Source organism: Schistocerca serialis, chromosome 4, assembly GCF_023864345.2.
Source record: "Schistocerca serialis cubense isolate TAMUIC-IGC-003099 chromosome 4, iqSchSeri2.2, whole genome shotgun sequence".
In the NCBI taxonomy this organism is placed as follows: Eukaryota; Metazoa; Arthropoda; class Insecta; order Orthoptera; family Acrididae; genus Schistocerca; species Schistocerca serialis.
In genome coordinates this window covers 476558160-476702338 of record NC_064641.1, presented here as the reverse complement: position 1 = coordinate 476702338, position 144179 = coordinate 476558160, and the positions used below count along the sequence as shown (strand labels likewise).

The 144179-nt window shown below is 41.6% G+C and overlaps 1 protein-coding gene across 3 annotated transcripts; it reads left to right on the top strand.

Annotated features, from left to right (window-relative positions):
- The first annotated feature begins 55428 nt into the window (after positions 1–55428).
- LOC126475157 (uncharacterized protein SYNPCC7002_A1628-like) lies at positions 55429–116547 on the top strand. Of its 3 annotated transcripts, XM_050102779.1 has the most exons (8): positions 55456–55656; positions 58240–58318; positions 64279–64452; positions 64591–64750; positions 74015–74208; positions 84787–84942; positions 112241–112352; positions 116323–116547. In XM_050102779.1, exons 3-8 carry the CDS (start codon positions 64387–64389, stop codon positions 116487–116489), a joined length of 855 nt encoding a protein of 284 aa, XP_049958736.1. In that variant the 5' UTR covers positions 55456–55656; positions 58240–58318; positions 64279–64386; the 3' UTR covers positions 116490–116547. The 3 variants fall into 3 exon arrangements, with proteins under 3 accessions (XP_049958734.1, XP_049958736.1, XP_049958735.1); XM_050102777.1 differs by lacking the exon at positions 58240–58318 and having other exon boundaries at positions 55429–55598; XM_050102778.1 differs by lacking the exon at positions 58240–58318.
- The last annotated feature ends 27632 nt before the right edge of the window (positions 116548–144179 follow it).

The window sequence follows — 144179 nt, the reverse complement described above, 5'->3', positions numbered from 1 at the left end:
TGGGGCGATTAGTAAGAACATATTGTATCTAAAATCACAAGCAATGGACAGAGTATGTACCAATGTTTGAGGTCGTTACGGACAGCATTAAAACTTGCGCTACATGGTTCACGCCACATGAAATAATAATCTGTTGTCAGCGGTGCTGTAATTTCCTCCTGGAGGCCAGATCACTACACAAGAGCATCAGGCGATGGTAAAGCAACGTATGACGAAGAAGGCCAATGAAAGAAAGAGTCGTCATGATGCGAAATACAAGGCTGTATGGTACAAACTAGAAGATGCAGTTCTACTGGAGACGAAGGAAAAATCAAGTGACTAGGAAGGAGAAAATAAAAAATTGTTTGAGCTGTGCCATGGCCCCTTTGTGGTCACTGAGAGCCATGTCCGAATGTTTACTGCTTAGCTTATACAGTTTCGGGGATAACACTGGGACTGAGGACTGTCACTAATATGAGGCAGTATATTTCAGAAGTTACCAGCACTCGTATGCGAATTATATTCCTTATGTTTATATAATAAGTCTTAATGATGGATCTTTTGTGTAAATATTAACTAAGCCACAGGATTATAATGGTGTGCGGAGATGCCATTGGATTTTATGTAATTGCTTATTTGTTTGTGTTAGTGTAAGGTATAATTTAGGTTTGCTTTGTTTTGCTTTACTACAGAAGTAGGACAGTTGATGTGATAGTTTTGTGTAATGTTTAGCTCTGCGAAGGGCTTGCTTGGTGTGGTGCATGCAGTACTGTGAGCGGTGTTCTATGATTCTAAAGAAACAGGTAAAAGAAAATTGTAGCTGCTTGGTTTTTTTCTCTGCACAGCAACTGTGAGTGCATCTGTTTTGGTCTCGTAAGGATTTCTATATCGCATGAATCTGGCCTGCAGAGAGAGAGAGGGGGGGGGGGGGGGGGGGGGGAGGTCATACTGCCTGACATATTGGGAACATATTGGGTTGGGAACGTGAATGAGTTTTCATCTGTGTGGCTCATGGGTTGAGTTTGTTTCTTTGCAAGTTGTCCATCTGGCTGGCATGACGTAGAGGTAACGCAGCAATGGTGGCTGCACTGATGTTACCAGCACCTGATATAAATTCGCACGAACATCAGATGTAATGCAAGAAGTTCACAGTGTATCGTGTGCTTCGTAGCGTGAGTGAAATGTCAGTTCACTGCTTCATAATATGTAAAATCTAGAGATGCTTGATAATAACATACTTACAATAGTTAAATCACATATGCGTCAGACTGAAAAGAGGCACCTGATGCTGAGTAATGTTACTGTTTTAATAAATTATTCTATTTATTCTTGTAAGTATCTCAGTTTGTACAGGTTTGAGCACAGGTACAGATTATAACTCTAGTACTGTATCTCTGCAGTTAAATGTTCGTCTTTCTTGTTTATGAAGTGCTACACTTGCTTGACGAGATGGACCAGTTAGGCATGGTGCCCCGTGATGCAGGAGTCAGCTGGTGCACGTGCTTCTCTCAGAGTTGCACTGAAGTCTAGATGTTACGTCAGGTCCAGCTCGTGTGGTGAACAACGTAGCTTTATACACGTTTGTGTGCATATAACATCCACCATAAAACTTACAGCAGAGTCTGATACATCAGTTTTAAGAGCAGAGTGCGATGATTCAGCTAGTATTTAGATCGACTATGCAGATGATGTATTTAATTAGCTATCGAGCCTAGAAAGTGTCTGTAACGAACTTTCACAGTATCTGTAATAACAACTGTAACAATTTAGCTACAAAAGAGATGGACCGACCACACAAAAGCAGTCATCAGGACGTAGCGAATGGGCTATCTATATGCTTACTTACTCAGTAATTAGCCAATGAGAGGTAATTGAATCAGATATTTAAAATTAAAGTAAGCATAATTAATTTCACAAGACAGAAACACGCACAGCATAGCATTACGTATCGGTAAACATAGTTACATATCATAAAAATTACTTAGGTCATAAGTCTGCTATGTTTAATTACTGTTTATAATTAATTAATAAAAATTTTCACCGTTCCACACGTAACTTTAATTCCATTCAAAATAAATAAAGTTGGATGGCAGCAATGGAAAAAAGCTGATAAGTTCCTACAAAACTAATGAGTCATGTATATTCGTTTGTTTCAGCTTGAGACAACTAAATATCTCGAAAACGACTCATCGTATAGAAACAAAGATATAGGGGAAACCTGGGTAGTTCTGGAAATCAGCCCTATGAAACACAATTTGTTTATTTTTTATATTTACCCAGACATGTTTCGACACCAATGTGTCACCTTCTGTGGGTCAAATTTTTATTACTGTAAAGTACAATATCACATGTGTAATAATTTAACTGCTGTAGGCCTAAGAAATACAATATTTGCAATTTGCTTCGTATTGTTTCGACACTCACCTTAGAATTACATCGTTAACTGAACTGTATTATTATACACCGACTTTAGTGCTCGTTTTCGTCGATTTTTTGACAGCATGTAATCTGCAAAATAGCCATGAAGAAAATTATTGCACATTTGTGGAGAGCTGTTTCGAGGGTAGAGGTTATGTACGTTTCTGTACATATATTTTCCGTCCTGTTTCGTGTCCCTGGTTGGTGTCTCAATCAGCTGATGTTTAGTGCATTGCTTTCACTCAGCTTATCACATATTTCCGCTCACTACTTCACCTCACGTGCACTTACACACAATGTGACGAAATGTGATCCGCACAGACACTTCTGACAACACACTGACTGAGAGGCGTCATGTTATTGTCGTTGCCCACTTGTTCATCGTTGGTCTTGTGTTTGCTATGGCGCTGATTTTAAATGTGTGTGTGTGTGTGTGTGTGTGTGTGTGTGAAAGAGAGAGAGAGAGAGAGAGAGAGAGAGAGAGATGGGAAGAGAGGTGGGTTGAGAACCAAGAAAACAGAAGTTTTTTATGTTTTTTGTGGGAAGTCATTTTTGTATAGTTCATTGAGTGTTCCAAACAGTGTTTTGTTGCACAGTGCTTTATTTTCATTCAGGACTCTCTTTCCCTGTATTATTGCTTTTCGTATGTGGTAGTTCTCCCCTACTGTGAGGGGACAGTGTGCATCCATAATAGTGTGGGCTGTGTTTACACGGAATGAAATGGGTCCTCTGGTCCAACTGAACAGATCATTGATTGAAAATGTTCAAGCTCGGCTACTCGGAGACCATTTGCAGCTATTCATGGATTTCATGTTACCAAACAACGGTGCAATTTTATGGATGACAGTGAGCATGTCACTGGGCCACAATTGTGTCTTGAAGAATATTGTGGACAATTCGAGCGAATGATTTGGCCATCCAGATCGCCCGACATGGGACGTAATCGAAAGGTCAGTTCGTGCACAACATCCTGTTCGGGCAACACTTTCGCAATTATGGACGGCTATAGAGGCAGCATCAAATTTCTGCAAGCGACTGCCAACGACTAGTTGAGTTCATGCCACGTCGAGCTGTGCACTATGCTGGGCACAAGGAGGCCCGACGCAATATTAGGAGATATCCCAATATCCCACGACTCTTGCCACCTCAGTGTACGTCGCATCAGGCACCTCCTCCTCCTCCTCCCCCCCCCCCCCCCCCCCGCCATAACATGTTGGCGTTCCGCGCTCGCCGCAGTGTTTTTACTTACAAGCGAGAAAATCCACCGGTTGGCTGCACAGTCGTGGTCGAGGAAGACGGCGGCGCTGCTGCCGACCGGGATGCGATGGACGGCAGGCGCTGCCAGCAGCCACGTGTCATGGCGCGCCGAGAAGTGCTTCCAGAGCCGGTAGCTGTCTGTGAACACAAAAGGCACCAGTTGTTGCCTCTCAGGTAACTACGATATTTAAGCGAATTGGAAAGTGTCATTACATTTTATTAAAGCGCTATCTACACCCTGCTTTTCGCAGAAACCACAGGAAGTGTACGAATTTTTTGTGTCGTACGACTACTTTCTGAGTAGACCTATGAAAGTACTGTCTTGTAACGCAGCTCCGTAGCGATCGATCTGGTTGTAGCCAGTCTGAATCCTGCTCTGCAGAAACTTTAGTTCTCAGTTATAAAACAGTCTGAATCTTGTAAAGACTTAGGATGCTGCACTCCATTAACAGTTGGTGTTGACGCATGTGTAGCATGTTGTAGCATGTTGTACATAAGTTGTCCTATGACCCTAAGCCAGCCGATATTACACTACTGGCCATTAAAATTGCTACACCAAGAAGAAATGCAGATGATAAACGGGTATTCCCTGGACAAATATAGAACTGACATGTGATTACATTTTCACGCAATTTGGGTGCATAGATCCAGAGAAATCAGTACCCAGAACAACCACCTCTGGCCGTAATAACGGCCTTGATACGCCTGGGCATTGAGTCAAACAGAGCTTGGATGGCTTGTACAGGTACAGCTGCCCATGCAGCTTCAACACGATACCACAGTTCATCAAGAGTAGTGAGTGGCGTATTGTGACGAGCCAGTTGCTCGGCCACCATTGACCAGACGTTTTCAATTGGTGAGATATCTGGAGAATGTGCTGGCCAGGGCAGCAGTCCAACATTTTCTGTATCCAGAAAGGCCCGTACAGGACCTGCAACATGGGGTCGTCCATCGTCCTGCGGAAATGTAGGGTTTCGCAGGGATCGAATGAACGGTAGAGCCACGGGTCGTAACACATCTGAAATGTAACGTCCACTGTTCAAAGTGCCGTCAACGCAAACAAGAGGTGACCGAGACGTGTAACCAATGGCACCCCATACCATCCCGCCGGGTGATACGCCAGTATAGCAATGACGAATGCACGCTTCCAATGTGCGTTCACCGTGATGACACCAAACACGGATGCCATTTGTGCACCCAGGTTCGTCGTTGAATACACCTTCGCAGGCGCTTCTGTCTGCGATGCAGCGTCAAGGGTAACCGCAGCCATGGTCTCCGAGCTGATAGTCCATGCTGCTGCAAACGTCGTGAACTGTTTGTACATATGGTTGTTGTCTTGCAAAAATTCCCATCTGTTGACTTAGAAATCGAGACGTGGCTGCACGATCCGTTACAGCCATGCGGATAAAATGCCTGTCATCTCGATTGCTGGTGATACGAGGCCGTTGGGATCCAGTACGGCGTTCCGTGTTACCCTCCTGAACCCACCGATTCCATATTCTGCTAATAGTCATTGGATCTCGACCAACGCGAGCAGTAATGTCGCTATACGATAAACCGCAATCGCGATAGGCTGTAATTCGACCTTTATCAAAGTCGGAAACGTGATGGTACGCATTTTTCCTCCTTACACGAGGCATCACATCAACATTTCACTAGGCAACGGCGGTCAACTGGTGTTTGTGTATGAGAAATCGGTTGGAAACCTTATGTCAGCACGTTGTAGGTGTCGCCACCGACGCCAACCTTTTGTGAATGCTCTGAAAACCTAATCATTTGCATATCACAGCATCTTCTTCCTGTCGGTTAAATTTCGCGTCTGTAGCACGTCACCTTCGTGGTGTAGCAATTTTAATGGCCAGTAGTGTATTTACCTGCCTTGTGCCTTACGCCGTTGTGGCATTCATAGTAGTCGACACCATTTACGCGAACTGTGTGCCTGGTATCTTGAGTGTGGCTGTAGTGAAGAAGAGTGCCACGAGTCCAAGAAGAGTGTGGTGTCTTGTCGTAGTGTTGATGACGACGGGAGAGGTTGGAACCCAGTCCCTGCGCATACCCTACCATTCTCAAGTAGCAGCCATTTGTCATCTGTGTTCAAAACTGTTTTGTCATTAACCGTGAAACTAACAATAGTTGCTCACCTCCCACCCCCGCCATTCTGCATTCCCCTTACCAGCTCTGATCCTAGGGACGTTCTTGGCACGAACTCTCTTCCCCTTGCCTATCAAATGTTCCTGTCGGAACTTGTCTACGAGGGGCGTTCAGTTTAGTAATGCAACACATTTTTTTCTGAAAGCAGGTTGCTTTTCTCTAGTATTCCAATACACCATATTATTCCCCAGTCTTTTGGTTCCAAAACCCTATATTTCAATTTAATGTCCATTTAATGTGACGGCCATATGCAACTTTACTGGGAAGGCCCTTCACCCAGAGTGCATCTTCTCGCAGAGTGCATCCTTCACTGGGCCACAGATGGTCCTTTCTTGCTCTTTATGGTCTTTGTGAGGCGGCGAGGAACCCAGTGGCCACACACGTTTGAGTTCCCCAACTAGTGGGCGAGGGTGTCAGTGCTACCAACAGAGGCGTCCAGTTGTGCAGCGAGGTTTTTGATTGTGATCTGTCGGCCATCTCTAATGGGAATATCCACACATTCCAACGTCATAGGAGTCATAGGTGTGTGCGCCCGGCCGGCATGCGGGAGACTGGACAGGTTGGCAGACGCCTCGCCAACGACTCTCCGTGCTTTTGTTCACTGCTTGGTCTCAGTAGACATTCTGCAAGCGCCCATCAGTATCTGCGATGCTCTGGCTTTCTACAAAAAAGCTCAGTGCCAGCTCTCTGCTTGGAACGTACCTCCGTCACAGACGCCATTCTAAAGGCTACGTATAGCGCTGCCACCTATCGGAACTTCATGAGACGGAGTGAAGCGGGAAAATTCCACGATGTTCCAAAACAAAATCGGCATTTTATTCTCCCGAAATTGACCGAGAAAAAAATTATTTGATTACTTATCGAACGGGTCTCGTAATATCAGGATTGTAATCAGCTATCCAAGATTCTAACACTGCAACACAAATGAGCGTTAGCGACTTCGTGCTTAACAAGTAGCTTAATAGGGCTCTACAAGGGCTTAGACTAGGGAAAAGACGTATGTCCTGCAAAAAAGCATTGGACGTTATACAGTGGGGTTTCATCTCTTTTTCGAACATGGCGCCAAGTGTGCTGAGGAAATGGTACGGCTTTGGCCTTTACAGCTTGCTCCAGATAGGTTCTATAACCTTCAACAAATAAATAAACACGTTTACGGCAACAGCATTTGCTGTCTATCAAACATTTATACACATGAAGTTGAGCATCCACCACAGGATGCTGTAACTGACAACTAATAATGATCTAAGAAAGTTCACATTGTTCCACATGATATAGGCCACGATGGCAGATATCTTGAAGTAACGTTTCCGAGTCTGTCGCCTGGGGTCGAGCACTGTTCACAAAGTCTAGTGGCAGTACACAGGGCTAGACAACGAATTCGACACAGTCCAACAGAGCCCTGCTGCAGTGATCGTGAGGAAACCGCGGCTTACAGTAGCTGGTAATGATCTGCTTCAGTTGTCTGCCCGGAGAAAGCTGGCTTCTTCCTACTCTGTGACTCAATGTGTTTAAATTGTCGAGTTCCCCAGGCGGCCATCTTGTGTGCAGGGGATCAGTGATCATATGCCGTAGTTACCGCCACTGGAACTGCTAAGCCATGGTCTATAGATGGCAGAAATGAAACGATCGCACGCGCTTTTGAGTATATCTGAAGATGGTATCAACTGCAATTGTTCGTGAGATTTGGTGCGTCCAGCAACACTCCCGCGTCGTCCAGTATAAATGAGGCGGTAACGAGCTTGTCGGGGAGTGATAACGTACTGGCTTAACGACAGTGCATAAAAAACGAGTGAACACTCCACAGTTAGTAAAATACACAACTTAACGGTGGGATCACTGATGAACTGGTCAATAATGAAGTTAACTCCAAGGCTCACCACCTCAATAAATATAAGATTAAAAAAAAGAAAAAGAAAGAAAGGAAGGAAGGAAGAGAGAGAGAGAGAGAGAGAGAGAGAGAGAGAGAGAGGAGGGAGAAAACCGATCGCCGCACGTTGGAGGACCCAAAACAGAATCACCTTCCTGTTCTTATCAAAATAATTTTAAATAATAAGTAGCTGCACCAAGAATTATTAATTGCCGTATGACATTGTTCGTTAACAGTTAACCTTCAGCTGATCAAAGAAATAACTACCCTCAGTAACTGCACAAACGGCTTGAGACCAAAAGATCCTTTCAAGTGATTAAATCTTACATAAAAAATTCAACGTATCACCCCTAAGGACCAGCCTTAGACGACACTGGCCAGTCGTAAATGAACAAAATTTCACTACTCAAAATGTTTAATAACATTTAAGGCAGGTACAGGATAACGTAATCTATGGGCGAAGGTTCTTTAGTATTTGCACGAAATTTCGTTAAGGATACAAGACGACCATTAGTAATATGTTGTGTCTAGACAAGACAGCCTAGACACAATGAGAGGAAGCCGAAAGGCACGCGCTAAGCTAAAGCAGGAAGGCGTGAGGTCTGAAACAGGATACGTAATGAATGCTATAAAGAAAAGTACGTAGCTTCTGGAATACTTAACTTTAATCCATCCTTTTGGTACATCTGGAGATTGTGGCGATACAAGTGAGACTCTTTAGATACATGCAATGTTACTAATGGCGCCTTGCTAGGTCGTAGCCATTGACTTAGCTGAAGGCTATTCTAACTATCTGCTCGGCAAAGGAGCGAGGCTTCGTCAGTGTAGTCGCTAGCAAAGTCGTCCGTACAACTGGGGCGAGTGCTAGTCCGTATCTCGAGACCTGCCTTGTGGTGGCGCTCGGTCTGCGATCCCTGACAGTGACGACACGCGGGTCCGACATGTACTAATGGACCGCGGCCGATTTAAAGCTACCACCTAGCAAGTGTGGTGTCTGGCGGTGACACCACATAATTATTTTAAGGGAACTCCAGCTAACGTCCAATCAAGCCTCTGCGGGCAGATGGGCTATCATTAAATGAATTCGTAGCTGGGAATATGGGCAACCATCAGCTGAGTAGTGGAATGACGAAAATGAAATGTTGTGCCGGACTAGGACTCGAACCCGGATTTTCTGCTTACCGCGACCGGTCGCCTTACCACTAGCCTACCCCAGCACGACTGGCCCAAACTTCAATTGTACCTCCAGCCACGTGTCTGCAGCCTGTATTCGAACATCCATTACGTGTATTCCCTTAAAGTGCAATGGCCGATAGAAGGCAGTAGGTACAAAGCGTGAAGTTCGTGAGAATTGCCTAGAACATACATGGTGCCGCAAACGACTGAACCAAACTTATGATAAAAGTCCGACTCTAGACTGTCGTGCCTAGATATACTTAACCGGGATTTAGAAGGATTCAGTTATAGTAAATCAGAAGGGAAACTAATTATAAATCTAAAGGCCCTCCTGGCCTATATCATATACTGTTGAAATACAGAACCCCAACGTAAGGCAAATAGTTAATCTCTGGGGGTTAGAGGCAAGCAAACGAAGCCAGTAGCCGATCAAATATACAGAAAGAATTACTTAAGACCGGTGAGCAGAAACGGCAAACGAACAACTCACAATATACTTATTACACAGATGATTAGTTGGGCAAACAGCTAACATAAAGTAACGTGGATTTACCAGAGCCGGCTGGCCACCTGTCTTAGTACAGTAGATGCCCTTTTCGTTGATATACTAGGAATTCACTGCACCAAAAATGATCCAGTGAAAGCCACAAGACAAACTAAAGCATACAGAATGGCCCCCTTTCTGCGTTCGCTCTTGAATTCAATAAACAAGGCTAATATGTTCTGTACACATGCACATAAGCAGAATTATCACTGTTCTGACAAAAAACAAAACACCAGTAAATAAAACAGCCAACGGCATTACAGCAGTGGTAACACCGGTTCCAAAAAAAATGGTTCAAATGGCTCTGAGCACTATGGGACTCAACTGCTGAGGTCATAAGTCCCCTAGAACTTAGAGCTACTTAAACCTAACTAACCTAAGGACAACACACACATCCATGCCCGAGGCAGGATTCGAACCTGCGACCGTAGCGGTCGCGCGGTTCCAGACTGTAGCGCCAGAACCGCTCGGCCACCAGCGGCCGGCTAACACCGGTTCCCTCAGATCACCGAAGTTAAGCGCTGTCGGGATGGACTAGCACTTGGATGGGTGACCATCAGGTCTGCCGAGCACTGTTGGCAAGCGGGATGCACTCAACCCTTGTGAGGCAAACAGGATCTACTTGACTGAGAAGCAGCGGCTGCACTCTCGTAAACTGACATACGGCCTGGAGAGCGGTGTGCTGACCACATGCCGCTCCATATCCGCATCCAGTGACGCCTGTGGACAGAGGATGATACGGCGGCCGGACGGTACCGTTGGGTCTTCCGAGGACTGTTCGGACGGACTAAATAAAACAAGGCTGGCAAGCACTGAATAGGTAATACAAAAGACAAATAGCTTAAAGAAAAATTTTAACGGTAAGTACAGGTTTGCGTACATTATCAACCAAGCCACACTACCCAGTAAAGTGGTAAGTAGGAAACAAAATTCGAATTGCAGATCTACGTTAGTCACATATCGCGAATACGTATCCTGAAATCGGGTAAACACAACCTGTTAGAAAAATACGAACGAGAGCCTTCACACACGAAAGAATATCGAAGGAACGACCACAAACACCAGCTAGATCCGAAAGGAACCAGAACGCAGTGATCACACGTCAGTTAAGAACAAAACTACTGTCCATTACAGAAAAGTTCTCACTATACCAATATAGGTACTCAACGATTCCCTAAGCGGGCTTGTTTACTCCACCCGTCGAGTAGTTAACAGTTTTACTCCAAACGGCGCAATAGTACCAGTAACATATTACAGGCTAGGCCACCGTCTTCGTGCTATGTTCGGCCCTAGGTAAAACCGAACCTCCAACTCTCCGCACTGTTACCAGCAAGTCCCCTCCCTTCTGCTTGCCATGCATTCCCCTATAGCCACACCCATTGCTGCCTCGGGCACCCTCTTGCGGGCCGTCGTCCTCCAGTTTCCCAGCAACAGCACAGATACATATACAGGGCAGGTACTATCAATAACTGAGTGCCATGGTTGTCACGCATGCATGGCACAATCATCCTTCACCCCCCCTCCCCCCGCTTATATTGGAACCAACAGAGGTAGGAGCAGCAAGATATGAGCGTATTCCCTCAACATCCTGGTTCCCAGTGGCGACCTTCAGCTGGCTGATACGACCCCTCGTTAATTTACTTGTGGAAAGGCCCTGGATCAGGACGCTCACTGTGGAAGGAAATGGTTCAAATGGCTCTGAGCACTATGGGACTTAACATCTATGGTCATCAGTCCCCTAGAACTTAGAACTACTTAACCTAAGGACATCACACAACACTGTGGAATGATCTGGATCACTTTGTACAGCCCCACAACCCATTGTACTATCTTAGAAGTGACCTTTTTCTGGTAGTCATGCCACCTGACAATGGCCAAAGAGTGCGTGGTCGAAAGCTCGTCTAATTTTAGTCACTTGATGTGGCTGGAAATCCGAGAAATTTTTACTGAATGTTATCGCCGTGAGACAATGCATTCTTACAAGTACCCTACTTGGTTGCACCAAAAACGTGCTCTCTTGTTATTAGACTTGGCATTAGATTGGACATCCCTGGTGGCTGGTATTTGCATTTACATTCTAGAAGTAGCTGATGCCAGAACATTCTTCTAATCAAAGAAGCAGACGTTTTCGATGTTTGGGACTTACTAGAAAATAAATTCTGCGATCAGTCCTCCTGATGCGTCACTTCCAACATGTTGTTAACGTCTTCTTAATCAGAAACATCAAGGCACATAGCCATCATCATAATGTGGAAACCTTTGATATAATGCACCAAAATTTCATCATGTCCTTGAACCCCACAAAAATGTTGTCTTGCTAGGTCACTGCGACGCCCACTAGACAAATTTTCCTCTAACAACTTCCGTCGGAACGCTCTCAATGTTTCACCCGCACCAAGAGCCTCCAAAACAGAACCACTTAGCTTCCAACGAGTCAGGGTTGTACATAATCTAAAAAATTACCAAATCTCTAACATGGAAGCTAGCTACTAGATCTCGCAAGCTCACAGTTTACCAAAAAACGTCTACTATCTTTTCATTAGTGTCAATAGATACATTCCTCAAACAGATTTGGTTTCTCCATTGATCAAGTAGCTGACAGTTAAATTCCACCCGGCGTGATGGTGCCACTAACGCTCTTTCCACGGGCTAGGCTGCTGCCTTCCAGCTGTGTTCGGACCAGCGGATCGCCCAGACGTACTAGGTAAAATCGGACCTCTAATTCTGCACACTGTTGCCTCCAAAACCCCGCACTTCTGCTTGCCACGTACGGCCCTATATCTCAGCCTGTCTGAGCCGTGGTAAAGTTTGCTGTTTTGAAGAGCGCGCCGCAGCGCGTAGTGTGAAGCAGACGCCCACCGTTTCTGGCGGTGGCGCCGCTGTGGCAATCGCAGCTTTGGTGTCTCCCTCTGGTGGAAAAGGGAAAAGGTTGCCTGTTCACGGGCATTTAAGGGGCGCTATAAGCTGGCCAGTGGCAGTTGGTCAGTCGGAATGAGGCTGGGTCAGTCTCGCGTCACCAGTTGCTGATCTGTCTCTCGTTCGCATTTGTGCGGCAGTTAGTGTCTGTCTGTCGTCGCAGTGCTAGTATGTCCGTCGTTTGGATCAAACTTTAAAGCCAGAAAATGAGAGTCTTGCCCCTCCGCCATTAACAGAACTCAGCTAGTGGTCGCCCGGTCGGGGCTGAGTTCCTGCATCTGAATCTGCGCGTTAGGCCGCCAGTCTGCTCGAGTTGCTCGGGCAACGGTCATTGGCGGTTGGATCGATCGGTTGGTCGGTCGCGCACTGAGACACAAATTGAATTGTCCGCCTTGAGCGTCGGCGCATATGAGGTCCGCACGTGAGTCCAGTGGGCCGCGCCGTATAGAAAGGGATAGTAGCTTCGCAGTCGACACGAGAGTAACAGGTGTCAAACCACGACATTGGGCTGGTCGGTACGAGCTGCGACGCCGTGAGACGGGAGATCGGCGCACCTTCCTGCGTCCGTTGAAGCGGCTGGCAGCGGACGGTTCGGGAGAGCCTTGGGGGTGCTGCGCCAGGTCTTCGCCAGAAATCGCAGTTTATTAGAAGTTTAGTGCTTGGAGATATGTTGTTTCATTTACTTGTTAAATTCTAGTTGTTTTCTTGGTGAGGTCACCAGCCGCTTTGTTTTGAGGTCGTCCCACTATTCTTCTCCGTTTACCCACCCGCGGGAAGGTAGGTATTTATGAATTGGGTGGTCCGTTTTTCCCTTGTGGAGTAAGGGTGGGTAAGAGTAATCTGCGGTTAGAGTTGTTCAGTAATCCCCCTGTCAATCTGCCATACGTTAATGGATGCCTCTGTCATGTTTGTCGGATTCGGTGTTAACGAATTTGTAGCTTAAGGTGTAAAGGCCGAATTCCTGAAATATGTTTTTATCTTGCCTATCATCTTGAGAGGCGGTATATGTGTAATGTAGAGCATGTTTCTACATTTTATGTAAGACTGCATTTTATGGGTTTTTATTTAAATGACCATTTTAGTATATAAAGTTGCCACCCTTCCACCGTAAGAGTTTTCTTTTAAAAACAAGTTGCACTTTCGGTAGCAAGTAATTTTTTTTAATGTGAGTGTTTTGTACCATTTCCATCCCTCTTACGGGGTGCATAGTTTATGTGTTTGTGTGAGTTCTTAAAATTTTTAATTTGAAGTAATCTGGTGTGTTGCAGATTGGCACCAGTGTAGTCTTTCAGAAGTTGTTGTGATCGTAGGGCGTCAACACCAGTCCCTGTTCCAAGCGCCGATTTCTGTGTGCCTTCACGCATTTCGCTACCTTCTTCAGGCGTTGGGACACCACGTGAAATATCATTATTCGCGAATAGTCTCTAAGACCTTCCCGACTATACCCAGATGATCATTTATGCATGTCGTTAACTGTAATGAGCTTATAACACTCCTCTGGAGTATTAAAACACCCGAAGCCACTTCTTCATCCGACAGTCTTGCCTCATTAAGAAGGGCATGTTCAGCTCTATCTGTTAGGATGTCCTTAATCCAGGCACAAAGTCAAAAAGTTCTGCCACTTCTCCCCCTCACACTACATTTGAAATGGTTATTTTAGTCGCGGCAAATTTCATCAAGGCAATCGGAAATTATTTAGTTGGGGGTGAAGAAGTTATGTACAGGTGACCAAGGGAATGTTAAGATCTGTGACCTGACCCTATTACGAATCTCATCCCCTTATTTCAGTGTTTTACTACCGTTTGAGGTATTCATCTTTTGGATCTGCAGCTCTTGTCTTCCTTTCCGTGTTTGCAACTATGTTATAGTTTACAGGTTCCGCCTTTTAATCACAAATATATAAGCATAACATTTTGCCACGTTTTTTTAAAAAAAATCAAGGTATGTGTTAACTCGCCGATGAAATTCACATTTACATCGTTCGGTTTGCAGATGACAAACTATCAGTGCAGGACACCAAACAGATGGTCCTGCAAAACGATGTAATGTAAAATCACGGTAAGAAGAAAAACGAACAAAAACTTTCTTGCCTCACTCCGTTAAATAGTTACAACCTAAAATATGTTCGATTTTTACAGCTTTCAATAAACTAAACTCACTAATGATAGCGCAGAAGTGCCAAGACATGGGTGGGTCAAAAGAAAAAAAACAGCGTTTTTGCATAAAGGCACAAACTGTATCCAATAATGATACCCTTTTAAGCATTGAACGTTATAATTTAATAGGTAATGCAGTATTCTGTGACATTTAAATGGCTTTATACCGCTTGCAGCTATCATTTCTTCTGTATGCGTTGTACGATTGCGCAGTTTGGGTCTTAGACCATTATCAAGAATCCTATTACTCGGAAACTACATGCTCGTGTATTAGCAATCAGTTAAAAATTAAACATAGAAACAAATCAGACGTTAAAACGTTCTTGGATTAATTAAAAATTTACGGTACAAAAATTCATTCATCAAAGGCACAGTATGCCATACAAGTCTCTGCCGCTGTGTATATTTGAGTAGCGCCCACTGCCATTGTGCTTCTAAATGCACGTGTCACAGATGTCATGAAATTGCACGGTTAGTACGCTCAAGTCACAGTTATTAAAATTACACATAGCAGGTAGTTATAAAAAAAGTGCAGGTACTCATGCAGGCACAGTGTGGGCTGTAATTATCGTATGGCAGCGAAACTTGGTAGATATGTTAGCGCCTTTATGCGGAACCGATGCACGCTGGAAAAAAATTACTGACAATTTTGACCACCAGATGCAAAGTTGGTGCTGTACACCATGTACTCGACGTTTCCGGTGCTCATATTGTGTAAATAGTGTGAGCGGCGATTAATAATAAAAAATTCAATATATGTCTTTGTCACTTGTTTGACCTTTTCTGCCGATGTCCCATTCCTAATCTAATACATGTGGAAACATTTCTATCTGTCTTTTCTTGCATTCATAGCGTCAGATTTGCACCTAGTGACCATAATTCTAACTATTTTTTTCCAGCGTAAATGGTTCCACATTAACTCATTGGAATATCTACCAACTTTCGATGCAGTACGACAATGACCACCCACACTGGGCCTTGATGAGTAGCTGCTCTTTAATCACAACCACCCAACATTTCATGTAGCATCGTATTCAACGTACACGATATGACCGCGCGTTGTTGAATATGGACTAAAGAAATGTTGTTTCAAACATCTTACACTAAAATATCCACATACATACAAAGACATAAAAGACATATCAAACCTTTAAACAAACATCCCAGTAGCAGGGAATATGGAAATCATTGAAAATACCTTCAAGAATACGAAAATCTGTAAAGTGAAATTTATGAAATAGTAAAGACCTTACAGTTGATCGATGGACACAATTATTTCTCGTCCTAGAACGAAATTTATCTCAAATACGATGGAATGGCAGTGACTTCGTGCCTTGAGGGCACTTAGGCCTGATATTCTCATTAACACTCTAGAACAAAAGATTTTTGTAGATTCACTCTAACAGCTGACAAAATAGTTTTCTACAGTTGTCAACGAAATTTTAACCTTATTTAATGGCATAACACATGAGAGTAATGTACAACTAACAGCATAAGATCAAGTTAACAGGGGAAGAAGACAAAAAACAAGTCATAAAATTTTTAGATCTAAAAATTCTGAATATGTATCGATATCCAGAATGAGATTTTCACTCCGCAGCGGAGTGTGCGCTGATATGAAACTTCCTGGCAGATTAAAACTGTATGCTGGAGCGAGACTCGAACTCGGGACCTATGCCTTTCGCGGGCAAGTGCTCTACCAACTGAGCTACCCAAGCACGACTCACGCCGAGGTCCCGAGTTCGAGCCTCGGTCGAGCATACAGTTTTAATCTACCAGGAAGTTTCATGTATCTATATATTTCGTAAACATACCACAACGGACACGTAATTACACACAACCAATAATGTCGCCTGAGGACACATATACTTGCATATTTTCACGCTATGATTTATAGGTTGATCAATCTATCAAAATGGTTCAAATGGCTCTGAGCATTATGGGACTTAACAGCTGAGGTCATCAGTCCCCTAGATCTTAGAACTACTTAAACCTAACTAACCTAAGGACATCACACACATCCATGCCCGAGGCCGCATTCGAACCTACGACCGTAGCGGTCGCGCGGTTCCAGACTGAAGCGCCTAGAACTGCTCGACCACACTGGCCGGCCGATCAATCTATCACTGGAAAAAATTAAAATTGGACAGGAACTAAACGTTCTCTGGGACATGGAAATAAATGACGAGTTTCCTAAGTACATGGCTGACGCATTATTAAAAAAGAAAACTAATAAGAAACCAGTTCTGAAGAAGAAACAAGTTTGAGGAATACATAGAAACAGAATAAAAACAAAGTTCTTCTATGCCTATATTTAGGTACTGTTTCCGGAAAAATAACTCGCTGCTTTAAGAACACAAAATAAAAATAAGCTATAAAAACAGTAACAGTTTACAGCACCTACTGAGTCACAAATCTGGACCTTTCCCACAACCAGGCATACTTCACATTAATTGCGCAAATTACTTGTTTGTATTGGTCAAACGGAAAGGAAGTACAGCATCCAGTTTAAACAGCAGACGACGATAAATGACAACAAACCCCCCAACTTTGTTGCACATTGAACGGTTTCAGCACAAAATACTTAGTATTAGCGAATTGTTGTACTTCTGGATGAGGTACAAAAAGGTAAAGTAATGGACGTGATTGAGGAGACAGAAATTTATAGCCGTCTAAGGCACCAGTCTTGTAGAGCTGTTGATGTACACTTACGAAATGTAAATTTTGTGGCCAATTTTGCGCCTGCTCTGTGACGAGACATTGCAGGGCTACGAGGTACCCAGTCGCAACTATAGTACCCGCTCATCAGATCTGTCACACAGATCACCTCTTATCCGGCTTTACAGAGCGGGCAGGTCCAGATCTTGTAAAGCGATCATCGGACAATTTTCATTGGGAATTACTGCGCTATTCAACAAACAGCTCTAACTTCGTACCATCAGACTTTCATGGCTTTCCACAACTAAAGGAATTTCTAGATGGAAAGCGCTTGGAAAATGATGATAAAATGGTTTACAGTCAGGTAGCAGAGTTCTTTGATGCTGGCATCCAAAAGCTCGTGCCACGACTTGACAAATGTTTAAATGTTCATGGTGACTATGTTGAAAAGTGAAAAAATGGGCATATTGTAGCTTGTGATACAACTGATGTTTCTCTTACTCCATTTACAGATAGGCTCTTACTTTAAAAATGACTCTCACATATTGTCTTCTGAAACTTTATTATTTTTAAGTTGTTTTATGAATTTTCTGATTTCTTCTACTGTTGGTGACTGACTGTGGTTGTATCTGGATAATGTTATCAAAATTAAATTCTGTTTTTTGTGGAAGAAAATTTGCAGTTATGTGAAGTAGTCCGTAAGTGTTCTGCAGTACTCACAGTCTTCTGTTGGCTCAGATCAATAAACTGCAAACTTGATGGTGTGTACTTCTTGAGACTATTTTTGAAAGTCCCTTGTGTATCTCCGCTTAAAATATGACTCAGCTACCTTTAGTTGAACTGTCGTACTCTGAGTTTTTGATACCTTTTGACGCAGGTTTCTTGGTATGAATAAAATTTTCCCTGTTCTTATAATTTTTGTTTTGCGTTCCAGTTATTCGAGCTCATCCTAAGTCAGTGAATCACAGTTATACAAATAAATTATATAGCATTGTTTAACTTGTAAACAACTGGAAATTGTTTGTTCTACATTACAAAAGAAGAGTAAACGAGCAATAAACAAATAAAACAACAAAAGAGGGTATGTCAATAAAAATAACTATTATTAGTGACGTCATAAATCTACTATTATATTTCCATATCATATAAGTAAACAGTGAAGGGATTTGGTGTAATTTTTGTCGGGCTCCTCAGCTGCGTGGAAAATACTGTCACCACATTCGAAAAGACTTACACTTGCTAGTCTGCCCTCCAGAAGTTTCGTACCATACTTCCACATGATGTGAAACGTAAACTTGTGTAATCACTCATTCTACCAAATGTTCAGTATTGTGATGTAATCCAACACGATACGAATAACGAAAAGTCTTAGACCGTTAGAACTAACAGAGCATGTTTGTGTGCGCCGCATCTTCAACATCCATCTACACGATCTAGTCACATGAATGTGCCCACGGCCTGTGTTCGACTCAACGTGCAAAAACCACTCACAGACATCAGGTGCGGTGGAGGGTATATAAAGCGTATTGGCGGATGCGGATAAAAGTGCAGTCGTTGTCGTAATGCAGGAAAGGAGCGATTTATCTGATGTTCGAAAGGGCATGATCATTGGCTTTCGGGAAAAGGGAGGAAGCATTTCCGAAATTGCTAAGTTTGTAAACTGTTTGCATGCCGCCGTGGTTAAAGTATACTGTCGGTGGCAAAATGGAACTATCAAAAATCAGCGCCGAGGTAATTGTGGTGGACTACGGATCATGGATGACAGGGATAGCTGCGGATATTTTTACAGGTGAATAGACGTGCAACTGTTGAGCAGCTGACCGTCCAGATGAACCAAGAGGCTACCAGCAGTGTCTCCAACAACCGTTCAGCGTACGTTGCTGTGTATGGGCCTCCGCAGCAGGCACGTCCGGTGAGTGGCAGCAGGTAGCTTTCTCAGATGGATCACGATTAATGCGCCACTGGCGTGAAACGTTTCGAAGTAAATACCCTGCAACGGTCATCGGAAAGGTCCAGGCCGGAGGAGGGGGTTCATTGTTTGGGGAATGTTTTTGTGGCATTCTCTGGATGATCTCGTCATTCTGGTAGGCACAATGGATCAACACATCCTTGGGGATCAGGCCCACCCCTACATGGGGTTTGTTTTTCCACGACACAACATCATCTATCAGCAGGCCAACGCAACGTGTCACACAGCTCGCAGAGTACATGTGTTGTTCAAGGACAACCATGGTGAGTTTATCATAATTCCCTGGTCACTATACTCCCCGGATTAAATCCAATCGAGGACCTGTGGGATGACTTCGATCGAGCTGTTCGTGCCATGGATCCTCATCCGAGAAACCCGCCGCAGCTGGAGCCGGCACTGGAGTCGGCAAGGAAGCACATCACTGTCCGTATCTTCCAGAACCTCACTACATCTCTTACTGTATGTCTCGCAGTGGTGTGCATTGAAAAAGATGGCTATACAGACGTTTGACAGGGGTCACATTAATAGGACTGGACATTGTGTTTGACCCTATCAATGCTTCATAAGCCCACTTAGGATGATTGTGGCCAGACATGCTACGATATTACGTGACAACCACATATATATCTACTTCATCAGCTCCTCGGTGCACATGCGTCCCAATACCTCGGATCAGAGGTTAAGTACCTGTCATATCATAATCTAAACACGAGGTCTCACTTATCTACTGTTCAGGCGGCGCTCTAGTATAAAAACAAATACTTTTGCAAACTCCTTTGTTGCTGCTGCCTGCCTCTGAAACAAGCTGCCCCACGCTGCTCACACTTTTTAGTGCTTTGTTGCACTTACGAAAAACTGAAGCAACTCCTGTGAGTGTCATAACCATTATCCAAAAAAATGGTTCAAATGGCTCTGAGCACTATGGGACTTAACATATGAGGTCATCAGTCCCCTAGAACTTAGAACTACTTAAACCTAACTAACCTAAGGACATCACACACATCCATGCCCGAGGCAGGATTCGAACCTGCGACCGTAGCGGTCACGCGGTTCCAGACTGAAGCGCCTAGAACCGCACGGCCACTCCGGCCGGCAACCATTATCCAAAAATTTACGTGTATGGCCAGCTGACTTCTGTCAACAGTAAATTCTCCCAATTGCTCTACCTTTTATTTTCGTTTCTGAATCAATCTAATAACGTGCTTTTTTCCTATCTTCATTACTTCGGTTTTATCACTTTCCTCTGTTTCTTCCGTTGCTCCTTTCATGTCTATTATTGCTAGCACTCATAATTTAAATCTATATGTGTGCAATTTGTCTTTATTGTTATCTCCGTCATGGATGAATCTAAGCTGTGTTCCGAGCGGTTCTGGGCGCTACTGTCTGGAACCTCGTAACCACTATGGGCGCAGGTTCGAATCCTGCCTTGGGCATGGATGTGTGTGATGTCCTTAGGTTAGTTAGCTTCAAGTTGTTCTAAGTTCTAGGGGACTGATGACCTCAGGTATTAGGTCCCATAGTGCTCAGAGCCATTTGAACCATTAAGCTGTGTTTTTAGCATTATTTATGTCATAGCATTTTCTAAATAATGAATTCTGTATTAAATGTAACTTATAACATGCTTGCCATAATAAATTGAATATAAAAATATAGAATGCCTGGTTATACGTAAAATAGACACTGTGAGCTCTAATTTAGGTTGGTTAAATCGGTAGATATACAAATGTTTTAAGCCTACGTTTGCGTAAGATTGTGATGATTCTATATCGTCATATGTCAAAATACTTGCTATTATTTGTAATGCTTGAGGGTAAATTTATCGAACTGTTTACCGCGGTGACTATGTTGCAGCTATCTCTGATTTTGCCGAGGTACAAGTTCAAAGTCATCCCTGCCTGGTGACAATGTTTTGAATAATGTCGTGATGGCTGTTACTGGGCGCTGGCCCTTAGTGTGGCAGTCGAGTGGAGAGAGTCGAGTCGAGAGCGTACGGTCTGCGCGTCCGAACCGAATAGTCTGGTTGAGACTAAGCGCGGATCGGTACTGTTCGGTTGAAGTTGTTAATTAGTTCTGAATACGATTATTCGAGCCGCGTTTGTTAACTTGAGAGCTTCAGTGCGGAAAGATCGGTATGCGGAATATTAATTACGAGTAATTGTACATATTTAAATGTGCCTGCTCTGTGTGGAGCTATCGACAATAAACCGTTTTGTTCGTGATCTGCTAACAATAACTGTTCTTAATCTGACCCAACATTGTCCCTCGCTTCCATAAATTATCAATCGTTGGAATATCTGCCTCTTAATTAATGGAGTTGTGAGGGGCAATAGTACCGTCCAACGTAGCGCGCACGCACAGGTCGTGTTATAAGATGAACAATAAAAATCTAATCAGCAGATTTAAAGGAGTAACCACAAATTAAAAAAAACGAAAACTAATATGCATTAGAGACAAATACTGAGGCTAAGTGATACTTCGACACGAAAATTAGTCTACTTTGCTTATTTTCATTCACTTATGTCGTATGGTATTATATTTTGGGGTAACTCTTCCCATTCTATAAGTATATTTTTGGCTCAGAAACGGGCGGTTCGGGCAATAAGTGGTGTGAGTTCACGAACCTCTTGTCGACGTCTGTTCACGAGTCTGGGTATTTTGACACTGGCCTTTCAATATGTATATTCCTTATTGTCGTTTCTTGTTAGCAATATTAGTTTATTCCCAAGAATAAGCAGCTTTCACTCGGTTAATACTCGGCAGAAATCAAACCTGCATGTGGATCGGACTTCCTTAACTCTTGTGCAGAAAGGTGTACAGTATACTGCTGCATCCATTTTCAATAAGCTGCCACTCGAATTCAAAACTCGTGGCAGTATTGCACGCGCTTTCAAATCGAAACTGAAGAGTTTCCTAATGGGTCACTCCTTCTATTCTGTCGAGGAGTTCCTTGAAAAATTAAGCTGATTATTATTGTATTGCTGATAGCGTTTACTTAAACTTATAGACTGACTTTTTTCAGGTTCATGAACATTTATTTTTATCTGTTATTATTTTTATGTTGTAATTTCATGTACTGACACGTTCCATGACCTTGGACATTTTCTCCTCAATTTGGTTCTACGGAACTTAAAGTGTAAATAAATAAATAAATAAATAAGTTGTCTGCTAATTTCCAGTGCTAGTCTAGCCCTGGAGTTTTTTGTTTGTTACTGTGCAAGCGCCATCGTATATACACTGCCTGCTGGCACCAATGTAAATTCAGCATCGAGTGAGACCTAGTAGAGGATGGGTATCAGAAGCTGAGATTCATTTTTGTTTAATTAATTAGACAAATATATTTTTGAAGGGTCATTGTGAGCCTAGAGTACACCTTGTGTAACTGTTCTGTTGCTTAGTATGACATACATTAGATGAAAATGGCACGTAGAAACGACATTTTACTAACGGGAGATGCTACGTGGGAAGCATTGTGAGAACAACTCAATCGTGAAGGTTGCGTAAGTGACTTTCTTGGTAAAAGCGATTATGAAGCTGTTGGTTCTGCAGCAGTGCCAAAACCTGATCTGTTTGTCGAATCTACAGACAAGCTATGAAGAAAATACTGTCGTCCGCGGTAAGAATGGTCAATGTTGGAATACATATGTTCCTAATGGAAAAGGCCGCCACTTGTCGATTAACTTTGTAGTCCATATTCCAAGGGTATGAGTAAATAAATGAATGGATTTATGAACAACTGAGAACATATCAAAATATTTCTGTAGTATATGCATTTGGTTAAACGAATAGCATCTTCATGTAATAAAACAGCAAATAATATCTTTACAGCCGGCCGTGGTGGCCGTGAGGTTCTAGGCGCTTCAGTCCGGAACCACGCGGCTGCTACGGTCGCAGGTTCGAATCCTGCCTCGGGCATGGATGTGTGTGATGTCCTTAGGTTAGTTAGGTTTAAGTAGTTCTAAGTCTAGGGGACTTATGACCTCAGATGTTAAGTCCCATAATGCTTAGAGCCCCTTGAACCATTTACAATCGTTACATCCGGATCACTTTCAAGCTACAGTGATAGAGTAATTTTTAAAGGAACACACCGCCATTTGACTTTTTTATTGTTCATTTAAGTACAACCCAGGTTTCGGCAATTTACGCCAATGTCAAGTATTTGATTTTATGCGTTTAACATAGATTGTAGGACACTTATGTTTTAAGGTCAATGTTGGCCATAAATTAAGAAAAATATTGGCTCCCCACGAAATGCCAGATGTAAAATCGGCATTTGTAACAGATCAGTAAATAATTGTGGGAGCACATCATATTTAGTGGAAGTACGCTTACGTTCGTAAATAAAAGATGAGAACATGTCCTTAAAACATAATGATAGCGCCGGCGGTTGTAGCCGGCGCTTCAGTCCGGAACCGCGCTGCTGCTACGGTCGCAGGTTCGAATCCTGCCTCGGGCATGGATGTGTGTGATGTCCTTATGTTAGTTAGTTTTAAGTAGTTCTAAGTCTAGGGGACTGACGACCGCAGATGTTAAGTCCCATAGTGCTTAGAGGCATTTGAACCATTTTTTTCGTAATGATAGCCTGCTTTTACTAAATACGACGTGCTCCCACAATTATTTACTGATCTGTTACAAGATGGTGATTTTACATCTGGCATTTCGTGGGGAGCCAATATTTTTCTTACTTTACGGCCAACTTTGAGCTTGACAAGATGTTAAGTGTCCTGCAATATATATTAAAGACATAAAATCAAATACTTCAAAATGGTATAAAAGTCCGAAACTTGGATTGTACTTAAGTAAACAATAAAACAGTCAAATGGCGGTGTGTTCCTTTAAAAATACTTTCAAGTTCTATCATTGAAAAGCTTCCAAGACAACTTTTTCTTTTCCTCGAATTTTGGATTCATTAATACCAAAAATTCGCGAACAAGTAGAAGACAGAGATGAAATGAAATACTTTTAGCAAATGACCTGAATTTCATTATAAAATATTCCACACACAAGCAGTTTCTCCAGGAAATAATTGAGGGTCACTGTGACACTGGTGTACAGTTCATGTGACAATTTCAGAAGTGTACACCACTAGGGTTAAGACTTCGGCTGACAAAAACATTACGTTGTAGCAAACGATATCTTAAAATAACAAAACACGAGAAGCCCTGTAAAGCAAACGGCGTGACATGCAGAATCTTACTGACCGTAAGTACTGCAGGCGTAAATGGCGCATACGCGCGTGTTCCTCTCGCCGAAGTAGTCTGAGGCCATCAGCACAGCGCCACCGTCGAGAAGCGCCGAGCAGGCGTGGAGCGCAGAGAGGGTGAGACCGACTGCCGGCCACCAACCAGCCATCGCGTAGCCGTCAGCTGGTCCGGCGCACCTCTTGCCTGCTCGACGCCTCATACCGTATTTAAGTAATTGCACTCGCGGCGCTGCTGCAGCGAGACGCAGCTGCGCCGGCGCGTAAAGGACGTTTAAATTATTCCCTTTATTATCTCAGAAATTACCGTGCGAAGGCAGCTCTAGCTTCGAAGCGTCCAGATGGCTCTCCAAAGGTATTACACGCTCGTCAAAGATGAAACGCTGAGAGAGAAATCGTGCTCTACCGGAATGAGCATTGCTGTCATCTTTAATGATCCGGGGAAAGCCAGAATAGCCTATGCTATAACATTAATGGTTACCTCTGTTCGACTCTAGTTTTGGTTGGCATGTGTTCTATATTGCAACAAAGAGAGCTACGAATTCTCGAGAGGACCTCGGGCAGCTAGCATTAGACAAAATTGTTTTAGGAAACCTGGAAATGCTCTCTGATTATTTAAATTGCTCTGTAAATCGTTTAATAGGTATTACAGACTGGCAGATGTTATATCGTTCCGATAATAACATTTCAGATAAAAAATTACTCGCCCCTCAGAGACATCTCGCTAATACCTCGTAACTCCACCTCAAGCCTACATAATAGCTTCAGTTCGGCCAGGAAGGGTATGCCATGTCTAGATGCAGCCACTAATTTATGATTAGATCCCACAGATCTACGAAATTGCGACGTTGTTGATTGTTACGTTTTACGCGCTACTTCGAATAGTCACAGACATTGCACTGACAAGAAAACGTCCCAAGGGGTCAGATCATCTTTTTTAAACAAATTATACGGTGATTTAGGTTATGGTCCCAGTCACACCTTGCAGCCATTCACCCTGGTGGGCGCTCGTTCCTGAGTGATCGACGAAGAAATATTCGGAATTTTCCATGATATTCTAGAGTCTTAAAGTGATGAAAACTCCTAGAGCACTATTGTCGCGTAGTAGTTAAAGTGCAAGTGTGTTCTAATCTCGTCAAGTAGTTCGATAATTTATTCTCAAATTTTTATTGATATGACTTTAGATAATTGGTTTAAGTGTGTGTTCTTTATTTCTTATCCTTTATCAGATAATTTTAATCGTCATATTAACTAGTTCAGTTTCTATTATTTTGTCTTTCTGTCGTTCGTTTTTCATTTGGAATTTTTGTTCAAATGGTTCAAATGGCTCTGAGCACTATGGGACTTAACATCTATGGTCATCAGTCCCCTAGAACTTAGAACTACTTAAACCTAACTAACCTAAGGACATCACACAACACCCAGTCATCACTAGGCAGAGAAAATCCCTTACCCCGCCGGGAATCGAACCTGGGAACCTGGGTGCGGGAAGCGAGAACGCTACCGCACGACCACGTGCTGCGGACTGGAATTTTTGTGCAGGTTACTTTACTTATTTTTATGTATTAACTATGATTCAATTTCTTCCACTTTATCATATTATATTTTTGTCCATAATTCGGAGTAGGTATTAAAATCCATGGAGAAGAAATAAAAACTTCAAGGTTCGCCGATGACATTGTAATTCTGTCAGAGACAGCAAAGAAACTGAGAGAGCAGTTGAACGGAATGGACAGTGTCTCGAAAGGAGGATATAAGATGAATATCAACAAAAGCAAAACGAGGATAATGGAATGTAGTCGAGTTAAGTCGGGTGATGCTGAGGGAATTAGATTAGGAAATGAGACACTTGAAGTAGTAAAGGAGTTTTGCTATTTGGGGAGCAAAATAACTGATGATGGTCGAAGTAGAGAGGATATAAAATGTAGATCGGCAATGGCAAGGAAAGCGTTTCTGAAGAAGAGAAATTTGTTAACATCGAGTATAGATTTAAGTGTCAGGAAGTCATTTCTGAAAGAATTTATATGGAGTGTAGCCATATATGGAAGTGAAACATGGACAATAAATAGTTTGGACAAGAAGAGAATAGAAGCTTTCGAAATGTGGTGTTACAAAAGAATGCTGAAGATTAGATGGGTAGATCACATAACTAATCAGGAGGTATTGAATAGAATTGGGGAGAAGAGGAGTTTGTGGTACAACTTGACTGGAAGAAGGGATCGGTTGGTGGGACATGTTCTGAGGCATCAAGGGATCACCAATTTAGTATTGGAGGTCAGCGTGGAGGGTAAAAATCGTAGAGGGAGACTACGAGATGAATACACTAAGCAGATTCAGAAGGATGTAGGCTGCAGTACGTACTGGGAGGTGAAGCAGCTTGCACAGGATAGAGTAGCTTGGAGAGCTGCATCAAACCAGTCTCAGGACTAAAGACCACAACAACAACATTTTTGTCCATGTTACTAAGTTCATTATTTCCGTTCCTCGTGATGTTTGAATTTCGTTTTATTTGTAATTCCTCCTTTCGTTTAAATGTTCATCTGTTATTTTGTCCACAGTGCGACAAGAATTTATGTATTATGTGTTTGTATAACCGTTAATGTTTGTGTAGCAATTATTACCCTGAAAAATGTACATTGTATAGCGAAAAATGTATTTTTGGTATCATTGCACAGCCAATGTAATTAGACTACTTCGTATTTTGTTTTTTAACCAGTAGATCGACATTTTCAAACTTTTAAATATTGTAATAGATAAATATCAATAATTAAAATCACATGTCCAGAGATTCTATTAGGTTGGTGCATAAGTTCGTAGTGTTTTTCCGTAAGCTTAATAAACATAGCAGATATACATATCAGACACGTTAGTCATCAATAATATATTCTCCTTCCCTAAGTACAACGGTCTGCCAACGCTGGGGTAAATTTTCGATTTCGCGATTGCAGAAATCTCGAGGCTTTTCAGGCGAAGATCTCGTCGAGCCATGTTTGGGGCGCATTTTCATCCGGAAAGGAAGTTCCTTGAAGGTTGTCCTATAGAGAGCGGAAAAGGTGACCATCTGAGGGCGCAAGATCAGGTGAATAAGATGGCTCCGGAATGGCTTTCCAACCCAACTCCTGTATAGTGTTTTCTGTCAGCCTAGCAAAATGCGGGCGGGCGCTATCGTGGAACAGCATCACTTCACGCAGTCTTCTTGGTCGTTGTTCTTGGATTGCCTCAGCAAGACGTCTCAGTTGTTGACAATAATGTCAGCATTGACGGTTGGTCCTCGGGGAAGCAATTCATACTACACCACATCGTCGCTTCTCCACCAGTTGAATAACATTAAGTTATGTGGGTGCGCACAGGTACGGGGTATTTCTGCTTTGTTTAGACTCAACCACTCCTTTCTTTTCCTTATATTAGCTTAAAGGCCCCATGTCGCCAGTATTGATACAAGATAGGAATGGTCAGTGTTGTTCAGGAGTCAACTGATAACGAGCAAGCAGAGATGCATATATAGCCACCTACTGCATTTAAACGATCTTATAAAAAAAAAAGTGTGTGAAATCTTATGGGACTTAACTGCTAAGGCCATCAGTCTCTAAGCTTACACACTACTTAATCTAAATTATCCTAAGGACAAACACTCGCACCCTTGCCCGAGGGAGGACTCGATCCTCCGTTGGGACCAGCCGCACAGTCCATGACTGCAGATCCTTAGACCGCTTTTTTAAATCTCATTTTGTTCTATATTGTTCATTGAATTTGTTCGGGGCGGATGCCCGATGACACCCGTTTAGGTTCTTTGTTGATACATTCACCCAGGTTGTTTTTTTTTTTTTTTTTTTTTTTTTTTTTTGTTACAGAGGGTAGCTAACCGTCGGACCGAACACGCTGAGCTACAGTGCCGGCATAAACATTTTGTTCCATATTGCTCGCTGAATTTGTTCAGGGCGGTCGTCCGATGACGCCCTTTCAGTTTTTTCGTTCGTTCGTTCGCTCCGTTTTTTATTAGAAAGGAAAGCTAACGCTCTGACCGAACACGCTGAGCTACCGATCCGCTCGGCTAATCCCGCGCGGCACGACCTTATCAAACCGCGAAGGTCTTCCTGAGTCATTAACGCCAAAATGATCCTCCTTAAAACGAGAAAACCATTTTTTTTGCCGTGCTCTGTCCAATGGCACTATCCCCATATGCGGCGCAAATGCTTTTGGCTGCCTCCCATGCTGTATTGAACTCAACCAGAAGAATATAGATGAAAGGTTCGGAATTCCCCACTTGGCACTCCATTTACTAGCGTCCACAGTTCCACACACTATCTCCAAATGACAAAATTACTATATGCAAACTCAAATAGCAACAGTAAACTACAAATAAAAAATAACATTAAATAAAGCAACCGGAATATCAACATGCAAAACAAAAACACTAGGAACTTGTTCACCACTCTAACAGTCATTCTTTTTTCGAGACAAAATGAAATCAAAATGAAACTGTTAATAGAATGATTCAAACGATGTGACAAAGGATTAGAAATGCAAAAGATAACATCTAGACCAATTAATCGAATAAAAATAATGATTCACAATCATTTCGATAAAGATATGAAAATAAAAAATTTCAAAACAGCTGACTCGGTTCGAACCACAACCTTCCGTACGCTACAATGCTGTTCTGTGTACCTCCCTCATTTTAAATGCTATAGAATGTCAGATTGAAACGTCCCCTAAGAAAAAATATGAATTACTGTGCTGGTAAACTTCTACGTTATTTGATACAGAGACAGCTGAGTAAAACTGAACGTACTCAGACATTTCTCTCTTTACTTATTCTGATCACCAATAAACTGACACACCATATTTGTAGCGCAACGCAATCTGACTTTCAATAATCCCTACAAAAGAATGGCCCTGACTAACAATAACCTATACCTTTCATGAATCACTTACCTCACAAAAATCTTCGTTACTCGAACTACTGCAATACAGCGAGCGCCAAAACTGCCAGCTAAATAAAAGATTCTAACTACGGAAGGCACTAACTACTGACAGGCATAGTTAGCAAATGAAAGATATTGATAGAGAACAGACAATGTATTTACCTTAATAATCTTCAGTTCATGATATCCAGTATTACAAATTTCCTCTTTCAGACGGACACACGTCCAGATTGTCCGCTCTCAGAACTCTGGCATCTCTGTCCCCACATCCACCACTGCTGGCGGCTCACCTCCAACTGTGAAACGCTACGCGCTGTTCACATCCAACTGCCCAACACTACAATAGCGAATATTCCAACAATGCCAACCAGCCACAGACAGCACACAGCACAGCCAGTCATTTTCATACAGAGCGCTACGAGACGTTACCAACATAAAAACCTAAAAAGCCTACTTACAAGATGAAATTCCGTAATATTTTTCCGTCGATTATTCGGAAACAGTGATTCACCTGGATGAATGGCTGTATGGTGTGAAACCTGGGACACTAACCTACATCACCGTATAGATAGATGGTATCAAAATTTCGATCCCACGCGGGGACCGCGGTGCGATATGGCGTCCGAATGTTCGACGAACCAGGAACATGCAGCCCTGTGAGTACGACTGTTGGCATCTTAAAAGATGAGAGTATCCACAGCGCACTTATCATGAAAATGTAGAAGAAAGAGCAACATTTTGTGAATGGTGAAGCAATATCCTGCGTGATGTTCAGAACAATACGATTAACTGGGCAGAAGTTATGGTAAGAAAATATACCCAGAACATGACAGAACAAATGTTAAATTGCCGTCTAAAAAAACACAGCAATTTATGCATTTCCAGGATCGAGCTTCCAGTTTCAGAATTATTATACGGGAAACCCTCAAAAGCGACTAATATAAAATATAAACAAGAGCAACAAAAAAATATAACGTGGCTACTTCCGTCGCAGCCGTGTTTTCTTAAGATGTACCTACCCATCACCGACAGCTGCTAAAATACAAGTGGGTGCTGAAAAGTAATGCCCCCGAATTTTTTATGTGGAAACTCTTAAAGCTTTTTCGGTAAAACGAATGTTGTTAACATTCTACATCTTTGTTCTTCACGTCTACTTATTTATTTCTCAACATAGTCACCCTGCGAGGCGGGGAACACTTCTTCCAACGAGGGACCAGTTTGTTGATACCGTCACTGGAGATTCTCTGACGTTGACGGAGCCACAATCTCGTCCCTGTTTGTAAGGCTACGTCACCATCGAAATGAAGGCCTCGAAGATGTTGTTTAAGCTCTCAGAGACAAAAATCGGATGGGACAGTGTCGGACCTTACGGAGGATGATCGATGACAGTGGACCCAAGACGTCGGGATTGGTGCAGATGTCACTGCGTTTGTCTGTCGTCTGGCATTGTCATACTGAAGGAGAGTGTGCTCCCTGTGGGGACGGACTCTTCGAATTTGAAACTCGATTACATCACACTGTTTCTCACGCATCGACATAGTTACGTTGCACATCTTCATGTTGCACACTACATTTCGGAGTCATGTAGCGGCAGAGAGTTGCAAATGTACAGACAGGAAGAATAAAGATGTGGGATGTTAATAACATTTGTTTTAATTAAAAATCTTTAAAAGTTCTCACATAAAAAATTTGGAGGTTCATGTGCAGGGTTATTGTGCGGTTCGGCCCCCAGTGGATCCCCCCACCCCCTCTCCCCCGGGAACGTCTCATACCAGACGAGTGTAACGCGAATGTTTGCGTGGTAGAGTAATTATGGCGTATGTGTACGTGGAGACAGTGTTTGCGCAGCAATCGCCGACATAGTGTAACTGAGGCGGAATAAGGGGAACCAGCCCGCACTCGCCGAGGCAGATGGAAAACCACCTTAAAAACCATCCACAGGCTGGCGGCACACCGGACCTCGACACTAATCCGCCGGGCGGATTCGTGTCGAGGACCGGCACGCCTTCCCGCTCGGGAAGCAGCGCGTTAGACCGCGCGGCTAGCCGGCCGGGCTCTTGGAGGTATTCGTTTTGAACACGCCCTCGTAGATTAAAATGGAATGGCATACGTTATCCATAGGCATTGGCATAATATTAACAGCTCAATAGGTCCACAGCCCATGTATCTTACTGAAAGCCGCATCCCACAGACAAACACAGAAGTAATGCGAACGAGCTCTTCATGAATGTAAACATTAAATTAAAGATACACGGAAGAAACTTTCTTTATAGTATACCACTAGCTTCCTGCTCGTGGCGGAATATGAATTTATGGGCTACATATTGTGGTTATACATACATCATCCTTGTTTCTTCAGTATCTCTTTAATTTCATGTATACATTCATGCAGAGTTCACCCGCATAACTTCTTTGTTTATCTTAATTGTTTTCGTTTATTTTGTGTATTGTTCGCTCTTAGAGGTTTCTTGTACAGTAATTCTGAACAAGAAGACTTAACCTCCGAAACATGTAGCCTCTATTATTTTTATAAGTATGGTGTCTGTTCTTTCGGACATGCATATTCGAAAGAACAGTCACCACTGTGTGGAATCACAGTCGTATTATATAAACATGTATTCAAATTCGTGCCGGACCGGGATTCGAACAAATTCAAGCCGGACCAGGATTCGAAAGCTGTTTTTTCGCTGTATGCGGTCACCTTAATCACTTCAGCTATCTGAGCACATCGACATATAATGGACAGAGGACACTACTGATCTTTAATGTGCGGTATATGGAAATTTTGGTCAGACGGGAGACGTGCTCGGATAGCTGGAGTGGTTAAGGCGACCGGCCATTTGAAGTGGGAAATCCAGGTTTGAGTCCCGGTCCTGCAAAAATTATCATCTGTCGCCACTGAGTTGTTTCAGTGTCCTAATGCAGCAAAAGTCGGAAATCACTTTCATATAGTGTTTTTACATTGTATGTACGTGATTGATACGACATTTTAACATTGCTTTTTACCACCACAACATCATGTCCGTTATGGATTAAATCAGAATGACAGAACTGCCTCCACCCTAACTACATCCTCCGCACATTAATAGTTAGACGCAGGGCCAGTGCACTCGGCACCTTGCATCATTTCACAAGTGGCAAAATGACGACTCGCCGCGTCACACTACGCACTCTCAGCCAGTTACCGTCCAGTTGCTCTGTAGCTTGGCCTACTGACGACGTGCTGGTTTCGTGAGAAATGGCCTTTCGAGAGGTATTCGACTCCAAATATCCATTGTTTGCAATTCCTTTATAGATATTTGCTTATTGAATAGTTAAAATGGACCTACATCCACTGACGACGGCAATTGCTGTAAGATCGGAACGGATAATCTTTGATAATTGGAGACACTCGTATCCTGTCACTATCGGTTAGTCTCTTTTTACGACCAATGATCTTACGCCCTGTTACCTGGCCCCAGACACATTCCTGGCAGACACTTCGGAGAGTCAGCGATCCTACATCAACAAATCGGGCGATTTCCATCACTGTGTGATCCTGGGTTCGTCCAGACAGGATAGCTCCTTTCTACAATTTTGACGTGTCTCCACTCTGACCCAACGTGCGCTCATTTCTTACAACTGATCGAGGGAGGTGACGCAGGGAGCACACTGGACTCGCATTCGGGAGGACGACAGTTCAACCCCGTGTCCGGCCATCCTGATTTACGTTTTCCGTGATTTCCGTAAATCGCTCCAGGAAAATGCCGAGATGGTTCCCTTGAAAGTTCAAAAATGGCTCTGAGCACTATGGGACTTAATATCTGAGGTCATCAGTCCCCTAGAACTTAGAACTACTTAAACCTAACTAACCTAAAGACATCACACACATCCATGCCCAGGGCAGGATTCGAACCTGAGACCGCAGCAATAGCGCGGCCACACCTGCCGGCGTTCCTTTGAAAGGGCACGGCCGACTTCCTTCCCCATCCTTCCCTAATCCGATGAGACCGATGACCTCGCTGTTTGGTCTCTTTCCTCAAACAGCCCAACCCAACTCTTACAACTAGCTGGCACGTGCACGCCACTTAACTGTCATGGCTTGTGTCAGCGCTGGAAGGTCACCTGACCGCCATACCATTTACAGAACTCCACAGCAAGCAGTGTGATCCTTTATGGGTTTGATATATATTTTGCCCAGTGAGCTGACGAGTACGTATTGTATCGTTGTTCCCATCGGCCTCAGACCTCAGCTACATCTTTTTATTTGTGTTGACCATACTGTTAGTAGCTTCGTCCACTCCCTTATTTAGTACAGCTGTCGTGATCAGACACTGTGTCAATTGCACTGCGAAAGGCCGATTTCCCACATCTCACCCCCTCTACGCGAAACACCTCCTTGCAGTGTCACGCAACTTGACTACTGCGACGTACACTATCGCCAACGTAACTCAGTGAGAACTATTGCGTTGTAAATGATCTTGCACGGTGATGGAAGAATAGATTTCTCCGCGTCATTCGTTGCCACATTCTGACAAGAACCTTCAGCTGACTCAGGTGTCTAGGAAACTCCTAGACTGTAGGTATGTTTATGGCATTTCTGTAATATTGATGTATGACTTCATTTCTTACTCTTTTTTTTGGTCTCAATCAACTGAAATGTATAGATCTACTAAAAAACGTTACAGTGAAATCTCAAACAACTAAGTTTATAGGGTTCTGTACTTCAATCGGTAATAACGGATCCTTATAGGTTCACGTTGTTGTCTTGAATGAACGATTTAGGTTTCCTTCGATGCTCCTAAGCGGCCTACATGCCTGTATAGGCGCGTTAATTAATAAAGAGAACAATAAATAACGGGACGTGCAGATAGACACATGCGAGCTGGTCCGGTGATGTTATCCCTAAAAGCTAACAGCTACAATAAAGTTTAATGGGTTACTACCTCTTAATCAGTTGGGTGGGGGGAGTGGGGGGGGGGGTGGAGGGCTCTCACTCGTGGCGGAGTCTGTGAATGGTGCGGACAATGAATGGTTCACAGTACTTTGTTCGGCGTTATCTGGTGGAGCGGGGAAACCCGCTTCAGTGGCACACTTGGCGGTAAAGGGGTCCCAAATCGGCCGGCGGTGGAATGGTAATAAAGACGCCTAGTACTCCCAGTGCACGATGCACTTCACCGCATAATTTACATCACACTGCACACAGTATTCCAGGTGCTGATACTGGAGGATGAAGGAGGCGACCGGCATCAGGTTTGGTACAGCCGCAGTCAAGGAAAACTCTTTCAGTGTAAACTGCTCGGGAAGGCAGCATGGTAGACGCGGTAGCACTCCTCTCATTTACAGAACCTCGACAAAACTCTGACATTGGACTCGGGTGCAAAATCCTGCTGTCCACGCGTACTCCTGCGAAGCCATGTGGCATTGCGCGAGAAGAGCTATCGAGAGCGCGGCCGGGAGGTGTACCTCGTCGAAGTGGGAGAACGGACTGCTCGAGCGACGGTCCAGCGTGCATGGCGTCCAGAAAGCATGGCAGTGTAAGCTCTACCTCCTGCAGAAATGACCAGCGAGGGCGTTTTGGGGATGCGGTGGTATTTCGGCCGGCAGGCGCTTCGCTGATCGCTGGTTTACGGTCAGTGCTGCCTATCGTCTGCTGCTACAGGTGAAGGTGAATGGGAGTCACCCCAGTCCATCTGTCTGTGTCCTTCCGGTTGTTCAAAACACTTTTTTCTCAGGAACAAGTAGAACTATCAATTTGAAATTTATGCTACAAATTAAGGTGTGCGGTCCCTTGGCGACGTAATGAAATGAAGGTTGTAAGTCAATGCAGTCAAAAGACGGACATTATTTCACGTAAAACTTCCTGGCGGATTAAAACTGTGTGCCGAACCGAAACTCGAACTCGGGACCTTTGCCTTTCGCGGGCAAGTACTCTACCAACTGAGCTACCCAAGCACGACTCACGCCCCCTCCTCACAGCTTTACTTCTGCCAGTACCTCGTCTCCCACCTTCCAAACTTTACAGAAGCTCTCCTGCGAACCTGCAGAACTAGCACTCCTGAAAGAAAGGATATTGCGGAGACATGGCTTAGCCACAGCCTGGGGGATGTTTCTAGAATGAAACCGCAATATCCTTTCTTTCAGGAGTGCTAGTTCTGCAGGTTCGCAGGAGAGCTTCTGTAAAGTTTGGAAGGTAGGAGACGAGGTACTGGCAGAAGTAAAGCTGTGAGGACGGGCGGTGAGTCGTGCTTGGGTAGCTCAGTTGGTAGAGCACTTGCCCGCGAAACCCAAAGGTCCCGAGTTCGACTCTCGGTCCGGCACACAGTTTTAATCTGCCAGGAAGTTTCATATCAGCGCACACTACGCTGTAGAGTGAAAATTTCATTCTATTATGTCACGTATTTTGACACTCGCAATATCACTCATCAAAATCTGCATGGTATTTCCCGTCGCTTGCTGGGGGGCATAAACTCATCACTGCTGTGCTCGTGCTCATGCTGTGGTTTCTGGTGAGAATAGGAGCGCGGGTAGCTCCTGCGTGGATCGTTGGGAGCATGTGAAATTGTGTCGCTGCTCCAGCGGTACGGGTGTGGTGACGACTCTCTGTCGGGAGTGGTGGGCACTAATGGGACAGGCCAACATCAACCTGCAAGAGATGGTGTGCATAGAGGGCTGCAGGAGGGGAGCAGTGGTGCATGGGGAAGGAGGGCATGCATAGAGGGGTTGGGGGTGGGGGTGCTACTACCTCTTAATCAAGGGGTGAGGGGGGGGGGGTTCTCGCTCGTGGTGGGGTCTCTCAACCGGGCGGACAAGGAAGGGGTCACAGCACTTTCTTCGTTGTCATCTGGCGGCGTGGGGAAACTCGCTTCAGTTGCGCGCTCAGCGGTAAGCAGGTCCAAAGCGGCCGGCGATGGAACGGTAATAAACCCGCCTGGTACGCCCGGCGCACACTGCACGTCACCGCACCATTTACGCCACATTGCGCTCCGTGTTCCAGGAGCTGATACTAGGGGGACGAAGCAGGCGTCCGGCATCAGGCTTAGTACAGCCACAGTTACGGGTAACCCTCAAGGAAACGCGGCTGGGTAATGCGGCGTGGAAGACGCGATAGCAGTCCTCTCGTAAACCAAACCTCGACAGAACTCTGACGCTGGATGTGCATGCAAAATCCTGCTGTCCACGCATACTCCCCTGAAGTGCGGCAGATGACGACGCAAGTCACGTGGCGTTGCACGAGGCCAGCTGCCGAGATCGCGGCCGGGGGTTGTCTCTTCATGAGGCCGAAGAAGAGACTGCTCGAGCGACGGTTAGGAAAGCGTGGCAATCTTAGCTCTACCTCCATCGGAAGTGACCAACGACGAGGAGGAGGAGGAGATTAGTGTTTAACGTCCCGTCGACAACGAGGTCAGTAGAGACGGAGCACAAGCTCGGATTAGGGAAGGATATCGGCCGTGCCCTTTCGAAGGAACCATCCCGGCATTTGCCTGAAGTGATCTAGGAAAATCACAGAAAACCTAAATCAAGATGGCCGGACGCGGGATTGAACCGTCGTCCTCCCGAATGCGAGTCCAGTGTGCTAACCACTGCGCCACCTCGCTCGGTTACCAACGAGGAGTCCGGGGCTTGTGGTGCTACTGTTGGCGGCAAGTGCTTCGTTGATAGCTGGTTTTCGGCCGACGCTGACCGTCACCTTCTGCCACAAGTGGAGGCGAACAGAGGGAGTCGCCATAGTCCTTCTGTTTGCCTAGACAGACAAACAGATGACTGTCCGACTCTTTAAAACCGTTTCTTCTCACTTACAGGTAGACGTACGAAGTTGAAATTTATGCCACACATTAAGGTCTGTGGTCCCTTGGCGACGTAGAGAAGCTGGTACATGTAAGCCAACGCAGTCAAAAGATACGGCCATTTATGTCACATATTATGATAATCGCAAACTGACTCATGAAAACTTAGAGGATTCTGCCCGTTGACCTAGAATCGTGAATTTTGGGAATAAGCAAGGTTCCACATTACAACCAAACGAAAAAACTCGAAAATTGTTAATTTGTAAATACATGATACGATAAAATTTTTGTTTTTTGTTATGCGTAGAGGGGTGTGGGAGGGAGGGGGCAACTACCTCTTAATTAAGGGAGTGTGTCTGTGGGGGGGGGGGGGGGGGAGCGCGGTTCTCGCTCGTGGCGGAGTCTCTCAACCGAACGGACAAGGAAGGTGACACAGCACTTTCTTCAGTGTCGTTTCTGGCGGCGTGGGGAACCTCGCTTAAGTTGCGCGTTCGGCGGCAAACAGGTTCCAAAGCATCTGGCTGTCCATCCGTCTTCTTACGATCCGATTTTCTCAGGAAAGGGCGGACGAATCAAACTGAAATTTTCGTCAGGTACTGAGATCTATAGTTCCATGGGGGAATAATAAAGATTAGCTTCTAATTCAGTGTACTCAGAACATATGGCCATTTATGTCGGATAAGTTGATACTCACAAACTCACTCATCAAAACCCATAAGATGTATCCCGTTGGTCTAGAATCATGAAATTTGGCTACAAGAAAGGTTTCATTGTACAAGTACACAGAAAAAATCTTTAAATTGTTAATATGTGATAATATTACACGGAAAGAATGTATTTTGTCATTTATCATCTGAACTCAAACTTGAAATTAAAATATTCTCGAAGGTCTTTGAGTTCGTGGGACCGATATCTTGTCGATACGAGACAAAAGTCGTCGAGATCCTCGGTTCCCAGAAAGGACGAACTGTCTGTATACATAATTAAGTTTGGACAGTATCCTCAGTTCACAGGTCCTAATCGCACCTGGCCAATTTTTGAATTTCTTCCAGGCTGTTGTATGTAAGTGAATGTGCGAAATGTAACTGTGTATTCTAAGGTTTTTATAACTTAGTATTTTGCCTTTTCTAATCCGTTTGAACACGAGAATTATGTTACTGAGGTCTATTATGTGATAGGTCTCTTCAGTGCAATACGTATCAACCATAATTTATACGCCTGACATATTAATTATCCCATAATTAGCAAAGTTGTGCCAAATGTGTCTGTTATTAATGGAATGATTTCGAAGTTATAAATTTTATTACTTTTCATTTATCTTGATCCATTTTGATTCATTAAATAATCAAATAGTATACTCAATATAGGACAAGTCAAATTTGAGAAAGAAGAAAACAGAGAGAGAGAACAAGACACAATTCAGCTTACAAATAACAATCGAAAAAATATCATAAAATACAAATAAAAAAACAACACAATCCGAATTTACTTACAATTATGTAGCCAATGTGCAAGGCTGTTTTTTTATAATTTAAAAATTCTTTTACTGAGTAAAACACTGTTCCATCAGAAATGACTTGATGTTATATTTAAACGTATTTTAATGTCACTGCAGTTTTACGTCACTGGATATGCAGATGAATAATTTAACTGTTACCTGTGAAATACTTTCCTGGTACAATACTGTTGCACACTGAGTCATGTGGATACTACCGGTATTGTGTTGTGGTTATGGATATGCTTATTTTGTCGTATATGTCCATTAATGGTTAAAAGATACTCATTTACGAATGGCATACACTTATGTATATAAAGGTTTGGAAGCTCCTTATTTTCTGCTCTGTGAAATGTGGTCTACATGTTCCAAGCTTCTTTAGATTGCAGATAACCCCGACTATTCTTTTCTGCATCTTAAAAATTCTTATGGTGACGATTGAGTTTCCCCACAAGATTAGCTTATACAAGAGTACTGAACAGAACTATGCATAATATGCCTGAAGGACCACTGACGTTTGGCTTAATACACAAAGAGCATAACAAGCTTTTGAAAGCTTTTTTCTTAGTTCTTTCACATGGCAGTTCCATTTTAAATTGTCTTGTACCCATACTCCTAGAATTTTGAGTTTCAGTAATTGATTTCATTAATGTGTTGTCAAGATATGAGTAGTCAGATAAAGCTGGTACGAGTGCATTTTAGTTAGCGCAAGTTGCATACATTCAGGGGAAAACTTAATTGATTTATAACTTCCACCTTCAGCGTATTATTCTCCTAAATGGAGTATGTCCCCTTGGTGGATTATTTGTGACACCCACCCTCACACTCACCCTCCTCTTCCCCTCCTTGCCCCTCTGGAAACCTCCAACCTTACCCTCTGTCTGCCACTGATACAAGTAAACTATCAGGCCTCAGATATTCGAATAGCCCTCTCCCACTCTATCAATTTGATGTCTAACTAATTAAATCAATAAATTATTTACCCCCTCTCCCTCTGGGAAATCCCCCAACCCTCGCCTCCCATCCACAACTGGAAACTGGCAGGTGTGTGCTGTAGAGGAAAGATTCAGTTACACAGAAAAGGTTATACCTTTTTTCATAAAATTCAGTTTTCAGGCGTTGGATCTCTCTTGCCCATTATTCTCTGCTGTTTAGAAAGATACAGGTCTTGTAAAATACACCAGAAAGAAACAATTAAATTGACCGCTTTTTTTAATTCCAATTGTGGAAGGAAAACCATCAACATAACTCACAGCACATAATTACACTGTTAAAAATCATTCGCACTGACAACAAGGAATTGCATGCCCACACCCCAACCACTTCGCCGGGCCATCCACTTGGCATATTCCCACTCACTCAGGCCCTGCAACAACTGTCAGTTGCCACACAGCCACTCACCTTGTACAGTGCACTCTAATTTCTTAACAAAAGCTTCAGGTGGCGGCAACCCTTTGATATTTGATACCTGCGAAACCACCTTCACTCTCTTTCAAGTTCCTATTTGTGCATGAACCAACTTGTCCAAACATTCATGGAGGTCTTTACCCCTCCTCAGAATAATGTGTTTCTATTGACTAATGCTGAATAAGTGTGGGTATATTAAACCTACCTCCTCCACCACAGGCTTCATCCTGATATTTTCTATGGTGGGGTCATCTTGGTTGTGTTGTTCTCGCCGGCCGCTGTGGCCGAGCGGTTCTAGGCGCTTCGGTCTGGAACCGCGTGACCTCTACGGTCGCAGATTCAAATCCTGCCTCGGGCATGGATGTTTGTGATGTCCTTAGGTTAGTTAGGTTTAAGTAGTTCTAAGTTCTAGGGAACTGATGACCTCAGATGTTAAGTCCCATAGTGCTCAGAGCCATTTTTTTGTGTTGTTCTCGTTTGTGTGTGTGGTACCAGTTTATTTGGAAAAAATGAAGCAAACGGTGGCATCAAGCAGCAGCAGCAAAGCCAGTGACGGTAAACGCCCGAGGCAACGGGCATTACCAGGTAAGCACGTATTTAATTTCATAGCATGAGGTAGGATTTCGCAGTGTATATTTTCGTAAAAAGTTTCACAGTATCAAGTCCCTGTGTGATCAGATTTCGAAGTATATTTTTGTAAAAAAAGTTTTATCGTATCAAATCATTGTGTGTTCAGATTTCGAAACTAAGAAACGTTTCATAGCCCGTGTGTTCATATTTAGGCGTTAATTTTTTTGTTGTTTCAGCATAAATCCACCAAATTACGAATGAGTTGAAGACAGAGAGGTTGCAGCAGCAGCAACAGCATCATAAGTAGTATAGATACCATGTGATCAAAGTATACAGACACCCCCAAAAACATACGTTTTCCATGTTAAGTGCATTGTGCTGCCACCTGCTGCCAGGTACTCCATATCGGTGACCTCTGTAGTCATTATCCATCTTGAGAGAGCAGAATTGGGCGCTCTGCGGAACTCATGGACTCCGAACATGGTCAGGTGGTTGGCTGTCACTTCTGTCATACGCCTGTATGCGAGATTTCCACACTCCTAAACATCCCTAGCTCCACTGTTTCCGATGTGATAGTGAAGTGGAAATGTGAACGGACAGGTAGAGCACAAAAGCTACAGGCCAACCTCGTCTGTTGACTGACAGAGACTGCCAACAGTTAAAGGATGTCATAATATGTAAATAGGCAGACATCTATCCAGACCATCACACAGTAATTCCAAACTGTACCAGGATCCATTGCAAGCACTATGACAGATACGCAGGAGGTGAGAAAACTTGGATTTCATGATCGAGCATCTGCTCACAAGCCACACATCACGCCGGTAAATGCCGAACGACGCCTCGCTTGGTGTAAGGAGCGTAAACATTTGACGATTGAACAGTGGAGAAATGTTGTGGGGAGTGACGAATCACGGTACACAGTGTGGCGATCCGATGGCAGGGTGGGGGTATGGCGAATGCCCAATGAACACCATCTGCCAGCGTGTGTAGTGCCAACAGTAAAATTTGGAGGTGGTGGTGTTATGGTGTGGTCGTATTTTTCATGGAGGGGCTTACAACCCTTGTTGTTTTGCATGGCACTATCACAGCACAGGCCTACATTGACGTTTTAAGCGCCTTATTGCTTCCCACTGTCGAAGAGCAATTCAGGGATGACGATTGCATCTTTCAACACGATCGAGCACCTGTTCATAATTCATGGCCTGTGGCGGAGTGATTACACGACCATAACATTCCTGTAAGGGACTGGCCTGCACAGAGTCCTGACCTGAATCCTACAGAACACCGACTTCGCGCCAGGACTCACTGACTGACATCGATACTTCTCCTCAGTGCAGCACTCCATGAAGAATGGGCTGCCATTCTGACATTAATGGAAATTGAGTACATATATTGGTGATTGTCTACATTTTATGAATTACTAAGTTTCTCAGATTTGAACAGGTTGTTGATGAATGAAGCTTGGTATTGATATGAATATTTATATAGAATAATAGTTTTGCTGGTTTACACAGATTATCTCTTGCAAACATAGAATTCCAGGTGTGAAATAACGCATTGCATCAAATGTTCATTACTTTCAAAATATATGGGTTCTAATATTTCTCACATGTTTTCATTAACATTATGGTCAATACTTCAGAAATAGCTACTGCTTTATGACTGAAATTTCGAGAATTCATAATGTTAGTGTCTTGTCACATTCTATTTATAGTTAAGAACTTTAACAAAAAGTATGCAGGGTGATCAGAAACAGTCTGAGAAACTTCTATCGGCATTGCTGGGTAGGTTGTGCTGTGAAATAATTGTTAAGGAAAAAATTCTATATGTTCGCCATTTCCGATTTAATTAGCATTGAAGTTAGCCAAACAGCTCATTGTACGTGTAAATTCAAGCAGCCCATGAGGAATGGTGCTAGAAATATGTTTTTGCTTGGTTTCCTAAAACTGAACAAGGGAGTGATATAACAATTGGACATAGGCTGGTAGTAAGGATCAAACCAGAGTCATAGGTTGATCTGTCTCGTGTGCTGTCATCTATGCTAGGAGAACAACTGGCACTAACTGTACAAGTATCTAGCTAGCTGCTCGATTTTGCTTGTGCACCAATCTGATTGGCTTACTTCAATGTTATTTGAACCGGAAGTGATACAACATATCGAGTTTTTTCTTAACAATTATTTATCAGCACAACCTACCCTGAAACGCCCAGATTGTCTCTGACCATCCTGCATACTATTTGTTAAAGATCATAAATATAAATGAAATGTAACAAGACACAAACATTATGACTTCTGAAATGTCAGGTAATAAAGCAGTAGCTATTTTTAAAGTATTCACCATAATGTTAACAAAAACATGTTAGGTAAGTAGAACCCATATAATTTAAAAGTAATAAACATTTTGATGTAACACATTTTTTACTCAACTGGATTTGCATGTTTGCAAGAGACTGTGTAAACTGGCAAAACTATTATACTATTTGAATATTCACATCAGTAACAAGCTTTGTTCATCAACAAACTGTTCAAATCTGAGAAACTTAGTAATTCATAAAATGTAGACAATCACCAATACATATACTCAATTTCCATTAATTTCAGTTTATGTAATCTATGTGGTATAAATCAGAGTGTGCCAGCGTTGGATCAGCTTTCATGACATCCACTCTCTATGTGTCTTTAACACAGTTTAAATATTGTAACAAATGGTTAATGTCTATCTTTAGTGTGTTGACTAAGTTATGTAGTAATTATTATGCCACAAAAATGTCATGTTTTTGCCAACACAGAATCGCAAGCATGTTTAACTGGAAGAGCTATCAACTTGTGGAGTTGCACTGTCCACTCATCAAACTGCAGATTTGAAGTTATGTATTGAAGTGTGCTCATAGTAAGGTCACCAGATTTCAAATGTAAACATTATAGTGAAATGTAAATAGATAATTTATTTGTGCCTTTGAAATTTTAAAGATGCATTCGAATTAATTAAAATGTCATCTAAATACGGTACTGTTTTTATTGGGACAGTCACTGAAAAATGGCTGTTCTAAACTCTAATAGAAACTCTGGTTAAAAAAGTAAGCAAAGGAAACATTATATTTAAAGCACTTGTGACTTACCAGAACTTTGACTAGTTCAAAACAGAACTGTTGAGATAAAAGCCTGATTTTATTATGCACTTCCAGGATATTGTAAATAGCAGTTATGATTTCACATAATACTGAGAGAATGTTTTTAGGACTGCAGTAGGCATGCTTCAGCAACGGTAAAGAGATCTCCTGTTGCCAAGTATATAATTGTTAATTGTAACTTGAAACACACTGTCATGTCGTCTTGCACATATGTATCTGACTTCTGTGTATGACAAGAAATATTGTCCTTTCTCAAAAGGAATTCGAAAGTAGTTCTCTTCACCCATTTCCGACGTGTCATCCATTTTCAACACTACTTTTATTCCAGCTGGTATACAGTGCCATTTGGCATGTGAAAACATGTAAGCCCCCTTTACACCAGGGTAAATGTAAGCAAACATATGAGAATGCACATTTGTAGACAGTTCACCAGTGTTCACTTACATTCACATAATGTCTATAGGGACTGTAAGAGAATGCAAGATAATGTTTTAAAGGGATAAACAGTCTTGGCTGCAAAACAGATTTTATTGTTTTATATTTCACCAGTAACGCGTTTGCCCTTGATTAAGGTATATTCAGATTGGATAGCTTAACAGGTGTTACAAGTCTATGCCGCCATCTGTGCGGATGTTTGAGTAGGCAATGGATGGTGGCATATGTGCTTAACACCTCTTATGCCAGCCAATCTGAAGATGCCTTGTTCAACTAACACGTTATTGACAAAATATAAAACTATAAAACTTGTTTTGCAGCCAAGACTGTTCATTTCTTCAAAACTCCTATCAATTGTTGCTGTACCATACCGCCATGCACTGGAAAAAAGTTCACGAGATTATGAACACAGCTTATGATTGCTGTCCCAGTTTGTACATGAATGTGAAATGTGTGGAGTTATATATATATATCAGTTGAGGCTTTTTGCTGGAATAATTAAGGAGGAAATTTAAAAGCAGAACACTAATAACTGATGACTGGCATAACCTAAAGAAAGGCTAGCCTTTATTCTCTGATGATTAGCAACTGGACTTATACCTCAGTGATTTTTTGCATTAGAAAATGCCACAGCAATAACACTTTAGCAGTAAATAAGGAAAACAACAGCATGGATGAATTGCAGTAACATCAAAAGTAATGTCAGAAACAGTATAAAAGGTTACTTGTAGAACTACACTTTTGCACAGCCTCCGTACACATGATTTCTAGGCCTATGAATGGATGAATGATTGATGTGCGAAAATAATCCTGAAGTTTTGAATAAAAGAACTGAGTAATTATTGTTATGTGCCAAGAATCCTTAAGGACCATTGCAGTATTGAATCATTGTTATGTTCCTATTATTCTTATACGAACAGCTTGCTTAGATATTGTATGATCTTCTGGGGAAATACAGGTACAGCCATACAAATTTTCAACCTTCGAAAAAGGGCCATAAGAATAATGAAAAGCGTTCCCTATAGAGAGCCTTGCAAGGAAATATTTAAAAAAATTTAAAATAGTGACACTTGTTGGCTTATACATACAAAAATGTGTGTGCTTCCTGAAAACTAACCAGGAATTTTCAGTGCTGAACAATCAGGTTCTTAACTATAAAACAAGAAACAGAGATGATTTATAGACACCCACCAAAAAAGGCCTTTACCAAAAATGTGTACATTATCAACTTTTTAGGGTATTGCCTAGATTAATAGAGAAAATTAAAGAATTTCATAAATTCAAAAAGAGCTAAGACAATTTTTAATTACACATTGTTACTATACCACTGAAGAATATCTGAACATGAAAAAGTAAAATTATTTGCATAAAACAAAGTAAGATTGCTGACTTCTATGTAAGTTTGTAAATAACATAAATATAAAAAGTTTTATCATGACTAGGACTGGCTATGAATTGACTGCATCCATACAATGTTTATTGCTAATGTGTGAATAAAGATATTTATTGATTGATTGACTGATTTCAATAGCTCTTTAATATCAGATAGCTTCTGATGTTTGCAATGGAATATTCCAAGCACTTAAAGGAATATATTAAAGTACATATTAATAAGAGTATATCAATAAAAATAAGAGTAAAAAATGCGAAACAAAGCAGATTTTCACTGTCATTGTTTGGCCAAAAAGGGAGGAGAGGAGGTGGCATAAAGTTCCTGATCAGGAGACATTGCGCCCAAGTTCTTGTTTAAATACCAAATCTCTCCATAGTGTCTCATAAAGTGACAGCATGTGACATTGTTGATTATGTCTGTTGGATGGGATGTTAAGCTTGGCGGCCTCCTTGGTGTTATTCTCAAGGAGTAGACATGTGGTGGCACTGGGTTTCACACTCTCCTTTCTCTCACCATTACCATCATACAACCCAACCATACCTGTTCAAGCTCTTTGCACCGACCGGTTGTGTTGATATTTCGTGCACACTTATTTTTGATGTTTTAGTAAGTTTTGAGTGCTGGGTCTAGATTTTGTTAGGTTTAATTGCGTTCAGTAGTGTAATAACTGTTTGGGAAAGTGTAGATTTTAAGTTCTGTGCCGTATTTTCAAAGAAAATAGCGTTAAACCTTTACCGCTTAACAGCCATTTTTAGGTCTAAATTTTGTGTGCAAAAGTTAAGTGATTCGAAGTGTAATTAAGTAATTACATTTATATTATATTTATATTAGAGCTCTATAGAGCATATAAATAGGAAATTGCCTTTATTTAGCGAAAGCTTAAAAAGTAGGACAATATTGTAAACAATCATGATTGTGAAGTGTTTTAGTTGCTGTAGGAAAGTTAGTTCTGGGGTGCTATGCAGCTGTTGTGACAGATCGTTTCACTGGGGGTAATGTAGTAGCATGGAAATTGGGGAACCAAATGAGGCTCTTCCTAGGTATTGTAGAGTATTTTCACGGGATATGAAAATAGCACAACAGGAGGGGAAAATTAGAGCCCTTCAGGCTTAATTAGATAAAGCCAGGGAGGAACTAATTAGGTTACGGGGGAGGGAGAAGGGTGAAGAGAAGTGCGAAATGGTAGCAGGGAACAGGGGCTACAGAACAGTATCTGACAGTTTCATTGTTGGCACAAAAATAGATTTGCCCTGCTGCCACAGTTAAGTAATGAAGAGCCCCATGTAGTGTAGCTGAAGCACAGCAGAATTCAGTTAGGAAGCCTGTTGCTTCAGAAAGAGTAGGAAGTAGGAAGAAAATTCTGCTGTTAGGTAGCAGTCATGGTAGAGGTGTGGGACAACTTCTGCAGGGAAAATTAGGTGACAGCTACCAGATCACAAACTTTTGCAAGCCTAGTGCATCTCTCAGCCAAGTGATAGAGGGTATAGGATCTGTGTGTGAAGGTTTCACCAAGGAGGATCATGTTGTAATAGTGGGTGGAGCAGGGAACAGTATCGATAGGGACCAGGGCTACAGTAGTGAGAGTGACCTGATAAAAGCAGCATCAACAATGAACCATACTACTGATGAGTTTGTGCCTCTTTTCCAGCGGTACAGTCGACCCCAGTTGAACAGCTCTGTGAAGAGGGTCAATATGGAGTTCGATCGACTGCTTCAGGCTGGTGGTGTGTCGGGGATTAGTTTGGTTCCTGTCGATACTATTGGCAGGTGGGGCTTTACTTCTCATGGCCTGCATCTCAGTAGAATAGGGAAGGGTATACTGGCTAGGTTGATAACAAAATACTTTAAGGAGGGACACTGCAACTCACAGAAGTAGCTCTTCTTTTGCAATATGCATGATAGCAGAAATAGGTGATTTAAAATGAAGAAGTTAGTTTATTCGGCCTACTTCCATTCAGTAATGAGTTATGGAATCATCTTTTGGGGAAATTCCTCTCACAAGGAGAACATTTTCAAAATTCAGAAATGGATCATTAGAATTATATCTGGTGTCAGTCATCACCATGCAGAGACCTCTTTAAGAAACTTAGTATTCTAACTACTGCTTCTCAGTACAATTACTCATTGATGTCCTTTGTCACTTCTAACATGTATCTTTTTACACAAAATAGCGCAAAATATGATTATAACATCAAATCAAAAACAATCTGTGTAAGGACTTTAAAAGCTTAACATTAGTACAAAAAGGAGTCAAATATATAGGTACTCATATATTCAATAACTTACCGGAGCATATCAAAGGTCTTGTAAGTGATAAAGATCAGCTTCAGAGTGAATTAAAGAACTTCCTGTTGGTCAACTCCTTCTATTCCATCAATGCATATCTTCACAAGGATTATAGCTCATAACTCTGTCTGCATTAGAAAAAAAGGGGGGGAAGTTTACCCTCGTAATGTCCGTTTTCCACGTTGGTGTGTATTTTTTAAGCCTAATAATTTCGCCTGTATTTTATTTTTTTAAAAGTTGTCTTGGTAAAAGTTCTAGCTCCGAATGACGCACTACTGAGTGTTATATGGGTGGCCTCTTTATCTGAAATTACAGTCCTGTGTTTTTAATGTTCTTGTTCTAGTGGTATATGATACAAAAAATCTGTGTGTTGCATTATACACCTTGTTTTCTCATTTTAAATTTACCACCTTCATTTATATTTTACTTCATCAAAATTTTAGGATAAGTTATGCGCAGGTGTTGCCCCTAGTAATTCCATCTTATCAATGTCTTACGTGCATGACATTTATAAAGTTTTAGTGGGTATGTATATCCAGTTTACGATCTCTCATTTTTATCACTGCTGCGTGGCAGCTCCACCTCTTGAAGTGATTCTGAATTAGGCTTCAGTACCGGCACACGACGCTGTGGCGCATTATGCTTTTACCTGTGCCCCCATCTTACTCTGTTACTCGCTCCTGTGAACGGGAACGCATTATGCAGATCTTGGTGCCTCTCGTGTCCATCTACAAAAGGTAATGATTTTACTATTTTGTATTTCTAATTTTTACTGAGTTTAACGAAGGCGATGTTGGCCTGATTATTTGACGATGCCCTTTGGCTAAACTGACTAAAGGATTCTTCTAAGAAATACAAAATTGAGGTATTTGCTCTTTCAATAGGTGATCTGTTTATACATGCTTATAGGTTATCCAAATCTACACAACGCGATCGCGATTCTTAAATAGCTGTATTTGTTCTGTTTTCTATGTAGATAACCTGAAGATGCCTAAATAAAGCGAAACGCGTCGTTGAAAACTTTTAAAAAAACTAAAACTGCAACCAAGACCGTTTTTAACCAATACTGTTAAGCACTGGTATGCTGTATGCCACATATGGATTGGAAGAATTTCTGCATTAGAATTGTACAATATCCATAAATCTAAGATAAAAAGAAAAAAACCTTTGACTCTTTGCACATCCCAGAGATTCTTCTCCAAGGGATCCATGAAAAACGATAACTACACTCCACACACACATAATATACGTACATGTAGTACTAGAAATATTGTAATCGAATGTGTTAAAAACAAACAAATAAGGCCAGTTCACACTGGCTGTCATGTCACATCAAAACATTCTATAATGCGGACAGTCGAATCATAACATGTCAGGTCACATCACGTCAAGGTTTCTTGGGAAGTGAGCGTTGACGGAGTCGTCATCTGCTAACATCGGAAGTTAACCTATTTTCGCCTCGCTCACACATGTTATAGTAATGGATTTTGTGCTTTTTTGTCTTTATAATCTTTATTTTATTATTGTGCTTTGTCTTCCTGGCAAATTGCACATGTTCCATGACAATTTGGATATTTTTTCTAAGGAATGTTCTCCCACAAGCAACGTCAGATATCTGAGAGCGAAAAATTATTTAGGTTTTACAATAACAGGTCAGAGCTGATACCCACTCTGTATATAAATAATAAAATATGTTGATGAAGCAGTTTTCATTAAATAACTTATTAAGTGGAAAAGTCAGCTCTAATGAAGAAGATAAATATAGTTGTTATGATGTTACTGGCTATGTAAGAAAAAGATATTCTGTATGAGGCAAACAGGCTCCCTTTATTCCCTTGTAAGTATCGTTTGATGTGTTTCTATACATTTTCGCAAATAATTGTCGTTATTTGGAAATATTTAACTTCTTAGAGCTTTACCAGACAAAACTGATCAAAAACAAACGTTACAGAGTTTCCTATGGTCTTTAATAAATTGTATCATAGTTAGTTCCTCAATTCCTATGCCATATTCCGACTTGTTTGTTTCATAGATGTTAACGCTGAACCTCATTTTCATTTTTCGATATTAGGCTAAACGAATCGATGTGATGTGATGGACTGTGTGAATATACTCTGACGTAATGGTGCCAAGAAGTGACAAGACATGACATAATGTGAGGGCCAGCATGAATTGACCTGTGTAGATACGACCTTCACATAAGCTTCTAAATAAAATCTATATCATTTGTTACAGGACAGATAGTATGATCCTATGTAAACCATTTTTATTTATCACCAAAAATCTGTAACGTAATGGTAATACATTAGCTGTGCAATTATAGATACCATGAACTCAAGCAACAAGAATGATCAGGTCTTTTGTATACCAGAATTTTTAATTTTAATTAACATAGGACATACATATTCTTACTTGTTGTAATTCCATGCAAATTTATTGTGCTTTTTTTAAATATAAAGAATTATAAAGCTTGTTTTTATTCACTCATTTTCTGCCTGATGCAAGCATAAAATGAAGTTAATCGTCTTTCTCATGTCGCCCGTAGGATCTTCGACTGCTTCAACAATTTTCTACCAATCATACACATCTTTTCCATTGGCATATTTACTGTGGATCCCGGTATCCATATTCTTCTATCATCAACATTACATTCTCTTCGAAGCAACCACTGCATGGCTCACAGAGCTCATCTCAACAACAAGAAAAGTAGACGAGACTGCTAGTGCTGAAGTGGGGAGTAGACGAATTTCCTTTGATGGTTGGGAAAAGGCCAACAACCAGAGGAACACGAGAGAATGCGAAACGAATAGGAGCGAATATCGTTTGCCCAAGAGCGCAAAGCGTTTACACCAGCGAGAACTCTCGTTTGCTTGTGTTAGCTTCAGAATAAAGAAGGCTATACTGGCCTCCGAGGGCGATGATACAGGGAAGCATGTGCGCGCTTTCGTTGCTAATGGAAACGCAGTTTTTGTGAAACAGTTTCACCCTACTTTTTCCACAGGCCAATTGACTGGTAGATTGCTGCAGGGTGGCGGGGAGGGAGGGTTCACATGCAAGTTATCTATGCCTGTGGAGACACAGTTTAGGCACAGTCTCACATAACAGTCGCGACACTCATTGCTGTAAAAGTTGTTACTGTTTCACAGATGGAGCGACACTAGCGCTCCAAGCTGCGAGTAACGTGAACATCAGACGCGTCGTAAGCATAATGTTTGTTTTGCATCCATTTCCTAGGTAATTTACGAAATATTTGAGTTATTTTCCTGCCTCCAAGGGTTTGTGTAGTATCAGAAGACATGTATGTTTCTAAAAATGATTCTAAAATAAGCGCAAGTATGGGCAAAAACCATGAACCGAGTGGCAAGCTACAACACATTTGTGAAGAAACACTTGTGACGTTGGATAGAATTGCAGCTTACCTCGTTGATATCAAAAGAATATAACCACACAGACACACGTAAGAAACACAGACATGTACCTCTACATGCAAAAGCGATCGACAGCTCATTTATCGTTCTGTAAGCCAATTGCGTTTGTCATTGTCGCCTGTTGCCACAAGTATGACCATCTTTATATTATTCTAAGTGGGACAAGCAACTGCCAAATAGTGGGTGAGATACGTTGAAAACATTATAATGAGCTGATTACATTACATTTCACGCAAAACCAAATATTCGAATAATTTTCAAACACTCTGTCAGTGAACAAAGTGCTAACAAAATAATGCCATCACACGAAGGAAGCAAGGAAAATTATGTGACTACAACGAAAGTGAATGAAACACATACCAAACATTACGATTTTGTAAGACACGAATAACTGCACTTAATCTAACCACTTCATCGTCAAAGCAGGTCTGTGTTGACGATTCACATAAGTCTGGCATTCATACATGAAGAGCTGAACTGGCTGCTTCTGTGTCATAGGACTGTTTTACAGGTTTAGATGGAATGTCGAATCTTTGTGGCAGTTTCCTCTTCAGCGTCAGTTGAGGTGGCTTATTGTTGTTGTTGTTGTTGTGGTCTTCAGTCCAGAGACTGGTTTGATGCAGCTCTCCATGCTACTCTATCCTGTGCAAGCTTCTTCATCTCCCAGTACCTACTGCAACCTACATCCTTCTGAATCTGCTTAGTGTATCCATCTCTTGGTCTCCCTCTACGATTTTACCCTCCACGCTGCCCTCCAACCGATCCCTTCTTCTGGTCAAGTTGTGCCACAAACTTCTCTTCTCCCCAAACCTATTCATACTTCCTCATTAGTTATGTGATCTACCCATCTAATCTTCAGCATTCTTCTGTAGCACCACATTTCAAAAGCTTCTATTCTCTTCTTTTCCAAACTACTTATCGTCCATGTTTCACTTCCATACATGGCTACACTCCATACAAATACTTTCAGAAATGACTTCCTGACACTTAAATCTATACTCGATGTTAAAAAATTTCTCTTCTTAAGAAACGCTTTCCTTGCCATTGCCAGTCTACATTTTATATCCTCTCTACTTCGACCATCAACAGTTATTTTGCTCCCCAAATAGCAAAACTCCTTTACTACTTTAAGTGTCTCATTTCCTAATCTAATTCCCTCAGCATCACCCGACTTAATTCGACCACATTCCATTATCCTCGTTTTGCTTTTGTTGATGTTCATCTTATATCCTCCTTTCAAGACACTGTCCATTCCATTCAACTGCTCTTCCAAGTCCTTTGCTGTCTCTGACAGAATTACAATGTCATCGGCGAACCTTGAAGTTTTTATTTCTTCTCCATGGATTTTAATACCTACTCCGAATTTTTCTTTTGTTTCCTTTACTGCTTGCTCAAAATACAGATTGAATAACATTGGGGAGAGGCTACAACCCTGTCTTACTCCCTTCCCAACCACTGCTTCCCTTTCATGTCCCTCGACTCTTATAACTGCCATCTGGTTTCTGTTCAAATTGTAAATAGCCTTTCGCTCCCTGTATTTTACCCCTGTCACCTTCAGAATTTGAAAGAGAGTATTCCAGTTAACGTTGTCAAAAGCTTTCTCTAAGTCTACAAATGCTAGAAACGTAGGTTTGCCTTTTCTTAATCTTTCTTCTAAGATAAGTCGTAAGGTTAGTATTGCCTCACGTGTTCCAGTATTTCTACGGAATCCAAACTGATCTTCCCCGAGGTTGGCTTCTACTAGTTTTTCCATTCGTCTGTAAAGAATTCGTGTTAATATTTTGCATCTGTGGCTTATTAAACTGATTGTTCGGTAATTTTCACATCTGTCAACAACTGCTTTCTTTGGGATTGGAATTATTATATTCTTCTTGGAGTCTGAGGGTGTTTCGCCTGTTTCATACATCTTGCTCACCAGATGGTAGAGTTTTGTCAGGACTGGCTCTCCCAAGGCCGTCAGTAGTTCCAATGGAATGTTGTCTATTCCAGGGGCCTTGTTTCGACTCAGGTCTTTCAGTGCTCTGTCAAACTCTTCACGCAGTATCGTATCTCCCATTTCATCTTCATCTACATCCTCTTCCATTTCCATAATATTGTCCTCAAGTACATCGCCCTTGTATAGACCCTCTATATACTCCTTCCACCTTTCTGCTTTCCCTTCTGTGCTTAGAACTGGGTTTCCATCTGAGCTCTTGATGTTCATACAAGTGGTTCTCTTATCTCCAAAGGTCTCTTTAATTTTCCTGTTGGCAGTATCTATCTTACCCCTAGTGAGATAAGTCTCTACATCCTTACATTTGTCCTCTAGCCCTGCTTAGCCATTTTGCACTTCCTGTCGATCTCATTTTTGAGACGTTTGTATTCCTTTTTGCCTGCTTCATTTACCACATTTTTATATTTTCTCCTTTCATCAATTAAATTCAATATTTCTTCTGTTACCCAAGGATTTCTACTAGCCCTCGCCTTTTTACCTACTTGATCCTCTGCTGCCTTCACTACTTCATCCCTCAAAGCTACCCATTCTTCTTCTACTGTATTTCTTTCCCCCATTCCTGTCAATTGTTCCCTTATGCTCTCCCTGAAACTCTGTACAAACTCTGGTTCTTTCAGTTTATGCAGGTCCCATCTCCTTAAATTCCCACCTTTTTGCAGTTTTTTCAGTTTTAATCAACAGGTCATAACCAATAGACTGAGGTCAGAGTCCACATCTGCCCCTGGAAATGTCTTACAATTTAAAACCTGGTTCCTAAATCTCTGTCTTACCATTATATAATCTATCTGATACCTTTTAGTATCTCCAGGGTTCTTCCATGTATACAACCTTCTTTCATGATTCTTAAACCAAGTGTTAGCTATGATTAAGTTGTGCTCTGTACAAAATTCTACCAGGCGGCTTCCTCTTTCATTTCTTGGCCCCAATCCATATTCACCTACTACGTTTCTTTCTCGCCCTTTTCCTACTACCGAATTCCAGTCACCCATGACTATTAAATTTTCATCACCCTTCATTATCTGAATAATTTCTTTTATTTCATCATACATTTCTTCAATTTCTTCGTCATCTGCAGAGCTAGTTGGCATATAAACTTGTACTACTGTAGTAGGTGTGGGCTTCGTATTTATCTTGGCCACAATAATGCGTTCACTATGCTGTTTGTAGTAGCTTACCCGCATTCCTATCTTCCTATTCATTATTAAACCTACTCCTGCATTACCTCTATTTGATTTTGTGTTTATAACGCTGTAGTCACCTGACCAGAAGTCTTGTTCCTCCTGCCACCGAACTTAACTAATTCCCACTATATCTAACTTTAACCTATCCATTTCCCTTTTTAAATTTTCTAACCTACCTGCCCGCTTAAGGGATCTGACATTCCACGCTCCGATCCATAGAACGCCAGTTTTCTTTCTCCTGATAACGACATCTTCTTGAGTAGTCCCCGCCTCGAGATCCGAATGGGGGACTATTTTACCTCCAGAATATTGTACCCAAGAGGACGCCATCATCATTTAATCATACAGTAAAGCTGCATGCCCTCGGGAAAAATTACGGCCATAGTTTCCCCTTGCTTTCAGCCGATCGCAGTACCAGCACAGCAAGGCTGTTTTGGTTAGTGTTACAATGCCAGATCAGTCAATCATCCAGACTGTTGCCCTTGCAAACTGAAAAGGCTGCTGCCCCTCTTCAGGAACCACACGTTTGTCTGGCCTCTCAACAGATACCCCTCCGTTGTGGTTGCACGTACGGTACGGCTGTCTGTATCGCTGAGGCACGCAAGCCTCCCCACCAACGGCAAGGTCCATGGTTCAAGGGGGGGGGGCTTATTTGGGATGTAAAAAAGTGTGGGTACTGTAGTCCACACGAGTTTATTACAGTCTGCTTTTGTTCGAAATGTAGCGAACACAACCTAATATTATTATAGAGGTAAACTGGGTCTTTTTTCATAAGGTCTTCTCGTCTGCTATGAACTAGCCATTTTATGCCCCTAAAACGAAACATTAATCATTAATACAAATGTAGTTTGCAAGTGAATCCTGACGATACAGTTTAGTAACAAGGTGGTAATACCTCTCAGGATCCTTAGGAAACCTAAAAAAAGAGAGCTGTGGTATCTTCTTTCTGCTGTTGCTGCAAGTTATTGCGCTACAAACGCTCCCGCTTGTAAAAACCATCGTAGAAATCAAAATAAAACCACTATTCGCTTTCACGATCGCGCCGAACTCACAGTTTAAGTTACTGGCCGCTTTGGGCGCTGCTGGCGCGGTAGGCAACAAAATCGAGGCGAAGTGTCGCGACTGTTATGTATGACTCATAGATTGTGGTTTAGGTCTGGGAGCACTGATTAGGGATGCGATCAAAGTACTTTGAAAATGTTTGCTGTCGGTAGTGTAAACAGCTCAGCCCGACTAAGATTAAAATGTTGTATTTGTGGACCATCCTGCATCTTTTCGTACAGGAAAAAGCATTTAGTACGTGTTCTGAATTTTGCTGCGCGCATAATTCGAAATTTAACTTTGATGAGATCAGGTAATTCACAGCGCAATGTAAAACAACAATGCTGTCGTCTGCCAATGTTCCTTTGTTTTTTTAGTTTCGCGTAGATTATGTAACTACAGTTATTAATTAGCACTTTGGTGCCACTATCGTGAACACTACCGTGACTTATTGAGTAATTATCACTATATCTGGACAACTGTTTTCATGTCTAAAATGCAAAAGAAAGCTTTCTGAGAAGTCAACGTCAACTATTTCCGTAGACTTGGTAAAGAAAGTTAAGCAGATGCTGAAATTTATTTCATGAGATTTGTGTGGCTAAAGCAATTATCCTCAAAAATAAGTATTGCTTAAAGCTCAGCATTGATTACTGCAGATAATTTGCAGTATATGTTGTTGTTGTTGTGGTCTTCAGTCCTGAGACTGGTTTGATGCAGCTCTCCATGCTACTCTATCCTGTGCAAGCTTTTTCATCTCCCAGTACCTACTGCAACCTACATCCTTCTGAATCTGCTTAGTGTATTCATCTCTTGGTCTCCCTCTACGATTTTTAACCTCCACGCTGCCCTCCAATACTAAATTGGTGATCCCTTGATGCCTCAGAACATGTCCTACCAACCGATCCCTTCTTCTGGTCAAGTTGTGCCACAAACTTCTCTTCTCCCCAATCCTATTCAATACTTCCTCATTAGTTATGTGATCTACCCATCTAATCTTCAGCATTCTTCTGTAGCACCGCATTTCGAAAGCTTCTATTCTCTTCTTGTCCAAACTATTTATTGTCCATGTTTCATTTCCATACATGGCTACACTCCAATACAAATACTTTCAGAAATGACTTCCTGACACTTAAATCTATACTCGATGTTAATAAATTCAGAATTTGAAAGAGAGTATTCCAGTTAACATTGTCAAAAGCTTTCTCTAAGTCTACAAATGCTAGAAATGTAGGTTTGCCTTTTCTTAATCTTTCTTCTAAGATAAGTAGTAAGGTTAGTATTGCCTCACGTGTTCCAGTATTTCTACGGAATCCAAACTGATCTTCCGCGAGGTAGGCTTCTACTAGTTTTTCCATTCGTCTGTAAAGAATTCGTGTAAGTATTTTGCAGCTGTGACTTATAAAGCGAAGAAAATATTAATCCAGTTGTCACAAATAAACTATTAATTAATATTATTTGTGATTTGCTGCAAGGCAGTTTAAAAACGTTAACACTATCAACTAAATATTTTTCCAGTAACCAATCTCGACCTCCAATCCACAGTTCAGTGTCTACATCAACGTCTTTTATATACATCCAGAATAATTAACGGAATTGTCCATTATCAGGAAGATATTCCCCAGTTTAATTTGAACTAAACTGTATCGCAAGAGACTGGACTGTCATAAATCAGTAATATTTTCTGGAATTGAGTATGCTTATGGCAAATTACATTATGCCATTTTCAGTGCCTAATCAAGTGACACAGGTTTATTTGTCCCTAAACCATTCTACAATTATATGGGATAAGTACATGAACTACAGATTCATCTGAACAATACCATACGTACAGTTGTATAAACCTAATGAAAGTACATCAAGACGACCATTCCATCTGCTTGGCTGTACACAAACACCATCTCAGCTTGTTCCAACATAAATAGTGGACCATTCTACTGCTTACAGTATGCTGTCAATCACACAGCCTGCAACACACAAGAAACACAGGGCACAATGTCAGAGGAACTTTAATTTGTCAGTGGCTTCTACTGTGGCAATGATGGCACATATTCATAGGAGCTTCCATTTCCAGTCAGGAATCCATCCCTGCAGTTTGTTGGTTTTATTAATGTTCACCTTGTATACAGTCCATCAGTTTATTAACACTGAAACTTTCTGGAAGATTAAAACTGTGTGCCAGATCAGGACTCGAATCTGAGACCTAGCTGTTTGGCGAGCAACTGCTCTACCAACTGAGCTACCCAAGCATGACTCATGACTACCCTCACAGCTTTATTTCTGCCAGTACCGTATCTCTTACCTTCCAAATCTGAAGGTAGATCAGCCTAGTCGGTAGAGCATTTATCTGCAAAAGGCAAAGGTCCAGGGTTTGAGTCCTGATCTGACACACAGTTTTAATATACAAGTAAGTTTCAGATCAATACACACTTTTCTGGAGATCGAAAATTCACCCGTTAATGTCACCCTTATTTCTTACATTTTATGACAGATTGGTGACTGTATCCAAAAGATATTGTGATGTGCATGTAAGGAAAGAAGAGTGTTGGAAAGAATAGATCTTTATCTACATTGCCACATGAGTATACTGTAAGCTAATTGTAAATATATGAGTTCATGGCACATTTTTAAGAATGTGTCTGTCTGTTGTAATAAACACCTTACCTATTTTGAATATATTTGGACTTATTTTTGAAAAAGTTTTTTCTATTTTTTTCTGTATAACATGTTTCAGCCACCACTCCCACATACAATGCTATTCTGAAGATGTGAATTCCCTAGCAAAAGTCTGAGATTGTGTGTTTCAGCCATTCTATCAGCATTTATTTGCATTAATTTTGTTTCCATTTGTAGATGGATTATTGACAGCGAAGTATTTATTAGGATTTTCAATTTTCAGGGTAATACTTTTCTCCAGTTCACCCATTTTTTGCTGCAAGCTGTGAAACAGACATGTCAGTCAAATACACACAGAGAAAGTAAGTTTGAGAAATGAATGTAAAGTGTAATAGGCCTACTGGCATTTTATCATTATTAAATAACAATATGTGAAATAGTTTTGTACACTTGGGGTAAGGATAATTCCATCTCAAGTGATCATAGGCCTCCCAATCCTTGAGCTTCAATTTTCCTAAAATTTGCTGTGGTTGTGGACCTATCCTAGAAATGAATCTGCAAAATTTAAAATCGTGAGCTTAAGTATATAAGAAACACTGGCCTTCTGTTTGGATGGCTTTTTGACAAATGGGCTTAAAAGGAACAAAGCTCAGTGTTTGAAGCTCTGTTATTACAAGACAAAAGCAAGTAGGAAACTGTTACTTTCAGGCCTTGGATAACCTTTGGCTATGAATCAGAAAAATACTGTGTGACAGGATGTAAAGCATTTTGTGAGCCCAGCAGAGAAAAATGGACTGATTGTTTTACCCTCTTTGCAGTCAGATATCTCAGGAAGGAAAAAATGCTAATGAATTATGGAAATACAGAAGTGTCCGATTCCACCCATCTGCTTTGACCCATAATGTCACAAATATGGCGGAAACGACCATACACCACGATTCCAATATGACGCCCCTGACGTCATTACATAAACGTGACAACAAACACAAAATAAATTGAAAAACCAACACACACTCGTTCCACAAAAAACCTAATGGCACTAACGAGACAATGATGGGAAATTGGGGGTTTGTGGGTGGGGACAAAGTAAATATAAACAAGTTTAGACTCACACCACCATATCAAACCACACAAAACGTCAAAAAAAACCGATAACACAAAACTCCCCAAATTCCACTAAACACAATATCCTCTGGAATCGGACACTTTCCTTGACCTATATAGCTCAACAGCAACTCCCGATACTAGAACAGCCACATCCACACATTGTAGTGGAACAGTTCCGTTGACCCCAACACACAACAAATACACTAAGAACAAGAAAAATAAAAACTTTCCACACCAAAGTTCTGGCACCGCAACCTAGGTCGGCCACCACAATCACACACAGGCACACATCCAGCCCCAAACACACACATACCCCCATACATACACACAACCACAAACCAACGAAAAAATACACAACCAAAAGAAAGACCCAACCTTCCCCCTCACCCCAAAATAAAATACCCATAAACAAAAACCAAACGCAATGTAAAAAAATCTCAATCACACACTACAACTCAACAAAAACTGCAACAAAATAGATCCTCCACAACTAAATCACAAACATACTCCCCCCTCATATACAGTACCAACAACTAAACCTACCTCCCCCCCCCCCCCCCCCCCCCCGAGCCACCCACCCACCCAAACCACCCTAACTAACCACCTTCAGTCTTGTACATCTTACTAATACCCCTTGAAAAAACAATAGCCCTCAGGGACGCTCTTCTGCCACCAGTACTCATCTAAATGAGACTGAAGGTTAGAAGAGCGCCTCTTCCCTCTCCTGACTTAACGGACCCCCACGTCCCCTCTATAGTATTCGTACAAGCCCCCGTCTCATAATTTTTAAACTCTAAACTATGGTTAACAACTAACGCCCAACCCCCTATAAGAAGAAAAAGCATCGGAAACTACAGTGGAACCCGGTTGTATAAACTCCTCAAATAACCCCACTAATTACGCCTTAGACCACACCTCCACAGCCCTAAAAACGCATTCCGAACCCCCCGCCGGTACTACAGCCCCTGACACCCAGAGACCAACCCCAGACTTACCCCTCCCATACTTCCTTTTCCCAAACTGCAACACGTCCACATCCAACCCCAATCCCAGGCCCATCCAACTTACACGTGTACTTAATAAACTCTGAACATACTTCAAGGCAAAACGAAAACCAGTCAAGCACACTCCTCTCACTCGCACCAGTCTCATGCGCGCAAAAATTTTGAGAGGATCTGTAACAAAAGTAATACGTCAACAACACAACCTCGCACATGCCCGACCTAGACTTCTCGAACCAGGAACCGCAACGTATGGAGCACCATAGGTTATTCCTATGGCACCGCCACATATAACCGTCCCTGGTCCGAGGTGCCGGAATTTTTACCAATGTCATTTCATTCCGACGGACAGCGCACGTAACCACCTCCGCAGTCAACTAAAACAGCTGTAGAAATTTGATCAGCTCCAACTGAGTCGCGCCCATCATAGCATGGAGTCGCACACTATTTTACCGGTCATATCCATGTGAAACAAGAGCAACAACAAATTAATTTACTCAAATTAACAAACGACCTACAGCAAACAGCACTACAATAACTTCACCCAAAAACACTAAATCGTTAACTCACTGAAACCAATTCCACTCCAAACACAGCCAAAACGAGAACCAGCCACAAGAATCAGTAACACCAAACTGAACCCAATACACCACACAACACGAAACCTCTAAACACACCACTAGAGGGCACCACGAACCGCAACACGACACCACCTACAAACATGCGACACTCACAAACCAAACTCCACTCCGTCATGACGTCTCACACCACAACAGCCTTATGTCACGGGTCAAAGCAGACTGGTGGCATCGGATGCTTCAGTTGACATTTACTGACAGTGTCTGAAACATGATTCTATTAGCATATCTTTCTTTTTAGCCAATTATTTTCGACTGTACTCAATTACAAACATGGCATTGAATTGAAAATTACAATAAAGTAGCCAAGTTCACGTGTAAATATTGCTAAAAGGTCATTTCACAAATTGTTCTTTCTGAAACCATTGCAAAGAGCTTAATTTTCTGCACTAGCAACACCCTGTTGGATCCAAGAGTCGGTTCGGCAAAGGGACCAAATATGAGGTTGACAAAAGTCATGTGTAAAATGTTGCAATTGCAACACAGTACAGGTTGCTGAACCCATAACTTCAAGGTATGCTAGAATCATAACCGATAGATTCTAGTTCTAGTTGCATAAGATGCTGCAATAGTCATGACGATGTGCTGTTCAGGGATCCAACATTTATTTTCTCATTTCACGCCAATAGAATGAATGAGCTGGACCAAAAGGGTGCAGGAATTTGACCAATTTTATGTTCTTCAATATCAAACCACTAGCAATTGTCATAGATGCAGGCAATGTGTTGGCCAAGAATGAGGCTTAAAATTGATGTGAAAGCCACATTGGTGTCAGTTGATTGATAAATCGAGGCCACATAAGAAGTTGTATCGCTTGAAATCCAGCTAATTTAATTGTTCTTCAAATCTGTTGGGGAACTAACCTTGAAAATGATGGAAATTTGATCACTCAGCCGTTTTAAAACTGTTTGTTGAGTCAGTTTCTGTCCCTATCCTGGTACTGACCATGTATGGTTGCGAAGTCAAGATAGGCATTATATTGTTATCAAACATTGTGCATCCTGTTATATATTGTTGTCTTAGTTTTCTGGTTTCTGCATCAAGGTTCGAAAACCTCAGTTACTCAGTATTTGTTGTGCCTGTCTGCGCCCCAGCATCTCCGCTATATGGTGAGTGGTAACTTTCCTTCTCATAATATTGTTAAAACCTCAGTTAGGTTTCTTGTCTTGGTTCCCAAAGTCCCAGTTGAGTTTCTTGCCATGGTTCCAAGCCGACATTCATGTTCGTTTCCAAGCCTGTGTTGTGTAAAATTACTATTCCATGGAATTAAATTTTTCTGCATTACTGTTCAGTATAGCTTGTGGATAATTATATTGATATCCTGTTCTAGTTGCATAAGATGCTGAAATAGTCATGATGATGTGCTGTTCAGGGATCTGACATTTATCTTATCATTTCAGGCCAATAGAATGAATGAGCTGGACCAAAAGGGTGCAGGAATTTGACCAATTTATGTTCTTCAATATCAAATTCACACGTTACTGATCCACCAGCAATTGTCGTAGATGGAGGCGATGTGTTGGCCAAGAATAAAGCTTAAAACTGATGTGAAAGCCACGTTGGTGTCAGTTGATTGATAAATCGAGGCCACATAAGTAGTTGTATTGCTTGAAACCCAGCTAATTTAATTGTTCTTCAAATCTGTTTGGGGGAAAAAATAGTGATTTCATGAGTTCCAGCTAAAGTATGACCACGTGCAAATCGTTCTACGTGTAGCTTTTTTTCATCTTCTGTTTCTTGGAATCAGTTTGCCAATCACCACTGTTGCTTACTGTGACACTGTGCATTTAGCAAGCTGTACCATCTTGTGATGGTAGCATATTGCACACGATTTTTGTTGAAGTTCAGTCTTACTTTTCGTCCCTTTTTGGAATTGACTCTAAGATACAACAAGATGTTTCTAGTGAAGAAAAGTGTGCTCTTTCCAGTGGTGCTGGAAAGAAGAACTTCTGAAGTGACCCCTTTGCAATATTTGCACCTGAACTTGGCTCACTTTCTGAAGTTTTATATTTTGCACCATGTATGATCCACAGTAAGTGTTTAGGTGTAACGATATACTGATAGTCCTGCCCCCAGGTACTGTTAATATAGATGGCAAGTTCTAGTTCTTTTGCCTTTTTGCTTCCAGAGATATCTGACTCCCAAGGAAGGCCGAAAAAATTTTAATGTTTTTCTCTGAAGGTGTTTTTTTTTTTTAGGTATTTTGATGCATTATAGTGGCTCAGAAAGTGTTTTACACATTGCCACACTGTGTTTTTCTGATTGAGGACCAAAAGTTGTATAGGATCTGAAAACAAGAAGTTCCTAGTTGCCGTTCCCTTGTATTAAAAAAGGTTCAAACATTGGGGTTTGCTCGCTTTCACCGCACTCTTGTTGGAGAACTTCTTAAACATAGGGCCAGAGTTTCCAATTTATTGGGTATTATGAGATCAAATTTTGCACGAGTTCATTTCTATGGTATATCTGTACCCACGATAAATTTGAACAAACTAGGAAGTGGAAGAGTGGGAAACTTGAAAAATGTGATCACTTAGGATGAAAAGACCTGTAAACTGAATGAGGTAGCACTATTTTAAACAGAGTGGCCATATATTTGGGAGGAGGGCGGCTCCAGCCTTCATCCAACCATCCTGATTTAGGTTTTCTGTGGTTCCTATAAATTATTTCAGGCAAGTGATGGGATCATTCCTAATATAAGGCCATGGCTGATGATGACTACCTGTCCCATCCTTGTCATTCTAGACCTCTAAGTCTATATATGTGAATTACTTTGTTTTTGTTGTTTTTAAATTGGAATATCAAGACGCATTTGGTATTCTTGTAATAGAGATCTACAGAATATAGAACTATTACTACTTCTACCACCTGCTGAAAAACAGAGCAGACGTTTTTAATTTTATTGTTAGCTTTGTGTTTTATTCCTACTTACTGTACATATTCTGTATTTCACAAATGGTGATCATTACGAGCTGTTTTTCTTCTTAAATCATAGGAATGGAGGTTTTGCAACAGGGTGGCATTACTTGCACAGTCAGTGCACACTCAGGGACAGCCCACAAACTTTCTTTCCTCATTTACTGCATTAAAATGTTTTAAACTGCTGTCTGAAACCATTTGCTGCATCATGTAAGATATTATGATCATGTGTGAACAGTATTATTTTGCCTTTTAGGACAATTTCTAATATATTTGACGAAATATGTTAGACTTAACTTGTTACCATCTCTGTGTGAGAAAATTGCTTTATTCTTTGTCAGGTATTGAATAAATTACCTCCTTCCATTGTTTGGTTTGTACTGAGAACACTGTTTAATTACCTTCACTGAAATGCTGTCTCTTCCTTCCATACTTTTTTCAGTGTATGCCTGTTTGTAATTTTTGCAATTTCATTCACATTTGTTGGGAATTGAAACAAACATTTTATTTTATTTGCAGTTTTGCACATTTGTTTTGCATATTGCCTTGAATGCAATTATTCATTTTGCTACTTGCCTCGAATGCAGTTATTTGTTTTGCTTTTTGCCTTTAATGCAATTGTCTGTGACATGACAGTAACTTCAGATTTGTTTCTTGCAGACAACACATGTTGCAGAATTAGCAGAAATCCCTAAAGAAGTTGTGGGACTTCCAGTTGTGCATCACCATGGATATGTGTGTGATTTACCAAAAGGTCACAGATTTCCTATGCCAAAGTTTCATAAAGTTTTTGAAATACTCTTGAATGATGGTATAATTTCTTTGAAGAAGCAGGCAAGTATACTGTTACCTACAATCAGATAGACAGTCATACATACCATAGTTGAGAAAGAGAATTGTAGAAAATGTTTATTCCAAAATAAGATTGTAATCATTTACAATCAAGCATTATACATTTTGATTTGGTTACAGGTAATAAATCCGAAGCAAGTATCAAGCAATATAGCATGTTGTGTTCACACAGCAGATTATGTGGACAAATTCTTTAATGGAAGAACTACTGAAGAAGAACAAAGAGTCACTGGTTTCACTTGGAGTCCAGGGCTGGCAAGCCGAGTGAAATATGAAACCGGTATGGCATTTTAAATGCATGGAAAGTTTCAGAAAACAAGTTACACTCTATAATAATAGAACAAGAAATTTACATTGATTAATACATTACAGTAAATATGTGACAGATATGCCAAATATTTTCAACATGATCACTTATCCCTTGTAAACTGGACTCTAATCATCCATTAGACTTTTTGTTTCATTGACATGATTACCCTACAATTCACAATTTAGTGTTGGTAAAGGGTTTATAGAATCACTTTCAGACTCTTTCTGTACTATTCCACTCTCGAATAACACAGTGGGAAAAAATAAACACCCAAAATTTCCATACAAGCTCTATTTTATCAAAATGGTCATTTCTGCCTACGTAGGTGAGAGTCAGCAAGATGTTCTGGAATTTGGAGGATTAAGTTGATACTAGAAATTTCATGAAAAAACCTTCCCACAATAAAAAATGCCTACACTTCAATGGTTGCCACCCTAACTTGTGTGTCATATTCCTGACACTCTCCTGCCTGTTTCCTGATAATCCAAAATGAGCTGCTGTTCTTTGAACTTTTACAATGTCCTGTGTCAGTTTTGTCTGGTAAGGATCTCATACTGTGCAGTGACACTCCAGAGGACAGACAACATGTGTGTGTGTGTGTGTGTGTGTGTGTGTGTGTGTGTGTGTGTGTGTTTTCTGCCTGTAAAATGCAATCTGTGAAGTGCCTTCCGCAAAACTTTTTCTGTGTGATGGTTCCAGTTTAAATTGTTCATAATTGTAAAACCAAGATATTTATTTGAATAGACAGCCACTAAATATGTGTGAGTTACCATATAACTACCCCCCCCCCCCCCCCAAGAACCATGGACCTTGCCATTGGTGGGAGGCTTGCTTGCCTCAGTGATACAGATAGCCGTACCGGAGGTGCAACCACAATGGAGGGGTATCTGTTGAGAGGCCAGACAAATGTGTGGTTCCTGAAGAGGGTCAGCGGCCTTTTCAGTAGTTGCAGGGGCAACAGTCTCGATGATTGACTGATCTGGCATTGTAACACTAACCAAAACAGCCTTGCTGTGCTGGCACTGCGAATGGCTGAAAGCAAGGGGAAACTACAGCCGTAATTTTTCCTGAGAGCATGCAGCTTTACTGTATGGTTAAATGATGATGGCGTCCTCTTGGGTAAAATATTCCGGAGATAAAATAGTCCCCCATTCGGATCTCCAGGCGGGCACTACTCAGGAGGATGTTGTTATCAGGAGAAAGAAAACTGGCATTCTACGGATCGGAGCGTGGAATGTCAGATCCCTTAATCGGGCAGGTAGGTTAGAAAATTTAAAAAGGGAAATGCATAGGTTAAAGTTAGATATAGTGGGAATTAGTGAAGTTCGGTGGCAGGAGGAACAAGACTTCTGGTCAGGTGAATACAGGGTTATAAATACAAAATCAAATATGGGTAATGCAGGAGTAGGTTTAATAATGAATAGGAAGATAGGAATGCGGGTAAGCTACTACAAACAGCATAGTGAACGCATTATTGTGGTCAAGATAGATACGAAGCCCACACCTACCACAGTAGTACAAGTTTATATGCCAACTAGCTCTGCAGATGACGAAGAGATTGATGAAATGTATGATGAGATAAAAGAAATTATTCAGATAGTGGAGGGAGATGAAAATTTAATAGTCATGGGTGACTGGAATTCGATGGTAGGAAAAGGGAGACAACGAAACGTAGTAGGTGAATATGGATTGGGGGGAAGAAATGAAAGAGGAAGCTGTCTGGTAGAATTTTGTACAGAGCATAACTTAATCATAGCAAACACTTGGTTCAAGAATCATGAAAGAAGGTTGTATACATGGAAGAACCCTGGAAATACTAGAAGGTATCAGATAGATTATATAATGGTAAGACAGAGATTCAGGAACCAGGTTTTAAATTGTAAGACATTTCCAGGGGCAGATGTGGACTCTGACCACAATCTATTGGTTATGAACTGTTGATTAAAATTGAAGAACCTGCAAAAAGGTGGGAATTTAAGGAGATGGGACCTGGATAAACTGAAAGAACCAGAGGTTGTAGAGAGCTTCAGGGAGAGCATTAGGGAACGATTGACAAGAATGGGGGAAAGAAATACAGAAGAAGAAGAATGGGTAGCTTTGAGGGATGAAGTAGTGAAGGCAGCAGAGGATCAAGTAGGTAAAAAGGCGAGGGCTAGTAGAAATCCTTGGGTAACAGAAGAGATATTGAATATAATTGATGAAAGGAGAAAGTATAAAAATGCAGTAAATGAAGCAGGCAAAAAGGAATACAAACGTCTCAAAAATGAGATCGACAGGAAGTGTAAAATGGCTAAGCAGGGATGGCTAGAGGACAAATGTAAGGATGTAGAGGCTTGTCTCACTAGGGGTAAGATAGATACTGCCTACAGGAAAATCAAAGAGACCTTTGGAGAAAAGAGAACCACATGCATGAATATCAGGAGCTCAGATGGAAACCCGGTTCTAAGCAAAGAAGGGAAAGCAGAAAGGTGGAAGGAGTATATAGAGGGTCTATACAAAGGCGATGTTCTTGAGGACAATATTATAGAAATGGAAGAGAATGTAAATGAAGATGAAATAGGAGATATGATTCTGCGTGAAGAGTTTTACAGAGCACTGAAAGACCTAAGTCAAAACAAGGCCCCGAGAGTAGACAACATTCCATTAGAACTACTGACAGCCTTGGGAGAGCCAGTCCTGACAAAGCTCTACCATCTAGAGCAAGATGTATGAGACAGGCAAAATACCCTCAGACTTCAAGAAGAATATAATAATTCCAATCCCAAAGAAAACAGGTGTTGACAGACGTGAAAATTACCGAACTATCAGTTTAATAAGCCACGGCTGCAAAATACTAACACAGATTCTTTACAGACGAATGGAAAAACTGGTAGAAGCCGACCTCAGGGAAGATCAGTTTGGATTCCATAGAAATGTTGGAACACGTGAGGCAATACTGACCCTACAACTTATCTTAGAAAATAGATTAAGGAAAGGCAAACCTACGTTTCTAGCATTTGTAGACTTGGAGAAAGCTTTTGACAATGTTGACTGGAATACTCTTTCAAATTCTGAAGGTGGCAGGGGTAAAATACAGGGAGCGAAAGGCTATTTACAATTTGTACAGGAACCATATAGCAGTTATAAGAGTCGATGGACATGAAAGGGAAGCAGTGGTTGGAAAGGGAGTGAGACAGGGTTGTAGCCTATCCCCGATGTTATTCAATCTGTATATTGAGCAAGCAGTAAAGGAAACAAAAGAAAAATTTGGAATTGGAATTAAAATCCATGAACAAGGTTCGCCGATGACATTGTAATTCTGTCAGAGACAGCAAAGGACCTGAAAGTGCAGCTGAATGGAATGGACAGTGTCTTGAAAGGAGGATATAAGATGAACATCTAAAAAAAGCAAAGCGAGAATAATGGAATGTAGTCGAATTAAATCGGGTGATGCTGCAGGAATTAGATTAGGAAATGAGACACTTAGAGTAGTAAAGGAGTTTTGCTATTTGGGGAGTAAAATAACTGATGATGGTTGAAGTAGAGAGGATATAAAATGTAGACTGGCAATGGCAAGGAAAGCATTTCTGAAGAAGAGAAATTTGTTAACATCGAATATAGATTTAAATGTCAGGAAGTCGTTTCTGAAAGTATTTGTGTGTGGTGTAGCCATGTATGGAAGTGAAACAAGGACGATAAATAGTTTAGATAAGAAGAGAATAGAAGCTTTCGAAATGTGGTGTTACAGAAGAATGCTGAAGAGTAGATGGGTAGATCACATAACTAATGAGGAGGTATTGAATAGAATTGGAGAGAAGAGAAATTTGTGGCACAACTTGACTAGAAGAAGGGATCGGTTGGGAGGGAATATTCTGAGGCATCAAGGGATCACCAATTTAGTATTGGAAGGCAGTTTGGAGGGTTAAAATTGTAGAGGGAGACCAAGAGATGAATACACTAAACAGATTCAGAAGGATGTTGGTTGCAGTAGGTACTGGGAGATGAAGAACCTTGCACAGGATGGAGTAGCATGGAGAGCTGCATCAAACCAGTCTCTGGACTGAAGACCACAACAACAACATACCATATAACTGAAATTTAATGCATCTTTTTGGGACATATGTGGCGGACATCACACCTTTATTGTTCAGAGTTATAGGAACTAAGTTGCCTACAGCCTAACGTTTAACCCTTTGATTGCTGGGGACGTGTAAACTCGTCATGCCTCGCTGTTCCCCTGGCGTGCCCGACATGTATACGCACGGCCTTGGGTCTTCCCTACAACACTGAGGATGTGTTTACGCGTACCGCACCACCGGCGTTCCCACCACTAGGGACGAGTTTAGGTGTGCTGAGTCACAGCTACCTGAGCTTTTCAGACGTGTATACATGCAGAGCTGTCTATCCGCCCTGCTCTTCCAGTAGCTGTTCAGTGGTCTGACTGTATAGTTCAAAAGTGCGTATATGTTTGTTGCCATGTTCCCTCTTTGCAGAATTCGACCTAGATTCTTGTATTTTTGTCAGTTTTCTTGTTTTCTACGTGAGAAATGTTACGTCACCGTGGTTGCATGGATAAAGAAATCCTGGATATGCTCACTAAGAGTGACAGTGAGTGTGAATTATCTGACGTTGCTAACAGTGATGAGTCTTGAACAGAATCTCGAAGCTGTAGTCCTCAGCCCTTAACATCAGAGGAGAGCAAGAATTACAATCACCAGTTCCTCTGAATCCAAGGAATCAGGAAGTGACAGTGAAATGGTTCGGAAAAGAGCGCGCTTAAGTGACACATTTGACTGGAAAGAAGCCGATTTCCAGCTGTTAAACCATTACTTCAATGACTCGAGTTCAGGACACAAATGTCAATTAGTTACTGACCCAAGCATTCTTTCACTTTTTGTGATATTTATGTCTCAAGAACTGTTGCAATTTATTGCAGATGAAACAAGTTGTTTTTACATTTACACCAGAGAAAATACTACAGAATCTGTGAATTCTCGACTGTCAGAGTGGAAAGACACTGGATTTGAGGAAATGTATTGTTTTGTTGCTGTTTGCCTTCTAATGGTGCAAGTTAAGAAGTTAAAATGGTTCAAATGGCTCTGAGCACTATGGGACTCAACTGCTGAGGTCATTAGTCCCCTAGAACTTAGAACTAGTTAAACCTAACTAACCTAAGGACATCACAAACATCCATGCCCGAGGCAGGATTCGAACCTGCGACCGTAGCGGTCATGCGGTTCCAGACTGCAGCGCCTTTAACCGCACGGCCACTTCGGCCGGCTTAAGAAGTTAAAATTAAGTGATTATTGGTCCAGAGATACACTTTTGAAACACACCAATTTTCAGCGAAATTGTGTCCCGAGACTGTTTTTGTCTACTTCTGAGAATGTTACACTTCAGTGATAACTCTGCGAGTACTGGAGGCGACAGTCTATTTAGAATTAGGACGATTGTTGACAAAGTTCATAAGACGTTTCGTAATTCATTTCGCCTACATCACAAGCTTTGTATAGATGAAAGTCTCTTGCCGTTCAAAGGACGATTATCTTTGAAGCAATTTATTCCAACCAAGCGAAGTAGATTCGGAATAAAGACATTTGTACTGTGTGACTGTCAGAGTGGGTATATTTTAATTTTGTTGTATATACAGACACATCAAAAGAAATTGGGATCCACAATCTGGGAAAAAGGAGTGACATAGTGGTAACTCTTATGGGACCATATTTGGAATAGGGTCATATTCTGTATGTCTATAATTGATACTCCAGCCCGGACCTGTTTTTCTGGCTTCACAACCATGGAACAGCCGCATGTGGCCTGTTCATAAGAATAGGCACAACATGCCAAAACTGCAGAAGAAATTAAAACTAGGAGTAACTGAGTTTAGGTCCACTGACCAATGTCCTTGCTATCAAGTGGTGCGATAAGAGAGGGGTGTACATGTTGACCACAAGTCACACAACACAAATGGTTGAAACAGAGAAGACTGACAGAAATACTGGCAAAAAAATAAAGAAACCACAATGTATTGTAGATTACAATTAAAGTAAGGTGCAGATAACCGTTGTGACACGTTGCTGAGCTCAGTGGGATCAGTGTGTAAGACTGTGAAATGTTATAAGAAATATTTTTTTCACATTCTGGATTTGTGCATCCTAAATGGTCATGCTCTCCATCGGTCGGTAACAGGGCAAACTGGCACTCGCAGACTTTCACCTTTCTCTCGTAAGGGAGGTAGAATGGAGAAAAGCTGGTAGGGGAAGGTGCTATGATGAGAATCCTGTGCGATTCACAGGGAGATGTTTTCCGGCTGTTATCGTGAGTGAACATTCACAGAAAAGTACGCAAATGTGCAGATGTGTGGTTTGCAGGAAACAGAAAGTGCGCCAAGAAACTAGGTATCAATGCAAAAGTTGCATCGTTCCATTATGTGTTGTACCCTGCTTCGAGACTTATCATACAAAGAAGCATTACTAATTATTGGGAACTAAGTCTGAGAAAACTTATTGACAATTCTGAATGAATTACAAAAAAAAAGGCAAAAAAAAAAATGATACAAATCTATTTTCAACTTCGCCAGTGCTGCTCCAAAGCCTGGATCGAAAAGAAGGATGGGAAATAGATGCAACAGGTGTAAAATTATTCAAACAGAGCCTGACTTCTTCATATGTAGCAGTTTACTGGCTAATGAACGGACCTGTACATTGCGCCAGTATAACAAAACCCGTATATTAATCTGTGTATGATACATTTAAATTGTTAACATGTTACATGGGCAGGTATATTCTGTTATCCTTAGTAGTACAAATGTATATCACATTCGGTCTACTTGTACAAAACATGTTTTCCATAACTGATTTAAATGCCTTTGATCAATGAGAAACAACATGCCAAAGTTAAAACTCTTCTCTCAATGAGATTTTTCTTTCTACTTTGCCTCTGTTGTTAGCCAATATTGAAAATGAAACTCATTGTTCTGGGGAGGATGGAGGGCTTAAAATTTGTTGTTTGAATGAGACTGGCTTTGAAGCATTAATAGAAAACAGTATTTGAAAAAAGAAGTATCGAATATACCCTGTTTTCATCTTTTCATAAAAATCAACATCTTTTTGACTAATTTGTAGATTATTGGAAAATAGTAGGGGAATAAAAATTTGTATTCTGTATCATTGTGCAGTCAATCTATTGCACTCTGAATTTCATTTTCATCACACGTTCACACTATCAGATATGCTAACCCGAAGTTTACATTGTTTTCGGGCCTGATTTTCGCGCCCAACTTACATTCCAGTTGTTCAGCTTGGTATGTTGTACAGAGCATAGTTTTGTAGCAAAATCGGAACAAAAATACCGCATTTGTGATGTTCTTACTAAATCTTCAATTTTGGCGTAATTCATTCAGTACTAAAAAGTGCTATGGAAATGAAACTTTATATTGAAGAACCTTGTGTTGTTAGGTTACTACACGCCAAGTTTCATGTTCGTCATAGCAGTAGTTCAGGAGATGCAAGAAGCCAAACTTTGAAATTTTTTCGGGCACCTATTTTATTTGGCTGATTTACCTACAATTTTCTGGCTCATTATGGCTCGTAAAATTATTTTTATTTTTTATCCTTAAGAGAACACGTAAAGTTGTACAAGATGGACAAATTTTATTTCTTTACAAAAATTGTTGCCCAAGATATTACAGCTCAAAGTCACCAAAAATTCATGACGCTGGCTCTGTGCAAGTCGTATTCAGCCAAGAAATATTCAGCACAGGGCGGGTTGGGCACCGCGGGCTGTTCCAGTACCAGCGACAGCTCCGAGGGACAGGCATGCAGCACAGGTAGATGGATTATGCTGCAGGCCGCGGTGCCTCAGCGCACCAAGCAGGTGGCGCGCCTCCAGCAGTCAAAGGGTTAAAAAAGTGAAGTGTGCAAATGTGTCATTACAGTGGTCATGTGTGTGATTATCTCAGTAAACAATGTTGTGCAGCTTAACCATACCGTAATTGTATTCATTGATGAATGGCAACATCACATGTAGTTTGAGGAGTCTTTTTCAGTGTAGAGTTTGGTAAACAAGGCAGTATTAACTGTGTAACAAAGGTGACCTCTCTCTCTCTCTCTCTCTCTCTCTCTCTCTCTCTCTCTCTCTCTCTCTTTTTTAAATAAAAAAAAAAGAAAGAAAGAAAAAGTATCCTCCTGTTTCATCTACAGATTCAGCAGATATCTTTTGCTTTCTTTCTTTGTATCTTTTGCTTTCTTTCTTTTTATATTTCATTTTGCTGAATTATCAGATATGCCAAGATAACTTGTAAATCTTTCTATTGATTACCAGTTTCGACAGATCTGTGCTGCTATCATCGGATCTTGTAATGCTTTTGCACAAGTTCAAAATTTTTTCAAACTTACAAGTCACATAGTAATGTTGCATCATTTTATAATAAAGGGTAGCAAGGAAGACCAGCATGTCAAACATAAAGTACCACAAATGTAAAACATACATCATTTTGAGCTGATATGCTAGTGCACTTGTTCACTCAAGAGCACAGTGGCCCCCAGCAATTGACACAATGCCAAACTTACATAACATTTTTGTATTTTGTTTCTCCATTTTTCTAATTAGCTTTTAAAGAAAAAGCACTTGTTTCTGGAAGTAAGATATTGGCTTTTTCGTATGTTATTTTTCGTCCTTGTATTCTACAATACTCGTACTTTGCTTGATATAAAGTATACTCATCTATTTAAAAGATAATCCAGAATGGGAAAGTGATTTGAGGTTCACATAATAGGAAATGAATGAAGACTGCGATGTTTTTGTGCATGCCATGTAAGAGAAATTTAAGTTCTTAGGCTTAAGCTGGCTAGCTTACGGTAGTCATTATGGTGTTAGAGATGCCCATCTACCTCCACTCCTCATTTATGTTGTTGCAGTGAGCTATGTTGGCCTACTTATTTTCATGTTCAGTTAATCACATTGGTAATATCCTACATCTCAGTTAATATATGGCCACGTACTAATCATTTATGTGAGTATTTTTAGAATATATTTACACAATCTTAATCTGTCTTCAGATATGTTTTGTTTGTGTGAACATGGCTTCTGCTATATTATCTTTTTAGAGATATCTTCTGGTATTTTTCTTAGCTTTGTTTGTAGTAACACCCAAATATTTTTACAGATGCTGATATTTTGATGCATTAGCCATGTCTGCTTCTAACTTACAGAGAGATGGTGAAAAAATATCACTTACAATGCAGAGTTTTACAGGTGGCACACTTCTGGCTGCAGCTCTAGCTCTTGAGCGTGGTCTTGCTTGTAGCACAGCGGGAGGTACTCATCATGCTTTTCCTGACAGAGGCACTGGCTTCTGCCTGATAAATGATTTGGCTGTCACTGCAAAATGGTTTCTGGATCAGCAGAGGATAGCCAGAGTGCTAATAGTAGACCTCGATGTACATCAGGTTGGTTAACTACAGCATTCAGAAACAGATTATTTTTTATGTGGGTAGTATTCAGGGAGAGAGTTGAGACCTGTTTACTCACCATTGTCTGTCAGGAGTTCAGAATCATAGTGCATTGAAAAGTGGAGCATCACGTTCTTGCTGCCAAGTAGTATTTGCATGGAGAAACTGTACATCAGTGTTCCTTTTGAACTGCTTTGGATTATTTATAACAAACTTCATGTGAGAATAAATATACTGTGAAGCAGCAATAAAGTGCCTAACTCCTTAAACATAATGTAATAGGATGGATAAAAAGGCCACTTACCAAGTAGTGGCAGGAGAAAGCATGTATAAAGGTTAAATAAATGTGCAAGCTTTTGGTGCCAGTGGCTCCTTCTGACAGAAGGGTTTAGGGGAAGGAAGAGGGATGAAGGAAAAAAGACTAGCGAGGTGTAGGAAATGGAAAGAGTTCAGGAAAGTCATCCAGGCCCAAATCAGGGGAGACTTACTAGCAGGGATGAGAAAGAAAGACTGCTTCTTTATCTTTCCTTCTCATCTCATCCAGTAAATCTCCACTGACCCAGGATTCTGAGCGACTTTTCCTAACTCTCCCCATTTCCTAAACCACACCAGTCCTTTTCTTTCTTCCCTCTTCCCCTCCCCTTCAACCGTTCTGTCAGAAGAAAGAGCCACTGGCTGTGGAAGTTTGCACATTCACTTAACCTTTATATACATTTTCTTCTGTCACCACTTGGTGAATAGATTTTTTATCCATCCAGTTAAATTATGTTTAAGGAGTTAGGCATTTTTTGATTGCTGCTTGATAGCATATTTATTCCCACATGAAGTTTGTTTTAAATAATCCACTATAGATCAAAGGGAACAATGGTGTACATAATAAGCACAATATCAGAAGGGAAAATGACATGGAGGTTCTCTTTAACATAGAAAGAAGTACACAATGCTGCAGCTAAAGTTTTTGATAACCTACACAGTGGTATAGAATGTCCGACAGAGAGCAAAGTAAAATTAAAAAACAAACTGAAAAAATTTTTCCTTGACAACTCCTTGTATTCCATGGAAGAATTTCTGTCATTCTAACGTGTAAAAGGTAGTGGATAGGAATTAAAAACTCATATCTGTATATCTAATGCTAATAATAATAAACTTATACATGATCAGCATGTAGGAATACTTACAAAATAATTTGTTATATAAATGTAAAATGATCATTCCACATCATTGTGATTTACCTTGCAATTAGATCCATGGAATGTGAAGCTAACCAACCTGGAAGTTGTTCTCCTTCCTGAAGGTTATACAGAACATGATAAATGATAAATTTAGATTCAATGATTTCATTGTTATGGTTATGTATCATTTTCATGCGCATAAAAAATTGAATTATCGACAAGCGGATAATCCAAGATACAGTAATAATAATGTGAATTAGACTAGATTGCTATTTGTCACGTGGAACAGGTGTTGAGTGGTAGACAGGCACATTTAAAAGAAAACTGTTGGATATTATTAGGCTGTTCAACAAAGTCCTTTGTGAAAAGTAGGAACACATTCATACATGTAGAGCTGAAACAAATCCACATGTCCTCTGTCACTCCAGGCATCGAGTGTCTTATCACCCGTGCATGGTGGAGCTTTTCTTGTTTTTTGCAAGGACTTACGGTACCAGAAGTAGATATCAAAGGGTACACAATTTTTGAAACTGTGTGAAATTCCTAGGCATCCAGTAATGGAAAGTCCAGGATGGAATAACAACAATATTTTCAAAAGGACAGATTGCTACTTGCCATATAGAGGACGCATCGAGTCACGAACAGGCACAATGAAAAGACTACTATACATTTTAGCTTTTGGCTGAAATGCCTTCTTCTGAAGTAGAAAACACACACACACACACACACACACACACACACACACACACACACACTACTACTACTACTACTACTGTCTCTGGCTACTGCAACCGGAGGCCAGATTGAGTTGGAACTGCACATGATGGGAGTAGCAATCCATTGGGGGTGGGGGTGGAGATGGTGGAGGGGGGGGGGTGTAAGGAGAAGGCATGGGCGGAGAGGAAGACATGTAGTGGGGTGGGGTGGGGGAAGGTGTGCCGCCAATGGGATCAAGCAGGGAGGTGTTGGGGACAGGGTAAGGCTACTAGGTGCAGTTGGGAAGTTTGATTTGGGGATGTGGGGAAGGAGGGAAGTGAGTGGAAAAGCAGAGAAGTGAGAAGGGAAAGAGGACTAGTGGATGAATTGGTGGAATGAAAGACCGTGTTGTGCTGGAGTTGGAGCAGGTAAGGGGATAGGTAGATGGAGGACAGGGACTAATGAAAGTTGAGGCCAGGGGAGGTATGGAAGTATTACAGGGAGAGTCCCACATGTGCAATTCAGACCTCTTGGTATTGACAGGAAGGATCCACATGGTGCAGGCTGTGAGGTAGTCATTGAAGTGAAGCACGTTTCGTGAGGCAGCGTGTTCAGCAATTGGGTGGTACAGCTCTCTCTTAGCCACAGTTTGTTGATGGCCCTTCATGCGGACGGACAACTTGCTTGTCACCATGCCCACATGGAAAATGACACAGTCATTGCAGCTTAGTTTGTACAGCACATACCTTTCACACGTAGTGTTGCCTTTGATGAGAAAGCAGATGCCTGAGACCAAACTGGAGTAGATGTTGATGGGAGGATGTATTGGACAGGTCTTGTATCAAGGTCTATTGTAGGGATATGTGACAAGGGGTTGGGGGCAGGAGTGGAGTAGGGATGGACAAGGGTATTGTATAGGTTTGGTGGGTGGCAGAATACCACTGTGGAAGAAGTGGGAGGGATAGTAGGAATAACAGTCTTCAGGGCATGATGACAGATAACTGAAACCCTGTTGGAGAAAGTGATTCAGTAGTTCCAGTTCTTGGTGACACTGAGAGGGGAGTGCTCCTTTGTGGCCGGAAGGTGGGAGGTGGTAAGTGACTGGAAAAACAAGGCACGTAATCTGGACTGAGGGTGAGGACACCCTATCCACATTGCTCCAAAACCTTAACATCTTCTCCCCATTCACCTCACCTAGTACTCCTCATCCCAATAAACCTCTTTCCTCATTGTTGGCAGCTACTTCAGGGATGGCTATATCAGCACCTCCATTCATATTAAACCTACCAACCAACAGCTATACCCCCACTTCAACAGCTACCTCTTGTGCAATAAATAATTGAAAGTGTTCCCATACTTTATGTACACCCTGTATTTTCCCATCACCACCTACTCCATTCTGGTCACAGGCATCTCTTATCCCATCAAAAGCAGAATTACCTGTCAAAGCAAAGTGATATACGAACTAAGCTGCAACCACTATGCTCTTTTCTACGTCGGCATGATGTCATACAAGCTGTGTATCCTCATGAATGGCCACCGACAAACAGTGGCCAAGGAACAGCTGGACCACCCAGTTGCTGAGCACGTTGCCCAAGAGAACATTCTTCATTTTAATGGCTGCCTCACAGCCTGTGCCATCTGGATCCTCCCTACCAACACTAGGTTATTGAACTGTGCAGGTGGGATTCTCCGTGCAGTATCTTACATTCTTGTAACCCCCTTGGCCTCAGCTTTCACTAGACACTGTCCTCCATGTACTTACCCCTTCCAAGCTCCCACTCCAGTACAACACAGTCTTCCATTTCACCAATGCATCCATTAGGACTATTCACCTTCTCTGCTTCTCTCCTGTTCCACTCACAAATCCCCCCCCCCCCCCCCCCCCCCGCCCCCTGCAAACCTCCCAACTGCACGTAGCAGCCCTACCCTATCGCCATCACAACCCAGCTTGCTCCCACACACAGCACTACACTTTACCCCACCCTATCCTGCTATTCGCCACCCTCCTTGCCCCGAGCCTTCTCCATACCCTCACCACTGATTGCTGTTCTCATCAGGAGCAGATACAAGTGCGTGCGTGTGCGTCTCGGCAAGGGTGGCTGAGCGGTTCTAAGTGCTACAGTCTGGAGCCACGCGACCGCTATGGTCACAGGTTTGAATCCTGCCTCAGGCCTGGATGTGTGTGATGTCCATAGGTTAGTTAGGTTTAAGTAGTTCTAAGTTCTAGGGGACTGATGACCACAGAAGTTAAGTCCCATAGTGCTCAGAGCCATTTGTGTGTGTGTTTTCTACTTCAGATGGAGGCCTTTTGATAAAAAGATAAAATGTACAGCAATTTTTTTTATTGTTCCTGTTTGTGACTTCATGTGTCTTCGATAGGGTAAGTAGCAATCTATTCCATTGATAATATTGTTGTTATTCCATTCTGAATTTTCCGTCGTTCCATTTTGCCTAACAGCTTTTCTTCCATCCCATAACCCAGAGCTGTTTTCCTTTGTTATTATTCTCTAACTTATCACTTTGCAGTGTCAGTCATTACTTTCTCTTCTTTCATACTTGTGGATTGTAATAAAAATGAATTTAGGATGAACAACCAACAACCTCAATGCTTCAAAGAAAAAATAAGTTTCATATAGACTTCTTATGTTCTGGTGCAGTGGTCTATGGAAAGGCAGCAGTGGACATCAGAAACTGGAAATCGACAGATATTCAGAGTAAAGGAAAAGGCCTTAAAGAGTACCTTATTATTCCATTGTTATACACTATGTTATCAGAAGTATTTGCACAACCCCAAAAACATATGTTTTTCATATTAAGTGCATTGTGCTGCCAGGTGCTCCATGTCAGTGACCTTAGCAGCCAGTAGACATTATGAGAGAGCAGAATGGGACACTCCGCGGAACTCACGGGCTTTGTATGTGATTGGGTGTCACTTGTGTCATACGCCTGTACATGAGATTTCCACGCTCCTAAATATCCATAGGTACGCTGTTTCTGATGTGAGAGTGAAGTGGAAATGTGAAGGGACATGTACAGCACAAAGGCGTACAAGTCGACCTCGTCTGTTGACTGACAGAGACCACCGACAGTTTAAGAGGGTCGTAATGAGTAATAGGCAGACGTCTATCCAGACCATCACACAGGAATTCCAAACTGCATCAGGATCCACTGCAAGTACTATGACAGCTGATTTCATGGTCGAGCGGCTGCCCATAGGCCACACATCATGCAGGTAAATGCCAAATGATGCCTTGCTTGGTGTGAGGAGACAATTGGACAATTGGACAGTGGAAAAAAGTTGTGTGGAGTAACGAATCATGGTACACAATGTGGCGATCCAGTGGCAGGGTGTGGGTATGGCGAATGCCCGGTGAACCTCATCTGCCAGTGTGCCGACAGTAAAATTCGGAGGCAGTGATGTTATAGTATGGTCATGTTTTTCACGGAGGGGGCTTGCACCCCTTGTTGATTTGTGTGGCTCTATCACAGCACAGGCCTACGTTGATGTTTTAAGCACCTTCTTGCTTCCCACTGTTGAAGAGCAATTCAGGGATGGCGATTGCATCTTTAAACATGATCGAGCATCTGTTCATAACGCATGGCCTCTGGTGGAGTGGTTACATGACAATAACATCTGTGTAATGAACTGGCCTGCACAGAGCCCTGACCTGAATCCTATAGAACACGTTTGGGATGTTTTGGAATGCCGACTTCGCACCAGGCTTCACCAACCGGCATTGATACCTCTCTTCATTGTAGCACTCCATGAAGAATGGGCTGCCATTTACTAAGAAACTTTCCGGCACATGATTGAACGTATGCCTGCAAGAGTGCAAGCTCTCATCAAGGCTAAGAGTGGGTCAACACCATATTAAATTCCAGCATTACAGATGGATGGTGCCATGAACTTGTACGCCATTTTCAGCCAGGTGTCTGGATACTTTTGATCACAGTGTATAATTTGTCAGAATATATTGATGCAGGGAGTTAAATTCCAGCTAATCACTAGTGTTCATGTTATACACATTATTAACTTTTCCTGTGTCTAGGTAGCTGATAGTTTTCCATGAAATCACACAATTAACGTAAATGCTCAGGATGAATTAATATATAAAAATGGCAGCTAAGCGGTGTTAAGAGGAAGAGCAGTGGCTATTTTAAAAGTAGCAGACTTTCTCCTAATAAATATATTCTTTGCAGAAGTTGCTTGCAGTAGCTGCTTCTGTCTACCTTAAAAACGTCATTCATGAAGAAATATGAGCAAGTGCATTCTGGCTCTCTAAACAGATGCCCAACAAAAATAACATCTCATACGTAATGTAATCTCCTCATAGTAAATTGAAATCTCAAAACTGTATTTATTAATTGTTGTGCGATGTATATTTTTAAATTCTGTAAATCAGTAAGGTAACTGTGGAAAAAAGTACGTCTTCTTTTTGTGTCACTTGGTTTGTGGCTGTTTATAAAATTGAACTGTACTCTAATATCATTTCATTGTAGAAAAATTGTGAAGCAATACTGACTATCAGGGAATACTGATTACGTGTAGCAGGAATAAATTTTTAACTGCCCATTTTCATTTTTAGTGCAACACTGTTCCCTTACATAAAGCAGATACTATAACTGTTTTCATGAAATGGATGAAAATAAAGCAGATACTATAACTGTTTTCATGAAATGGATGAAAATAAGGTTGACTGGTTGCCTCCAAGTTCTGATCAGAACCTAACTGAATAATTTATTAAATTAATGGACTATGAAAGGATTTGGGTGGCAAAAACACAAATTCTTGGTATAGGCTTCTCATAAAATCATAGGTAATTGTTTTTTAATACTTTTTATTCAAATAACTTTCACTTGCTTCAGTTAACAACAAAGTTTTATTACATGCACGTACCTTGAGTGGCTACTAGACTCCAAGCCACTGTACTAATTTTTCGTCGATTTCAATTTTCTACATTGTTGCTTTTCACTTCCTTGGAAATCACTAGTTGTAATATGTTTTCTGGTCCTCCTTGGTAGTTCATGCAGTGGTGATAGTTCCATGCTGCACATGCTGTGATGTAGGGATATCTTCTGATGAAGTCCAACTGTCCCATGCCACTGGAGTACCTGAAACAAATAATAAAATACAAAACAAATACTTGAACTAACCAAGAAAAACTTTTACATAGAAATGGCATCTTCCGGTCATTTAATTCTCATATAATAAAATTAGTTGTAGGCATACTTGCTCATTTATAAACTATGAGGGTATAGAGAATTTAGTACCTGTAATGCCTATGGGAAAAATCCTGAAATTGAGTTAAATTCCATCTGCTAGACAAGAGTCTTGGCCATATTGCAAAGAAATGTGAGAAAAGATTTGCAGATATCTACAGCAACAGAATATAAAATGCTTCTGAGAGGATAGAGGCTGTATAGCATTGAAGGACAGTGTGTATCTATGCATGAATTTAACAATGGAGAAATGTATACTGGCACAAAATATTTCAACAGCTCATCAGTAAATACAGAAGATGTTAATTCATGAGTCCAGGAGGATTAAACAGTAGTGTTCATAACTAGATGTATGTTCCTGGAACTTGAGCGTGAAAGTGCCCTTGTCCTGTGATAAATTCTAATGTTAGTAGAGTTAATATAATTTGAGGTTCAAAATGTTTTATTGCTGTAGTATAACATTAGCCTTCATACATGTGCAACAGAATTTATCAGCAAGAAACTATGTTCGTCTTGTCGTATACATATTTGTGGCTTTCCAGTAATGAATAATATTTTTCCATATCAGCATTGTATTTTATCGTAATACTGAAATGCATAAAGTTTATTTACAACTTTGTTGATGTTGCACACTAAAACTATTATTAATGGGAACCTACAGCTACATCTGTTTTCAAATATATACTGTGAATGCCACTGCACAGTGCTTGGTGGAGGATACTTTATACCACCATTGGCCACACACTGTTCTATTCCATATATGAATAGAGTAAAGTGAAAAATGTTTGACCTTGTCTCTTCTCTACATGCCTTCTAATCTCTCATACCATGTCCCCTTTATAATATATACATTGGCATACCATCTTGAATACGGATTCTGGAATTGTCCCTGCAAGGTTTCATGAGAATTGTGTTGTGTTCCTTGCAGCGGTGCACATTTGAATCCATAAAGCAATGGGGCACAATGCTTAAGGCACTGCACTCACATTCAAGAGTAGCAACATGTAAATCCCCACATGGCCCTTCATGTTGACATTGTCTGTTATCTTCATAAATCAATTAAGGCAAATACTGGGATAGTTAATTTGAAAATGACATGCACAATATATGTTTGTTGGTCACCTTTAATACCTTATCCTATTAATATACAGACCTGTTATAATGCTGGCAATGAATATCCAAACTCCACTGACATTTTCCTTCAAACTAGTGTGTAGTGGACATCTGACAACTGGGAATCTACTTTAGAATAGGCCACTCTAGTGTGTGGTGTGTTGGTTCCTTAAAAGATATTCCACACTTTTCCCAGAACTATAAAAGCAAATCTATGTCTTCCATTTGACCTCCCTGCTGCCAAATTTGTACGCCTTCTTTCAATTTCATGTCTTCGGTAGTGTAAGCTCTTTGTATTAAACAAGTGGGTCATGCATCCAAGTTTGTTATTAAAGCTTTAATATGATACTATCAATTTTTCCCTTATTGATGTATTTTGAATTTAAACAATGGAAAATCCATGATGGATTAATGACAAAATAATGAAAAGGATAGATTGCTACTCACCATATAGAGGAGACCTTGAGCCAAAGAGAGGAAAAAAAAAAGACTACTAAACATGTGGCTTTTTGGCCAAAGAGTATTCTTCTAATGAGAGTCTGCCTCAGTTACAGGACCCAAAGCTCACATGTTTAGCAGTCTTTTTGTAGTGCCTGTCTGCGACTCAACATCTCCTCTATGTGGTGAGTAGCAATCTATCCTTTTCATCATATTGTTTCTTGAATTTATTAATGTTCACTACAGAATATGGAAATACTCTCCAAGTTCATCTGTTATTCCTTACAATGTGACATGTTCTTGACATCAACAGCATTGTCATGGAACCATTTGAAAACACTACTTATCATATCATATACTTTTTTGAGTAAAATGGGAACATCTGTTTCACACACACACACACACACACACACACACACACACACACACACACACACACACACACACACACATTGTGTTCCACAAATCCCATCTTGAAGGAGGGCTTTCAGGAATGTGAAACAAATCAAGTTAGTAACAGGCAAATCAGTCACTTCTGGCAACTTCCAAAAAGGCTACTAACAAAAGATTATGAATAGTGCTAATACACTGACAGTGATGATCATGGGAATGAAGTCTGCTTTGCTTGTAATATGATGCTGTCTTGATCACACTATTTTGTTTCTGTGAGTTGTTATTGAAGCATATAGATGTAATTTACAATAACAGCTTGAACCCACTAGTGTACAATTTTGATTCAATACTCAATAATTGCCAGTACCACCTTCCTCTGTACTTTTACTTCTCACATGGCCTGTCCAGTGCTGAAAATTTTATCTTCTAGCTCCAGCCTGGCTGTAAATACTTGACATCTTTTCTCATCAGCCTAATCAACTTTACTATTACTAGTAGCAGTTGTCTCCCTCAAGTGTCACTGATGAAAACATAACAGTGGAACGACAATGTGCATTGTAAAAGCTCTTTTTTGGCAACTATTTGTCGGTCTCTCGTAATCAGCTTCCAAGCAGTTGATTGTTCTTTAACCTCTGGCAGTGACAGCACATTAAAGAAAATCTTTGCATTTACTAGCTACAAGGCCAGAGCACAACATGTTTCACGAGTTTTACACTTTACAGAAATTGGTGGAGGAAATGTCATGCTAGAATAGTAAAGCTGTTTATTTGTCTTCACTGAGCAAAGTTATGATCACTCTCCTTCACTATTGGCTACTCAATAATAATTTCATTCTCTGCAGTACTGTCATACCCATACCATTGTAAACTTAACCAACAGTCAGTTCTTGCCTATTCGGTCTTCTACACATCATTGTGTTACACATTACTAACTCTTCACACCTTCCCCTTAGATTTACTGCACTAAATGATCATGAAGTTTTGGGAGGTTACATCTATTGCACTTTTAGAGATCAAATAACATCATGGATTTGCAGCTGGTACTGTTGCTCTAGTCAGTTCTTAGGTGTTGTCCATCACCTGTCACAAAGGTGATATGTAAGTAACTACATGCATGTAATGTTGCCAGCAGCAAAAAAGAGTGTAATGAGTTGCAACTACAATTAATGAGGCTCTTATTGCACATTTGCAAAGTACAAGTAATGTTTGTTAATTTACTTATTGAGAGTACAATGAGCCTGAAGCTTTGTTAATTGTGCTTTGGAAGCTTAGTATTTCAAATGTACATTTCTGTGCCAATTTTTGAAATAGTCAATCAGTTGGTATTTGACAGTTATTTATCAGCATTTTCATTGTTAGAATAACTGTGGGTCGATATCAAAAATTAGATGGAAAGAGGAAAGATTAGCCATGTCCATTGGCAATATTACACAGAGAAGACTTTTTTTGAAGAAATTAAGTTTTCTTAAATTTTATGTTTAATGTATTCACACTGTTTAATTATGTGAGGCAGACATTCATTATTCTGCCAATTGTTTCAGGGAGACGGCACAGCTTTTATCTTTAGGAATACAAAGGATGTGTTTACATTTTCAATGCACTGCAAGAAGAATTTTCCATTTCGGAAGCAGAAGAGCGATCTAGACATCGAACTTGATACAGGCACCAGTGATGCTGAATTTATGATGCAGCTTTGTGTAAAGTATCATATTGTACCAAATATCTCATTCACCCTACCGAATTGCCTCTGAATTACCAGTGTATATTGAAATAGTGATTGCTTGAAAAATATGGTGAAAATTTTTATAAAACATTATAATTCCAGTTGATTTCATTTTTTCTCCACATTGATGAAAGGTAGATGTTAAAATTTCAGTTCAGTTAATGAGTACATAACATCAAAATAATTTATGTACATGTAACAGATTGCTCCCTAAGAAACAATGTGAAATGATGTTGAATACATCCTGTGGACCCCCCCCCCCCCCCCCCCCCCCGAACCATGGACCTTGCCGTTGGTGGGGAGGCTTGCGTGCCTCAGCGATACTGATGGCCGTACCGTAGGTGCAACCACAACGGAGGGGCATCTGTTGAGAGGCCAGACAAACATGTGGTTCCTGAAGAGGGGCAGCAGCCTTTTCAGTAGTTGCAGGGGCAACAGTCTGGATGATGGACTGATCTGGCCTTGTAACATTAACCAAAACGGCCTTGCTGTGCTGGTACTGGAAACGGCTGAAAGCAAGGGGAAACTACAGCCGAAATTTTTCCCGAGGACATGCAGCTTTACTGTATGATTAAATGATGATGGCGTCCTCTTGGGTAAAATATTCCGGAGGTAAAATAGTCCTCCATTCGGATCTCCGGGCGGGGACTACTCAAGAGGACGTCGTTATCAGGAGAAAGAAAACTGGCATTCTACGGATCGGAGCGTGGAATGTCAGATCCCTTAATCGGGCAGGTAGGTTAGAAAATTTAAAAAGGGAAATGGATAGGTTAAAGTTAGATATAGTGGGAATTAGTGAAGTTCGGTGGCAGGAGGAACAAGACTTTTGGTCAGGTGATTACAGGGTTATAAATACAAAATCAAATAGGGGTAATGCAGGAGTAGGTTTAATAATGAATAAAAAAATAAGAATGCGGGTAAGCTACTACAAACAGCATAGTGAACGAATTATTGTGGCCAAGATAGACACAAAGCCCATGCCTACTACAGTAGTACAAGTTTATATGCCAACTAGCTCTGCAGATGATGAAGAAATTGATGAAATGTATGACGAGATAAAAGAAATTATTCAGGTAGTGAAGGGAGACGATAATTTAACAGTCATGGGTGACTGGAATTCGTCAGTAGGAAAAGGGAGAGAAGGAAACATAGTAGGTGAATATGGATTGGGGGGAAGAAATGAAAGAGGAAGCCGCCTTGTAGAATTTTGCACAGAGCATAACTTAATCATAGGTAACACTTGGTTCAAGAATCATAAAAGAAGGTTGTATACCTGGAAGAATCCTAGAGATACTAAAAGGTATCAGATAGATTATATAATGGTAAGACAGAGATTTAGGAACCAGGTTTTAAATTGTAAGACATTTCCAGGGGCAGATGTGGATTCTGACCACAATCTATTGGTTATGAACTGCAGATTGAAACTGAAGAAACTGCAAAAAGGTGGGAATTTAAGGAGATGGGACCTGGATAAACTGAAAGAACCAGAGGTTGTAGAGAGTTTCAGGGAGAGCATAAGGGAACAATTGACAGGAATGGGGGAAAGAAATACAGTAGAAGAAGAATGGGTAGTTCTGAGGGATGAAGTAGTGAAGGCAGCAGAGGATCGAGTAGGTAAAAAGACGAGGGCTAATAGAAATCCTTGGGTAACAGAAGAAATATTGAATTTAATTGATGAAAGGAGAAAATATAAAAATGCAGTAAATGAAGCAGGCAAAAAGGAATACAAACGTCTCAAAAATGAGATCGACAGGAAGTGCAAAATGGCTAAGCAGGGCTGGCTAGAGGACAAATGTAAGAATGTAGAGGCTTGTCTCACTAGGGGTAAGATAGATACTGCCTACAGGAAAATTAAAGAGACCTTTGGAGAGAAGAGAACCACTTGTATGAATATCAAGAGCTCAGATGGCAACCCAGTTCTAAGCAAAGAAGGGAAGGCAGAAAGGTGGAAGGAGTATATAGAGGGTTTATACAAGGGTGTTGTACTTGAGGACAATATTATGGAAATGGAAGAGGATGTAGAGAAGATGAAATGGGAGATAAGATACTGCGTGAAGAGTTTGACAGAGCACTGAAAGACCTGAGTCGAAACAAGGCCCCGGGAGTAGACAACATTCCATTAGAACTACTGATGGCCTTGGGAGGGCCAGTCATGACAAAACTTACCATCTGGTGAGCAAGATGTATGAGACAGGCGAAATACCCACAGACTTCAAGAAGAATATAATAATTCCAATCCCAAAGAAAGCAGGTGTTGACAGATGTGAAAATTACCGAACTATCAGTTTAATAAGTCACAGCTGCAAAATACTGACGCGAATTCTTTACACACGAATGGAAAAATTGGTAGAAGCGGACCTCGGGGAAGATCAGTTGGGATTCTGTAGAAATGTAGGAACACGTGAGGCAATACTAACCTTACGACTTATCTTAGAAGAAAGATTAAGAAAAGGCAAACCTACGTTTCTAGCATTTGTAGACTTAGAGAAAGCTTTTGACAACGTTAACTGGAATACTCTCTTTCAAATTCTGAAGGTGGCAGGGGTAAAATACAGGGAGCGAAAGGCTATTTACAATTTGTACAGAAAGCAGATGGCAGTTATAAGAGTCGAGGGGCATGAAAGGGAAGCAGTGGTTGGGAAAGGATTGAGACAGGGTTGTAGCCTCTCCCCGATGTTATTCAATCTGTATATTGAGCAAGCAGTAAAGGAAACAAAAGAAAAATTCGGAGTAGGTATTAAAATTCATGGAGAAGAAGTAAAAACTTTGAGGTTCGCCGATGACATTGTAATTCTGTCAGAGACAGCAAAGGACTTGGAAGAGCAGTTGAATGGAATGGACAGTGTCTTGAAAGAAGGATATAAGATGAACATCAACAAAAGCAAAACGAGGATAACGGAATATAGTCAAATTAAATCGGGTGATGCTGAGGGGATTAGATTAGGAAATGAGACACTTCAAGTAGTAAAGGAGTTTTGCTATTTAGGGAGTAAAATAACTGATGATGGTCGAAGTAGAGAGGATATAAAATGTAGACTGGCAATGGCAAGGAAATCGTTTCTGAAGAAGAGAAATTTGTTAACATCGAGTATAGATTTAAGTGCCAGGAAGTCGTTTCTGAAAGTATTTGTATGGAGTGTAGCCATGTATGGAAGTGAAACATGGACGATAACTAGTTTGGACAAGAAGAGAATAGAAGCTTTCGAAATGTGGTGCTACAGAAGAATGCTGAAGATTAGATGGGTAGATCACATAACTAATGAGGAGGTATTGAATAGGATTGGGGAGAAGAGAAGTTTGTGGCACAACGTGACTAGAAGAAGGGATCGGTTGGTAGGACATGTTTTGAGGCATCAAGGGATCACAAATTTAGCATTGGAGGGCAGCGTGGAGGGTAATAATCGTAGAGGGAGACCAAGAGATCAATACACTAAGCAGATTCAGAAGGATGTAGGTTGCAGTGGGTACTGGGAGATGAAGAAGCTTGCACAGGATAGAGTAGCATGGAGAGCTGCATCAAACCAGTCTCAGGACTGAAGACCACAACAACAACAACATCCTGTGGAACACTATGTATGTGATAATCTGCTTCTCCTCAGGAGAGATGACAATGAGCAGCAGTAAAAGAATTTATTAGTGATTAGATAACCACAAACTCTACCAGCAGATCATACAATAAAAAGTCTACTAAGCCATCGTAGAACACTCAGCACATCACTGGCCATATCACAAAACCAAACCACATCAGTTGTAACTGTCATCTTCAAGCTCCTCTATAGCTCTTTCACATAACTGTGAGTCCTGCAGGACAAATAGATTTATCCCTGCTGACTGCACAGTGATTGGTCTACATGATCATCCTGTAGGATTATGGGCTCTACCAATAATAAAACTGCAGACCCTGTGCTAACGACATAGTCAATCAAGCTGTCCGCATCTTTATCAGTGCTGCTGTCTTTCCCAGAACCATACTTGAACTTGGATTCTATACCACATGTTATTAACCGTCTCCTCATCCATATCACTATTATTCAGTGTTATCCAGATCTGTGTCCAGTACTGCATTCCTCCTGCAGAGAATTGACACATAAGCAAAGCTGAGAATCCATTTCCTACTGAAATTGTCTTGATAGCGAGGTTAGTTTTCTTCTAGACTGTAGAATGTGACTCTCTCTGTGTGTGTGTGTGTGTTTTTTTTTGTGTACATTTGATAAAGAACTTAGTCCAGTAGCTGGTAATCTTTCAGTATACCCTTCTGCCAATGAACGTATACTACCGCTCATTAATTTCATTGCACCTTGGTATTTCAGATTTACAACACAAATTAAATGTTATTTCTCACAAAATATAATTATATTAACTTCCACATATATAATACAATCACAATCATTATATTTTACTTTCATCAAAATATCCTCCTTTGGATTTAATGACTGCCTCACAAACTCAAGGCATGTGGTCAATCAGTTTTCACAGGTATCGTGAATCTATATGATTCCACATATCGTTAACATTATTCCAGCTGTTCCTTGCTGGATGTATTAACTTCCCTGACACGTCTGTCCACTTCATCCCAAACCATTTCAATGGGATTACAATCGGGGCTTTGGGGCGTATCACTCAGTACTTTCTGTTTTTCCTTGTAGTTCGTACAGTATGCCGACCGATTTTTTGGGTCATTATCTTGTTGCAAGGTGAACCCTTTCCCTATTAAGTGCAATCTGCTTCATATTGCATAATAATGAAGTATGTGATGGTACTGCTTCTGATCCATACATCCTTCTATTTTCACAATGTGGCCAACTTTATCTCTGGCTAAACATCCCCAAACCATAATAGAACCTCCATTGTGTTTAACTGTAGATAGAACACACTGCTGGGCTACCCTTTCCCCTACAAATCGGCAAACAAATATTCTCCACCTAGTTCCAAAAATCTCTAACTTCAATTAATTGGTGAACAACACCTTCTTCTACTCTTCCGATGTCTGCTTATGATGTTTTCTAGCCCATTCAAGTCTCTTCTGTTTATTTATGGGCCTTAGAAGGGGGTTTTCTTGCTGTGACACACCCTTTCAAGCCGGCTTCAGTCAGTCTTCTTTTTACTGTTACAACAGATATTGTTGTTGTGTTCATTTCTACCAATTCTGCTCGAATTTGTGGTGCTGTTTTGAATCTATTTCTCTTACTGGTAATCCTGATGTATCTATCATCAAATTTTAGTTGTTTTACAAGGTCATCCTGGCTGTGGTATGTCCTTATTGCTACCTGTTGTGTTCTGGTGGTGAAGAGCGTATTGCACTGCCCTTATAGACACACTACACTGTTTCGCAATTTGGTAAATAGATAAACCTTGAAGGAACTGACATGCAGGAACCACATGTCGTGTATCACAGCAATGCTTGCCATTCGCTGTGGACATCACATCACTACAGGGAACAACACAGGTGCACCAAAAGTGGCATCCGTCAGCAAATAGGTAAACAAACATATCAGATAAGTACATAATATTTATGTACACAGCACTGTTTGCTGGATACTATTGTATCTCGATGACCAAAAACAAAAATCATGACATATGTACAACTGTTGTACTACTCCTTTGCTTCATCAACTGTACCAATGGTATTAGATCTTATCTACAGAGAACTAGATGTCATTTATTGGGCGTATTGAAATTACTGAGCGGTAGTGTATACCAAAGTGAACAGCGCAATCTATCCTATTTCATACTGTTGTTTTTGATGCCAGATTTTCCATTATTTTACATTGTGTAATGCAATGTACCAGGATGATAAATAACGCAAATCACAAACCCACTGAATTTTGCAAAAATATCTGCAGTTATGTTTTTGATCATGTGACATATGTATTAGTGATGAAACAGGGTGATACAAAGAGTTAGTCATTACAGTTGCTTTGTGTCTTTGGCATCATGTTTGCTGTCCATATAATTTGTACAGTATCCACAGCATTTGAACACAGGGCATATAATGCATCACCAAGATCTTTCCTCAGTAAATTATAAGACTGTATTGCTGATGTAATATTGAAATTGTGTAAGCTGACGCCATATCTGACTACACGCTCACAGATGAGGGATATGACTGCAGCAAAATGTGACAATGTAATGCACTTTGCCTGTTATTATCATGTTAGCATGGCATACTACACACTGTGTGTGTCTTACCACATGTTAGACATATCAGTCAGTTCCCTGTATCAACATGTTGGTGCCAAGATTTGGTGCATGACTCCCCACCAATGAACAGCAAGGCAGAATTCATATTAATATATATTCATGATATCATTTTTATATATCTAAAAACAAAGATGATGTGACTTACCAAATGAAAGCGCTGGCAGATCAACAGACACACAAACAAACACAAACATACACACAAAATTCAAGCTTTCGCAACAAACTGTTGCCTCATGAGGAAAGAGGGAAGGAGAGGGAAAGACGAAAGGATGTGGGTTTTAAGGGAGAGGGTAAGGAGTCATTCCAATCCCGGGAGCGGAAAGACTTACCTTAGGGGGAAAAAAGGACGGGTATACACTCGCACACACACACATATCCATCCACACATATACAGACACAAGCAGACATATTTAAAGACAAAGAGTTTCGATATATATTTCCTATGTGGAATGTTTCCCTCTATTATAATGATATCATTTTTATTTGTATTTACACGTCAAGTTCCTTAGGACCAAATTGAAGAGCAAATGTCCAAGGTCATGGAACGTGTCAGTACATGAAATTACAACATAAAAGTAATAACAGATAAAAATAAAATGTTTATGAACCCAAAAAAAGTCAGTCCATAAGTTTAAGTAAATGCAATCAACAATATAACAAGATTCAACTTACTTGTTCAAGGAACTCCTCGACAGAATAGAAGGAGTGACCCAGTTTCGATTTGAAAGCGCGTGGATTATTGCTAAGATTTTTTAATTCGATTGGTAGCTTATTGAAAATGGATGCAGCAGTATACTGCACACGTGTCTGCACAAGAGTTAAGGAAGTCCGATCCAAATGCAGGTTTGATTTCTGCCGAGTATTAATGAGTGAAAGCTGCTTATTCTTGGGAATAAGCTAATATTCTTAACAAGAAATGACAGTAAGGAATATATACATATACAGGGCTATTACAAATGATTGAAGCGATTTCATAAATTCACTGTAGCTCCATTCATTGACATATGGTCACGACACACTATAGATATGTAGAAAAACTCATAAAGTTTTGTTCGGCTGAAGCCGTACTTCAGGTTTCAGCCGCCAGAGCGCTCGAGAGCGCAGTGAGACAAAATGGCGACAGGAGCCGAGAAAGCGTATGTCGTGCTTGAAATGCACTCACATCAGTCAGTCATAACAGTGCAACGACACTTCAGGACGAAGTTCAACAAAGATCCACCAACTGCTAACTCCATTCGGTGATGGTATGCGCAGTTTAAAGCTTCTGGATGCCTCTGTAAGGGGAAATCAACGGGTCGGCCTGCAGTGAGCGAAGAAACGGTTGAACGCGTGCGGGCAAGTTTCACGCATAGTGATGTGAAAGATTCAGTGTTTAAACCTCCTCTACCAAGAAACGTGCCAGAACTGCGAGCTCGCATCAACAATGCTTTCGAACTCATTGATGGGGACATGCTGCGCCGAGTGTGGGAGGAACTTGATTATCGGCTTGATGTCTGCTGAATCACTAAAGGGGCACATATCGAACATTTGTGAATGCCTAAAAAAACTTTTTGAGTTTTTGTATGTTTGTACAAAGCATTGTGAAAATATCTCAAATAATAAAGTTATTGTAGAGCTGTGAAATTGCTTCAATCATTTGTAATAACCCTGTATATTGAGAGGCCAATGTCAAAATAGCCAGACAAGTAAACAGGTGTCAACAAGAGATTTGTTGACTTACACCACTTATTGCCCTAACCGCCCATTTCTGAGCCAAAAATATCCTTTTAGAATGGGAAGAGTTATCCCAGAATATAATGCCATACAACATAAGTAAATGAAAATAAGCAGAGTAGACTAATTTTTGTGTTGAACGATCACTCGCTTCAGATACCAATCAAATAGTAAAAATGGCAGTATTAAGTCTTTGAACAATATCCTGATCGTGGGCTTTCCACAACAGTTTATATCTATCTGAACACCTAGAAATTTGAACTGTTCAGGTTCACTAATCATAAGCCCGTTCTGTGAAATTAAAACTGAGTCTTACTGTTTATTTTCTACAAGCCATGAACTTAGGTCATGAACTGCACTATTTGAAACCGAGCCAATGTTGCACACAACATCCTTTACTACCAAGCTAGTGTAATCAGCCAACAGAAATATTTTAGAGTTACCCGTAATACTAAAGGGTATATCATTTATATAAATAAGGAACAGGAGTGGCCCCAACACTGATCCCTGGGGCATCCCCCACTCGACCGTACCCCACTCAGACCCCACATCACAGCCATTCTCAACATTGTAAATAATGACCTTTTTCTGTCTGTTACTAAAGTAAGAGGTGAACCAATTGTGAGCTACTCCCCGTGTTCCGTAATGGTCCAACTTCTGGAGCAATATTTTGTGATCAGCACAATCAAGCGCCTTAGTTAAATCAAAAAATATGCCTAACATTCAAACCTTTTGTTTAACCCATCCAGTACCTCACAGAGAAAAGAGAATATAGCATTTTCAGTTGTTAAGCGGCTTCTAAAGTCGAACTGTACATTTGATAGCAAATCGTGTGATATAAAATGATCAATTATCCTTACATACAAAGCCTTTCCAATAACTTTAGCAAACACTGATGGCATACAAATAGGTCTAAAATTGTCTACATTATCCCTTTCTCCCTTTCTATAAAGCGGCTTTACTACTGAGTCCTTTAATCGTTCAGGAAACTGACCATTCCTAAAAGAAAAATTACAAATATGGTTAAATACAGGTCTAATATATGCAGCACAGTACTTTAATATTCTGCTAGGCACTCCACCATAACCATGAGAGTCCTTAGTCTTCAGTGGTTTAATTATTGATTCAATCTCCCCCTTCCCCCCAGGGGGTCCACAACTCCTTTGTGGATACGTGCGTAGCGAGCACGGGACCCTGAGCTAATGTGGCCCTCCTTCCTTTCTGGGCTGCATACCTTCCTTTTCCACATCCTTCCCCATCCCCCATCTTCGCCCCCCCCCCCCCCCCCCCCCCGCCCCCTCCCCGTCACCTCCACCTCTTTCCTTCCCTTTCTCCACCTCTGGGAGCAAGTTTTGTGCCTACGTCCGGAGATGGACGCTCGAAAATGTAACGCATTCTTCGCCTTCTCTCCTTGCAAGTCTTCATCCTTCCTTTGTCCTTCTCTTTTCCTTACCTCTTCTCTTTATCCTTTCTCCGCTGCAGTGTTTGAGACCTCTCTTCTTTCCTTTCCCCTTCTTTGTTTTTCCCTTTCTCTTTTTTCCTCCCTCTGCATGTCTGTAGGGCGACCCACGCATTTCCATGCTTAGCCGGTGATAGGGGTAACGCGTATTCCCCGACCCGGGTAGACAGGTAGGACACGTACGTACCCCCTGGTAACGACCAGGCCCAGGGAGGGTTGATTACTCGAGCTGATACCTTCCGAAAGTGCCGATTGGTCCCTCCATCCATTTCTCGGGAGGTGTGACCTGAGGTGTGAACAATCACCTAAGGCGGGAGTGCCCTCAGAGAGGGCCCCCACAAGGGAGGAGCATGCCATTGGAGATGCCGGTAATCATGGAGAATACTTCCGCAATGGTTTCCTCATCTTCTTCTATGTCTGCTCACAAGCGTAAGTTCAATGTGTCTCAGCCACAGACAGTTCTTCCATCCTTGACACAGTTCCTTGTTGTTTCTCGGTCTGACGAAGGTCACAACTTCTCCACGGTTAACCCTTTCATTATTCAGAAAGGTGTTGACGCATTGCAGGTCCTGTAAAGTCTTGTTCCAGATTACGAAATGGCACCTTGTTGTTAGAAACAGTCAGTGCCCTCCGGGCACAAAAATTGCTGCGTACTTCACTGCTACACACCTTCCCTGTTCGGGTGGAAGCGCACCGCACTTTAAATTCCTCACGTAGGGTCGTTTATACACGCTCCCTCGACGGGTTGTCCTACAAGGAAATTCAACACTACCTGTCTGACCAGGGCGTAACGGCTGTTCATAGAGTCATGAAAAGGGTTGACACGAACATCGTTCCAACCCGTACTGTCTTCTTGACATTTGACAGAGTTCAACTCCCATCGAACATCAAAGCGGGCTATGAGATAATTTTCGTTCGCCCTTACGTACCAAACCCTACGCATTGCTATCGGTGTCAGCGGTTCAATCATACCAGCCAGTCTTGTTCCAATCCGGCCAAATGTGTTACGTGTGGCAAGGATGCCCATGAGAGTGCTTGTCCACTCCATCCCCTCGTTGCATCAACTGTATGGGTGACCACGCTGCTTCCTCTCGAGATTGCTCCATTTTTAAAGACGAAAAGCTCATTCAGGAAATCAGAGTGAAGGAAAAGGTGTCGACCTTTGCTGCTCGAAAATTATTCGCCAGTCGAAAGCCCACTGTGCCTCAGACAGGTAAATACAGCACTGTCCTTGCCTCTCCTCGGCCAACCCTTTAGTGCCACAGTCGTCAGATCGGCCATCGCAAAGATCGCCCGTTCAACCTCCCCACTTTCGCCTGCTCACTCTAAGGCTCACCCTAAATCGGGTTCTGCTAAATCTCGAGCCCAAAAGTCAGACACCTGGACTTCCAAAAAAGGTGAAGATTTTTTACGTATCCCAAATTCACAACCATCAGTTCCTCCTTCATCTAAACATCCTGTTTCCAAAAAGGCTAATAAGAAACCCAGTTCCTCTCCTTCTCCGCCACGGCGTGTCTCATCTATAGCACCACCTGGCAGTAGCCGCCCTCGGCCGTCTTCTGTGTTGCCGAGGCGCAATGCTGGCGGCCGATCAACTGGCCTATTGCTGGTGGCAGGAGCTGCTCCTGAACAACCTATGGATCAGGATCTTCTGCCTTTGGCTGACTGCCATTCCACACTGTCAGTCGCAAGCTCTGAGCTTTCGTTGTGTTGAGGGCAATGTTGGTCACATTCTTCCATTTTCTGTCCACCCTATGTCCATTATCCATTGGGATATACGTGGCATTCAAGCCAATCGGGATGAATTGTCGATCCTCTTACGATCCTACTCGCCGGTCATCTTCTGTCTTCAGGAAACAAAGCTGTGTCCTCATGACCACTTTGTTTTACCCCATTTTCAGTCAGTCCGATTTGATCTCCCCTCTGTTGAAGGCACTCCAGCACATGGAGGACTTATGATTCTTCTCCATCATACTGTCCATTATCACCCAATCCCCTTAAACACTTCCTTCCAAGCTGTCGCTGTCCATCTTTCCCTTTCTGGATACACCTTCTCTCTTTGTACTGTATACATTCCATCGTCCAAACTAATGGCATGAGCTGATCTCCTTCATCTTCTTGGTCAGCTTCCACCCCCCTATTTGCTGGTTGGGGATTTCAATGCCCACCACCCGCTTTGGGGATCTCCACATCCTTGTCCGCGTGGCTCACTATTGATAGACATCTTCCACCAAACGGATCTTGTTTGCCACAACACTGGGGACCCTACATTTTTGTCTGCCTCCACGACAAATTTCTCTCATTTGGACCTTTCGGTCGGTACTGTTCCGCCAGCTCGGCGCTTCGAATGGTTCGCCCTTGCTGATACACACTCAAGTGACCACTTTCCATGTGTCCTTTGATTGCAGCCACACCTGCCATATATGCGCCCGCAACACTGGAAGTTTGCCCAAGCTGATTGGACACTTTTTTCATCTCTAGCGACATTCGATGACCGTCACTTTCCTAGCGTCGACGATGAGGTCACTCATATTACAGACGTTATTCTTTCAGCTGCAGAACGTTCAATACCTCGCACCTCCGAATTGCCCCGGCGCCCCCCAGTTCCTTGGTGAAACGAGGCATGCCGTGACGCAATACGTGAGCGGCGGCGTGGTCTTCGCGTTTTCAGACACCATCCAACATAGGCCAACTGTATCCGCTATAAGCAGTTCCGTGCGCGATGCCATCGCGTCATCTGCGATAGCAAGAAGGCAAGCTGGAACTTCTTTACTAGCTCATTTAACACCTTCACTCCCTCCTCGGAAGTTTAGAGTCGGATTCGACGGTTATCTGGCGCGCCTCGTTTCTCCCCGGTCTCTGGGCTCACTGTCGCACATGGTACCATAGTGGACCCCGTTGCAATTTCTAACTCATTGGGTCAACATTTTGCTGAGATTTCGAGCTCTTCAAATTACCCGCCAGCGTTTCTCCCGAAGAAATGCGCTGCGGAAATGCAACCTCTTGCCTTCTTCTCTCAAAGTCACGAAAGGCACAACACTGTTTTCTGCATGCAGGAACTCCAAAATGCACTCTCTTCTTCTCGCTATTCCGCCCCAGGACCGGATGGTATCCACATCCAAATGTTGCTGCATTTACCATACCATAGTCTGCGTTACCTCCTTCGCCTTTATAATCGAATTTGGACCGACAATACTTTTCCCAGATGATGGCGGGAAGCTATCATCATTCCTGTACCGAAACCTGGAAAGGACAAACATCTCCCCTCTAGCTATCACCCCATTTCTCTCACGAGTAGTGTATGTAAGGTTTTGGAGTGTGTGGTGAATTGCCATTTAGCTTGGTGGCTGGAGTCCCAGCCTTTTAACACCTTCCCAAAGCGGTTTCCGAAAGAATCGTTCTGCAGTTGACCATCTTGTTGCCCTCTCCACTTATATCATGAACAATTTTCTCAGGAAATGCCAAACGGTAGCAATATTTCTTGATCTGGAGAGAGCATACGATACCTGTTGGAGGACAGGCATCCTCCGAACACTGTTCTCTTGGGGCTTTCGAGGTTGGCTGCCCCTTTTTCTTCGCGAATTTATGGCAGAGCGCACATTTAGAGTGCAGGTCAACACTACTCTCTCCCGTACTTTCTCCCAAGAAAACGGGGTACCCCAGGGCTCTGTGGTAAGTGTTGTACTGTTTGCCATTGCCATAAATCCCATTATGGATTGTCTCCTTCCTGATGTCTCAGGCTCCCTCTTTGTGGACGATTTTGCAATCTATTACAGCTCTCAACGGACCAGCCTTCTTGAACGATGTCTTCAAGGATGTCTCGGTCGCCTCCACTCTCGGAGCATCGAAACCAGCTTCCGTTTTTCTACCAGTAAGACCGTTTGTGTTAATTTTTGGCATCGTACGGAGTTTCTCCCACCTTCCTTACATCTGGGAGGTCCGTTTTCAGACGTCGCTAAATTCTTGGGTCTTATGTTTGACAGAAAACTGTGCTGGTCCTCCCACGTTTTCTGTCTTTCGGCTCACTGTCTGCAATCCGTCAACACCCTCCGTGTCCTGAATGGTACCTCCTGGAGAGCGGACCGAGTGGTCCTCCTCCGTCTCTATCGTGCCTTAGTGCGATCGAAATTGGACTATGGAAGCATAGTTTACTCCTCTGCTTGGCCGCCTATTCTTCGTCGTCTCGACTCTACCCACCACCGTGGATTACATTTAGTGTCCGGAGCTTTTTACACCAGCCCTGTGGAAAGCCTTTATGCTGAGACTGCTGAACCTCCGCTGTCCAATCGGCGAGCTGTCCTTCTGAGTCATTATGCTAGCCATCTGTCGTCCATGCCTGCAAATCCGGCTCATGGCATTTTTTTCGACACCTCCTTGGATTTAGGATATGCAGGCCGCCCTTCCTCCCTACTACCACCGGGAGTCCACTTCCGTCAACTGCTCCATTCTCTTTCCTTCCGCTTTCCTGAAACCTTCTTGACAACTTGGGGTACAGCACTGCCTTGGCTCCGTCCCCGGACCTGCCTGCTTCGTGACCTTTGTCAGTTTCCCAAGGATGGTACCCCTTCACTTGTTTATCGTCGGGCATTTGCTGCTCTATGCGCACAAGTGAAGGATGCCACATTTATTTACACTGATGGCTCAAAAACATCATTAGGTGTTGGGAGTGCCTATATTGTTGGCGACACCCCAAATCGATTTCGGCTTCCCGACCAGTGTTCGGTTTATACTGCGGAGCTTTATGCTGTTCTCCAGGCTGTCCAATACATCCGTCGACATCAGCGGATACAGTAAGTTATCTGTTCAGATTCTCTCAGCACTCTCCTCAGTCTCCAAGCTCTCTACCCTGTCCACCCTCTGGTCCACCGGATTCAGGACTACCTCCACTTGCTCCACTTGGGGGGCGTCTCTGTGGCGTTCCTCTGGCTCCCAGGACACATTGGTATCTGTGGAAACAAGGCGGCTGATATAGCGGGCAAGGCAGCAGTCTCTCTTCTTCGGCCAGCTATTCGCATTATTCCTTTCGCTGATCTACGGAGTGTTTTATGTCGTCGTGTTGCTTTTTTATGGCACGCACATTGGTCGACACTTCCCAATAATAAATTGCGGGACGTGAAAGCTCTTCACTGTGCTTGGACCTCTTCCTCCCGAACACGTCGTCGGGAAGAGGTAATTGTAACTAGACTCCAGATAGGGCACTGTCTTTTTAGCCATTGACGTCTTTTAAGTGGCGATCTTCCCCCAATCTGTCCCCGGTGCTCTCAGCTGTGGACGGTAAGACACCTTTTACTTGAGTGCCCCTATTTTACTCCGTTATGCGCCCGTCTACAACTGTCGCCTGAAATATCTTCCATTTTAGCAAATGACGCGCGCTCGGCCGATCGCGTTCTCGAGTTTATTAGTGCCAGTGAGATGGCGTCAGTCATTTGAAGCTCTTTTTGGGGACAACCAACCCCCTTCTATAGTGTTTTTTTTAAAGCTTTCCTTCTGTTTTTAGTTTCTACAATTTTTTGAGTTTCGTTCCCATTGCTGCTGGTTTCCAGTTTCGTTTTTTTACCTTTTCCTAAGTCACAGACCGGGCGCTAATGACCGTAGCAGTTTTGCGCCCTAAAACCATTAAAAAAAAAAATCTCCCCCTTGTCGGTATCACAGAGAAGTATTTCAGACATCAATCTCTGAAAGGCGTTTACTATGCAAGTTATATGATTCTCTGTAGAAGCTAAAGTTTTATTTAATTCATCAGCAATACTCAGAAGATGGTTTTTAAATACTGTACATATATCTGATTCATCAATAACATTATTTTTACTGCGAACTGACTTTATATCGTCGACCTTGATCAGACACTTCCTTCACAACTGACCATATGGTTTTAATTTTATTCTGTGAATGAGCTATTCTATTTGTGTACCACATACTCTTTGCCTTCCTAACAACATTTTAAGCACCTTATAGTACTGTTTGTAAAGGGATACCGCAGCTTGAATGTGACTACTTTTAACATTTTGATATAGTTCCCGCTTTGTTCTACATGATATCCTTATCCCATTAGTCAGCCACCTGACTGCCTATTACTGCTAGTACCCGTTTAGAACATTCTAATGGAAAACAACTCTCAAAGAGCATGAGAATGGTGTTAAGGAAAGCATTATACTTACCATCTATGTCATCGGCGCTGTAAACATCCTACCCCTCTTGTTCCTTGACAAGGTTTAAAAAACTCTCTATTGCTGTTGGATTAACTTTCCTAAGTAGTTTGTAATTACATGTGACATTTGTTTGAATACAAAAGCCTTTTAGTGTTAAAATTTGTGCATCGTGGTCTGAAAGGCCATTCATGCTTTTACTAACAGAATGCCCATCTAGTAACGAAGAATGAATAAAAATATTGTCTATGGCTGTGCTACTGTTCCCCTGCACCGTAGTTGAAAAAAACACAGTGTGCATCAGATCATAAGAATTTAGGAAATCTACCAACATCCTTTTTCTTGCACCATCATACACAAAATTTATATTGAAGTCACCACGTATAACTAACTTCAGGTACTTCCTACAAAGTGAATCAAAAGTCCTCTCTAGCTTGAGCAGAAATACTCTTAAGTCAGAGTTAGGGGACCTATAAACAACAACAATTAGAAGTTTAATTTCATTAAATTTAACTGCCCCTGCACAACATTCAAATATCTGTTCAGTGTAGTGCTGTGATAGGTCTATGGACTCAAATGGAATACTGCTTTTTACGTACCTAGCCACTCCCCCACCCTTCAAGGAACTCCTTGAAAAACAGCTAGCTAATCTGTATCCTGGTAAAGGAATCCTCTGAATAATTGTCAAATTATTTAACTGGTGCTCCGACATACCAGTAATTTCAGAGTCAACATCTGTAAGCAGTTCACCAACTTTATCTCTAAGACCTCTTATATTTTGATAAAATATGCTAATTCCTTCTCTACTTGAAAACATGACATCCTCTGAAGGTGAGCCCTTAGTTAGTGGGACTTCCTTTAAGCAGGTGTACCTCTAAGCTGACTTCAGTCTAAAAAAGGTGCACCTCTAACACCAACTACTACAGGAATTTTTCTCTGAGTGATCCCACCATCACCCACTACACTGTCACCTATAAGCTTTGCCAGCCTCCCCTTCCCATACCTATTGAGGTACACGCCATACCTAGTGAAACCTGATCTGCTGATAGACCCAACTGGAAGCACTGAAATGTGCCCTCTGCCATCATCCACCCCATGTTAATGCGCCTAACAGAGCATTAAGATGAGGCCGATCATGATGCTGAAACAGTTGCATGAAATGCACATTATTGCCACCAGTTTGAGTAGCTATCCTTACCAGGTCACCAACTACATCACATTCCCCGTCCCTATCAAGATTGTTCCTGCTCCACCTATTATCACTACCTGATCCTCTTTTGTAAAATTTCTACATAACTCCCCTATGCTGTCAGTCACCTGAGCCAACCTTGCACTAGGCTTCACAAAGCTGGTGACCTGGTACTCACTCCCCAACACTTCCTGCAACTGCTGGCCCACACCTATACTGTGCGAACTACCTAACAGCAGAACATTCTTCTTTCTGTTTGACTTTGCAACTAACCTAGGCTTCCTAACTGCTGAGGACTGCTGCATGTTCCCTACATCTACAGCTACAACAGGCTCCTCTCCACTCAACTCTGACAGTTGGTCAAATCTATTGCATATATGCGAAGTATAACTGTCTGAATACCTCCTCTTCCTTGCTGCCTTCTTGCCAACTGCTTGTTCCCATTCCCCACCATCCTTCACCCTCTTCAACCTATCTAGTTCCTCCTTTGCGCATTGTAACTGCACCTGAAGGGCACAGATCTTACACTCTTGCTCCTCTATCAACTTATTTCTACTACAGATTCTGCATTCCCAGGAGAGGAACTCGCTAGAATGCCCACTGGCTTCCCCACTGCATTCCCCCCAATGAAAGTTCTTTGAACAAATCCCACGCCGTAATCCACTATTCACAAACCTTCGACAGAGCCCACACTTCTCACTTATGGTAAAATTTTACAGTTACTGAAAAAAACTATTTGTCTACATTACCTAAGTTCAGTTACACCAGTAGAACTATTTATAGAACTAACAATAACGATCTCGAAATACTCTGTCTACTAAGAAAGCAACTACTTGTATTAATACTACTACTACACCACAGCTAATACCAATGATGATGGCATTCTCTTGGATCTTGGTGAAGCATTATATGCCCTGTGTTCACATGGCTGTGGACATTGCACAACTTACATGGACAGCTCTTTGTATCACTCTGTTTTGCCACCAATACCTTAACATGTATAAGAAATGGTTGAAAACACATAACTGCAGATATTTTTGCAAAATTCAAAGGTGTTGTGATTTGTGTTATTTATCTTACTGGTACATCACATTACACAATGTTAAATGTCGTTTCTGAAAGTATTTTTATGGAGTGTAGCCCTGATTGGAAGTGAAACAGACAAGAAGAGAACAGAAGCTTTTGAAATGTTGTGTTACAGAAGAATGCTGAAGATTAGATGGCTAGATCATGTAACTAATGAGAAGGTACTGAATAGAATTGGAAAGAAGAGAAATTTGTGGCACAATGTGACAAAGAAGGGCTCTATTGGTAGGACACAGTCTGAGGCAACGAGGGATCACCAGTTTAGTACTGGTAGGAAGCGTGGAGCTAAAAATTGTAGAGGGAGACCAAGAGATGAATACAGTAAGCAGATTCAGAGGGATGTAGGTTGCGGTAGTTACCTGGAGATGAAGAGGCTTGCACAGTATAGAACAGCATGGAGAGCTGCATCAAACCAGTATGTGGACTGAAGACCACAACAACAACATATATCAATAAATCATTAAAAGTAATTACTCTTGCGGTTGCTTTTATATTTTTATTACATGCATCTCCATAAGTCTGGCAGTATTGAACAGGTGAGTGACATTGTCAACAGTATCTTTGTGTTGTGTGGTAGTCTTCAATCTTGGGTCTAGTCTACACAGCTGCCTATGCCGGTAGTCCAAATTGTGTGCAAATCTTGTCATCTCTGCATAACTGCTGCAACCTACATGCATTTCAACCAGTTTGCTTTATCTGCACATAAATCTCTCTCTACAATTTTTACTACTCCCACAGACACTTCCTCCTGTTACCAAATTTATTACTCCAAGATGCCTCAAGACATGTTCCATCAGCTAGTCTTTTCCTTTAGTCATGTTGTGCCATAAATTTCTTTTGCCCCCAGTTTCATTACCTGATCTACCTATCTAATTTTCAGCATTATTCTGTATTATCACATTTCAAAAGTGGGTAAGCAAACTAATAATCTTTCCACATGTCACTTCCATCAAAGGATACACTCCAGGCATACACCTACAGAACCCTTAAATTTACATCAGTGTTAACAAATCCGCACTTCTCAGAAGTACTTCACTAGTCATCGCCAGCTTCTGTTTTACACCTCCCTACTTCAGCCTTAGGAAGTTATTTTGTGTCTAAATAACAAAACTTATCTACCACTTTTAGTGTCTCATTTTGTTAGCTAAGTTACTTGGCGTCACCTGATGTTATATGGCTACATTCCACAATCCTTAGTTAACTTTTTTTGATATCCATATTGTAACCTCTTTCCAAGATGCTGTCCATTCCATTCAGCTGATCTTTCAAGTTCTGTTCCTTATCTGTTATAATTACGTCATTGACGAAACTTAAATGTTTTTATTTCTTCTCTTTTTTCTTTCTTTCTCTTCTTTCCTGTGTTCTACAAGTCACCATCCAAACCACACTCCATGTTTTACTTATGAGCCACACTGTACCAACTGTCTCCTTTATTGAGTTTGCCCCAAACAGCCAGAGGTAGTGGTCATGGGTGTGTGAGCTGCATTTGTGTGAATGTATGTATGTTGTGTATTTCTGAAGAAGGCCTTCTGGCCAAAAGCTTACGTGTTTAGTAGTCTTTTTGTTGTGCCTGTCTGCAACTCGATGTCTCTGGTATATGATGAGTAGCAATCCTTCCTTTTCATAATATTGCCATTACACCATCCTGGATTTTCCATTGTTTATTTCTTAGATTCTTATTGACATCTATGGGTATTAAGTCCGTCGTGTATATCTTGCACACTAGGTGGAATAATTTTGTCGTGGCATGTTCTCCTAAGGAACATCATCTACTGTGTGCATTGTTTCAACTTACGTCTTTCAGTGTTGTGTCAGATTCTTCTTACTGTGTCATATCTCCTGTCTCGTGTTTATCTTTTCCCACTTCAGTCTATAGTATTATTTTCAGGTGCATATTCATACATGCTGCTACAGTTTTGTATTTCCCCTCTAGTTATTCCTGCTTTCCTGCTTGGCACTTTCTGTCAATCTCTGTATTCCCTTCTGCTTACTTCACTTTCCATGTTTGTATATTTTCATCTTTCATTGATTATATTCAATATCTCGTGTTATCCAAGGATATATCTATGTTTGAACAGGCTTCTCCCCTCCTGTTTTCTCCACTGCAGAACAGTCACTACTATGAATGTAACACGTTTTTACTGGCCAGACTGGCACTAGCTGATGTAGATTTGCGTGTATCACTGAACATCTAATAAATTTCCATCAGTTTTAGATGCTGTGAGTATTTGTCATATATCACTGCTGCACTCTTCTTTCGAACTTGTGGAAAAAATTATGAACAGCAAATTTTCTCATTTGGACATACCTTCTAGCATGGGCCACAAAGTTTTTGAATTCAAGGACACCAGCATGTGAGTAGAGGTCTGCGCAGATACAAATGCATCCACACTGCATTGACGGGTCCCTTCTTGTCCGCATCCACAAATTCCATATCTGCATCCATGGATATTTGAAGATGTTTGATTGTTCAAAGAGATCAACAATGCTCCATGAAGTGGAACATGCTGCTCCTATGTATTGGAAAACATTCTTCACCTAGAAACAGTGTTGTGCAGACAATTGACGGTTTTCTTTAAATTTCTTGATATATTGATTGGATAGGGGCTGTACTGGGCCCTCACATCTATAAGGAAGTGCGCCATCTCAAGAGATGCGTTTCCATAAGCAATTTCAAAAAGTAAAATGTCTTTGTGACAAGACTAATGAGTTTTTTTGTCATAGCTACCTTCAAATTGGGCAGGACTACAGGAACTTCTTAGTTTCTTTTAATATTTAAAAAAGTTATATTGTACTATTTTTTCCAGCCTCACACGCAAATCAGAAGTCCCTGTTTTGTATGCAGTATAAGAATACACTTTTTCACATCCAAAATAAATCACTATATCAATATTATGAAAAGGAAATTTGTTACCATATAGCAGAGATGCTGAGTCGCAGATAGGCGCCACAGAAAGATTATCACAAATAAAGCATTCAGCCTGTAAGGCCTTTGTCAAAAATAGTCAACAGACACAAACACTCACACAAATGCAAATCACACACATGACTGCAGTCTCAGGCAACTGCAGCCACACTGCGAGCAGCAGCACCAGTGGATGATGGAACTGGCAACTGGATGGGGTAAGGAAGAGGCTGGTTTGGGGAGGGGTAGGGATTGTAGGGTAGGGGTGGCGGACAGTGCAGTGCTGCTGGGGAGCACGCAGGGACGAGGTGGAGAGGGTAGGGCAGCTATGTGCAATCAGGAGGTAAAATGGGGACAGGGAAGGGGTGGGGAGAGGGGTTAGCGGAAAATGAGAGAAGTAAAAAAGATTGGGTGCGATGGTGGAATGAGGGCTGTATAGTGCTGGAATGGGGAAGGTCGGCTGGATGGGTGACAACAATGACTAATGAAGGTTGAGGCCAGGAGGGTTATGGGAACGTAGGATATATTGCAGGGAAAGTTCCCACCTGCGCCATTCAGAAAAGCTAGTATTGGTGGGAAGGATCCATATGGTACAGGCTGTGAAGCAGTCATTGAAATGAAGGTTGACATGTGTGGCAGTGTGTTCAGCAACAGGGTGCTCCAGTTGTTTCTTGGCCATAGTTTGTCAGTGGCCATTCATGTGGACAGACAACTTGTTGGTTATCATGCCTACACAGAATGCACCACAGTGGTTGCAGCTTAGCCTGTAGATCACATTTCACAGGTAGTCCTGTCTTTGAAACTTCCTGGCAGATTAAAACTGTGTGCCGGACCGAGACTCGAACTCGGGACCTTTGCCTTTCGCGGGCAAGTGCTCCACCAACTGAGCTACCCAAGCACGACTCATGCCCCATCCTCACAGCTTTACTTCTGCCAGTACCTAGTCTCCTACCTTCCAAACTTTACAGAAGCTCTCCTGCGAGGTTAATTGTTAGTAACTATGATTATGTGTTAAGAAGCATTTAATGAGTTCATTGGCTATATCTTTTAGTGTGTCATAATTTTTGCCAAAGTGATTGTTGAAGAACTGAATCTCATGCGGGTCACTGTGTTCCTTGTTTAATAATGCTGGTGAACAAATTTTTGTATAACGACAATATGAAAAGCATTGATTGCTATTCACCACATGGAGGAGGCATTGTGTCACAGACAGAAACAATGAAAAGACTGCTAACATGCCCTTTCAGACAAAAAAAGTCCTTTATCAGGAGCAGGAAACAGACACATTCATATGGATACGGTCTACAACTCTTCAGGTCCAACTGCAGTCTGTGCCTGTGTCAGGCATGAGCAGCAATATGTGGTGGGGGTAAGGAGGAGGCATGGAGGTGAGGGTTGGAGGGCTGTGCAGGGGGAGGGGAATAGGAGAGGGAGATGTAGAGAATGGGAAAAGGCTAGTAGGTGCATTGGTGGGACAAAGGTGTTTGCAGTAAGAGAGTGAAGGGGAAGGAGAGTTCCTACCTGCACAGTGCACAAAAGCTGGCATTGGTAGAATGGATCCTGATAGCATAATTTCAGTGAAATACATCATGTTAGGCAGCTTGTTCAGCAAGTCGATGGTTCATTGGTAACTGTTTGGCAGTGGCCTTCCATGTTGTTGTTAGTTGTCATGTTAACATAGAAAGCAGCACAGTGGTTGCAGCTTAGTTTGTAGAGCATGTGACTGCTTTCACAGATAGCCCTGCCTTTGATGGGATAGGAGATGTCTGAGACTAGACTGGAGCAGGTGGTCATGGAAGGATGGATAAGACAGATCTTGAGATGTTGCATCTGGGTCTATTGCATGGATATGAACCATGAGGCAACAGGTTGGGAGCATGGGTGGCATAATGATGGACAAGGATATTGGGAGATTCATTGGTCAGCAGAATACCACTGTGGAAGGGGTGAGGGGGGATAGTGGGTAGGATATTCCTCATTTCAGGGCATGGCAGGCTGGAGACTGAACCCTGCCAGAGAATGTGATTCAGTTGTTCCAGTCCTGAGTGGTAATGAGCAAAAAGAGGAGTGTTTCTTTTTGGCCATGGTACTGAGTAACGATAGGATTGCTGCTCCTTGACCAGATGGTGGTTTTGTGGGAGGTGGTAGGTGACAAGTGACAAGACATCTGTTTCTGTACAAGAATGGGTGGGTAGCTTTGGTTTGTGAAGGCCTCTGTGAGACCTTTGGCATATTTGGAGAGGAACTGCTCATCACTGCAGATGTGACAACCATGGGTGGCTAGGCCCTATAGAAGTGGCATCTTGGTAGTGAAAGAGTGGTGGTAGTTGAAGTGGAGATATTTCTGATGGTTGATAGGTTTGATGTGGATGGAGGCACTGACATAGCCATCCTTGAGATGGAGGTCAGCATTGAGGAAGGTGGCTTATTGGATTGAAGATGAAAAGTTGAAGCAAATGGAAGAAAAAGTGTTGAGGTTCTGGAGGAATGTGCATAGGGAGTCTTCACCCTCAGTCCAGATCATGATGATGTCATCAATAAATCAAACTAGGTGAGGGGTCTTGGGAATCTGGATGGTTAGGAAGCCCTTCTCTAAATGGCCCATGAATGGGTTGGCACAGAATGGTGTCATACAGGTGCCCATTGCTGTACCATGTATTTGTTTGTATGTGATGTCATCAAAGGAAAGATAATTGTGGGTGATGATATAGTTGGTCATGGTGACAAGGAAGGAGATTGTAGGTTTGAGGTCAGTTGGGCATTAGGAAAGGTAGCGTTCAGTAGTGGCAAGGCCATGGGTGTTAGGAATGTCAATCTAGAGTAAGGTGGCACAGACAATGATGAGTAGGGGAGATGTTCTGGGGTGGACCTAAGGATTTGAGGAGGTACTGGAGATCCTATTGGATTTCTGGGATAGGATCGCTGTGGCAAGATTTGTAGGTAGACATATCTGACAGCTGGTGGAGACCTTCCGCCAGGTAATCCCTGCGGTTCGTAAGCCTTTGTCAGCAGGTAGGATTATGAGGTCAGGATCAGTTTACATGCAGTAGAATGTGGTTCTTACTATGAATGTAGGGTTGGTTTTCATGATGGGTGATTTGTGGAATGATGATGAGGCAAGATTCAAGTTTAGCAAATTCTGGAAAGTTAACAAGGAGTGGATCACGTTTGGATGGAGGAGTGAACTGAGTCAGGCAGGGTACAGTATTGACTTTAGATTGTGTTTAACTGGTAGGGTTGGTGGTGAAAAAGTTTTTGTACTGTAGGGACCAGGAGAAGGAGAGAAGGCCTTTAGCAAGTCCAATTAGGAAGGGAGACAGTGGATAAGGCCTTTTTGAAGGACTGATACTTTTGTGGGACTGAGCTTTTGGAGGGCAGGTTCATGGTTGAGTTTGGGCCACACATAGGTTCTGGGTTCTGTATGGTATAGTAAATGTAGTAGGTCTGTGAAGCAGGGTTTGTCAGTTATGAGGAGATTTGGGGGCAGATTTGATGAAGACTATTCTACAAGTGGTGGATAGTGGTAGTCCAAAGTGGAAGTAGGTGGTGAACAGGTTGAAGAGATTTTTCAGGTGGCATTGTGCATGCTGCTCTAATTTCTGTAATGGAGTTCCAATCTGGGAGATGGAACATAGGAATTTGGAATAGTAGAGCAGGAGAATTTTATGGACATAGAGGAAGTATTACAAGGAGCTTTGGGCCTGGTTTATATGGTTTTACAGGGCTAGGTTGGTGAGGGCTATGGACTGACAGAATTTGATAGAGCTTATTTTGGGAGGAGGGGTTGGAGCTGGAAATTTATAATTTGATTCTCAGGCCATTTCGGGGGGGATTCCAGGATCATATGTGGAACTGGGCTCTGACTAGGGATAGGGAAACTTTTCTGTGTTGGCACATATGGAAGGAACAAGGATTCATATAGCAGGATTAAAAAAAAAAGACACACAAAAATCACAAAAAAGACTAAATAAATTAAATATAGGGGAAAAAGATGAGACCTGGCAGAGGAGGACCAATAGTGAAGGACAAAAACAAACTAAAATCAATATAAAAACACAGTGAGACCAAAAAGAAAAATAAATAAAAATACAGTAATAATGCTGATGTGAGGCATGCTGCCATGGGGTGGTGGGTCTGCAGCTGTTCAGTTATGAGAAAATTGGATAAATTTTTATTCTTCTATCTCAGTTGCATCAGTATACAATTTTGCTGCCCTGCTTACAGGTTTTGGGCTGATACCTCCCTTTCTCAAAAAACACATCTTCTTATTAACCATAACTAGTCATACAGTATGGTGTAAAAAGACATGAATAGCTTCTATACAGAAAGTCAAACTGTAGACAAAAAGTACTCTCATTGATCTTAGCCTGTGTGTCTGACTGAGACAATGAAACTGAAGTGTCAGTCAGATGCAACAGTACACACATAAACCAATATTGGTGAGAGCACTTCTTGCCCACAGTTTGACTTTCTGTGGAGAAACTATTTGTATCTTTTGGTATAATGTTGTATGTCTAGTTACGGTTAATAAGAACGTGTGTGGTTTGAGAACTGGCATGTCACCATGAAGCTGATAACCACTCAGCACAAAGTATATAGTCACACAACTGAGACAGACAAAATGAAAACATTATCCACTATTCACAATAATTTTGGGATGCAGGTCAATCCTATCCCACTATAATGTCACCTTTAAAGGCATTGCCTAAAAACATCATACGTCAATGGGCACCCACATGGGTGCCAACCTAATCATGGGCCATCTAGAGCAGTCCTTCTTATCCACCCAGAATCCCGAAATCCTAAGCTGGTTCATATTCACTGATGATGTCCTTATTATCTGGACTGAGGATGAGGACACCCTATACTTATTCCTCCAAAACCTCAACACCTTCTCCCCCATTCACTTCACTAGGTGCTCCTCAACCCAGCAAGCCACCTTGCTCAGTGTTGACCTCCATCTCAGGGACAGCTACATCATTACCTCGGTCCACATTAAACCTACCAACCACCAAAAAACCTGCATTTCATACTAAGATGTCCCTTTCATACAGGCTAACCACTTGTGCTTGTCGCTTCTGTGGTGATAAGTAGTCCTTCCCCAAATATGCCAAACATCTCACTAAGACCTTCACATAATGAAATTACCCTCACAGCCTTGTTCATGAACAGATCACCCCTACCTTGCTCTCCAGTCACCTGTCATCTCCATCACCACTGTCTGGCCTCAAAGGACCACTCCTCTTGTGACTCAGTACTACAAAGGACTGAAGCAAATGAGTCACCTTCTACACAGGGTTTCAACTACCTCTCGTCGTGGCCTGAAAATGAGTAGTATCCAGACCAATATGCTCCCAACCCCTCCCACAGTGTTATTCCATCCTACACAATATTCTTGTCCATCCCTATGCCACCCGCAGTCCCAAACCCTCACCTTATGGCTCATTTCCCAACAATGGATGTAGATGCAAGGCCTGTACCACACATCCTCCCTCTACCACCTACTCCAGTTCTGTCACAGGGATCTCCTAGCCCATAAAGGGCAGGGTTACTTGTGAAACCAGCCATGTGAACTACAAACTAAGCTGCAACCACTATGTGGGCATGACAACTAACAAACTGTCTGTCCACATGCGGCCACCGCCAAACTGTGGCCAAGAAACAGTTGGACACCTAGTTGCTTAATATGCTGGCCAACAATATGTGCTTCACTTCAACGACTGCTTCACAGCCTGCATCATCTGGACCCTTCTTACCGACACCAGCTTTTCTGGACTGTGCAGGTGGGAACTCTTCTTACAACATGTCCTTCATTCTTGTAACATTTCCTGGCCTCAACCTTCACTAGTCCCTGTTCTCCACACTTCTCTGCTCCCACTCTAGCACGAAACATGCTTTCTGTTCCAACGAAGCACCTACCAATCTTCTCCCCTTCCGTACGTCTCTCCTCCTCCTCCCTTCCTCCCCTCTCCCCTTCCCCAGCAGAGCTTCCTGACTCTGCACCCAGCAGCCCTATCCTGCCCTCATCATGTCCCTGCTCGCTCCCACAGCAGCACACCCACCCCGTATTGCTGCTTACATCAGAAACAGGCACATCCTGCTGTCGCGTCCGAGCAGCTGCAGACAGTAGTCGCATGTGTACATGCCTTGCTTGTGAGATTGCCTCTGTTTTTTCTGCTTCTGTAGCAGGACTTTTTTATCTGAGAGCTAAAAGTTTAGCTGTCTTTTCATTGTGTGTATCTATGACTCAACACCTCCTTTATGTGATGAATGGCAGTCTATCCTTTTCGTATTGTAGTTATTCCATCATGGCCGTCCAGTGCTAGTTTTATGTACTGTCTTTTGGAGGGTGAGTGTAAACAAGAATCAAATTTTCAAAATGTCATGACCCAGTAAAGAAAACTTAAAAAGTCACAAGTATATAAGTTCCAACACTCTTGACTGTGTGTGAGTCTATTTAAAAGTTTCAGATATGCCCTCTAACACATAAGTAGTTGTTGAAAAATAACTTAGATCTAAGTTTTATTTTACATGTTCCATACAATGTAATTACATTTTGAGTTTTCCATACAGGAAAGCCTTCCTTACCTGCTGAGTACATTTAAACCAGACCTGGTTCTGTATGATGCAGGAGTAGATCCCCACAAGGATGATGAATTGGGAAAGCTGCAGCTCACAGACAAAGGTTGGAAACTAAGATTATGTGACAGATTTCAGATTTTAAGCAAGTGTGGTTATTGTTGGAGATATAAAAAGGAAACTTAAAGAGTTAGTTAACAGAAATATTACTAATTTATTTGGTAGTTTTGATAAATGATCACTAAAAATGCCAAGATGTATTTTTTTCTTAATTATTTGGTTCAAAAAAATTTCTGAAATCTGAGGTTTCCTTAGTATCATAGAAGATATTTTTCCAGGTGTCCCAGCCAGAGGGACAGTTCTATTTTCTAGCACACTGACTTCATTTGCCATCTTCGTCAGATGTATAAGCAACAACATTATGTCTGGGTTCAGCCAACAATTTTACATGTGAATTATTGTTCAGAAAGCTTAAAGTCATGCTAGCAAACCACTTGAAAACATGTTTTCCAAAAATAATTATTTATAGTCCAAGTATAAGGATGTATATAATTTTTTTCCCAGTTGCATACATTACACACAATTTCATTGATCCTTCATAAATTAAGTAGGACACAATCACGATTGGAAAATATAGTTTTATAATACATAGATCATTGTTTTCATATGCCTACTGTCATCACACAATGACAATCAGAATTTATAAGTAATACTTTGCCTTTCTCTAATGCCACCATTAGAAATAGTGTTTCTTTAATCAGTATTTTGCATTGAATGTAAATAACTGCTGTTTATGTCTGTGGTAGATCGCAAACAACATTTTTATTTATATGCATCTACACAACAAAGTGGGGGTAACTAGTGGTCAATAGTGCTGTGAGGACATTATTCACAATATAAGAATATACACTTAAAGTGTTATTTAATATATTCAGTGAAAGTTGTTATACTATAAAAAGGTGAAGCTTTCACTTGGAAAGACAGAAAAAGAGACACAGACAAAATTAGAGCCTAAAACATATATATTAAGCAGATACATAATAGTGAAGAAATCTCACCATTGTATGGAGTTTTATTATGAAATAAATCACTTTCCCGGATAGTAACTGTGAAACAGGACAGCTAGGAGGGGAAAAAAACATTACTAGTTATATCTACTCCTCCAACTCTGTAGCTATTGTCTTTTGAGACATAGAATTTATGAAAGAATGTAGTCATAGTATACAGTCTCACTCCCACATTACAATTCATTGGTGACCAGTTTCAGATGGTAAGCATCCAGTATCAGGTTTCAAATAGTCATTAAGTGATAGAGGGAGAGTCTGGAGGCTGAAGAGGGGTTGGTGATGGTAGCTTTCAACTCGGAGGGAGGCAGCAGGTTTGCTGGCTAGGAATGTGGGAGGGAGGGGTGGCAGGTGTATGTGCAAGGCATGTGATACACAGGTACTAGAGCCAATGAGGTGCGATGCACAATGAAGGCAATGTCGATGTGTGGATGGGAGGTAGTGAAGGGATAGAGCAGGGGAAACTGTTGGGTTGAGGATTTGAGAATGTAGGGTCATGAGAGTGAAGGACGTTTGGCAAGAATAACTCCCATAGTTCAGAAAAGCTGATGCTGAAGGGAAGGATCCAGATGGCTCAGGTTGTGAAGCAGCCGTGGAACTTGAGCATGTTGTGCTCAGCTGCATGTTGTGCAACTGGATACTCAACTTAGTTCTCAGCGACAGTTTGACGGTGAGCATTCATTCTGATGGGTAGCTGGTTGGTTGTCATTCCAACAGAAAAAGCTGTTCAGTGACTGCAGAAGTGTTGGTATCGCCCAGGGTTGGAACAGCTAAACCATATCCTTCATCAAGGCTTTGATCATATGTCATCATCCCCAGAAATGGAAATCCTACCCAGGATTCTTCCCACCTCTCCTAAAGTGGTATTCCGTCTTCCAGCCAACCTACATAGCATCCTGGTCCATCCCTATGCCTCTACCATTCCAAACCCCTTGCCATAGGGGTCATATCCATGTAAAAGACCCAGACGCAAGACCCGTACAATTCACCCACCCAGCAATTCATACTCCAGTCCTGCTACAAGCTTACCCTGTCCCATCAGAGCCAGGGTCAATTATGAAAGCAGCCACGTCATCTACCAACTTTGCTGCAATAATTGCACAGTTTTTTATGTTTGTATGATAACTGACCAGTTGTCTATCAGAATGAATTGCCACCACCAGACTGTGGCCAAGAACAAAGTTGATCACCCAGTGGCACAACGTGCAGCTGAGCACAGCATGCTACAATTCAATGACTGTTTCACAACCCAGGCTATCTGGATCCATCCCTCCATTACCACCTACATGAATTAAGTAGATGGGAGTTACGCCTGCAATATATCCTTTGCTCCTGTAACTCTCCTGGTCTCAGTCTTTGCTAACCCACTGTCCCCACACCTGACAGTTTCCCCTTCCTTCATCCTGTCACCCACTCACAATCCGCACCTCAGTGTCACCTTCCATTGTGTGCCACACCTCACCAGTTCTGATACCCATGTATCACAAGCCTAGCCCAGGCCCCTGCTATAGTGTGTGCAAAATGCCGTGGCCACTATACACGCTGTTCGCTGAGGAAGCGTGGGGAGAGTGGCAGTGGTGGGAGGGCACTCAGAGTGCTGTAGGGGAAATGTGGAGCACTGGAGGGGAAGTGCCATTTTAAACTGAAGCCTACTCTCACATTTTTTGTAAATATTAAGTGGGGCTTCGCCACGCCCACACTTGCTTGGTGACCATCCAAAAAGATCTACTGGGGTCACCTCTGCTTTCATTAGTGTCTAAAAAGAATTCTGCTGAAAGTGTAGTGATTTATTTTTATCTGGCTTGTTAACCATTTGTAACTTTAATTTCTCTGGTTGCAATGTCAAAATTTGCTTCTATTGCCAAAAAAAGAAGGGTTTACACTGTTTCACATCATGGACATGTTGTGCAGACACAATTGCGAGGGAATTCTGAAACTGTGATTTATTAATTTTGTTAAGTGAATAACTGAGGAAAAGTCAGTCAGTAGCTTATGAAAAAGCACACCCTTGGTACAAAAAAATGTGTAATGTCTTCATGTATGTTGTTCTAAAACCTATAGCATTTCTCTTTTCACCAGCTATTGATGGCCCTTAAAAATTACATTATTTCACCAAAAATGTCTGTAGTTATTGGAATAACACGGTAGATAATGAAGTTTTACATAATAACGATATGGTAAAATACTCTCCTCTTTTTGTGCTATAATTTGCCAAAATCTCATTTCGATATCTGAAACCATTTATGAAATATGAAGAATGTTGTGGATATTTCACTGTGGTTTTATTGCTGGCACATTGTGATACCAAATGAGTGTGCTACATCAGATCAGTTTCCATGGGATTGAAGTGACTTCTGTTTTTCATTGCACACTTTTCCATACTTCGCGCAGAGTCTTATTTTCACATAAATATCACAATAACTATGGCCATTAATGAAATTATGGGTACACCATCATGAACCTGACATGTAGAGCTGTAAGTAAAGCAAAAATGAAGTTTTTCTACAAAATAGTTCATGTAAAACTGTTTGAGAAAGATTGCAGGGCGCACCTCGATTCTGTCATCGCTGTCTGGGTGAAAGGTAGAAAACACTTATCGGGCTTTCCATCCGAATAAATGAATAAACTCGCCCAGCCCTTTGGATGAAAACTGGTCACTGCACATCGGCCACCATGCCCTTTGCAAGTTATACCCCTGGCTTCCACATTCTTAGCAAGCAAACCCGCTGCCTCTTTCCAAGCTGCTTGTTATTCATCGTGAATTTCTCTTTCTGCCTCTCACATCTCTCTCCCTCTACCCATCCCACCTGAAACAAACCCTACTGCACCCTAGTCCACCTGCCAAAATGTGTGTGTGTGTGTGTGTGTGTGTGTGTGTGTGTGTGTGTGTGTGAGAGAGAGAGAGAGAGAGAGAGAGAGAGAGAGAGTTTATATTGCATAACTGTCTTTACGTTTCATTTGTTAAAACAAGTGACTATTTTGATACATTTCTTGCCTATTTCACTTCAACAGGATTATATGAAAGAGACTTCTACGTAATGGATACAGTTATAAAAAAGGGAATACCATGTGCCACTGTTATTGGAGGCGGTTACTCAAGAAATATTGATGTCCTTGCCAGAAGGCATTCAATTATCCATAGGGCTGCAACGTCTGTGTGGTTGTCAAATTTGTTATAGATATTTTGTATTATGTTCTATTTTGTGTATGAATAAAGAGTTTTAATTTTTGTAACAATACTGTTTTACATTCATTACTATTGTAAATGTGTCAACCTGTGTAACATAGACCCCATAGGAGGGTGAGGTGGTCAGGAGTAGATTCCTCAGGGCAGTCAGTATGACCCCTTCACTCCAGTCTTGCAGGTTTTCTAGTGGGAACAGGAACAAATCCAAGTTCACTCGGATTGGAAGTGTTTGATTTATTTCTTAGGTTCAGAGTATAATGGAGATCCAATGAAGACATCCAGCAGGCAGGCAGGCTGACTTGTGACCACAACAGCCTGGGAGCAGAGTAACATTGCATGATATACATTTGTGGCCACAATGGTGCTGTATTAGTTACTTGTGCTGAAGATCAGCTTGGCTATGGTGTGATCAGAGTGTAGGAAGATGGACAATGATGGTTGAATCAGCAGATGGCAGTAAAGTGATGATGCTTCTCTGGGACACACAGCAGTAACCTGCTTCTTGGACGTTGCTGATTTTAGGCTTCTTGCCAACCAAATGGCCAGTTTTTATAGGAACCAGTGTCAGGCTTTTTGAAATTTACGTGCCCCAGGTGTTGCATAGTTCCCATGTTGTGACACTGCGTAAGGATCCTGGATTTTGATTGTAATCTCATCTGAATTGTTGTTCCATTGTACCAAGGCTGGCTGATGGTGAAATGCTACGCCAGCTGACTACTGCAAGAAGTGTGGTGATGGCAGTGGTTGCTTGCTCCTACCAGCCTCCTTCCCTTTTTGAAGAATTGAGGTGCCCAAATTCCAAGCTGCAGTTGAATCTGGAACTGTCTGGACTCTAACTGTTTACTTCACACACAGTTCATACTGAACACACTTTCACTATTTCTCAAGCCTTTAACTCCCTATTTACACTGAGTGCTTCACATTGTAGTACATACAGGTAAGCAAGTCACATCAGCATGCAAATACTGATGAATTATATACTATAACATTGATCAAATTATCGAATATTCACTGATACTCCTTTCATTTTCTTCCAGGGCTAACGTCGTTACTATAGACATGTAGGTCAAAGAAAGATGAGGGCAGCGTTGGATTACTACTCTTGTGGTAGCAGTAAACAGTACATATCAGGATTTAGACAAACAAAGTGGCAGAAGTAGAAAGCTCCAAATGTAAGCAGTCAATGCTGGTACACTTTGCAATATTGTCTTACATGTCCCAGTAGCTGTTACATTGAGGTTCAATTATTCTAAGTTGCTATCATGTGGTCCTAGAAAGTGAGAAATGTTGAGCCCAAGGTGGTGTTTGCTGTTAGATTTTCACTGGGCAGTATCTTGAAAGGAAGGCTGGGTAGGTAAAGCAGCAAATAGGTGTTGTTCATGGTTGTGGTTCATGCAATAGCCAACAGTCAGTGTCTTCCCACATCTACAATGGTTACCTTGTGACTTCAACAGACATCGAGGCTCGTGTGTAGGTGTATTGGTGCTGGGTCTTAACTTTACCTTAATCTCCTCCGTGTCAGGAGCTATGACTTCACATTGAACAGAAATGTTACCTCAGCCACATGATACTGCCATTGATACAACTTAATGAATTTCTTTGCTTTACTGGTAGGAAAAGGGCTAGATAGCATCACTCATTGTCCAGTGTGCAGTTTGGTTTTCCATTTTCATGCGCTTTCTTGCTGTTCTAGGACTTTAGTATTTGCCTTCCATACTTGATGCCACACATCACTTAACCTTTTCGCAAAACTACAGGCAGTTGAGACAATTGACATTTTCCACCCACAGACACCGTCACAGGGTGACATTTCTGTACTCTCAAGCACTTGTGTAGCATCTGAATGGGCATGGTGACTATTCATCTAGTAGGTCAACATCTTATGTATGGCCTTGTATACCCTATCTGTTCTTCCATTTGCTTGCAGATGTATTTTGCTTGTCCGTACTTCCTGAATTTGGAGGAACTGACATACTTGCTCATCAGTTTAGACAAAATTAGTTCCAAGATCTGTTAATATGGTTTCTGCTATGCCAGACTTAAAGATCCGATGCTTAACCATTGCCTAGCCACTGTCTCTGCTTGCTGATTTGATATGGCAGTCATCAGTGTCTAGTATGACAAGTAATGAGTGATGCTAAAAATGTACTGATTTCCCACTGGTGTTTGTGTGAAATGTCCAGGAATAGCCAAACCAATCAACTGAAATGGTAGGCTGACCTCCGGTAATCTCTGCAGTGGAACCCCTTGATAACTGAAATCTGCTCTTTGTGTGCGTCATACACAGTTCTTCACATATTGCTCCACTTACCAGATGTTTGTCCCAGCTCTATGCAACACATTATTCTGTAATTTATTGTCTCCATGACCTCCAAAGATAGAATTGTGTACCGTGCCTCAGTACCTCATTGTGTAAAGACATCGTCCACTCTTGGTCATTTCATACAGTATTCCTTCGTCAGTACAGAGCTGCATCTGTATTGTGGACTGCTAACAGTCTGGATTAGTGCCCTGTGCTGTTCATCTGCAGAAAAACAAACATGGTCTGTTGCGCACAGTTTCTGACTGAGGCCATTGGTGATACCTTTAGTTCTCCCAGGGCAGTGTGTAACTTCAAAATGAAATTCATAAGACATAATTCCCATGGGGTCAGCGAGATTTTTCTGTGCCGTGAGCCATTTTAAGGCTTAGCATTTCTTTTTTTCTTTCTGTGATGGAGTAATTCTCCACATTGTTTAGTTGCCTGGAAACGTAGGGTATGAGGTGCTCTGCAATATCAACTTCTTGACTTAAAACTCGCTGTAAGACGTGGTTGTTAGCATCACATGACAATATGAATTGCATCTATTAATCCAAAAAGCAAAAATGGGAACAGTGGTAAATATGTCCTTGAATCGCACAAAGCTTCTTCGCAATGTGGTGTTGAGCAAAACATTACTCCTTCTTCAGAAGATGTGTGAAAGGCCTCATTGATGCATATTTTGGCACGAATTTTCAGTAATAGTTAGCCAAACCTAAGAAGTGCTGCAGCTCCTTTTTTATATCAAGAGTAGAAAAGTTCCGCATAGTTTGTATGAGCCGGGGTCTGTTCACACACCATCCTGGCTAATAACATAGTCTAAATAGCGAACTTCCTTTATGACGAAATGGCGTTTCTCCAGACTCAGCATTACCTGTGTTGCGAGTAGTTGACTGAACATATCCTATAGCCATACTATGTCCTCTTGGATGTCCTGGGAAACACTACAATATCTCGCAAGTATATCATACACTTGTCTTGGTTTCAGGCTTCATAGCACTGCGTCTAACAGGCATTGGAATGTCATGGGAGCATTCTTCAATCTGTATGGCATTCATTGGTACCGGTAATGAGCATAATGAATTGTAAACAAGCTCTTGAGTTGATCCTCCATTTCTAATTCTAAGTGATGTTACCCATTTCACGAATCCGTAGTCGCAAAATATCAGCATTCCCCCTGGTCGTCCAGTTTCCTAATATTCAGCATTTGGTTCACATTTGTGATTGTGTGCTGATTTAAACATTGATAGTGACAACAAAACTGATATACCTTACAACCAGTTGTGCTTCTCTTGGGTGCAAGTGCCTCCGTAACACTTCACTATAAATGTGACATTTTCTGCCACGGTGCGGCTAAATTGGCAGACTGTCCTGGCTTAGAGTACTCTATAAGTAAACCCCTATCCAAATCTTTTCCTGCAATACATCTGAGTTAGCTACCAGCACTTTTCGTGATAGCTCTGCCTCTGCTGAACCAAAATCATCCATTCTGATGGTCACTACCCGGCTTCTGTCAACCTATTGCACATACAATACAAAACTTTGTGCTTCTACACACAAAGTATTGACTGGCAAATCCATTCAAATGTCTACTTAGTCTAGTTTTCATTTACTTTGTAGGAATTTAACTCATGAGTTGATTCTAAGGGACCATGCATGCAGTAAAGTGGCTTCCTCTGTCCTAGAACACACCCAGTTCAGTATTCTCAGCAGTAGTACATAAACAGAATGGTTTACCGTCCAGCCTGACTACGTGCTGCTCCAGATCGCTTTTAGCATGGTGATTACTCTTATAATCCAGTCAAAGTATGAAATCACAGATGCTATCAACTTTAAGTACTTTCATGCGTGCCTGGGACTCTCTCCATCCCACTTGGAAGTTCACTAATGCCAAAACGAGAAAGTTCACAATACTCCCTTCTACACCACTCAGTCAGCAACGAGGTGGGTCCAAATTTCTTACTCCAAGTACGTCTTGACTTGTTACAGATGTCTTTACTATGAGCCACAGATACGTGTATTTAGCAAAAACTTAGATGGTCTTCTTCCTAGAAAACCAGTCATACACCGATTCCACACAAGTTTCCTGTGCATACATTTACTGGGAATGCCACAAAGTGGCTACAATTTCCCACTCCTGTTCGATGCTAGAACGTGGATTCACCCGTGTGTCCATTCACTCTGTGCATGTGAAAACCTCTGCTGGCATTCTTGCTCGAATGTCCAGCCTGTTACAATTCCGGCATTGGGGTTTCCTGCAGTTGCTGACTACATACACTGATAGCATGTAACATCTGTATTAAATAACATCCTCCTCTCTTTAGGTCTGGTCATTGCTTCTATTTCTACCAGAGCCATTGCAGCAGTCACAACTTCATTTTATGATTTTGGAAATTCTGCTCATATTTTATGGGAAATTTCTACATGCAACAAGCACACAGCTGCTTCTAGCACCTTTTGTTCTGCTTTATGTAGAATGGTTTAATTAGTGCTGTCATTGTCCCTAATCTTTTAGGTATTGATATTTAGTTTCATAATCCTGCCTACAAAATATTCTATAGACTCGAGTCTCTGAGAGGTACTATTTAGCTGTTCTTGATCATGTACAGATCTGTTTTTTCTCTAATTGTGCTCCTGTAACCATTCCCACAAATCTTGGAAGGAGCAAACATCCCACAAGTTTTCTTGACACATAACCATAATTGAGCCATATTCAACAATTTCTCATCCTTCCAACTTCCTATCTTTGCATCCATATTTAGGTTATCCGCAAATGCAAAAATGTCTTTCCCTGACTTAGTCTGAAAAGGATTGATAGGATCTAATATGTCTGCACACACACTAGAAGGGCATTTTTTCCTTCTCACCTCCTGTAATCTTCTTAGTCCCTTATTTAATTCTAAAATGTCTGCTTACATTTGAGCAACTTGATTGAGTACATGCTGGATCACCTCCTGCTTAGTTACCTTCTTATCGTCGGTATTTGATGCATTCTTGCTCAGAATCTATTATTACCATCAGCCAAAGAAAACATAATCCTTGGAGTACCACCAATTGACGAGAGGGAAGAGAGAGAGAAAAAAATAATAATCATCCTATGAGCCCATACAAATTTTCTAATCAGCACTTAATTGCACACTTCAGCTGAACACTGTCATTGAACTGCTGCAACTGGTGGCGGTGTGGCGATGGATCTGCTGTTGTTGCTTTGCACTCTTGATGTTGTCGATACATTATATCAAATGTAACCTCCACTAGCTCTTGCGACATCAAATATTACAGGGCGGGGTAACACTAATGGGTAAGCAAGCGACAAATTCACTACGCTCAGGTTGGAAACAGTTGATTTATTTCTTAGGTTCAGCCTGCAACAGAGGCCAAGTGTCCACATTTAGCAGGCCACAGTTGGTGTCGAACTAATGGTCCTCAGTCCTCAGCGGCAATATGTCATTGTATCCTTGTCTGCAGTTGATACAACACAGCATGGCCCAGAAGTGGAGTGACATTGTGTGGTAAACACCCCTGGCTAGTGGCAAAGCTGTTTCAGTTGCTGGTGTTGAAAACTGGCATGGCTGTGTCACAAACAGTGTGTGGTGATGATCTGCCCCAGTACCAATTGGTGATAGAAGTGATAGTGTCTGGGGAGTGAACCCTATCCCAACATCTGGCTGGTGGTGCCTGGTGATGGTAGATGCTAAGCAAATCAGTGGCTAGAAGAGTCTTAGTTCAACTCCTGGACCACACGGCAAGTGATCACATAGTATGACTGTTTCAGGACTGCAGAAACATCCTGAATTCCATCAATAGTGCTGATGAAATACTACACTAGCTGATAACTGCAAGCAATGCAATCGCTCCAGTGGCCACTTGCGCTGGCTGGCATCACTACGCTGTTTACACTGATGAGCCAAAATATTAATAGTGTGTTGGTCCATCACTGGAATAGAATACAGTAATGATTCTGCATGGTGTTGCACCAAATGTCTATGCAGAGGTCACACAATTCTAGTAAATTACAGATTGGCAGCTAGTGAGCTTGAAGCTGGTGTCTGATAGCATCCCAAGTGTGTTCTGTTGGATTCAAATCAGGCAAATTTGGTGGTTGATACATCAACGTAGTTCACTATATACTTCTGAAACCACAGTAGCACACTCATGGCCTTGTATCACAGTCAGTTATTGTGCTGGAAGATGCTGCTGCTGTTGAGGAAGACATCAAACCTGAATGGCAGGTGGTCCATAGTACTGTTCACAAAGTACACAGCTGTCATGGTACCTTCAGTTACCACCACAGATCCCTGGAAGCCCTGGCGAACATCCCCGTACTGCCCCTGCAGCCTGCATCCACTGCTGAATGCATATCTTGAGCAGTCATTCACCTAGATAATAGCATTCCTGCATATGACTATCAACTCGGGGAAATAGGGAACAAGATTCATCTGACCAGAAAACACATTTCTATAGATCCACAGTCGATGCATGTAGATGATCCCGTGCCCATTGCAATTGTAATTCATAATGTTGTTGTTGTCAACATGGAAACTCTTAAGAGTCCACATGTCAACTCTTAGGGATCCAAATGTCATAGAGCCCCATATTAAATAATATGCGCTGAATAGTGTGCTCCGAAACACTTGTGCCTGCACCAGCATTGTACTTTGTCATCAGATCTGCCGCAGATCACCGCATATCCTGCTTTATAGACTGGCGAGGCCTTCAACCTCTGCATTCTGTGATGAAGCATCGATATTGTAATATCCGCGCCTATATTTTATTCAAAATAATATTCACAACAGCATTATATGTGCAATGTGACTAAACTTTGATCCTATTCTCATAATACTAATAAAAAGGACTTCTTCATTAATAAAATAATAAATAATTATTGTCAATGACATAATTTAATATTTTGTAAAAAATTGTATCTCAGACAATACCCGTGTAAAAAGATAATGAAAATGTTAATCTTTTGTTATCTATGATTTTGTAGAAAAATCATTCTCCGTGTTGTTCGAACTACTGTACTCATAGGATGTGACTGATACCTCATAACACAGGTACTCCTTATCAGCGACCTCAGTAGTCATTAGACATTGTGAGAGAGCAGAATGGGGCGTGCCGCGAAACTCACGGACTTCGAATGTGGTCAAGTGATTGGGTGTCACTTGTGTCATATGTTTGTATGCAAATTTCCAAACTCCTAAACATCGCTAGATCTACTGTTTCCTATGTGATAGTGAAGTGGAAAGGTGAAGGGACACACACAACACAAAAGCATACAGGCTGCCGACAGTTGAAGAGTGTCGTAATGTGTAATAGGCCGACATCTATCCAGACCATCACATAGGAATTCCAAACTGCATCAGGATCCACTGCAAGTACTATGACAATTAGGTGGGAGCTAACGGATTTCACGGTCGAGTGGCTGCTCATAAGCCACTCATCACGCTGGTAAATGCCAAACAACGCCTCACTTGGTGTAAGGAGAGTAAACACTGGACAATTGAACAGTGGAAAAATGTTGTGTGGAGTGACGGATCACGGTACACAATGTGGCAATCCGATGGTGGGTGTGGGTATGGCGAATGCCCGGTGAACGTCATCTGTTAGTGTGTGTAATGCCAACAGTAAAATTCGGAGGTGGTGGTGTTATGGTGTGGTCGTGATTTTCATGGAGGAGGCTTGCACCCCTTGTTGTTTTGCATAGCACTATCACAGCACACGCCTACATTGATGTTTTAAGCACTTTCTTGCTTCCCACTGTTGAGCAATTTTGGGATGGCGAATGCATCTTTCAACAAGACTGAGCACCTGTTCATAATGCACAGCTTATGGTGGAGTGGTTACATGACAATAACATCCATGTAATGGACTGGCCTGCACAGAGTCCTGACCTGAATCCTACAGAACACCTTTGGGATGTTTTGGAGCGCCATCTTCATGCCAGACCTCATCGACCGACATCAATACCTCTTCTGAGTGCTGCACTCCGTGAAGAAATGGTCTGCCATTCCCCAAGGAACCTTCCAGCACCTGATTGAACGTATGCTTGCAAGAGTGGAAGCTGTCATCAAGGTTAAGGGTAGGCCAACAGCATACTGAATTCCAGCATTACCGATGGAGGGCGCCACAAACTAGTAAGTCATTTTCAGCCAAGTGTCCAGATACTTCGGATCACATAGTGTACATGTTAAGTTTTCTGCTCAGCTACCAAAGAGCGCAGCTATTAGCGCTATTGATCTACAGCACAGTCTATTGGTAAATGGTGAATATTAATGTATCTTGTAACATTGAGAAATATTTTCAAATGTTAATGCATATAGTGAAGGTGAGAAAAGATTTAATATACATTATTTATTGCGAGTAAAACACAGCCTGAAGCAGAATCGATAAGTGATTGCCTTATGTTAGCTGCCATCTTAGTGAAATATTGTAGTGACAGTTTTAAATTGATTTTCTATGCAGACTTAAATGTTGTTAGTTATAATTGCAATAATAATTGTGTACTAGTGGCTGAGGACCCACTCTGTGGCAATAAATTCCAGTTAGGCTGTGAATACATCGAACTTCTGTGAATGCAAACAGCATCTTACGTGATTTAAATTCTTATCTGCTGATGTATGAAGCCTGGTAATTTTGTAACAACTTTTATGAAATATTTTGACAGAAAAATACATTAGTGTTGTTTATATGTGGTACTGTGTGACAAAACTGTTCATTTTGCTTAAAGAAAAGTGTTGCCACCTCAAGATAACAGTAGCATTAAGTTTGATAAATAATCTGCAGCTGGCGAAGAGTCTTTTAAATAACAGCACTAAAATGACTAAAAATCATTAATCTTATTTAGTTCAGATTACTTTGTTGGTTATAAATGATTAGTTTTGTGAATGAATTAAGTGACAATTACACACCTTGACAGACAACATTGCTACACGTTCCCAGGTGGAGATTTCTTTTACAAAATAACATTCATTAACTGGGAAAAGCAGTGATTAAATAAAACCTCATGTTACATTAATAATAAATAACTAATTTTATTGTAATCTTGCTGAACTTGTACAACACAACAGACGTTCAATTACACCACATGTCACAATATCAAATACCTTATCACCTGCTCATGGTTTCACCATCCTTCAGCCGCATTCTGTAGGTGCTCACAACAGCAGCAGCAGCAGCAGCAGCATGTGAACAACCAGCCAGATATGGCATTTCCGAGATGCTCATTCCCAGGTGCCAGGTCATAACAATCTGTCCTTTGAACGTAAGTTCCCCACTCATACTCTAGAACAGTTCATAATGTGAGAAAACCTCCATGGTATACAGTCACTGTCAGGAAACTTCTAAAGAAACAGAGATTGCTGCATAATAGGTGTAAAACAAAGTGAGAGATGCTGAATGAAACGCATTTGGCTGTCAAGAGAGCAATGCATGACGCCTTCAGTGAATACCGTAGCAGGCTAATGTCAAATGATCTTTCACAAAATCCGAAGAAATTCCGGTGGTATGTAAAGCCTGTTAGTGGCACCAGAGTTTGTGTCCAATCCCTTGAATGAGGCAGAAACTGAAGTTGAGGGTAGCAAAAGCAAAAGCTGGAATTCTTAATGCCTTTCTCAAATGTTCCTTTACAAAGGAAATCCTAGGGGAATTGGCCCAATGTAATCCTCATGCGACTGAAAAGACAAATGAAATAAGTATTAGTAGCACTGGTGTTGAGAAACAACTGAAATTGTTAAAACTGAACAAAGCTCCAGGGCCCAATGGAATCCCTATCAGATTCTATACGGAATTTGCGGCTGAGTTAGCTGCGCTTCTAATTTTAATCTATCATAGATCTCTCGAACGAAAAATCATTCCCAGTTCTCGGAAAAAGCAGAGGTCACACCTGTCTACAAGAAGGGTAATAGAAGTGATCTGCAAAACTACTGTCCAATATCCTTGACATCAATTTGTTGTAGAATCTTTGAATATATTTTGAGCTCAAATATAGTGATGTATCTTGAACAGAATGATCTCTTCAATGCCAACCAGCACGGGTTCCGAAAACATCGATCATGTGAAACCCAACTCGGACTTTTCAAACGATGGAAAATCCAGAATTAATGTAACAATATTATGAAAATGATAGTTGCTACACACCATATAGGGGAGATGCTGAGTCACACACAGGTGCAACAAAAAGACTGGTAGAAAGTGAACTTTCAGCCAACAAGACTTTCATCAGAAATAGACCACACACACACACACACACACACACACACACACACACACACACTCGCGCACATGATCTCAGTCTCTGGCTGCTGAGACCAGACTGTGAGCAGCAGGTGTGAGATTACCTATAGCTAGAGAAAAAGACTTTGGAATTACTGGTGTAGTGACTGATGACTTTAGATTGTTTTGTGTGTACAGATGACCAAGCAGCAAGATTAGCATCTTTCTGAAAAACTGGCAAACGTACTCGTGAACCATATGGATCTTGCCATTGGTGGGGAAGCTTACATGCCTTAGCAGTACAGATAGCCATACCATAGATGCAACTACAACAGAGGGGTATCTATTGAGAGGCCAGACAAACATGTGGTATCTGAAGAGCAGCAACAGCCTTTTCAGTAGTTGCAAGGGCAACAGTCTGGATGATTGACTGATCTGGTCTTGTAACATTAACCCAAAACGGCCTTGCTGTGCTGGTACTGCGAATGGCTGAAAGCAAGGGGAAACTACAGCTGTAATTTTCCCTGAGGGCACGCAGCTTTACTGTATGGTTAAATGATGATGGCGTCCTCTTGGGTAAAATATTCTGGAGGTAAACCGTCCTCCATTCGGATCTCTGGGCAGGGACTACTCAGGAGGAAGTCATTATCAAGAGAAAGAAAACGTATCTTACGGATTGAAGTGTGGAATGTCAGATCCCTTAATCGGGCAGGTAGGTTAAAAAAATTAAAAAGGGAAATGGATAGGTTAAAGTTAGATATAGTGGGAATTAGTGAAGTTCGAGGGCAGGAGGAACAAGACTTCTAGTAACGTGAATACAGGGTTATAAAAACAAAATGAAATAGGGGTGATGCAGGAGTAGGTTTAATAATGAATAAAAAAATAGGAGCCCGGGTAAGCTACTGCAAACAGCATAGTGAATGCATTATTGTAGCAAAGATAGACACGAAGCCCACCCCTACTACAGTAATACAAGTTCATATACCAACCAGCTCTGCAGATGATGGATAGATTGAAGAAATGTATGATGCAATAAAAGAAAGTATTCATATAGTTAAGGGAGATGAAAAATTAATAGTCATGGGGGACTGAAATTCAATAGTAGGAAAAGAAGAGAAGGAAAAGTAGTAGGTGAATATGGACTAGGGGTAAGGAATGAAAGAGGACGCTGCCTGTTAGAATTTTGCACAGAGCATAACTTAGTCATAGCTAACATTTGGTTCAAGAATCATGAAAGAAGGCTGTATATGTGAAAGAGGCCTGGAGATACTGGAAGATTTCAAATAGATTATATAATGGTAAGACAGAGGTATGGGAACCAGGCTTTAGATTGTAAGACATTTCCAGGGGTAGATGTGGACTCAGACCACAATTAAAACTGAAGAAACTGCAAAAAGGTATGAATTTAAGGAGATGGGACCAGAATAAACAAAGAACTGGAGGCTGTTGAGAGTTTCAGAGAGAGCATTAGGGAACAACTGATAAGTACAGGGGAAAGAAATACAATTGAAGAAGAATGGGTAGCTCTGAGAGATGAAATAGTGAAGGCAGCAGAGGATCAAGTAGATAAAAAGATGAGGGCTAGTGGAAACCCTTGGGTAACAGAAGAGACATAGAATTCAATTGATGAAAGGAGAAAATATAAGAATGCAGTAAATAAAGTAGGCAAAAAGGAATACAAACGTCTCAAAAATGAGATCGACAGGAAGTGCAAAATGGCTAAGCAAGGATGGCTAGAGGACAAATGTAAGGGTGTAGAGGCATATATCATTATGGGTAAGATAGATACTGCCTACAGGAAAATTAGAGAGACCTTTGGAGAAAAGAGAACCACCTGTATGAATATCAAGAGCTCAGATGGAAAACCAATCCTAAGCAAAGAGGGGAAAGCAGAAGTTGGAGGGAGTATATGGAGAGTCTATACAAGAGCTATGTACTTGAAGGCAATATTATGGAAGTTGAAGAGGACATGGATTAAGATGAAGTGGAAGATACGATACTGCATGACTAATTTGACAGAGCACTGAAAGACCTAAGTCAAAAAAATGTGCTGGGAGTAGACAACATTCCATTAGGACTACTGATAGCCTTGGAAGAACCAGCCATGCCAAAACTCTACCATCTGGTGAGCAAGATGTGTGAAACGGACGAAATACTCTCAGACTTCAAGAAGAATATAATTATTCCAATCCCAAAGCAAGCAGATCTCAACAGGTGTGAAAATTCCCAAACTGTCAGTTTAATAAGTCATGGCTGCAAAATACTAACACGAATCCTTTACAGAAGAATGGAAAGAAGAATGGAAATACTGGTAGAAGCTGACCACAGGGAAGATCAGTTTGGATTCCGTAGAAATGTTGAAACACTTGAGGTAATACTAATCCTATGACTTACCTTAGAAGACAGATTAAGGAAAGGCAAACCTGTGTTCTAGCATTTGTAGCCTTACAGAAAGCTTTTGACAATGTTGACTGGAATACTCTCTTTCAAATTCTTAAGGTGGCAGGGGGTAAAATACAGGGAGTGAAAGGCTATTTATAATTTGTACAGAAACCAGATGGCAATTATAAGAGTCGAGTGCATGAAAAGGAAGCAGTGGTTAAGAAGGGAGTAAGACAGGCTTGTAGCCTATCCCCGATGTTATTCAATCTGTAAATTGAGCAGGCAGTAAAGGAAACAACAGAAAAATTTGGAGTAGGAATTAAAATCCATGGAGAAGCAATAAAAACTTTGAGGTTTGCTGATGACATTGTAATTCTGTCTGAAACAGCAAAGGACCTGGAAGAGCAGTTGAACATAATGGACAGTGTCTTGAAAGAAGGATGTAAGATGAACATCAAAAACAGCAAAACGAGGATAATGGAATGTAGTCGAATTAAATCAGGTGTTGCTGAGGGAATTAGATTAGGAAATGAGACACGAAGTAGCCGATGAGTTTTGCTATTTGGGGAGCAAAATCACTGATGATGGTTGAAGTAGAGAGGATATAAAATGTAGACTGGCTATGGCAAGGAAAGTGTTTCTGAAGAAGAGAAATTTGTTAACATTGAGTATAGATCTAAGTGTCAGGATGTTATTTCTAAAAGTATTTGTATGGAGTGTAGCCATGTATGGAAATGAAACATGGACAATAAATAGTTTAGACAAGAAGAGAATAGAAGCTTTCAAAATGTGGTGCTACAGAAGAATGCTGAAGATTAGAGGAGTAGGTCACTTACGTAATCAGGAGGTACTGATTAGAATTGGGGTGAAGAGGAGTTTGTGGCACAACTTGACTGAAAGAAGGAATCAGTTGGTAGGACACATTCTGAGGCATCAAGCGAGGGAAGTGTGGAGGGTAAAAATCGTAAAGGAAACCAAGAGATGAATACACTACGCAAATTCAGAAGGATGTAGGTTGCAGTAATTACTCGGGGATGAAGCAGCTTGCACAGGATAGAGTAGCATGGAGAGTTGCATCAAACCAGTCTCAGGATTGAAGACCACAACAACACTAAGAATGAATATGAAGAAAAACATTGTGATATGTGTAGAATTCAATACTGACATGGGAAAAGAATCAAAACCAAGACAAGATTTTGAAGAATTGTTAATACAATGCAGTATGGAGGCACAACATCTGCACAAAAAAGAGTGACTTCTCAGTGACAGACAGATATTAACATCATCATTACAAATAGTAGGTCTAACTATGAGTTACATGTAGTCCAAACAGAAATATCTGATCATCATGGTCAGCTGATGTGCTTCTGCAGAAGTAAGGACATAATATCCGGAAAAAAAAAATCAGGAACATCAGTAAACAAAATATTAACATCTTTAGAACTATATTAAGCAGGGAAACTTGGAATGAAGCCCTACAGGTGCAGAATGTAAGTGAAAAATATGATTCATTTATTACAGCAATTAAATATCATTTTAATGTAACATTCCCCAAAGTAAAGAGACAAGAAACGATTCATGATCAAATAAAGTGGATTACCAGTGAAATAACAGAACTGTGAAGGAAACTGCAGGATGTGAGATGTAGGAGTGAAGCTGAAAATTATAAAATGCTACAAAAGAAATATAGAAAAATAATACAAAAGGCAAAATCCAGAGCAATTAATGCAAAATCCAGAGCAATTAATACGGCCCCAAGAAGAAAAAGGCTGCTTCGAATGCAATTAGTGGTGCAAGACAGAAAAAAGCTGAATCAAACAAAGAAACAGATATCAGGTCAATGAAAATAAACAACACAGTGGTTACAGATGGTAGAGAAATAGCTAACATACTCAATGACAACTATATAAATGTGGTAGAGAACTTAAAACTGGAAAGAAATAGTCCACAAAAGATGGATACTAAGTTATCACAAAAATCGAGCTGAACCATGATCTTGAAACTAGTTACGGAAGACAAACTGAGGAAAAGTAAACAGAAACTGTAGTCCAAGAAATCAGCTGGTGATGATGAAATATCGAATCATGTAATAAAGCAAGTAAGTGAGCAAATAATTTTACCATTGCTGGACATGGCAAACAGCTCTCTCAGATGTGGAATTTTTCCAGAAAAATTGAAGATATGAAGGGTGCTACCAGAATACAAGAAAGGGGATAAGGACGACCCCCACAACTACAGGCCAGTTTCACTGCTACTAGGCTTCTCAAAAATCCTGGAAATGCTTATGTATAATAGACTAGTTGATTATCTGGACAAATACAACAGTCTCATATCATCAATGCACAGTTTCAGAAAGATTAGATGCACAGAATCAGCATTTGCCAGTCTGACAGAATACATTATACAGTCCTTAGATGAAAAACATGTTGTATCTGCAATGTTTCTGGATCTCATCAAAGCATTCAACACTATTGACCATGAAACACTGCTAAGAAAATTGGAAAACTATAAGCAGGGAAGTGGATAAAATCATACCTATGTGGCCGGAAGTAGTATGTATCAATAGGGGATGCATATCAGTCAGAAACCAAACCACCAAATATGGAGTCCCACAGGAATCGGTAATTTGGCCATTGCTGTTTATTCTGTTTGTTAGTGACTTATGTTTTGAAGAGAACGAGAAGAAAATTTATATGCAGATGACTTGACAGTACTGAACAATGACGAAACTGTGGCACAGCTTGAGAGAAGAGCATACGTATCTGCAAACACCACAGCTCAATGGCTCCTGGAATATGGACTTGTTATAAACCTAAGAAAGTGGTCAAAAATGAAGAGGAGGCTGTGCACATGGGTTTAGAGGTGGATAAAATGAGACTAGAAGAAGCAGAATCCACTAGATTCTTAGTTATTACTGTAGATAACAAGCTGAAATGGGAACAACATATTAATTCTGTCTGCAAGAAACTCAGCTCCATCATATTTATAAAGAGGCAGCTAGCACAGTATGCAGACAAACAGCTTCTGTGCACAATATACCATGGACTCTTCTAACCATACCTGCAGCGTAGAGTGGTAGTATGGAGAAACTCAAACATTCAAGAAATAAAAAGGGTGTTCACATTACAAAAAATGCAGTCAGAATCATATTAAGAAGAAAGATTTCTGAAACATGCAATAACTGCTTCAAAAGACCTTGCATCCTTGTACATATATAAAACTATACTGTATGTCACAAAAGACAGTGCAAAGTGGATTACAAATGCTAGTATACACACCCATAACCACACAGAGGAAGAATGATATATGAAGCATACCCCACCGACTGACAATGCTTGAAAAAAGGACCTCATTACTTGGGTATCAAATTACTAAGAAGATTGCCTAAAAAAGTGTGTGACAACGTACATGACAGTATGTTTTCAAAGAACCTAAAAGACTATTTAGTGGAAAAGAAATTTTACAGTGTTTTTGATGAGTATTGCTGACATTAAATTTGTAAATATTGTTAACTATAATCAACAATGTTAGAATAGTTAGGAAATATGTGATAATGAAGGTTCTTGTATTTTTGAGATGTCTTATATTACATGTACATTCACTGTACACCAAGTAATCCTACAGGGTTGAATAAAATTCATTTCATTTCATGTTGGGCAGCATGCTCGGCAATAGGGAGGTACAGCTGTTTCTTGGCCACAGTTTGTCAGTGGCCACTCTTGAGGACAGACAGCTTGTTGGTTGCCATTCCTATGTAGGAAGCAGCACAGTGGTTGTACCCTTGTAGATCACATGACCGGTTTCACAGGTAGCCCTGCCTTTGATGCGATAGGTGGTGGTTGTGCCTGGACTGAAGTAGGTGGTGGTTGGAGGATGTAAGGGACAGGTCTTGCACCTATGTCTGTTACAGGGATATGAGCCATGAGGCAAGGTGTTGGCAACAGGGATTGTGTAGGGATGGATGAGTATATTGTGTATGTTTGGTGGACAGCAGAATACCACTGTGGGAGGGGTGGGGAGGATAATGGGCAGGAAATTTCTCAGTTCAAGACACAAAGAGAGGTAGTTAAAAAACTGGCAGAGAATTTAATTCAGTTGCTACAGCCCTGAGAGGTACCGAGTTACAAGGGGAATGCTCCTCTGTGGCCAGAAAGTGGGACTTTGGGAGGTGGTGGGTGACTGGAGAGATCTGTTTTTGTACAAGTTTGGGAGGGTAATTACAGTGTTTGAAGGCCTCAGTGAGACCTTCAGTATATTTTCAGAAGGACTGCTTGTCACTACAGATGTGATGGCCATATTAGGCTGTATGAATGGGACCTCTTGGTATGGAATGGGTGGCAGCTATTGAAGTGGAGGTACTGCAGCCATCTTTGAGGTGGAGGTCACCATAAAGGAAAGTGGCTTGTTGGGTTGGGTAGGACCAGATGGAGCGAATGTGGGAGGTGTTGAGGTCCTCGCCCTTGATCCAGATCACGAAGATGTTACCAATGAATCTGAACCACGTGAGGGATTTGGGATTCTGGTTCTTTAGGAAGGATCCCATTAGATGGCCCATGAATAGGTTGGCACAGGGTGGTGCCATTTGGATGCCCATAGCCATACCCCAGATTTGTTTGTAAGTAATGCCTTCAAGGGAGAAGTAATTGTGGGTGAGCATATAGTGGGTCATGGTGACTAGGAAGGAGGTTGTATATTTGTAATCCATCGGGTATTAGGAAAGATAGTGTTCAATAGCAGTAAGGTCTTGGGCATTAGGGATGTTAGTGTAAAGGGAGATGGCATCAACAGTGACGAGCTGGGTACCATGTGGTAGAGAAACAGGAACTGTGGAGAGTCAGTGGAGGAAATCCCTGTATAGGAGGATAGGTTGTGGGTATTAGGCTGAAGGTGTTGGTCTACGAGAACAGAGATTCTCTCAATGGGGGCACAGTAACCAGCCACAGCGGGGCTTTCTGGGTGGTTGGTTTTATGGATTTTAGAGAGTGTTAGGGGTGAGGAGAGAGATGGGCTCTGGCAAGAGTTTCTGGGATGGGCCTAACAATCTGAGGAGAGACTGGAGGTCCTGCTAGATTTCTGGAATGGGATCATTGTGGCAGGATTTGTAGGTCAATTAATCTGACAGCTGGCAAAGTCCTACCATCAGATAATCCTCGTGGTTCAAAAACCACTGTGGTGGAGACTTTGTCAGCAGGTAGGATTATAAGGTTAGCATCTGTTTTTAGGTGGAGGCTTCTGGTTCTTTCTGTGGTTGTGAGGTTGAGGGATTCAGGGAATAATGGTGAGGCAAGGTTCAAAGTTAAGAAATTCTGGAGAGTTTACAGGGGATGATTTTGGGGGGGGGGGGGGGGGTAGTGGGTGTGGATTGCTGTTGGATGGAGGAGTGAATTTAGTCAGGCAAGGATCATCATTGGTCTTTATTGAATCTGATTGGTAGGGTTGGTGGTGAAAAAGTGTTTCCACTGTAGGGACCGGGAGAAGGAAAGGAGGTCTTTAACAAGTCCTGAATGATTGAATTTGGGAGTGGGGCAAAAGGTGAGGCCCTGTGGAAAGGACTGATATTTCTTCAGAACTAAGGCTTTTTGAGGAAAGATTCATGACTGCGTTCCGGGTCTGTTTAGGTTCTGGATTCTGTACAGTAGTGGCAGGGAGTTTTTGATGGTGGGATAGGTCTGTGAGGCAGAGTTTGTCAGCTATGAAGGGATGTGGAGGAGTTTTGGAGGTGGTTGTAGAGGTGGTGAAAAGTGGTAGTCCAAGGTGCGAGAGGGAAGTGAACAGGGTGGAGAGTTTTTTGAGGTGGCGGTGTGCATGTTGCTCTAGTTCCTGCAGGGCAAGAGTTTCAGTGTGTGATATGGGATCCAGGAATTTGGCATTGCATAGCAGGAGAATTGTACAGATGGAGAAGGAGGTATTGCAAGTAGGTTTGTGCCTGATTGATATGATTTTGCAGGACTATGTAGGTGTGAGTTAAGGATTGGCGGAATCAGAACAGATCGAGATCATTGTAGAAGGAAGGGTGACAGCCAGAGATGGGTAATTTGATGGTAAGGTCATTTGGGGGGGGGGGGGGATTCCATGAGCCAAGCCATGATGCAGGAACAGTATGTGGAACTGGATTCTGGCTAGGGCTAAGGAAACTTTTCTGAATTGACGTAGATGTAATGAGAAAGGGTCCATGGTGGAGGATAAAAAAGCATAAAAATATATGTATAACATAGAAATACATCAGGAAAAATTCACAAAAATGCTCACAAACACATGGGAAAGGATGAAGCAGATGAAGCAAGGGGAGACAAGATGAAATCTGAGGGCATAAGCCAACAGTGAAAGGCAAAAACCAACTGAAATTCACGTGAAGACCAATGAGATCAAAGAAAAAATAAATAAAAACATTGTAATGTGGGTTGCAGGTCTGTGTGTGGATAAGTGTGAAGAAGGGGGACGGCAGATGTGACTAGATTTGGTGAAGCTGGTAGGTGCAAACTGGAATAGAGAGGCGAAAGGATGGAGGTGGGGAGCAGTTGGTAGGATGAGATACAAGTTTGTGTGCCACAGGAAGGTACAGGAAATAACACACAAAAATACATGAGTGACACAGGGAGAGTGATCAATTTGAAGGTTTAGGAGTAATAATATCAGTGGGAGTAACATGGGACATGAGATGCTGCATCCACAACAAGTACAGTCTTGTAGCCATCTATTGTGTGCAGCCGAGATGGTTGGTACAGTGTGGCTTGCAAGTAGAGCATGCCATGTGGTTGGTAAGGTGACAAGAGAAATACAGGAAAGAAGTGCAGATGCTGAGTATAATAATGCATTGGAAAATAATAATAAAGGAAAACTGCACTGGTTTACAGAATGGAAGAAAAGCTGTCAGGCAAAATCAAACAATGCAAATTCCACGATGTAACAATATTATGAAAAGGATAGATGCTACTCACAATATAGTGAAGGTGCTCAGTCATGGATAGGCACAACAAAAAGATGTCAAAAAGTGAGCTTTCAGCCAACAAGCCCTTCATCAGAAATACACACACACACACACACACACACACACACACACACACACACACACACACACACACATACATGACCACAGTCTCTGGCTGCTGAGGCCAAGCTGCAAGCAGCAACGCATGATAGGAGAAGCAGCCATGTGGTGGGGGTAAGGACGAGGCTGCGGTGGAAAGAGAAATGGATAGCAGGATGGGGGTGGGGAATGGTAAAGTGCTGCTTGTTAGCAGGGACGAGGTGGAGTGAGGGTAAGGCAGGTGCAGTCAGGAGGTTAGACAGAGGGCAAAAATGGGGGCGGGAGGGGGGGGGGATAGTGGAAAAGTACAAAAATGAAAAGACTGCGGGTGAGTTGGTGGAATAGAGGGCTGTGTAGTGCTGGAATGGGAACAGGGAAAGGGCTAGATGTGTTGGACAGTGTCTAATGAAGGTTGAGGCCAGGAGGGTTATGGAAATGTAGGCTATATTGCAGGGAGAATTCCCACGTCCCTTTACACTAACACCTCTAATGCCCCAGGCCTTACCGCTATTGAACACTTCCTTTCCCGATGCCCAATGGTTTCAGAGCCTTCAACCTCCTTCCTAATTGCCATGACCAACTGTATCCTCACCCACAATTACTACTTCTTTGAAGGTGATACCTAAAAACAAACCTGGCACACAGCTATGGGCGTCCGCTTGGCACCATCCTATGCAAACCTATTTGTGGATCATCTGGAGGAATCCATCCTAAACACACAGAATCCCAAACCCATCATCTGGTTCAAACTCATTGATAACATCTTTGAAATCTGGATTGAGGGTGAAGACACCCTATCCACATTCCTCTAGAACCTCAACATCTTCTCCCCCATTTGCTTCACCTGGCCCTCCTCAACATAATGAGCCACCTTCCTCGATTTTGGCTTCCACCTCAATTATGGCTACATCAGTGCTTCTGTCCATATCAGCCCTACTAACCACCAGCAATATCTCCACTTTGACAACTGCCACCCAGTCCATACCAAGAAGTCCCTTTTATGCAGCCTAGCCAACCATCGCAGTCGCATCTGTAGTGAAGAGTTGTCCCTCTCAAAATATATCAAGACTCTCACTGAGGCCTTCACCACAGACCATAATTACCCTCCCAACAATGTGCAAAAACAGACCTTCAGTGCCTTATCTCTCCAGTCACACACCACCTCCCAAAGTCCCACCATCTTGACCTAGAGGAGCATTCCCCTCGTGACTCAGTAGCACCCAGGATTGGAGCAACTGTATTACATTCTCTGCCAGGGTTTTGACTACCTCTTGTTGCGGCATGAAATGAGGAATATCCTATCCTCTGTCCTTCCCACCCTCCCACAGTGGTATTCAGCTGCCCACCAAACCTACACTGTACCCTCATTCATCCCTACACATCCCTGCCTCCAAACCATTGCCTCATGGCTGATATCCCTGTAATAGACGTAGATGCAAGACCTGTCCCATACTTCCTACCACACTGCCTACTCCAGTCCAGTTACAAGCATCACCCATCTCATTAAAGGCAGGACTACCTGTGAAACCAGTCAAGTGATCTACAAGCTAAGGTGCAGCCACAATGCTACATTATACATGGACGTGACGACCAACTAGCTGTCTCTCCACATGAACGGCCACCGTCAAACTGTGGCTAAGAAACAGCCGGACCACCTAATTGCTGAGCATGCTGCCCAAGATGATGATCTTCATTTCAATGGCCGCTTCACAGCCTGTGCCATCTTGATCCTTCCCACCAACGCCAGCTTTTCTGAACTGTGCAGGTAGGAACGCTCCCTGCAATATATACTATGTTTCTGTAATGCTCCTGGCCTCAACCTTCGTTAGCCATTGTCCTAGCCATCTAGCCCATTTCCTGTTCACATTCCAGCACTACACAGCCCTCTATTCCACTAATGCACCCACTGTCTTTTTATTTCTCTCCTCCTCCCCCCCTCCCTCTCCCCCCACTCCCCATCTCAGCTCCCGATTGCACCTAGTTGCCCTACCCTCTCTCCACCCTGTTACTGTATGCTCCCACAAGCAGCACTTTGACCTCACCCTTCCCACCCCAACCTCCCCCTTACTCCTACCATCCAGTTGCTTCTCCCATCATGCAATTGTGCACTGCTGCTCACAGCCTCACCTCAGCAGACTGTGGCCATGCGTTTGTGTGTGTGTGTGTGTGTGTGTGTGTGTGTGTGTGTAAGTTGGCTGTTTCTGAAGAAGGCTTTGTTGACCGAAAGCTCACTTTCTGACAGTCCTTTTCTTGTGCCTGCTTGTGACTCAGTGTCTCTGCCATATGGTGAGTAGCAGTTATCCTTTTTCATAGTATTGTTATATTCCAACTCGCACTTTTCTCACATGACATACTGAAAACTTTCATCAAAGCAATCAGGTAGATGCAGTATTTCTTGGACTCAATACACCACCTACATTTAGTATCATAAGGGGTATCAAATGTAATTTGTGACTCGACTGAGGACTTTTTGGTAGGGAGAACACAGCATATTATCAAGGACAGAGTCATCATCAGATGTTGGGGTAACTTCAGTGTGCCCACGGGAAGTGTGTTGGGCCCTTGTTGTTCGTGCTGTATATTAATTACTACAGACAATAGTAATAGTAACCTCAGACTTTCTGCAAATGATTCAGTTATCTATGAGAAAGTACTGTCTGAAAGAAGCTGCATAAATATTCAGTCAGATCTTGATAAGATTTCAGAGTTGTGGAAAGATTGGCAACTTTCTTTAAACGTCCAGAACTGTAAAACTGTGCACTTCACAAAAAAAGAACATAGTATCCTATGACTATAATAACAATGAGTCACCGCAGGAAATGACCAACTCATACAAATACCTGGGTATAATACTTTGTAGGTATAAGAAATGGAATGATCACATAGGCTCAGTTGTGGGAAAAGCAGGTGGTAGACTTAGGTGTACTGGCAGAATACTGGGGAAGTGCAATCAGTCTACAAAAGGAGATAGCTTACAAATCACTCATGCAACCAGTTCTAGAATATTCCTCAAGCATGTGGGACCCATACCAAACAGGAATAACAGGGAATACTGAAGATATATGGAGACGGGCAGCACAAATGGCCACAGGTTTGTTTGATCTGTGGAAGAACGTCACAGAGATACTGAAGGAACTGAACTGGAAAATATTTGAAGAGAGACGTAAACTATCCCAAGAAAGTCTATTAACAGAGTTTCAAGAACCGCCTTTAAATGATGACTCTAGGAAAATACTAAAAGAACCCTGCGTATCGCTCACATACAGATCTTGAGGATAAGATTAGAATAATTACTGCACATACAAAGAGAGGCATTCAGTCGATCATTCTTCCCGCACTCCATACATGAAACTCCAGTAACTGGTACAATGGGAAATAACTTTCACCATGCACCTCCTGGTGATATGCAGAATATAGATGTACGTCTAGATGTAGATGGGCTATCAAGTGCATACCTTAAGAAATATGAGCACTTTTTCATCTTTGCTGCTGTGAAAAACATCTCTTCTATGGAACAAATGCTCATAGCTCTTAAGGTATGCATTTTAGTGTCTGCATTTATTAGACTTTTTTGCTTTGAATGATCATTCCTCTCATATCCCTGAATGTTGATCATTTCTTTTGGGTCACACTATATACATTTAATACGAGTGTCAGTGTTAACCAGGATTTGTCTGTCTCCTTAGCTGAGCAGTCAGTGTAGATGCTGCCATATGGAGGAGCTGGTTAATTGGGATTTACATATCCAGCTCCAAATATTCTAACTAAGGGAGTAATGACTAATTAGCCTTTACAAATGTCTGCTTGTTAATTGGGAGGAGCTCGTTAACTGGGATTTACATATCCAGCTCCAAATATTCTAACTAAGGGAGTAATGACTAATTAGCCTTTACAAATGTCTGCTTGTGTCTGTGTATGTGCGGATGGATATGTGTTTGTGCACGCGAGTGTATACCTGTCCTCTTTTCCCCCTAAGGTAAGTCTTTCCGCTCCCAGGATTGGAATGACTCCTTACCCTCTCCCTTAAAACCCACATCCTTTCGTCTTTCCCTCTCCTTCCCTCTTTCCTGATGAAGCAACCGTTGGTTGTGAAAGCTTGAATTTTGTGTGTATGTTTGTGTTTCTTTGTGTGTCTATCAACCTGCCAGTGCTTTCGTTTGGTAAGTCACATCATCTTTGTTTTTCAAGTACTCTTTTATTTTTTTTTAAATATCTGTGGATTTCCATTTTCCTGCCTGATGTCTGCCAGCAACTTGGTTAAGAATTTTGTACTAGAATATAAAACTCCATTCTGATTCCTGGGCTGGTGTGCAAAGTCTATATGGAATTTATCTTGATTTATATTACAAGATGTTTCACTTACAACACCTGGAGAAACTCTCAGTTGACACGACAGATTTCCGTATGTCGCTGGGCCCGGTCCTCAGACAGTAACATGGTGCGTGTGCCTCCTATACTGTGCAATGTTGTACAATGTTGGCTTACATTCATACGATTCAAGAAATTTCAAGAGACGGGATCCATGTTAGACAAATGAAGGTACAGAGAACCCAGTACGCTAACTGAAAATAAATTACATGAGTTAGAAGTCTGAGAAAATTATTGTGCCATTTAAAACTTCAGACTGGTGTCAGTATCATCTGCTTACGGAGCTGTGCACAAACTCAAGCTGGAGCCATAGAAAATAACAGTAGTTTACCAGCTGACTTACTCAGATACCGTTGCTCGACATCAGTATTGCAATTGGCTGTTAGTCTGTGCATGATGGAGAACAATATGGCTGCATTTGTGTCAGGGTTCATAAACTCACTGTAAAGTTTATCCATCTTCTGGTACCAAATGTAGAGTATATGGGCACTTCTGACACCAACTGTAAATGTATACAGGGTTTGGGAAAGGGGGGAGGCGGTTGTTACATGTGCCTCGTGATGACAGGGTGCAGGACGTTGAGCAGTCAGGATTAGAGAATGGGCATCCAGGGTTGCCATTAAATAACAAAACAGGAAATTAGGTACAATAATGAGGATGTGTTTCAATGTCTGGTGTACAAGGGGTGTCCCTCGGGTCGGAAGTTACCACGTTTAGGCCAGTCTAGGAGGTCAAACAATTAATTGAAATGGGCAACGGAATGGGAAGAAGTTCACATTAACCTACGTTGGTGGCCCATCGTGAAAAGCAGAACCAGAGGCTCTACCTTCTGAAAAGATGTCTGTTCTGCTCAGGGTCTAGATTACAAGAGAGAAAAGCAACTGTGTTCCGCTCTGCAGAACACTCCAGCGTCCACACAAGTGATCGGTATCCTGCGCATGCTATTGGATAAAATCAATGGTGTGAATTCACTAGCAGTTTCAGCAGAGTTCTCAGGATGTCTCCTGTCAGCAGCTTTAACTGAACAGAACTGCCTCGGTTTTGAAAGACAAGCGACTTGTGTCACATAGACATGGCGTGAATTACTCTGGAAGAAAACTTGTAAAGATTCTTCTGGGCCTTTGAAATAATTTTTTTTAAAACTAATTCCCTAAAATATTCCTTGACTGGCTGCCATCCTGTACATTCCTTCCCCCTTCCAGAGAAGTGGTGACAAACATTGTTTACAAAAGGGCGTCGATCACTCCCCGGAAAGACGGTTTGCCATAGTAAAGGCCTTAATACTATGGGAGGGATGTGTTGCAATTGTTTTCATTTTCTGTAACTGGGAGGGGACTTACATACAGTCAAGTTTACCAATTTTCAAGAGTTATGAAAATAGTAAAATATTAACTGTTCATATTTTGTGCAGAAATACAATGTCTTCTGTAATAATTGAAATCATCACTGCCCATATACTCAAGTCTTAAGACAAATGAGGTGAAAATGATGTCATAAAGCTTCACAAGATAGGAATGAACTATCATGGTTTCTGTTAGTTTGAGGGAAAAGATCTACTATTATAACAAAATATTTAATTCTATGGTAATCAAAATATTTGGGTAAAAAAGATAATAAATTGACTTACTGTAGAACATTAACAACTAGCTTGGGCTACAACTGGGTTAAGTACATTTAAAGAAGAATGATAACAAATATAAAATCTTAGTACATCCTCCGTGTATTAGTTACAGGTAATGGCTATGTAAAGTTCCACGGGCTACAACATATACTGACAAAACACTGAAATTAAGGATGAAATCAGGGGACTGTCATATGGCATAAAATAAGCTTGTGAAACAAAGTTACAGGCATGGAGAACACGCAAGCAAAACTCAACAAAAGATATTTAAAATGTGTGTCCACAGTGACAGAACAGCTAATAATATTTTCGTCCTATTCATAAAACTTCATATAAAAGAAGGAAAAGAATGTAGTGAGTTTATAATCAGTTCACAAATACGAAAAGATTCACAGCTAGAATGTGGTTCTGTGGGACAGAAGAGCACGCAGTGCTTGTAAACAAAGTTTTGACTGACCGGAGAAGAGCACGTGGCTTGCCCGGCGGGGAAGTGGGACGTCGACAAACTTTAATGGTGCTTCTCTCTAGTGGGTGATGGAGGGGGATAACACACTTCTTGCGAGAGGGGAAAGAATGGGGAGGTAAATTCAAGGGATGAGGAAGAGTGGGAGAGGTGAAGGGGAAGTGGCAGTGTCACTTCCAGCACTTGGCACAGCAAACAACGTTTAAGAAGGCTCGGTTAAGATCATTAGTACAATACTTGTATAAATTCTTAAACAGATATTGGACTACAGAGTGCATCTCTGTGACAATTTACAGCAAACACAAAATTCATAAAACGCTGAAGTAACAGGGTGAGCTACGTAAAAAGGGGCGTGAACTACTGCAACATTGTACAATGAAAACTTTTATTCGTTTGGGTGGAAGTCTCTTGCTAACTAAATTCTCAACAAGGTAGCGTGTTACTGCGCTTGAGTGATGAATGTCATGTCATGGGTGCTAATCATCAACAAACTGGTGCTTATTCAGCGGGAGCTTCCATCTTGTAACATCATGGGTGTGTTTGTTTGAATAAACAAATGGGTGCCTCTCATTTCCTAAACGCATGGTGGGGCACTGTACCCCAATGGTAACAGTGTCGATTTCCACGCTCACTCATAACATCTTCACTTCATCAATAAATTACTTCATAAGAAGTAGAATGAATAATAACGAAACTTGTGTTTGTCTGGGTGAACTCTCTATCTCGCTTCCCGCTCTACAGCGAGAGGGTAGCGCACTTCTCAACTTAAGGGACGTTTTCAATTCTTCTCTTTTGAGTAGATAACTTGGGTGCTTTATTTAGAAAGGATTTCCATGAAAATGTATATCGTAGTGGGCATTTTAAGGGTTTACGGAAGGTGGTATGGTGGTACTATACTTTGAAGGAGGCTCGGAAGTGCAAAGTGCCACCAAACTAAATGGCGGCGCATGGGAAGACACCCCTTTAGCGGCGCACTTCGTTATTGTGGTGTGTTTCCGCTTCACATTCCATCAGCAGGAGGTTGCTTGCTTCCAAACTCCATTCGGAATTATAGTCTGGTCAGTGGGCATGAGAGTGAGAAACTCACAATCAGTTTTAATCTTAGGCAGCTTGAAAGAAAACAGGAAAATAAATGCTTCTAAAACAACAGTAGAATTGGCTCATCTGCAAAGCAGTGGAACAGTGGAGTATTAGTTGCGAAAGTTAGATGAAAATTTGAAGTATCACAAGAACAAGAAAAGACAAGTAGAATGGACAGTGCTAGGTTTGACAACAAAATGAAACGTTCAACGACATAGGCTTGTAAAA

Excerpts from the sequence above, each read along its gene's own strand:
- LOC126475157 (XM_050102777.1), top strand. The coding sequence starts at position 55,500 with ATGTTTGCTGTCGGTAGTGTAAACAGCTCAGCCCGACTAAGATTAAAA. Across the intron at positions 64,751-74,014 it reads CCGAGTGAAATATGAAACCG|GTGGCACACTTCTGGCTGCA; the intron begins GTATGGCATTTT and ends AGAGTTTTACAG. Across the intron at positions 112,353-116,322 it reads GCTGCAGCTCACAGACAAAG|GATTATATGAAAGAGACTTC; the intron begins GTTGGAAACTAA and ends TCACTTCAACAG.